This window comes from Anticarsia gemmatalis, chromosome 13 (genome assembly GCF_050436995.1).
Source record: "Anticarsia gemmatalis isolate Benzon Research Colony breed Stoneville strain chromosome 13, ilAntGemm2 primary, whole genome shotgun sequence".
NCBI lineage: Eukaryota > Metazoa > Arthropoda > Insecta > Lepidoptera > Erebidae > Anticarsia > Anticarsia gemmatalis.
In genome coordinates, this window is record NC_134757.1 from 10,015,308 (window position 1) to 10,159,486 (window position 144,179).

The 144,179-nt window shown below is 34.3% G+C and overlaps 1 protein-coding gene across 3 annotated transcripts; it reads right to left on the bottom strand.

Moving 5' to 3' along the window:
* Nucleotides 1–46,241: 46,241 nt before the first annotated feature.
* On the bottom strand, nt 46,242–120,677 carry LOC142977948 (uncharacterized). Of its 3 annotated transcripts, none has more exons than XM_076122098.1 (8): nt 120,437–120,677; nt 75,217–75,315; nt 54,218–54,304; nt 50,916–51,014; nt 50,255–50,378; nt 47,977–48,064; nt 47,317–47,415; nt 46,242–47,115 (listed from the first exon to the last, which is right to left on the bottom strand). In XM_076122098.1, exons 1-8 carry the CDS (start codon nt 120,495–120,497, stop codon nt 46,795–46,797), a joined length of 978 nt encoding a protein of 325 aa, XP_075978213.1. In that variant the 5' UTR covers nt 120,498–120,677; the 3' UTR covers nt 46,242–46,794. The 3 variants fall into 3 exon arrangements, with proteins under 3 accessions (XP_075978213.1, XP_075978214.1, XP_075978212.1); XM_076122099.1 differs by having other exon boundaries at nt 50,270–50,378; nt 54,209–54,304; XM_076122097.1 differs by having other exon boundaries at nt 54,209–54,304.
* Between the last annotated feature and the right edge of the window lie 23,502 nt (nt 120,678–144,179).

Genomic DNA, 144,179 nt, shown 5'->3' on the forward strand with positions numbered 1-144,179 from the left:
TATCAGTTATAATTTATTATACTATATGCCTATTGTTATAAATATATAGACAAACAACAAAGCTAAAATAATTTAAAGTTTATTCTCCACAAACAATTGCTTGTACAAACTTTATCCCAATGCCAAATCATTGTCGGCACGAACACGACGATCTCACTCCATTTTATTGTCTTCCTTGATTGCCTGGCTTTCGAAGACAATGTTTCCGAAGTTGCTATACATTGCTTGTATACGTCTGGTTTCTGTCTATGAGAGTAGTTGATGTACATCGATGTATGTGGTGCAGACACAAAGACACGAGCTATGGGAAATGTGATGCAGTTGATTTGTTTTTTTGTGATGAATATTTGCTAAATAATAGAATATACTTGTCTAAGATCATTGTAATTATATGATAGCCCGGCTTGGTCCGATAAAATATTACTTTTACATAAACGTAAAAAATTATACACTTAAATCATCCTAGAGAAGGGCTCTATTTCTTGGGAAAAACCGCATGACAATCCATTCAGTAGATTTTGAGTTTATCGCGAACGGACGGACGCTAGGAGAGGACTTTATTTTATAACAGTTGCAATCGCCATAATATGTTATTTATATGTGTATTTCTATGCGTACTAACTAAATCGATTGTGTTCTTTATGACAGGCGATTTATTCAGAACAATACTTGGCAAATAACATATTACATAGTTTGGTATTAATCCAAGAATTCTTGTTTATGCAGCTTATGAATTTAACTCATAAAGATATATAAACAAATTGTAATTGTAGCAGTCGAGAAAAATAATTCTACAAATATATATTAAGAAAAAAAATCTACTTCAAAGCATAATATCACTTTCGAATAATTAAGAAACATCATCATTGTATACAATATGTCGTATTTCTAATCAGATATCAAAAACGACTCTTCAGATTTAAATAATAACTAGTTTTTACCCGCGACTTCGTCCGCCACCTGAATTTTCCCATGGGAATGCGTCATTTCCCCGGGGTAAAAAGTAGCCTATGTCCTTTCTCGGGTATCAAAATATCTCCATACCAAATTTCATGCAAATTGGCTCAGTAGTTTAGGCGTGATTGAGTAACAGACAGACAGACAGAGTTACTTTCGCGTTTATAATATTAGTATGGATTATAATATTATTAAAATAATTACTGTTGTCATAGCAACAGAGTTTTACAATAAATGAGTAATAGGGTTTAGTCTTCCGTTACTGACTGACTGATGGACAACGCACAGTCGAAACTACTGAGCGTACAAACTTGACATTTGATATGAACATTCCTTAGTAAGTGTAGAGGAGCACTAAGAGAGGATTTTGGATCATCAATAAAAAATGTTGTGAAAACGGGAAAACTAAAGTCCATGCGGACAAAGTCGCGGGCGGCTGTTAGTTGAATAATATATATCGTACTAATATTATAAATGCGAAAGTTTGTGAGAATGTACTATGTATGCATGTATGTATGGATGTTTGTTACTCTTTCACGCTAAATACTACTGAACCGATTACCATGAAATTTGGTATACAGGTAAATGAAGACCCAAAATAACACATAGGCTTTTTATCCCGTAGTTCCCGAGGGCTCGGGATTTACACGGGAAATTATTCCACGCGGACGAAGTCGCGGGCGGCCTCTTGTCCTTATACAAATTAGAAATGAAAAAGCGATGTTCTTTGTTGATATTTATTATTTTCTTTTAAATTCCCTGATTATTGTTTGTTTAGTTAAGTATGTCATGTTAGTCAATAAGAGCGCATTCTCGCCGTTAAACTTATAAGTTTGGCGAGTATAAACTAGTTACTAGATTAAGGTAAATTGTAAAAGTACAATAAATAAAATAAATAAATAATAAAAGAATAATAGCATTTTGCGCGACCCAAGAATCAAATCGGCACACTACCGATCGCCACAGAAGGCTCTATTCAATCAATAAGTAAATCTATTCACAAAGCCTGCCCTACATTCCTTATAGAATGTTTTGTACGAAATATCCAGGAAAATCCCGATTCAAGGATGTAACAGACCCTATTTTTGGAAGGGAAAATAGGTCAGATGTAAAGCTACGTGTAACTTTGGGCACGTCTAACCCCCGGTTTCTGAGTACATTTAGCGGTAGTTTATCAATTCAATAGCGTTTTTTATATAAGACTAGATGACCCGCGCAACTTCGCTTGCGTCACATAATTTTTTTCCCCGTTTTTGTAACATTTTTCACTGGTACTCTGCTCCTATTGGTCACAGCGTGATCATATATAGCCTAAAACCTTCCTCGATAAATGGACTATTCAACACTGAAAGAATTTTTCAAATCGGACCAGTAGTTCCGGAGATTAGCGCGTTCAAACAAACAAACAAACAAACAAACAAACAAACAAACTCTTCAGCTTTATAATATTAGTATAAATAATAATTATATACAAAGTCACATGGGAAGCACCAATTTTTTAACAAAAAAAAAACCATCAAAATCAGACCACCCAATAAAAGTTAGCAAGAAACAAAAACCACAGACAAATTGAGAACCTCCTCTCTTTCTAGAGTCGGTTTAGAAATTCTTAAGAGAGGAAAATTCCACTAAATATGATAACTTTAGAAAAGACAACTAAATTAGTTAGAAGTTAATGAATAATGCTTATCGGTGGGGCATCGCACTGTTTAAGGTACCTAGTCACATGTATTGTATTCTTTAGTGCTGTACTTTTAATTAAATTAGTTCGTTTGTTTGAGACTATGATGAGTATTAAGGTGTTTGCCCTTGTAGTAAAAAGTAAGTGGTCGCAAGAGCTATGAAGTTTTTAAGACATTATTATTTTTGAGTATGTGCATGTTCTCCTTAAATAAAATAATGAAGTTATTTGAAGGAGTATCTATGTACAGAAATCATCTAGATTGAATTAAGGTGTAGATGCTAGAAGTGTCTCATGTTAAGTTAATTACTAGAAGCAGTTACGGACTTTTATTTGTTTCGTTAATAGAAGCTATGCAAATTTATTATTATTTATTATTATATTTATTAACTTGCTATATGAAAATTGACATACAATAGTAATAAAGAAGTTAGTTTTATTTACTGATACAGATAGGTAATAAGCAGCACAGCTACTGACAGAATTAAAAAAATCTGTATGGTATTTTTTTTTTTTTTTTTTTTTTTTTTTTTTTTTTTTTTTTTTTTTTTTTTTTTTTTTAAAGACAACTCCCGCACTAAGAATTGCTCTTGTGTCGCGGGGACAACGGACATAAACAGACCAGCACAACCAGACCCGAAACAATTATTTGTGGAATGCACAAATAATTGTCCCGTGTGGGACCCACGACCTCCCGTTGCAGTGGTATCGGCGTGGCGACCTAAACCACTGCGCCACGGAGGCAGTCGACTCGAAATTGACCGCATATTATATCCAACTTTAAAAATATTCACAAATCAAATATAAAATAAATTTAAAAATCACCACGAAAAGACGACGCTTCGAGAAAAATATCCCAAGCGGAAAATATCACTTGAAACGCTCACACAGAAAAGTGTCTTGATAGAAATCACTTTTCAAAATGTCGCGGACGTTTTACCGTTGGGTCACCCTCTGAGCATTCGAGGGTTGACAGATAAGATGGAGGGCCACTCATGGTCCGATTTTGGCGACCCATCAATCGCTGCATCTTCACTTACGCTCCTGTCGTAGTTATTAATGATGTACGTCTCGTTTTCGAGTGATATATTTTTTGTGTTATTTTAGGTTATGATGTATGATTTTAGGTGGTCTTTGTGTCCTGGTAGTGTATCCGACTACTGATAATAATCAGGTCTCGGGTTCGCTTCCCGAGTCGAGTAAAGTATCGAGCCTTTACTAATACATGTTATTATAACATTTCTCAATATTAGTCCGGATTTTGGTAAAGATCCCGGTTTATGGCAACAGCTTCGCTCGCTATTGCATGGGACTGCTATTGTTGATTAATGTTGATGGCGAATAGCTACCAACAGTCGTGAGTTTTGGCAGCAGGAATAGTATTGCTGTAGTTTTTATGAATTTGATTTATTGCGTTTGAAATTAAATCTGTCTAAAATAATCTAGATTATTAGGGTTTTTTGCACTTTTTACTCACCTGCATTTTATTTCCTTGTATCACAGGAAATATTAGGTCGGGGAAAAAGTCTTTTCGCATTATAGTATGTATGAACTTGTAATAAAATCTTTTCTCTACACACAAAAGCTCGATATTTGGGTACCTTACGAGCTCACTAAAAGAGACCTCATGAACCGTGTACTCATTTGTGATTATTGAAGCCAAAGAGATTTTACTAAAGTTCATACATACTAGAATGTGAATAGACTTTTTCCCCGACCTAATATAATGCAGGTAAGTACTTAGTGCAAAAAAACCCCTAAAACAAGTTTCCAAATACGTATATAGTATAACGTTGGTTGTTGTCTTTTAAAATATATTACGTTAATGTTATTCTATGTGGTGTTTGTTGTGACATTAGTGATTGGAGTCATCGACCTCATTTGTCCTTGACAAAGTAATTGAATTGCCTTATGTCGATCTGATTGGATTAACAAAAGCACTTAAAGTCAATAGGTATACGCCTCAGCTTTTAGTAACAAAACGTGATTTGGAATTGTTGAAGAACTAAATATAATAAAGTAATATTATAATATTTCATTGTCATACCAGTAGTGAGGTTCTCTACAGACTACCGAAAAAGAGAGAGTTTGACATATTTTATTTAGGCAAAAATTACGGTTTTTGCTAGACTAGAGGCGCTGATCAGATTTTCTCGATAGCTAGGTTGTCGACATTACTAGACAATCGAGCTACTGCTATTACCGCCTGAAAAGAGTTTCAGAATTGGTGCTCGTAATTTTGACTAACACCTACAACAAGAGTCACCATAGTTTGACATGCGTTTACAGTCGGTACTATCGAGGATTTGTGAGTTTGACGTTTTAAATGGGCTGCGAATTTAATTCTTGTAGCGCCCGCTAGAGGCGCTGATCAGATTTTAGAACAAATTTTTTTGATAGCTAGCCGGTTGTCGATCGTCGATAGTAGCTAATCGCGATACAGGTCGACTAGGAACATCGAACTGGTAGTTGGTGGAATTGTATGACTAGGTGCTATAGGGTAACTAAAATTTATGTATGTTTGATTTATATTTTTGACTAAAATATAAAACCTGTGGGTACCTACAATCCTACTTTTAAGTAAAGATCTCCAAACTCTTTCATCTCACAACATTATCTAACAATAATATACCCATTTATTCAACACTAAACACGATATAGTTTAGTGCGTACGTATTTTATTTACGCTTTTATTGTTCCACTCGCAGTCGTAGAACGCCCTCGTTATTTTATTACTTCGACCTCGCCGTTAAGCCAAGTGGATTTTAAACGTTTGTACTTATCAGCGATCGTTTTGTTTCTAGATTATTCTTCTACGTCGAAAAAATTGTTAGATTTAATGGATAATAATAAATTTATTTATTTATTTTTATTTTTATTTTAAAAAGACAACTCCCGCACTAAGAATTGCTCTTGTGTCGCGGGGACTTTTACAAACATACAAACAACGGACACAAAGCACAACCAGACCCGAAACAATTATTTGTGGATCGCACAAATAATTGTCCCGTGTGGGAATCGAACCCACGACCTCCCGTTGCAGTGGTATCGGCGTGGCGACCTAAACCACTGCGCCACGGAGGCAGTCGAATGCAATTAACAATGTTATACCTAAAGTAACAAAATTAACTGCACGTTTGGCGCAGTTAACGTTGTCATCTCGCCGCAATATCCGTAGCGCCGCGTGTGGTGTATTCGAAACTCATCTTAGACAAATATTTGTGTGATTAGCACGAGTATCTGTTTTAAGCCTGGTTGAAAATGTATCTGTATGCATTTAAAACTAAGTAAGTGTGTTTATTAATTGTCGGGTTACTATATTAACTTAAACGAAAATAAATAAAAAGTCTTCAGCAGTGAAAGTCGAGTGGTTTAAGTATGCATATGCTTCCTACGCAAGTGGTCGAATATTGATGTAATAAAATTTTATACCTTTTCAAATTCCAATGCCCACTGATTGCTAAACAGGAAAGAAGCGGCAAATAATGCTTATCATAAATAAATCTGCATTAAAAAAAAATATACCGTAAAGTTTTTATTTAGTGACCATTTCATTATAAAAGTGTGATTAAATACGCTACCATTTTCTCATACTTTTAATTCATTTAATAATTCATTATTAAATTAAATAATTCATTTGCAAGCAAAACTGTGGTATATTAATAATGAAATTCCTGTGGGTCTGACATAGCCTCGCCGGCAGGCATCCAGGCTTTTGTTATAGTTATGCCATTGAGTGTTTGTGTAAGAGAATGAAGGCGTCTTTCTTACAATGGACCCTCGGGAGACTGAAAGTTCCGACAGGATTTAGTTAATATGTCCTTGTTTACTCGTATACGCTAGTGCAAGCTAGTGGTAGATTCAGTAATTGTAGCGACTATCATAAGTGTCAATATTTGACCTAAATAAATAAATGATTAGATTTTGATTTCAAATCAATAAAAACTCACAATTTTCTTCTTCGATATGAAAAAATACGACTTTCCCTAGTGCAGGGGTCGTCCACTTTTTGTGTTCTGAATATATCATAATAAGCAATGAACTGAAGGCAATACAGAAGATTTTATTTTGTAACTATTGTGGTATTGGTTTTAAAATATGATAAGGTTTAACTAAGTTAGAGCCTACTCTAACTTAGTTAAACCTTATCATATTTTGGTTCCTAAACCAAACTGAATATCCGACAAACTAATTGAAAAACAAATTGGAAAATGCATAACAAAATATTTCAGTTTTACGATACTTCGTTAACAATCAAAACATAGTAACATTATATCACTAATAAACTATGAAATTTCATGTATAAAAATGACACATTTTATTACAACAACCTCTAAGAAATAATATGATTCGTCACTTCAACATTAAATAGTCATAAAGTAAGTTTCACCCAAATCAGTTAGGCCTTTTTGACACTGTACAAGGTTATAACATCAGTCACGCACAGGAAGCAATGTTGCCTCACTTCCTGCTTACCTACAGATTTATCATCACGCTATAACCAAGGAGAAGTGGGCAGTAAAATCGTTATTTATATATCGCTCGTAAAACTGACGTGACGGGAAAAGTGTTGGGTTCGATTTTACGCTGACATAGTTGTAGTTTTTTCCATAATGGGGATATGAAAAAATACTTAATTTTGGTTGTAAAAATGTTATAAAAAAATGAATCATCTAAAATAATACTTAGAAAAGTTATGATCAAAAAAAGGTGACGTTGTTTTCTGTTTGATGACAGTAGTTCGACGCTATCGTATCGATCGATATCGAGTGTTTGACATTAGGGAGACACTTAAAAAAAAGTTATATTTGACATGCTCTACCAGGCATTTTTAGATTTCTTTAAAGTCAACTTTATAATAATGCCTTTTAAATGCTTTCAACTGCAGTTTCGTTTAATAAATTTTACAAAAAAGGCAATAATTTACTGAAAAATTACAGCGTCCCTCCCAGAACACATGAGATATAATTTAGTGTTGAAAGTAACGCCCATATATCGGCACGTAAAGCTGTGTGTGATTTACTACAGCTATATATTTTTCGTGTCTGTATTTAACAGTTATAAGCGAAAAATTCGTGATCACGTGCATTATTGTGACAATGAACAGGGCCTGCGTGCAAATACAGAACGACAAGCCATACGAATTGCTTTCCGCGTACCGTGTAGTGGGCCTATTATAATTCAACAAAAACGGAATTCATTTCGATGCTTTGAACCAATTTGTTTGACATCTGAATTTCAAACCAGCTAGTAGGTTTAAAAGTATTATATAAAAATCAAACCAAAACAACAGTAATTTCATAAACTCAAAAGCTTTTAATTAAAACACGAAATACAATCTCCGTATTCATAATACCTCTATAATTTTGTAAAACAAAAGGATTGCATTTGCAATGCATTCTAATTAAGTCTGGAATTACTAGTTTGTATTAGAATTGCATTGTACTAAGTCCATAGAGACTGTCTGCTTTTTAACGTTTTAATTCTGATTTTACATTTTAAACAGACAATGGGAAGGTTTGGCTAAGAACGGAGACAACGAAAGGGTTCGCTTATAGCAACGAGGCTTTCGCGATCAAACAATGAGTTTGAGTAGATTATTGTTATAAATATTTTTTATCGTTTACATTATAGTTATTCGTTTCTAACGTAGCTACTGATGTGATTAAAAATCTTCTAAGTGATGAGATTTCCTGTCACATTTTTGTTTATCATATTTTCTATGTCGTACCTATCCACTCGTATATTTGAAGATTTAGATAATAAGACTATTAATTACTCTACGTGACAGTCTAAACTAAAACACAACTACATTAAAGAAGAGCAGGAACAAATCTATTACAGACTTCTTAACATTATATTAACAATAATTCGTTATGCCACAGATACTCTATTTTAACTTTTTACATTCCGTATCAAATTATTCTACACAGCTACAACAGTTTCACTTTACAATAGTCCTATTCACAATCCAGTTGGAACCGCTCATAAATCCGCATCTCTATACCATCTGGCTTACTTCCTCGACATTCCCCCGGGAGGTGTTCAAGTCGTCGGAGCAATAGCCCAGGGATCATGTCTAACAGACTGAATACTTTATCAAGTGTTTGCAATCACCGTTCACTGCCAACTGCACTGATTATTGTTTCTTGTGGGACTGTCAACTGCAGTTTGAGGAGTTTACCTCTTAAATGTTTTATTTTTGTACTGATAAATCTTTGAAACGGTTGGAGAAATGTTCACGGAACTTTTGCGGTTCGGCAGCTGATATTATTAAAGAGGGTTTTTGGAGAAGTACGTGAAAGCGAAGGCATGATGCAGTTCGTCAAATAAGTGGATGGTATCGAAATGGAGTTATATTTTACTCATCTTTTTTTTTCAGCAAGCAAGTTTTGAAGTATTTTTAAATGTCCTTGTTAATAATATTCTTAAGTGGTTGATTAGAATGTTGCAAAGTCGTCTTTCAATTTATTTCTTGAATTTTTATTTTTCGAATTTCCAAGTAAAATTCTGTATATTTTTTTCAGCATACTGATCTGAATAGAGCAATATCTTCACAATTTTATTTCTTTTCTTGCCCGAAATTCGCACTCAGAAGAAAAAAGGCGTAAAACAAATTCAACACGAGACCTTTTAAGCCCTTCTTGCACTTAAGATACGATATCTGAACCCGCCTTTGAGATCCAAAATCGAAATAACGCAAAAATTACAACGTAGCTAGTTTTCGGAAAATTATTAGGGTATTATTACCAACAATTCACGATGAAGAAATCGCCGCTACCCAAGAATAGTTCTAGAAAAATCTTTGGGAAAGTTTGAACGTTTAATATAAAGAGTAGATCTATGCAACAAAAATGCTGCTCCTCGAGTGAACTATTTTTGTTGATTCTTTAGGCATGCAATGCCAAAGTCACCTCATCGAACAATTTTTAAGAAATTCAATCATCAATCAGGTTTAACATATTACTCAGTAATTTGTTTACAAAAATAAGCATTAATATTATGTTTACATAGATCAGTTTTCTATGGACAACCTTACGCCCCATTAACCAATTGATATAGGTGCCAACAAGGCGATGATGATGATACATGGAGAGCTTTAAACACGAAACAGCGCGTATCAAAAATCCATTATTTCATGCATTACTTCCTAGATATGAGTTTATTATGCCAAAACCCTGCAATAACTCAATTATTGGCTTCCCCTCATCCCTTTTTTATGTCCAACCCTTTCACCGCTGTATAATTAAATTCCATCAAAATTAGAATATGATTGAATTGATTGAGCCACAGGGTTGATTTACAAGTTATTATTATTTCATATTGATGTCATGTTTTGACTTGAATATTATATTAATTAATATGCAAATTATTTGATTACAGGATGACGACTATTTTGACATACATATAATATATGTAGTTATCTATATGTATGTCGGCATAGTTCTCTTATTAACTGGCTGTCAAAGATAACTCACAATACATTAATTAGTAGCAGATGCCAATGTGATAGCTACTGTAGCGCGTTTCTCTATGGCCGATATACCTACTGCAAAAGTAGTTCCTATGGCACGGCTAAGGGCCCTAATCAGATGTCATATAAAATTGCTTGCCAGTTGTCGATAGTCGATAGCGGCAAAGAAAGATTTGACCAAATATTGTCACGCGTGATGTCACAATATGCTATTACATCAAGCTTAGAAGGGGAATATGCCTACCAGTTAACTATAGACATGTTTTTATGAAAATCTGGTAATCACCCCGTTTGTCAGATTTTCATACAAAATTTATAGCGCGTGCCGCAGGATCTCAACTTAACATACATTTTAAATGCCAAATGGTTTTTGAAAAAATATGTAATTCGTACTTTATTTTTTGTCACTCTTGTCTTGTTTTCATTTATCTTTACAGGTGTAGAGAACAGATGTCCTGTTCGCTTTCTCAAGGTGTAGTTCTGGCTGTCTGACCGTACGTCTTTGCACTAAAAATGAGTGTAGTATTCTAGGGGACTACACAAACTTATTTAACAATTTGAAGAAACTTGGACCTACTAATTAAGAATTATATTCTAATACTAGCTGACCCGCGCAACTTCGCTTGCGTCACATAAGAGAGAATGAATCAAAATTTTCCACGTTTTTGTAACATTTTTTACCGCTACTCTGCTCCTATTGGCCGTAGCGTGATGAGATATAGCCTATAACCTTCCTCGACAAATGGGCTATCTAACACTGAAAGAATTTTTCAAATCGGACCAGTAGTTCCTGAGATTAGCGCGTTCAAACAAACAAACAAACAAACTCTTCAGCTTTATAATATTATATACTATAGATAGTCATCATTATTACTAACTATATATTGCGAGACCTAGTTGCATAAAGATATTTCACTTTTGAACAAAACTCTATCAAATTGATATCGTTTAGTCCTGTATGTTTAATCGCCTTCAAAAGCTAGTATCATAAACATAAAACATGTTATGGTTTATGGCAACAACGATGTGTAATTTGTTATAATTGCAAGTGGTTGACGTCAAAGGATAGTGTCGTAATTATAAGATGTATCAAGACAGCTCAAGGTTTGACTGACAAATTAGTGAGAGGAGGCGACAAATGTGCTCAGATTATAGGGAATTTTGTTATATAGTGACATTGTCCAGAATATGTGTGACGTAATCATTGTGTGATCACACACTATTCCCAATCAAACTTAACCTAACAATGGTTTGTTACGTTAAGTTTGATTGGGAATTTCTCAAGGGCGATAATGTTTGGATTTTTTTATACTGTTCATCCTTAGCCGATTTTTCATGTATCACAAGAATTAGTTTTTCAAAATACATGGCAGTCTCTGATCAATTTTCCAAACAAATTGTGGAATAATTAAGCCGTTCTTTAAGAAGAAGAAGTCGGAAAAACTGAAAATCACCGTAAGATCTTTAATTTTATTTAAATGCTATAGCTGCTTAATAGATTAGTTGCAGTTAAGCTCATTATAAGTAGCATTAAGCAGCCTTTAATCAACCGCTTCAGAAGCGGTTTAATTTATACACTAACCGAATATTGCTATGACAATTTCTTGAAACGCTTTTCTACATTTCGTATTTGAACCTCCCCTGAGCAAAGACACTAACACTACACAAATCTTCTGTCCTTCTAAATATTGTACTTTTAAATGCATGCCATATGCACTTGTTAGAATTTAGTAGACACATGGGATATACGAACTGTGTCATATCTCTTAGGGTTTAGAAATTATATTCATATTTTTAGCTTTATCCAAGATCTGGGTTCTGTATAGCGTATTCTTTACATTTGTATTAAACTGCAAGGAAATATTTGTAGCTTTTTGAAGCTGATTCCGCGCCAGAAAGAGGGAATGCAAAAGAAAAAGAAATTAAGAGTTACTAAGAAGACACTATATGGCCTAATATATTACTATGATTTGATAAAAAGAGTCTTTTATGTATTTTGGGTTATGTGTTATAATTAGAAAGTTAGAATGCTATGCACCTTTATTATTCAAACGAAATTCTACTATTTTACGACTGCACTAAACTGCCTTATTTTATAACAAAAACGAACGAACAGTTAAAAATGCGTATAGTTATTTTCCGAGAATGGTCTTCAAATTCTCCAAATTGTATGAATACTTGGAGGTATTTCTAGGATGAACATAAATTAAATTTAAGCTTTTAAGATGCTTTAATAAATCCTCTTAAGAATTTCTTATGAAATCCTAGTTGTGGAAGCAATTTGTAAACGAACTTTTCTTATTTATAAGGAAGATGAATGGACCAATAGTCTTTTAGAACTATTTAATTAGAGAAAGAGTAAAGATTATAAGTAAGGATAAGGATATAAGTATTTTGAAACATATGTACTTGTATTAAGGTAAACCATTATGATAATAGATGCATAGAGATGTGACTTCATAAAATTGGTGCGAAAAATAATAGTAGTAGAGTAATAGTAGCAGAATCCTGTGTGCACAGAATCCCCATATGTAATACATATATGTATATAACAATCTAAGAGATTAAGCAAGGTATTCAGGTCCTTTTCTCGAAATATACGCTACACGTAAATCTTTAACAAAAGTCCCAAAACACCTTCAAATACTTTCAATTTCCATTCTCACTTTCTCCAAATTCACAAAAGTAACCAAACTTTACGATGACCTTTGTATGGAACGCTTGTAAAATAAGGTTTTTTTGTGTTATTTCACAAACTCCAATCACGTAGGACGCGTGCAATTCACTTACGTGTGGGGGACGCTCTTATCTGATTTCGTCCTTAAAGAAAACAAATTACCTATTGTTTGCCTTTTAGCTTGGGCTTGAAAGCTAAATAAGGAGTTGGAGATTTCTTCCTTTTAAATTGTGATTGTATGATGGTAATCATTTCGGTGTGGTTAAAGTTGGTAATTTGTTTTGCCGGTAGCTCTTTTCCATGACGAAGTGGTTAGGGTGGTCTCCACATGACCAGTGCGTCGAGAGGTCGAGGTTTTCGATTCTCATACGGAACAAATATTCGTGTGTTCCACTAATAGTGGTTGCGGGCCGTATTTCCGTTGGGTGTATGTTTGTAAAATTTTTAGTGCAGGTATAGTTTGTTCTAAAATTTATCAAATACTGGTTTAAAATAAAAATAATGTACATCAAAGAATCCTATCGGTTTCACTTTAAACTAGCGTTCAATCAAGCGCTAGTTGAAATTTAAAACTACTATTTCACATTTGTTCGAACGAATCGAATTTGATTTTCGACTCGATACTGTCAGGAGTAAGCCTGCTGATTGATATGTACTGTACCTCGATTCTCTATCATTATCGACTACCGACAACCGGCTAGCTATCGAATTTTGACATTTAGAATGTACTGCCAAAATGTTTCCTACGACACCCGTCAGAGGCGCTGATCAGATTTTCATACAAAATTTCTCGATGACAGTTCGGTTGTCGATAGTCGATAGTAGTAGAGAATCGAGGCACTGCAGGACAGTATAACACGACAATCGTCTCTTGCAAAAATATGAAAGTACACTGATCAATAAAGTTTACTAGCTAAACGGAATATCAAATGAGAGGAGAGTGCAAGCTCAATCAAAATGTCAGTAACAGCGACAAAGGCTGAAACTGTAGACTAGTAGAGAATATCAATAGACTTGTCACTACTTCGGCCTACCGTCTAGAATCTAGATGTAGGTTTACAGATAGTTTGTCTAGATTTAGAATGCTTTGCAACTTTATTATTTAAGCAAAATTTTACGGTTTCACGGCCTCTTCGAAGATTTAACAGTTTATAAGCTGACTGTGTTAAGTTTAGAAAATAACGTCATAAATTTCGTTCTAATTTTATTGAATCTTATCCTATTGAATCTTCCATGTTCTACTTTCACCCTAGCTATGATAGTCAGTTTTTATATTTATTTATATAAGTTAATGTATTGAAAAATAATAAGTAGTATTAAATATTACAAATTATGATAAAAAATATGCAAATTTGTGTTACCTGATTGGTGATTGTAATCTCGTATAAAATAACACAAAAAACGTACAAATTCTAACTTAAGTGGAGACAAGGAGTTGCTCTTCAAATTATGAACATTAACTTACATAGGTACTGTCAAACAAGCAAATCTTAATGTTCACTCTCAAGAAAACACAGTTCTTTAAACATCTTCAAACATTCAACACTAACGAAACTCAACTATCAAAGCTACGATTTTCTTCTCTACAATTTCTTTTACCCAGCAATTGTGTGGAAAATCAATCTTTCTTGTAACACGGCTCGTGAGATATTGTGTTTCGCAGTAATGGAGGGTGTACTCCTTCCCTATGCAATGTGACACCTTCTGACGGAAAAACCTTTTATAGGCCAGTTCTTTTAGTGGATGGTTTGTAAAGGGTGCTGAAGAGAGGAAAGTTTTGGTGTTAATTTAGTTCTTTTACTTGATATTTATTAAAAACGGTGTTACGATTGATCTCGGGTCTTTAAGTATCATGGTAGTAAATTTTGACAAAATTGGTCCCAACTGAATCAGACAGACAGGCAAGCGGACGAACAAAAAGACAGATTTTCATATTTATAACACATATTATTATATAATGTGCTGTAGGGAATCGGTTTTGAAAGGGTAAAGTGCAGATGGGTGGTTGTATTTTAAATATTTCGTAAAATATTATATTCGTTACGTTAGGCACTTATATGTCAGTCTCAGTTGTTGTTAATCAAGGTAACATTTGTAAAGCGTATGGAACGCTTGATCGACTAAAACTCTAGGTCGATCAACTATCAAAAGTGTATTGACTATTCCATAATGGTTTATAGTCAAACAAAATAGCTTTAATACTTTAAAATAAAATATTCATACGATATTAGTAAAGTAACCGAACCAGTAATCGGAACCCTTTTAGCGGATAATTAACTGAACACAATTATTGTAATGTCACGTGCGCCAATGTACTGTAATTGTGATCTATAGATGGAACCTTGTCACGCGACTGTGATGATTATGATATATATTGGTATCGTGAAAACATATTATTATGTATTCAAGTAATGTATAGATAATGTCAGTTATGTGAAATGTTATTTATCGTTTTTAATGTGGACTGTTTTTTAATCGTTTCAACTTAATTTGACGCTTTGACTGGACTATATTTTTTTTCAGGGGAATGCGTCATTTTCCCGGGGTAAAAAGTAGGCTATATCCTTTCTCGGGTATCAAAATATCTCCATAGGTACCAAATTTCATGCAAATTGGTTGAGTAGTTTAGGCGTGATTGAGTAACAGACAGACAGAGTTACTTTCGCATTTATAATAATAGTATGGATTTAGCAAAAAAAGCAAAAAGTATAGAGGCAAAAGTAGCATTTCCTGCATTAGTCCATTTCAGCACCCATTCTGGTCATATGAAAATGTAGAACATATTTAAATGAATATTGCATTAATTCATCAACACGGAGAGCTTAAAAGATAACGCGGTGGGAATAGAGCCATCTTTTAATTTCCGCGTTAAATATTCATGGGACGATGTAGAACAATGTTAAATTATTATGCACATCAATTTAGAGTTTTATGGTGTGTGATAAAATATTATAATGAAACTTTACATTTGTACTGCCACCGTGGCGGGGTCGGTGTGTATCTGACTGCTGACCACTGGTTCTTAGTTCGATTCTCAAGTTGGACATAGTTCTATTGGCTTTTTTCTTATTGATATCAGATTATTCTCTATAGTAATCCGGAGTTTGGCTTGCCCTTTTTTACATGGGGCTAACATTGTTAATACAAAACTTGGGTATACATATAGACTAGAATAGGATACAGGCTGACTCAGCCTGCGACCACGGCGAGTGCAACCTGCGCCGAAACGTTAGGCATTTTAAAGTAAAATGCGTGTTCGCGTTAATTCCCTTATTCTATTATATGTATACATTAAACATGCAACGCGAGAGTTTAAAAGTTATGCAGGGTATGAAGTATGTATATCAAAATGTAAAATACTAGTTCGAAAAGGTACCAATTTAATTTAAGCGTCAAATAATATTCTGCTAAGTATACCTAAATCTATTTTAGTTCCCGTCACCCGAACCTTAAAATAACATGTTCATTTAAATTTAAATGAAAATCACTTGAAAATACATGCATTGCTGTTATCTTGTCCGAAATTCCGACATCTGTATTCAATTTTCATAAACCGTTTGTGTTTCAACCCACGTACCAAGGATTCTCGATTAAACTTGCTTTTGCCGTCGAATTGTTTCATAATTTTATTATTTTCAAAACATTATATTGTTATTGTCATTTGATTCTGTAGAAAACATATAAATATAATCGTGATACTAATATTCTTTTGCAAGGAAAAAATAAAATTGTTGGTATAAAAACCAGTTAAAGTTAACTGTTCGTTCCGTTTTGCTTTTTATATGGTTTCGGATTCGAAGGATAAAAAAGGTATTTTATTGGTTAGACTCCGCTATCCGTCTATTTATCTGTCACCTGAATGACAGCTTATTGCTACAAAAAGAGGGAGAGTGCATCTAGTGAACAAGTTTGGGAGGCTTTCGAGGACACTCAAACTTACTTCAAGCACCACTTATTGCACAATAGAAAAAATAGTTTACTCATTACACAATAAATTAAAAATAAAAGAACTTAATACTACACTCAGATAACTCTAAGCCGATTCCATTGTCCTGAAAACCCTGTAAAAAGATACAAGAATCTATTTCTATCCTCAAAAACTAACAACGAACAGTTGATGGACTTCCAAAAAGTATCTAAATGATTTTTTCTACTTTTAAAACTACTCCTACTAGTTTCGGAAAACAAACGAGAAAGTTGGTTAATTGCATTAGTTGTTACTTGGCAGATGGTAGATAGAAGCCTATTTTAGGCCTTTTTCTAGGCCCTTGTAGTACCTTTTTAGAGGTATTTAGGATCTTAGAGCGAAAATTGTTGTTTTTATAAGAACATTGGGTCGGTAATGTTGCGAATAACGAGAGGTATTTACATAGTTATTGGAAAATATGGTAAAGTATTTTATTTATTATTTTTGGTGCGAGTTCTTCGTTTACTACTTATTTATGATAATTTAAGATTTTTAAGTGTAGCACTCATAATAAAATGAAAACAACGTTTAATTTCTTTATTTGGAAAGTCACAGTAACTATCCAGACTTCGGTTAAATTTTCATCAAAAGCAACTAAAATCGTTTCATATGATCAGCCGTCGACACACAACAAAATACACATAAAAAATTCTAGCGACGCATATGTTACCTATTCGCGTTTTTAGTCGACGAATAATAGTCGAAAAGCTTCAAAATATTATTTATTTCATAATTTAATGATAAACACATATCTGCACAATGATAGGGGCATTATCACTGCTTAGTACATTCATTTCGTTGTACCAAAAACTCATACGAATGAAAATGTGATTTTCACTGATACGCCCGGACTAATTAAATTAAGTGGGAAATTTTACCCGATATGAGTACACTGAAATTTAGACTTTATGGTTAAACGTATTGGGATGAAATTTGCTTGCAGAAGAGCGCCATGAAGGGAAAAAAGTTAATTGCTTAATTAGCTGTCGGAAAATTGAAGATGCTGTTATCATTTTTGTAAAATAGCACTTATGGGCTAAATTACTTTTTTGTAACGAAATTTTTTAGCTTTGAAAACATGGTAACAAAAGCCATTGTTTTTACTTTCTGTGCGAAAAAATATTGCTTCGCAATTTTATTTGACGTTTTTTTCGGATGCGTTCGTTATTTTTACGGAAACGTTCTGTGTTTTTGTTATGGTAACATACAAAGCGTTGTTGCAATAATAAAACTAACTTTTTTGGATTTTAATCCGCGGAATAAAAAAGATTTCTAAGACCTGAATAAACCCAGTGTTTTTTTGGTATACCTGAATGGTGTGTGCATATCAATAATATTATATCAATGATTACCATAACCTTGGAGTAACTGATTACTTCTGTATTCTGCGAGTGTATTTAACAACCGACTTTATGTCTCAGGTTCAACTCCCGGGTCAACATTATGATTTCTCTTACATTAAAAATCTGACGGTATTTGACAAAGAGATGAAATTCGCGATGGAAAATGTGATTTCGAAAATGTTTCAATCTGCAGTACTTGCTGTATATTTAACAAATAAAAAGTTTAATTACATTAGAACCGTTTCGGTCCCCGTCTTTATCCACAAGAGGGTAACCGCTTTAAACCTTCGAAGAAAAGTTGCCCTTTCTGTTCAAACGGTTCTTACCTCTATTTCGTATCTGTGTTAGTACAATTGCTCTTTAACCGACTTGGTATAGAGATATAGAGATGTGGCATACTGCCTCTGTGGCGCGGTAGTATATGCGACTGCGGTGCGAGAGGTCTCGGGTTCGAATCCTGGGTCGGGACAAAAAGTCTTTTCTGAGATTTTCTGTTAAGAATTTCTTAGAGATTGCCCGGAGTTAGGAAGTTGAGGTCGAAGACCTCCGTGCCTCGGAGAGCACGTAAAGCCGTCGGTCCTGCGCCTGACCTCTCACTGGTCGTGTCGGTTATCCGTCCCACCAAAACTATGAGAGTGATGGAATAGAGAGTGTACCTGTGTATTGTGCACACACTTAGACACTATAAACAAAGTCCTGCACAGATGGCCAGTTTCAATGAAACTGACCGCCGCGCCGTAGCCGTATATCGGCTAGGAGGACATTATAGAGATGCTCGCGTAAACTTATGTATTATATTGGTTTTATTTTAAACTCCGGCACTAAGAAATGTGTTGTAGTTTTTTGAGTTAAGGTAGTAGTAGATTTTTTTGTATATGTAAAATTAAAATGTCGGTTAAACATTGAATTGAAATAACCTAATCCTACATAATATATCTTTTATGAAATATGAAATATTTCATCTGATTGATGACATTTTCTCCCTGACGAACAATTCCAAAACAATGACATATTATTGTATAAAAATAAAACATTTATATGACATACAATATATTACAGTCATGTCATGATTAATTAGGTATATTAATTCCATTCACAATCTAAGAGGAGAATCTTCGCTAAGATGTTTTTTCTCCACAGAGTGCGCTAAAGATGATCTTTGTTCAAAAACACATAATATTTATAACACATACTTATGTTTTTCATTAGTAATATTTTGTTTTAAAAGCGTGAAAGCACTGAAAGCATTTTCATGTGGTCTAGTGTTTCATAATCGATCTTATCTGTCAGCTTTTATCCTTGGCTAGACCTGGCCCATTGCCCATACCGCGTTAGGTTACAATTGAAGATGTCAAAAAAAGCTTTTAGAAAAAGAGAAAGGAAACCTTTAGGGCCAGTTTTCTGGCATATAGATCATATCTTGTAATTGTCGGAAAACCTGTCCGATATATTAAGTGAGAGTAAATGTAAGAAAACAACTGTTAAAATTCTACCTGATAAACTATCTGATACTTATTGAAAAGGAGAGAAACCAAGCGAATTATTTTCGAAAAAAAATATTAGATTATTATCAATGTATTTTTTGCTTTCAAATAAAGTACTATATTGTGCTAATAACTCGGCCAAACGCAGGAAATCTAGTTAATTTATATTCCCACGCTTTCACCAATTCCTGGTTCGTTGTAACGAATGGTCTTTTAGACAAAACTAATAGGTCATTGACCCAAAAATAGTATCAACACAAAACCTTCAAGTTAATCAAACAACTGTGGTACCAAAATAGTGCTCAAATCAATGATACAGGCCGTTGAAATGCCGTCGGCCGTAGTGTTCCTCAACTTTGACATTTACAAGTTGTTCCTACCATACTTTAAACTTGTATGGACGTGGCATCGCTTACTTAAACACTTGTACGTGTTATAATTAAATTTTATTGAAAAAAAAAGAAAAGATTAGTAGATTGCTGATTAGTAGAAAAATTGATCATGGATAGTTCTTGCTTAAGTAAATACCCATGCGCTTTGCTTGGCTTGTCTTGGCAGTAACACTCCGTGCCCCCAGTTAACGAGCGTTTATTTCACGGCGGAAAAGGCTGAAATTAATGTCTAAAAATATTTATACTAAACTATGAATAATATTTTAAAATAAAAAAATATTTAGTAGCACGAGTATGACATCTTCATAATTTTACTAGAGAACTTTATTCATGAAATCGTTGTAACCGATAACAAAAAAGTCTCTGTCGAAAACATACACTTCAACCGCCATCAAAATAAAACATTGGGTTTCATACATAACTATACCTACTTTGTATACAAGTCCCCAGATATCTAGATTAAAATCTGGTAAAATGTATGATTGGACAACGATTGCTTTTGTAATTTATTACATACAGTCTGCCAGCGAATAATCAGACGTAACCGAGCGATGTCCCGCTGAGACCATACATTACGTAAATGTGACTTAAACAAAATATTGACAATAAACAAAACTCGTTTATATAGCTTTTATGCGGTACTATTTTGTTTTTAATTCCCTCTGTGATGCAATAAGTCGGTAAAAACGAAATCTGTGACTGCAATACAGTACTTTTAGATTTACATTCCAAGTTGTTTTCCTGCATTCTACTACCGGCTGGCTATCGACAAATGTTGCAAGATCAGCGCCTCTAGCGGGCGTCGTAGGAACTATTTTTACAGTACATTTACAATGTGAAACTCTGGATACTCTACGGGAAGGACCAAAATTCGTTTTTGAATTTACATGTCAAGATAATTTTCAATTGGCGTATGGAATATACCCTCTTATCTGAGAGAACGCGTAAGGGTCAGCGCAGACCAAGAGGAGCGCAGCGGAGAGGATTTTTTTAACGCACTTGAAAATCAACTTTAAATTAATTAAAATAAAGTGCATAATTGCTTGAACCTGACAAAAAATGCTCGCGCGTCCTCGAGGATGCGCGGGTATCCCCCGCATCGCACGAAAAATTTTAATGTTGTTACTGAGTTTAAAGAGAGAGAACGTCATTTTTATTCTTCTTCAGTCAAAAGAGCAATTATAATCATGGCCCAGTCTACCATCGTTGACGAATTTACCTAGACCTAACTAGAAAGCTTTCCTAACTAACTAACCTAGAAAGTTTTCCTCGCGCAGGCTCGAGCAGTCGCGAGCATGCTCGAGCAGTCGCGAGCATGCTCGAGCATCCGCGAGCCGTAAAGAAAATGCTCGAGACCGCGCGAGGATTATTCCGGTCTGTCTGCGCTGGGCCTAAGGCTGTTGTTCCTTCTTGAAGTGTCATCTATTAATTCACAGATTTTAAATCAAGAATTGGTGTTCATAGTAATCACTATCGCATGATTTTACATAAAACAAAATAAAGCTATGAAAATAATGTTTTATTATTTGAAAAAGCTTCACTTAAAGAAAAACAAATACCAACAGATCAACACAAAACCGCCTAAAGCCAGAACATAAATATTCTAAAACAAATTAGTTCTTCAGTTACCTGAGACTGATCTCTAGTTAATATTGTATTAAGATGCCGTCTACAGACTTTCCTAGCGAAATCTTTGTAGTCTAGGCACTATGAAGCTTATCGAGCGAATCTAAAATTAACACCAGCTAACCTAGACAACGTTTTAACGATTTCCCGATCTTCTTTCATAGTGAGAAAGGAGTACAAAATATTTTTTTAAATTATTTAAATAATTATTGTACATTCAAAACTGTCTTTTTGTTACGCCTCTCAGAGACACAAGAGACACACAAAGCTAGACATCAAAACTTAAAGTATTTTTTTTTATTTCAGTGTTGTAATTATTTCAGTGCAGTTAGGTCAGCAAGCTAGCGAAATCATATGGTCAGCTAGTAACAGAATAGTTTAAATTTCACCCGAATAGTTTCAGAGATTACCCCAAAGAAATCGGAAATACATACATAATAATATACCAATCATATCGGCGCTTTATCCTAGAGGTAGAAAGATGACATTCTGATGCGTACTCGTAACCAGCGGTACTGTACGACAAGATGTAACTGGTGTTCTTTGGTATCTCCTTGCCTTTAAGGTTAAAAAGGCAAGGTTAGAATCGGAAATGAAGAACCTACAGATAAAGTGTTTGTTTTGCATTTGTTTATCTCTTAGCCCTTTTTCTTCTATTCTTATTCACTTCGGTAAATTTATTCGTACAATTTACCAAAAAATTGCATGAATAAATCGAGGAGTGGCCTCTTCCCTTCAAATCAAATCATTTTCACGCGTCATTCATTTCCTAACTGCGTGGAAAATCAATGATTTGCGCTCCATTTGTCAATGTATATCGTATAATGTAAATAAAAAGCGCTATTGTTCAGTCATTCTGAAGATTAAAACAAATAATAAGTTATTAATTAATTTTATAAGAATCATCTTTTCAATTACAACTTTTGATTTTGAAATTAGATTTTCAATTAAACATTTTGCGCATTTAATAAAATGATTAGTAGGTACAAAACGTAATTCTTTGATTATTTTGTATTAATAAAAGTTCGTCTTAGCATTGATACGTCATCTTATAAAATATAATTTCATTTACGTAATACAATAAATATAAACAAACCTAACCTTGCCCTTATTTCGGGACGAAATATTTACTTAGCAATGTGATAATTTTTTTATTATTAATGTATAAAAATAGCATAGTAGTAGTAATTACTGCAACTTTCTATGTTTTTATTGTAATTTACAATCAATCCTATGCCAAAAATAGGACAAAATAACCAACCAAAATAAGTTCCAACTAATCAATGCTCTCATCATAAAACTAAACTAACTAACTTCACTGCCTCCGTGGTTAAAGTCCCCACGCCTCTACCATTGCGTCGGGAGGTCGTGGGTTCGATTTCTACTCAGAACAATTTTTTGTGCGATACACAAATATTTTTTTCGGGTCCGGTTGTACTTTGTGTCTGTTGTTTGTATGTTTGTAAAAAGTCCCCGCAACACAGGAGCAATACTTAGTGCGGGAGTTGTCTTTTTATAGAAAAGAATAAAATCAACCAACATCAGTATTCTCAAAGAAAATCAACACTAAACAACACAAAAAAGGCATGGTAAAGACAGCTCACCATAAATACGGAGTGCACTCTCCATATCCACGCGATTATCTTAATGGTGCCCATGGGACGATCTTATCACACGGATATGAAAACGGCGAGGCGTTTCTGCCGCCAAATACCCTCGTTTATCAACAACGGATCATCTCTGAAATATTGCTTATTATTCTGGATGTACTGTGATAGAGCCGTGATGGAAGTATTCCGATTTTATGCTAGTTGTTGAGGGTTCAAAGTAAAGGTTAGAATTTTTCAAGGTCATGTATTTGTAGAAAATTGTACTTGTAGTAAGGTCATGTACAGATATTAAATGAATATAAATGGATAAAGATTCACTGCACGGTAATAAACAGAAATGGTGATTATCACTTTGGAAAAAATCGTGAATTCATGATGACGATTCAGAAAAAAGCTCTGGATATTCGGTAAAAAAATACGGCAAGGAGACTTTGAAAGTATTTTTCAAAATCATTGTACCGAATCCTGTGTGTTGAATTCAAGGCTCAAATATACCCACTCATTCTAAGCTCGGGGCATGTCCAGCTGTGGGAGTTGAATATTATTCTATTCTGTTGTAAATATAAAACAAGCAGTATAAAATATTCCGATAGAGTCCTTTGTAAACATGGAATTAATGAATGTTTACTTTAGTTTAACTATGTTGATTGTTTTTAGTGGAAAATATAAGTATGGAGATTGGATATTACTTTGTAGTCGAACGAAAACAAAAAAAGACTAGATCACACAGGGGCTATCACGAATCATTTAGCACGATGAAAGTATTTGATATAGGAATAAATTCAGACCTTTGTTATGTGGTATCATCGATATGGTTGGAGCACAACATGCCTAAATACGTAAGTAATCGTTTGAAGATTTATAAAATTGATTTAGTATCACCATTTTGACGTGCAAAGACACAAGCGCAATCCCATTTACTCGTATTGTCTGCAATAACTGGACTAGTACCGCGATTTACTGTAGTCGGTATTGTCGAGTATCGAAACTTTGACATTTAAAATGTACTGCCAAAATAGTTGCCTCGCAGCCCGCCAGAGGCGCCGATCAGATTTATTCAATTTCTTGATGACCAGCCGGTTGTCGGTAATCGATAGTAGTAGAGAATCGAGCTACAGGTATTAGCATTTATGACGAGATTAAACATTAAAAAAGCATGCAGGTGTTGTAGGAAGCTACGATCAGTAACTTATTCCCATATTTCTATAAAAACAATGAGAGAGTTTAAAATTTTCCTAGAAGATCATATTCTTGAAGATCATAACAAAGATTATTCGAGTGCTATGAACTTCCAAAAAGTGTTGAATACCGTCAATTTAAAATTAATTTCGCGTGCCCTTGGTCGAATAAATCGTGTCAAGAGGGAGGTTTTGAGGCTCAAACCTCTTCAAGGGATTAATGGACCGTTTTTTAAATTATTTAGACGGCCCTTTGATTTTTAGGTTAAGAAAAAATATGTAGATCATACATATTAAGGATTATAAAGGCCATGAGTATCAAATAGAAAACATTTTTATATCAGGCAAGACAAGAAAATTGATTATCGTTTATAATACAGATAAAATGTTATTTGTATAGGAACAAGTGTAGAAAAATGTATTAAGGATATACAATCTGCGTTTCGTCATAAACATTTTTCGTGTAATTACATATGTGAGGTGAGCTTATTTTCATATATTTACTTACCATTTGCAACTTTATTTTTTTAAGATTTATGGAATATTGGCAGCAATAGTCTACAAAAATTGGAAGGTCTAATAATACTTACTGAGAATTAAACCTTGACATCAACAATCGCAAAATTTAAATTTAAGCAGTACTTAAAACACAAGATTAACATAAAATCAACTCAACTCACTCCATTTCCTACAAAATCACCAATACTGATTAGTCAAATAAGCCTACTAATGGGGTTATTTTTCACTTACACCCCATCGTTTATCAGGTTCCCATTGAACACTCGTCCGCAGTACGGAGACGATGCTTTGATGAAACTTCCGTAGAGCCTTCATTTGTTTTACATTGGCTGCTATATTTCAACGTTGATTGCTATGCTATTTATTGAGAACAGTTTGTAGTAAAAATCTTGGAGACATTTTGAATGAATTTTGTCGTTAAATAGTGCGTGTATGATACCTTGTAAAGATACAAGTTATAAGTTTGTTGAGAGGTACCTACACAAGTTTAAGTGATCAATCAAAAAAATAAAAAGTGATATAACTCACGTAATAATCGTTGACTCAAGCCAATTTCTTCGGGTGTGGTTGTATAGCAAGATTTTTTAGTTAATCAGGAAATCGTCACCACACAGGAAAAAGTTCAGTCTAGGTTTATAAAAATACTAAACAATCTTTTCTGATTCTACTTTTCTTCAGAGCAGTATAATAAAATGTTAAAGTACTATTTTACTAAAACATACCTACTTAATACAAATAACAACTTTAAATAACAGTTTCATAATTAAATCCACAACATACAGTACTTAGAACTTTTGATGGAGCAAATCTACATCAAACGTAGTTCGACTTGACTCGGTTTAAAGTTAAACAACGCTATTGTACTGTTATTAAAACTTCACTCGGTTTAGTTCTGAACATAATATGTTTTGTATACCTACTTAGTATGAGGAGAAAACAATTGGCTTTAGGATTTTAATTAGCTTTTGTAAACTTGACATTGCAATTGTTTTCTCGTTCATTCATATCAGAAAACTGTCCTGTATTGTTTCAACGTTTGTTGGAATTTGTCAGAGTAATTGAAAAGTTCGCATAATTATATGCACGTATTAAATTGGCGAGTTTATAAAATCATAGGGATGTAAATAAGTCGTAATTACTTTTAAATACGTTTCCTTTTTTTCATTTCTCAAACGAGCGATTATCGTAAATTGTTGCAAGGAAAGCTGTAGTGTAATTCTGTATAGTTTGTACTGTTGAGTATCGAGACGTCGACTTTAACATTTAAAATATATTGCCAAAATGGTTCTTAAGGAGCCCGGTAGAGGCGCTAAACAGATTTTTGTGTAAAATTTCTCAATAGCTAGCCGGTTGTCGGCAGTCGATAGTAGTGGAGATAATTGGTGTCAGTTGTCCGGTTGTTGTCAGTTAAGATAACAGTCGTTAAGCCACGTCAAAGTCCTTCGGGCGGCTTGAACAACTTTGACACTAGGTTGACCACTAACCATACTATAAGAAGCAGTAGAGAATCGAGTTACTGATCAGCACTAATTTGCTCCGAATGAACTATTTAAAAGCATATATATGTCATTTCCTCGATCCAATAGTGCACAGAATTGCGTGCCTACTAAACAGCTCTATGAACTAAAACTCTCTTACTAAATAGCTCTTATACATATATACCTAATACACAGTTCTGTCTTCCTCAAACAATAGCAAGTGTGAATACGTCAGTACTAAATGGATTGTCAGTCAGGTCTCTGCGGACCCGTGTTACTCGTACTTCATTATATACGAGTACATGACAGGGGTCGGCGAATACACAGCTGATTATAAGGACCTTTAGGAAACCGTGTGAATTATAATGTGAGGGCATTTAAAACATCGTTAGGCCTATACAATTTCCCGTTTGGTAGGAATATTGCTGTCCTTTATTTGATTCTAGGTTTTAGTTACACAGTTCTGTTTGACACGATGTATAGATGTGAATGAGGCGAGGGAAGTTTGTACGGATGGTAGTAAATAGTCAGTTTTGATTATGTTATTTACTTTATATATCTCTGCCTACTCCGAGGGGAAAAAGGCGTGATTTTATGTACGTATAGTCTTTTGCAATGACAATTTCGAAGGATGTCGATTGTAAGATAAATTTTTAGGCAAAATGTCAGTGAAGTGTCTTGACTGCCTCCGTGGCGCAGTGGTTTAGGTCACCACGCCGATACCACTGCATCGGGTCGGTCGTGGGTTCGATTCCCACACGGGACAATTATTTGTGCGATCCACAAATAATTGTTTCGGGTCTGGTTGTGCTTTGTGTCCGTTGTTTGTATGTTTGTAAAAGTCCCCGCGACACAAGAGCAATTCTTAGTGCGGGAGTTGTCTTTTTAAAAAGAAAGAAAAAAAAAAAAAAAAGTATGAAAAACAAACTAAAATGTAGGATCAACTAAAAATCCTCAAAATGTATTTCCTTTCGTTATGTTTATTGACTATACTCTAATGACTTTGCCTACTACTAATGATATTTGCTTTCATGTAAACAATTTTCCTCTTTACAACTGCACTACAAGTTAAATAAAACTTGGAGAAAGTCTTACAGAAGAAACAATTACATGAGACTATTCACTTAAAGCAGTACGCAGTACCGACGCATCATTAAACTAGTTTCAAATTAAACAAAAGCCTGCACCACTCAAAAACCTCAAGTCTTCATTAGTGCGGAAGTCAAGCGTATTGTGGGAGCCAATAGGAAGGAAACCCTTTTTATGAAGGCTCCTCAACGAACCCAATCACACAGTTTTAGGCTTTATTGTCCCATAAAGACGATCTCCGGAGGCAATGTGTCGTACCAGATTGCTTTAAGCCCTTGCATTTGATGGCTTTTCTTTATCTTTGGTTTTATTTTTTTTTTGTCATTGCTTTCTGGTTAAGTTAGATTGATTTAGGGTTTTTTTTAGATTTTAGGGGAAAAATATAAGAATGACGATTAGATTACTCAAAAATATTTATGTGAATAATCGTGTCATACTTTTTGTACCCCCTGAACACAGTGCAATAAAATTATTGCCAGAGTTACTTTGAATAGCTTTTTTTAACTGGACGACGACGACAAGGATAGGGCAAAGTGAAGGAAGTATATAAGGAAGGCTAACCCCGCCACTATATGGAACAAATAGTGTATAACTTAACTATATCAAAAATGACCTTGCAGGTTAAAAAAAACTAACCTCTCATAGATATAAATTGCCTGTAAGGAACCTAGTGATTATAACAAATAACCTCACGGGATATAAAATATGAGTTAAACAACATCTATAGAACCAGTATTGTCCATCAACCTTTTATCCCGGAAACCCATAATACGTGGAATCCCGTTAATTTCCACCGCATCGTCCGGGATAATTTTATTTATTACAATAGGGAGCGGAAAGGGTGCGAGATTAAACGTTCATCCTGTTTTTATGGGAGCACAATCGTCATGGGACTAACAGATTGTGAGCGTGTAAATAGGATTTATTATTATACCATTAACCTCTAGGTAATAAACATTGTGGCCTCCTTTCAGAAATAGTTATTTGAATGATCTGTTGTTGTTGTCCAAATAACAGTCGCGCGTATCGACTTCTGAAGTTAAGCTACCTTTGCCGAGGATTTTCTGTGGATGAGTGACCATCTTATACATATCTCGTTTCGGAAAGCACGTTAAATTGTAGGTCTCGTCTGCCATTTTCAAAGTTAAAGGTTCTTTCTAGATAGACAGTCGTTAACAGTAGTTAGAAGCTTGAAAGTCTGACAACGTCTTGCTGAAGGGTATCGTGTTATAGGTACCTATCCTTATGTCTGTATGTATGCTTAGATCTTTAAAACTACGCTAAGGATTTTGATTCCGTTTTTTAATAGATAGGGTGATTCTAGATAAAGATTTTTGGGTATAAGTTACAAAGGTTTTTGGTAAAATAACTGTTTAAACCGGGCGAAGTGAGGGCGGCCAAGTATCGCCAACTATAAAATACTAAACTAAATCAAAGCCCACTATGTTCGTATGATAGGTACAGCTATAAACGGATGTTTATGTCGTCGCAACATCGACGCGGCTACGAGTACACGCATCGATACAACGACACTATAAATCTAAGTTATTTATACCTTTACTATCATAGTTGTAGTAAATAGTTATGTGGGAGTAGTGTTGCAAATATTATAGCGATATTGTTGGAGAAATAAACAATCTTTTTTAATAGACCTAGAGGCGTCATTTTCTATTTTTTTTAATTTTTGTCCGACCTCCGTGGCGCACTAGTTAAGGTGGTCGCCACGCCACTATCCTATGGTAGTGGCGTGGCGACCGATATATACTACGACCCTATGGTCGAGAAGGTCGTGGGTTCGGTTCCCACTCAGAGCAACTATTTGTACGATCCGCAAATTAATTGTTTCGGGTCTGATTGTACTTTGCGTCCGTTGTTTGCTTATAAAAGTCCCCGTGACACAAGAACAATTCTTATTGCAGGAATAGTCTTTAAAAAACCTTCCTTTGATGAAAATTCATTGAACATTTATTCAGTTATGTAAAGTGTTCAGTATCAAATAGTTAAGTTATGCACCGGTACGACGTTATGTAAACTAAGGTAACCTCACTCACCGCTCTACTTGTACGGCTCTCCTTCAAAACCCTTCTCTCTTGACGCATTTGCATTTGAGATTTTAATAAGCTCATGTTGACTTTTTAATTACTAACTTTAATGTGGATTTTGGTTAAAGATGCGTTTCTCCTTTTAGGTCATCTCGTTTTAAGTTTTAAGAATAAATGAACAATCTACAGGTTCTACAACACTATAGCAGCCTAGCCTTTCTTCCAACTATATTGGAGTCGGCTTCCAGTCTCACCGGATGCAGCTGTGTACCAGTATTTTACATGGAGCGACTGCCTATTGAGTATCGGACTTCTACAACCCAGTTATCTGGTTTATAACACGATACCCTTTGGTAAGACTGGTTGTTAGGCTTTCAAGATTCGGGCTACTGAGGACGACTGTCAAAGATCACAGGCATCACAACACTATTTTCGTAATAACGTAAAGTCTGCCCTGTCCACCGTCTGTCTGATACAAAAAACTCAAAGTTAACTGAACGGATTTTCATTTATGTTCACCAATAAAAAAAATGATTCTAGAGGAAGGTTAACCTGTAAATATTGTTTTTTTCAAGGCTATTAATAAACAAGAACCGTGTTAATGCGTGTTATCGAGTAGGAATATTATTGAATGCGTACACATGCCAACGCGTGTTAACACGTATAACATTCGTGTAGTTGTAAACGCCTGCCCAGAACTTAATATTACTAGAACGAGTGAGCTAAATGCTTTTGAGATAAATATATTACACCTTACATTAAAGCGGCAATGTACTAAACAGTGACCTTAAATTTTGCGTACACTAGTTGTCAACTGAGATACGTGATAAGCTCAGAGTCTGGGGAAAAAACAGTCACGAAATAATACTCACAATCTAAAAAATCTTATAAAAACGAAACAGTTTATTACACATAAAGTGTTTACAATAGTAATGTTTGAAATCGTTCAAGTTATGACACCCGAGAGATATCTTCTAAATAAAACTCGAGGAAGGAATGAAGGCCTTAGGAATATTCCAGAAGTTATCGTATTCATGAATATTGTTGTATCGCTATGAAATTTTCATGTTAGGAAATCGTTAAGATGCAGGTTTTTTATAAAGAAAAGTATGTTTTTTTGTTGTTTGATGAAGTTAAAAAAAAATTGGTAGTGCAACAAAGTACTTGTTATTAAAATATAAATTTACTTTCTCTGTATGTGCATATTTCAATCTTCGAGAATCCAAGATATTGTTACTAATAGGTTGCGCGGTTTGTACGTTTTAGGTACGATCGCTATCTTTTTCAAAGTGAACAAGAAACGTAACAACAAAATATCGTATTAAATATAAGATTCATAAACTACTTCAGGCGGTTGTAAAATGTACACATCATGCCAAAGGATTTCTTAAAACTAAGATAACTTATTTCGCGTCACTCGTACCGAATGAAAAGTTTCTACAAACTTTTCCATTGTGCCATCAAGACGGCTATGAGATTATCTATGGAACAAAGTTGTGGAGTGAAGCTGAGCTACGTTGTACTTATACAAAATGCACTACTTACTTTCATGTAAAAGAAAAATGTACGATTGCGGATTGTCGTACAGTTGTTTTGTGTTAAGAATAAGAACTTGGAATCTCTCTTTATTGTTTTAAAATGATATTTCGTGAGTCTATTGTGAAGTTATTATTTATTTTTAAAGATGGCATTTCTTGTTTGCTGTGATGTATTTTGATATCGTGGTCTGCTGTGGTGAAATATGTATGCCATCAAAAACATTCTGTAAAAAACCTCAAGTCTCGCCGTAAAAAGTTGTGAAATCTATATAATACCAAGTCGATTAATCTATTTAGTCTCTACTTAAAGGACCTTCTGTCTTAAGTTATTACGTATGTTATTATCATGCCAATTACAAAAAATACCTCTAAAACAAATAGACCGACCTGGCCATCGCATGATTTGATTATTAGTATGTATCACACTACACAGCACGACGAGAAATTAATGCTCCTGAAATGTTAATGGCGAATTTGTGTTTTCTTGCGATGACCAAGTCGATCTATTTGTTTTAAAGGTATTTTTAAAAAAATGGCATGATAATAACATACGTAATAACTTAAGACAGAAGGTCCTTTAAGTAGAGACTAAATAGATTAATCGACTTGGTATTATATAGATTTCACAACTTTTTACGGCGAGACTTGAGGTTTTTTATAGAATGTTTTTGATGGCATCTCACTTCTTTTTGTAGAGCGAACATAAGTCCAATTTGTATGGAAAGACGTTTTTTTTTTCATAATTCAACATATTTTCCTATGGGAATGTTGTTCAGTTTCATGGGCTAAACACCCTTACCCACCCTATACCCCCTACCGTTATGCCTCATATAGTAGGTACCTATTTACACCTATTAATTTTTATTTTATTTTCTACAGTAATAATAATTCATTAACTGCAAATGTAACCTTGTAATCTTATACATTTATATGGGATTACAAAGTTATTGTTGCAGTTGGTGTATATGGGATTACAAAGTTATTGTTGCAGTTGGTGTATTTAGAAAACTGGACCGAAATTAGAAAATATTAAATTTTTCCCATGATTAAGACACTAAACCCTATTTGTATTCTAAATTTTAAGCTTCTAAGTCTGCTAGAAGTACCTTAGACTTTTGATGATCGGTGAGTCAGTGAGTCAGTGAATCAGTGAGTGACAAAATTCAAAATTTTAACAAGTTGTCATTCTTAAACTACTGGTTTGAATTGACTGAAATGTTAAATATACCGTGTTTATACAATGACTGATTAGTTGCTGAAAATCCAGGCTTCTTGTTTTATCCACAACGAAATTATGGGGGGTCAAAAATAGCCCGAATTGCTTCGAGAAAAGGATGTTACGGCCGTGCCGCTTTTTTTTGTTCGACTTGCAGATAAAAACTGATCATCTCCCCTAATATATTTAGTTGCATTTATTAACTTTTTTTAAGTAGTTTACATTACAGAATGGTTGCTAATCGGTAGCACAGATTGTAAAATTTCATGATACTCTATACGTGACGCAGTTTTATATCCAGTTGCGCTGCTTAACTCAGAACAAATATGTGTTAATCTACAGATAATAATTGCGCTTCTTAAAAGTGTAATTTTTTGTGCTAAAGTGGTCTTACTAAAACAAAAGAAAAGGAAAGAAAAATAATGTGTTTTATTAAAAATACATAAGATAAAACAATGTCATGTAAATATACTATACTATTCCTTCCCGTAATCTGTTAGAGGTGACACAAAAAATACGCAACCAGACAGACAATTGAGCATTATAATAAAGTATTCCAAAAAGTAATCCTCCATTATCGATATCAACTCATAAATTAAATTTCAGATCCTTAATCCCACTTCATAAAACAAGATGGCCGGTACTGTAGATTGTCAAACGACAGTGTTTCATTAATCAACTGTCTATCGTAGTTATTAATGATCGGTAGCTGTATTACTTACTTTCTTGATATATTAATATACTTTTGAATTGGGAAAGGATAGTTGTCAGTTTGACGTATTAGTTTATTTATTGTGAGACGCAGATCACCAGTGTTAAAAAGGAAAGCACGTAACACTAGAATTAATATTTTCGAAACTGTATTTAAGCTGACCATATTTGAGATTTCATTTAATGTTCTTTTCGTTTAGAAATTAAGTGTTCTTAAAAGCTAGTTGTAAAAAGTTATAGTTTGCTGACTGTCATATGTGGCATATTGTTTAGAAGTTAAGGGTTTTAGATGCTGGTTTAAGGAAATTTTTGTGGGCTGACCATTATACATTACAACCAGCTACTACAATTGATACTTCCTTTGATACTTAAGAAATCTTTTAGCTGATTATAAACAACTAAAAGGCAGTACAGAAATTGTTCTCTGAAACAATAATCACCAGGGTAATTTTACAACGTCTAGCATACTCTTCCAAAACAGACGTTAATAATGAAAAAATCCTTGAAAGTAACCTATTTTGAGTACTAATTTTAGCTATGATAAAAACTGTACTCAAGTCGTAAGCTTTATCATTAACTATAGGATAAAAATCTGCCCATACAAAGTAAACAAGAAGCATCTTAAAGTCGTAAAATAAAGTACATTGTTCTTCATCTACATAAAATTACTATCTTGAGCGACTGCATCACGCATACTGAAGGCGAAAGAAACTTATTTACATGTTAAAATGTATGGGGTTAAAATCTCGTTAAAAATTTAATGAATAATTAAATGTTACTTTCTAAGTAGAAAAGTAAGAAAAGAAGCTATGAGTAAATGCCGAATTCACATTTGATATTTACCAACCGAATAGCTATTGGATAAGCAAGGTAGCAAGGTAAAGGCGTATAAAATGCGTAATACGTATAAAAAGGCGTGATAGTTTATATATACAATCACGCTTTTTCCTATAAAGGGTAGGCAGAGACCAGAGATAGCTACTTGGTAATCTTTAAGTCAATAATTTCGACATATAAACGAAAATAGAGTTTACTTTAATAACATATTCTTGGGTGCAAGAAGGTGAATGGGAACATGGGATCACATTTTTTATACCTTATTGAGTTCTCAAGAAAGATGAATTTTATAAATTGCGACATGCGACAGGTGTGTCAGTTTGAAAATAAATTTGAAAACTTTTGTCAAAATAATCGTTAAATATATGAGAGTCTTCGTAAAGGAAAATGGAGTTCGTGTTTCTTTTTTGTTAATTTGAAATGAAGCGAATTTCTTACTTACCTTTATTTTTATTATATTTGATGTGGTGAGTATGTTATATACAAAGTTCACATAGAGTAGTTAATAGCCTTAATTCCTGTATAATATAGGTTTAAAGAATAATTTATTTCTCATAAAAAACTTTACAGTTTCACTTATATTAGACAATCATATAACAAGATAGTTTACGCTTAACTTCCTTAAGGTTTTTAAAGAGTAGTTAAAATAAGTCGTCCGTTCCAAAAATAAACCAGACACGTAATTTTCACTTCTACAACCATTTAGCCAGTAAAGAGCCCTAAAAAACCGTCTTCTATAAATTACCACGGTACCTATGAATAATATTTCCACGATAGGTTCGTTCAGCGGCATTTCGGCCTACTTATGAGGCATTTATCATTTAAATCGCTCGCATTGAGAGTTGATAGAGCGAGTTTATTGTACAGCGCTCTAGGGATTACATACGACGTTTATTATGTCAAGTGATTCGGCTATTTTGAGCTTAATTTATGTTAAGGTACTTTAGTGTGACGTCATTTTGATATATTGTCATTGGTAAGGTAAGTAGTAAGTGTTACCTTTAGTAAAAATAATGTCCGCTCCAGATAAAGAGCGGTTTTTAGGTACTGTTACTGTAATATTCGTAGACAGTTTTTTTTTATAAATATACACAATATGTTTATCTGAATTTTAAGATGCTCAAAAAGTTTTGCTACTTGCTGTTTTTATTTACAAGTTTCTAAACCTCAGGATGCTTTTACTGAAGGTCTTTGTTTGTATTGGTCCAGGATTTAATTCTCGAGCAAACGAAAAGGACTGGTTTAATTTTTAACATTTGCTCCAGAAATTAGTAGCTCACCAATTAAATTAAAGAATAAACCACCTGAGCATAGACCGCCTCTCGTAATGAGAGAATTGGGCCTTAAATCTACGACACAAACTAAGTTTGGCGTAAGAAAAACTTAGCAATTTTTTTCTAAGACCGCCGATATTTCTGGGAAAAGTAGGCGTAAAAAGTTCCTTCACGTTACATTTCATAACACAAGAAAAAAGTAATTGCCATTATTTTCATGACGTCATAACACGGCCCATCGGTCGTGAACACCAGGCGTTACATAAAATATAACACGGCTAAGAATGGTACGTATAAAACTTTTATTGTATCACGTATTTATTATACGACTTCCTTATTCGACAGATTTATATGAATAATACGATGCCGATATAACACGTAATGGGTTGTGAACAGATGTTTTTAAGTGAGAGTTTCTGTTGTATGAAGAATATGTTGTCACGTAGATTACGATAGCACTGAATTGAATTCATATAATATGAAGGGTATGTTCTTATTTTTTAATTACAAAAATCGCGATATTTTATACATGAGAATCTTATCTTTTTGATGATTAGTTTTTGGGTCTCTTAGGTACTTATTTAACTAGATTTCAGATACCAAAAAATGCTGATTGTTGCAAAAGATTGCTTTTGCAACAGTGAGCAAAGGCTATTTTTTTTCCAATTTAAGAAGACACTGATTAATAACAAAGTACAGAACGGCTGTGTTAAAAAGCATTACAATAAAATACTAATCCGTACATATTTTATAGAAAGAATAATAATGTAGCAAAATATAGGGTATTAGCATCTGTAAAAAAATCACAATCCTTAATCATTCACAAAACCAAACTAAATTGCTATGCAACGCATAGCCTTGTCTATATACCCTTTCCAATCCTTTATACCGCAAAAGAATCTAAATATAAACTCAATTTGATTTGATTAGATTGATCTCAGCCCGAAAATAAAAAACAAATGTATCTGCATTTCCCAAACCAATTCGCTTAGAGAGTTCATGCATATTTGTGGAATAAAGAAAATAACGGAGAGGAATCTGTAGCGTATCGGATGCAAAATTATTGGGAATGCAAATATCTTATATTGGATGAGAATAAATAAACTTTGTTAAACCTTTGCTCTATCGGTCAGGTTAAAGTGGTTTCCTCGTTTTATACTATTTTTTTGAATCAACACCTTTTCACCATCACTTTGTACCATCTATGAAAAATGCTAAACCGCACATGCATTGCTTAAAGCCCATCTCAAACATATGTATATTATTTTTAGTATATGTTGGTAAAGCAGCAACAGAAATACATCATCTGTGAAGCCCCAATTTTTTACCCAGAAACGTTATAGCGGGTACATAATCATTGGCTTTACTTATCCTGTATTTTATATACTACATTAATATTTATAATAAACAAACAAAATATTCTTAATGCCCTTGACACAACAATGTCCGGTAATAAGAGCAGTAGGTCAATGGAAGAAACGTTCGCGTCACCCGCAGATATAAGCGAGATGAACTTTATACTACTAAATGTCGAAGTGAGAAATAGATGGAGGACCATTGGAAATAATTATTGTTAGTATTCTTAATATTTGGATATTTTAGGACTTGAAATCAGTTCTTAGTTATACCCTTCCCGTGTAAATCCCGATCCCTCGGGAACTCCGGGATAAAAAGTAGCCTATGTGTAATTCTGGGTCTTCAGCTACCAGCTATATACCAAATTTCATCCTAATCGGTTCAGTGGTATTTGCGTGAAAGAGTAATAAACATCCATACATTTTCACAGACTTTCGCATTTATAATATAAGTGGGATATTATGATTGATTTTTATTATTATTATTATTAAATATGAGTGTAAACTTATTTCTTAATCTCCTAAATTGGAATTTGAGGTTTGTGCATAATCTGTCCTGTATGTAATATTTTTGATCCATTTAATTCATGGTGATTCTGTAAATATCCATTCTGTTTCTTTTTCACGACTACTTCAATAAGTCAAATTCAATGAATTTATGCACGAAAGCAAGTAAGTACTCGGGGTCAAACATAGGGTGCTTTCCACCCAAATTACAACTAAACTACTATGAAGTTTACTGACATGCAAAAAATCTTAAGATGACGAAAACATTTGTTACATGAGTCACATTGAAACTTAACTTAGTGCAATTCCGCCACAAAGCCTCGAACCAAGTATTGCATTCAGAAATGTTTTAATTATGAAAGCTTCCGACTAATTAAAATGAAGTCACAGGAACAAAGTTCATTTATTTTAAAATGGCGAACAAAACTTCCTTCATTCTCCTTTGCATGTTTTACTTTATTATGTAGAAAGACATTTACAGCTTTGCGAACTTTTATATAATTTTACCAAATACGAGTACATAAAGACATATCAGTAGCGCAATTCTCAACAGTCGGTACTAACGATTATCGAGAGCTGATGCTGAGCACGACGTTTCCGGTTCGATTCGATCGCTATTGGTATTTCTGAATAAACGTATTGTTTTATTATGAATTATTCGAAAGCATGTTAGATTTGGGGCTTGTCATTTTCAAAGATCTTCGACAGTCTTTACCAGCAGTCAAAAAAAATGTACAAAAAGTCTTACCGAAGGGTGTTGTGTTATAATCCAGGCAAATGGGTTGTAAAGGTCCGTAGGCAGTCGCTCCATGTAAAACACTGATATTCAGCTGTATCCGGTGTGACTAGAAGCCGACTCCGACATAGTTGGAAGAAAGGCTAGGCTGATGATCAATATTATAAAGTCGAAATAATTATTAGATATCATGTTATGTACCACTAAGTAGTCTCTAGACGTGTAAAGATTTTGGGATATTTTTTTTACATATAACACGCGATCTTATTACCAAATTCTAACAGTAAATAATCCTAAATTCTAGAGCTAAATCTCTTCCACACACAACTTAATATAATAAATTGTAGGAAGATCAAAGTAATATACTTTGACATTATATTCTCAAGTTCGCATCTCAATAAAGTTGGTACGTGTTACGAAGTGACAAGGAGCCAAATTTGATTAAATACGCCCTTTGGGACTTTTCCAAGTCGTATGTGTTAGGTATTAATTCGAAAAGTAATGCGTAGAAAATTTGTTCTATATTTCTGTCTTGAAATCTTGACCTAAATAAGAGGCAAGTGTATATTGACAATTATAATATATTATTATGATGAATAAAGAGGATTCTGCTATATACACATTTAAGAAAAATAATATACAATATAACAAGTCACTTATTACTTGTTATATGGTATATTATTTTTGTGTATATTATACGTTGTTATCTACTACATAAAACGGTATTTTGACTATTTGCAATTTCTCTTCTGAAGAGTACGTGTATTTTTTATACCTAAACCTTATAACAGGCAAGTAGTTGTACCTAATAAATAGTTAGGTTACTTTAATAAATAAGTAACTTTCTCGATTTAGCACATACTTTCATTATTGATCTGTAAAATTAAACGTAAGGGGTAATTTCTACTACTATTCACTACCGGCTATCTATCGACAAATGTATGAAAAAATGTTTGAAAATCTGATCAACGTCTCTAGCTTATTTCGCAAGAACTACTTTCAGCAAATTTAAAATCAAACTCTATTTGACAGTACCGACTATAGAAAACTAAGATACAGGAATAAAGTAATCCGGCAAAACAATAGGTACAAGATCTACAAATAACTTCAACACAAGGTTATATCTAAAGAAAGAAACTACAACCTTGTTAAATAAAACAGCAACAGCACTAACCTTTACATTCGTTTGAGTTAACAAGCATTATCAATAGTAAATGTGGTGCTACCAACTGTCTCAGTTTAAACTTTAAACGCCACCTTAACACACGAATAGGACTGTTGCTGAACTTTTAGCTTAGTTTGGTAAATGTTTTTTGAATACGGCTAGTAGGTAGGTATTATTTGTAATTTTAATCTCAATTGCCAATAATGTGTATTGACTTCGTAAAAAAAGTAAGAAAAAAGGGGTGGCCTTTTGAAACATTTTATTAACTTTGGTTTTAATCTTTACTAATATTATAAAGCTGAAAAGTTTGTTTGTTTGAACGCGCTAAACTCAGGAACTCCTGGTCCGATTTGAAAAATTGTTTCAGTGTTAGATAGCCCATTTATCGGAGAAGGCTACAGGCTATATATCATTACGCTACGACCAAGAGGAGCAGAGTACCAGTGCAAAATGTTACAAAATCGAAGAAAATTATGAACTACTCTCACCTATGCAAACGAAGTTGCGCGGGTCAGCTAGTTAAACATAAATCACGATGATGGTATCTAATTCGCCAATCCAATTTGGCGATTACCTATGTTCTTTCAAATGAAATTATTATTTTGATCGTTCACAGATCGTGGAAAAAACAATAAATTAATCGAACATTGTACTTGCCTTTTTTGAAGTCGGTAATAAGAGCTACGTCATTAATAGTGTTCTTGCTTTTTGAGACACAAAATCAAAAACCATATTTAGTTCCAAAGCTACATTTGTATCAATATAAGTCAACTATAACATTTATATTTAGTTATGATCAATACGCCTTCACAATGCCTAACGGCTACAGACGAACATACATGTGCCAGTAGTCCTACCAAAATATCTGAATTCTGGGAAGGTCCTTACAATGTACACAATATAAAAACATTAAAAGCAAATACTTACGTATTAATACGATCTTTATATAGACATCTGTAGGCTATTTGTTAGCTAAAGGGAAAATAAATAAATTTCCCAACGAAATAAGTACTGTAGCGCGATTTTGTACAGTCGGTACTATCGAGTCTCGAAAGTTTGACATTTAAAATGTACTGCCAAACTAGTTCCTTCGACACCCGATAGAGGCGCTGATCCGATTATCATACAAAATTTCTCGAAAGCTATCTGGTAACCTTTTGTTGCATATACATGTACTGATAAGTTATGAAGTTCTGTCTATAAAATAAATGGTTTAAATACTAGGGTTTAAAAATAAAACAAGTTTTCATTTAAAGAGGTTTTTATTAAAATTCTTTTATATCGTGTGACTGCGATAGTCCTATACAAGTCTTAATTAAACTTAATACTATTTTGATAAAAGGGTTTGACAAACGGATTGACAACATTCAAATGCAAAAATATTTAAATACCTTCTTTTATGAATATATTTAAAACAGAGGACGTCAGTGAAGTCTAAATTACTTTGAAAATGATGCGACCCCAACTTGTTCTTACTTGCTAATATAAAATTAAAGTAAAGAGAGGTTTGAGATGCATAAAATTATTTTGGACAGACTTTTCTATTGCCGGAGACCTTAATTCGATAGCTAACCATGACGCGACATTATCTTTAAGCTATCGGTCAAACTCCTCTATTACATGTTACTGGGGAAGGTAAAATCATCACCCGAATTAATATTCCGACAAAATAAAACACGAAAAGATTCATTATTTACTCACAATCAGAAGTAAATTCGTGTCGCATCAGATTCCAAGCATACAATTAGAATCACGATAAAGTTTATCTCAGTAAAATCCTTTTAGCTTCTCCAAAATCAGTAGTAAATTATTCCGGAATATCTTTAACAACAATCAAAACGATCTTATTTAAAATTATTCCGGAAAATTACAAACTTTTATTCGTATGTTTGCACAAACATTACCACAACATACAAACATATTATTTGCTCAATTGACAATATATCGATGTTGTTAACTTTGAGCATAAAGAAAGTTGTGGGAGTTGGTTCAAATTGAGCAACATCTGCAAACTGGGAGCGTATATTGAGAGCAACAATGCACTGCCGAAGTTAGTAGGTAGTTTAGTGCACATTTCCGTTAGACCCAGTCGATAGAGAAACTTGTGTTTTGTAATGAAAAGTAGAACAGAAAATGCACCTTGTTTTGGACTAAATTTTGGATTATTATTTACAGTGCAAAATGTTTGATTCAATTGATAATAAAACTATCATGTAAAGAACTTTTGCCATTTATTTTATTAAAATCTGATTCATACTAATTTGTTTTTTAAAAACTCGTGGTATGTTTGATAACATTTCGAGTAAAATTGTAACAGAGCAAATAATACAAAGAAAACGAAAAAGGTTTCGTAAAAATATAACATGTTCCGGTCTGTGGTGCCATATTTTCCCAATACTCAATATTTCGTTAAACATAATTCAATTTGCGTGTTAAAAATTCTTAGAATCAAAGAGATTCTATCCAAAGGAATGAGTTCTCTGTACCAATTAATTACAAGGACACAAAGTAGGCATATTTTAATGCAAAAAATTATAAGAATTAAATTGAACCAAATTATCGGGAACCTTTGTGAAAAGTCCTTATGTAAGCCTCATTACGTTTCCAAAGGATATTTACCTCAGGTTAATAAGGTACTGTGTACGTTCGAACATTCCAACATTTTTAACATTTTAATATTGATGGTATTCCCTAAATGTTTGTGAAACTAGAACGGTGAAATTGTTTGTTGAAATTGAGCAAAAGACTTGTGTGGAAGAAACGGTAAAATAGAAAATACCTGGCTGAGGCGCGGAGAATTTACTTTACCGGAGATGGAATTTCAAGCGTTTGAAAACTTCAGTGAAATGCTAAATAGAAAAGTTGTTAGTGTTTTTATTATACTGTTATATGATATGGTAAAATACGCTTTTTAAGTAGGATTTTGTTGAAATCATATCGATTATACAATTACGCATTTTAAAAAGGAAAACATTGTTAGTAATTTAACGTTAAAGTTTTTGATTTACGATACCTATTTAATTTAATTTATATGTATTTATTCCTTCATTGCGATTTCAGAATTTTTATATGTTTAGATAATAATATAATAATATCTGCTACTGTGCAGGTTCCGTATTTAGCCGTCTGGGTCAAGCGGCTCCGTACGTTGAAAGTTAGTTAAATTTAGAGAAATGTTTGTGGAACTAGTTTTGGAGAAGCTAAAACTTGGACTTTACTGAAATACCTACAGGTTCAAAGAAATAGTTTGTTTCCTTACGACGATAGCATTCAGCTTTGTTCTAGAATGATTTCTTTGTTATCGATTTCATGTTGATGCCAAGTTTTAACAGTAAATAAAAGAACACCTACAACTTTAAATTATAGATAAATAGAGGTTTAAATTGATTAAATTTATTTTATTCTCTAAAAACACTCCGACACTCGTTTGTCGTAGGAATAAGAATTCAGTTATAGACGCTAATTTCAACTATGCCCCACATTATATAATTCTCAAATTATTCGATCTCGAAATTGAACCTACGACCTCGTTGCTTAACAACACCACGCAAAATTAACTTGTGCACATCTGTGCCTTATTACAATATAAAACGAATGAAAGAAACAATATAATTCATAATTTCCATACATTACATAACAAAGCAATAAAGAGACTGCCGCCATATTTTTAGCGTCCACAAAATATTCCGGAACAATTGTTTGTTCCTCAACAATTCATGAAGAAAGATTAAACTTATTGTTTATTCCGCAGACGAAGTCGGGCGGAATTATGACAAAAGACTCGTTTTGTTAGAATAATATAACACGTATACTGTGTTTAATGAACGCGATGGAATATAATTAAATTAATTAATAACAAACATACGCAGCGGAATAATTTTTTGTAAATTTTATACAAAAGGAACCGTTTAAGTTTTCTCTTTTGCTAACTGCCTGATGTAATGAACTGCCTTTTAATTTTTGTAATTTAAAGTCTTTTTTCGTTTGAGAGACCGATAATATTTTATTATTAATTTGTCAATAAAATGGCTTTTTAATGAACAATGGCTTTCCTGTAAATACATTTTAGTTGTAGGATCTCCAACTATACATGATTGATAATAGCCATTACAGGAAGTGACATTAACCTGTCACTTCTATTAACGACAAATACTTAAACTCTAAGAGAACTGTTTAAAAACCAAGAAAAAATATTGCAAGGTTTCAATTACTTTAAAGTGTTCAAGCAATTTTGCAGTTCAAAAAATAATTAGTATAATTTCAATAAACTCGATGTATTACTGACTGAATTTGGTTGAAATGAATTCAGGCAGAAACAAACAATATGTTTGCTACTATTGTCCATTTACCTCCAATATCGAAATCGATTTGTTACCTAATGACCAGTGTATTGTACAATACAAAGAGAATATTGTATTATTTTGTTGTACAAAAATCAATACAAATTATTTGTATCTGATGTTTGTAACACTACTATCCACTTAGTAGGACATGGAACCGTATAATAATACTAGAGGCCGCCCGCGACTTCGTCCGCGTGGAATCCCTTCCTGGGTAAATCCCGATCCCCCCGAAACTCCGGGATAAAAAGCCTATGTGTTATTCTGAGTCTTCAGCTTCAGCTCTATACCAAATTTCCTCGTAATCGGTTCAGCACTATTTGCGTGAAAGAGTAACAAACATCCAAACATACATACATACATATTATTATGTACATACATACATTCTCACAAACTATCGCATTTATAATATTAGTAGAATATTGTAAAAAGGCTTGATAAATGATCGTAAAAGAGCTGTCAATAATATAATACTGAAACAACGAAATATCGAACATTAAATGAAATTTCCAAAAGGACACATGTCATAATGCAAAAACATAAAACATGTGCCCTTTTAAAATTGCAAACTATTATACATTTCAAACATAACATACTGACTAGATAATAATATGGACGTTCACTGAATCGTTCTAGGAATCAATCATTTGCTAAACTACTGGCATTGCTTGCATTACTAAAGGCCAGTTTTACAGATTATGTAAAAGTCTCGGTTAAAATGTCCCTGATTAGCTTTCTACTATTTCTTCAGATTAGGTGGTCGCCACACTACTACCATTGCATCGGGAGATCGTGGGTTTGATTCTCACACGGATCAAACCCAAAAATAGTTGTTTTGGGTCTGATTATACTTTGTGTTTGCTGTGTGTATGTTTGTTAAAGTCCCCGCGACACATGAGCAATTCGGAGTTCGGGAGTTATCTTATAAAAAAATATACGGCGAAACGGGCTATGAACTTTGCTATCGTCGTAAGAAATTCAAGTAGGAGAGAACACAAAAAACACGTCGACTCCGGACGGAATATGAAGACCTTATACAAATTTTGATAATGAATGCTTTAGACTATACGCTTTACAATTTAAATATTAAATATTAAAACTACTAGTACATGCCTTCGAATGAATTATGGCACAAAAATACATCATTATTCATTATACTTTTGCGAGAACTTCGCAGGCACGATTGATTTGTGAGTTCTCAATATTTACATCGTAATTGATTTTGTATTTTAATTTAAAGGAGCAGGGTACAGTATCATAAAATATATTTTTTACCTTAATGAGTGATATCTATGATAATTTCCATTATTTGAATATCAAAACGACAAAAGTTTCGATGATTTAAAGATAGCTTGTGATATCGATTTTGTAGACCGCTACTATGAGTTTCCGACTCTTTGCAAATTAGGCAAGACGAATTGTTTTCGAGATCGAGTTTAGATAAAGGCGAATTTCAATTACAAATTAGACGACATAAACATTTAAAAGTTGCTGTTGTTGTTATAGCTATTATTAACGATTACATGGGTCTTTTCTTGGCATCATTAGACTTCAAAGTTATGGAATTACAATTTTTTTAAGCATTCAATAATGCATAAAAGTTTTGAAGAGCCCTTTTAAAGCAGCAGCAAAATAACATTGCTGCATTGGTTTTACATTTCCCCATAGTCAGCAAAAAGCTCCACAATTTTCTTCACTAACAATAGGTTATAAGTTTTTTTTAAACTTGGTTAAAATCTCATATTTATGATCGTCATATAGCAATATCGAATATTCACATTCGTGTTTTCGTGTAGCAAGTGTTATTCAAACAAAACTCGTAGTAGCGGTCCTATTAAGCGGCATTTTGTATTCAAATTGATGTACAATGTGGTTATTTGCTATTGTGAAGGTTCTTTCTATTGTATCGTTATTAAATTTAATAGCCCTTACGTAACTTTTCTTTTACGTCACTCTCAAGTAACCTCATTATAGTAATGAAGGATGTTATAATGAAAATTAGGCTTTAATTACATATAATTATGTTTTATAGTGTGTATTAATAATTGTATTAAAAGTATTGAGGATACACGTGTAGAAAATGAAATTTAGGATTTACTTTACATAGCTAGTTGCGCTCACCGGTAAACGATATGTAAGTTAAGCAACCTTTGGCGCAGTCATAGCAAAGATGGGTGACCGCTTAATGGTATCTGAACTGAGCGTCACAGAACTTTGGACAGCAGGTAATAAAGTCAGTCCCGGTGGTTGTCCACTAAGATAACAGTCGTTAAACCATGTCAAAGGCCTTATAGTCTAGACCAACTTTAACATTAGGTTGACCACTAACCTTACGATAAAAAAATATGTTCAAGCATTGCAATAAGATCGTCTTTGTTAATACATATACATATAAAAGTTCTAATGAGAACCATTATGTGAATATAAGTACATGTTTCACTTCTAATGTAAAGTCAATATTTGAAACGTTCTTTCGTCGAATATAACGTCAGAAATATAAGTACCCGAGAGTGAAGTAATAGAATATTAAATAAATTTACAATTAGAAGCTAATATTTACAGAGATATAACAGTATTTGGCCATTAAAATACATTTCTACATAATTTAGAATACTCGAGTGAATTTGTAAGTAGACTGAATAGGAGAAAGAGGCTTTAATGAAATAATAACAATTTTCAAAATAATTCAGGGCTGAATTATTTAATAGGTAGTAATTAAAGATAAATTATATATTTTAAATGATTGAAATAACAAAAGATATATAATAAAACGGTTTGGTATAATACCTTATCTAAGTAAAATTAACAAGTTTGCTTAGGATAATAGCGTAAATACAAAGGACGTACTTGACAGGGCCAAATTATGATGAATTCGTAGTCGAGTAACGAAATAGGTAATTAATGTATCTCATAAAACAAAATATTACACAAGAAAACGCTAAGTCAAATTCCTTTTGTTATAAAGACGCAATAGATATTAATCGAAACATAATGGAAGAGGCAGAATATTTAACAAAAACATTACATTAGTTATAGTATTTGATCTTGAAAACATGAACAATTTTGATACTTATAATAGCACCACACATCTAAAATTTGCGCATAACGCTCTATCAGAGCTATGTTTAAGTATACATACAATAGATATGACGAAGAGAAGAGAAGAAGACTAAACTACTGGAAATATAGAAAGTTAATATTACTCTTATGATCTAAATTAATTAATTGGTACCTTTCAAATCACACACCGCATTAATGAAAGCATCGAAGTATTCAAAACTAACTTACTTATTATTTACTCCTATTTTGAATGTCTATTTAAAGCTACATTTCAATTGCAATTTGATAGAAACAAATATGAAGAAATGAGATTTCGTAAACTCAGTTTATATGACAGAAACAAATTCAATTTATTCTCATGAGATCTTGTGATATATTCATCGTCCTAAAAATATGAATACCGAGAAATTGAGTAATGTTGAACTATTTTGAGGCAACATCGACTCAATTGTTAACTCATAAACGTAATATAAGACTATCAATCAAAATACATATTGGTCCTTTAAACCCTAGACATTCAGAATTCAGAACGCTTAAATTAAACATTAGTAATAGTGAGTCGTCTAGGACTTCTCGGTCTATTCAAATTCGTGCCTGAACCTCTAACGTGAACTTGGACAGACCCTGGAGGCATGTCGACAGCTGAATGTAGACTAGCAGCTCTCGACGTTCTTGGGGAAGGTGCTACTCTTAGATCTACTGCGCTGTGAAGGCTGGCTGCTCTCGAAGACCGTGGCGTGGAATGAGAATGTTCTGACGGTGGGACAAGGGCTGGAAGGTCTGCAGCCGATCTTGAACGTCGGGGTGGACTCTCAGGTATGAGGGCCATACCACCCATGCTACTTACGAAGACCGAGTTCTAGAAGGCAGGAGTGTAAATGTACAGTATTAGTTAATGACAAACGAAAACATGGTGCAAAAAATCTAATTCAGTGACATTAAAAAGTGATACAAGAAGCTTGTGTTATAGATCTGGAATTTAAAAAGATTTGGCAAATTTCTTCGGAAATTGATAATTTATCTGGTTATAATAAAATATCTGAAGTTTTCTGGTCCTTACCTGCCGCGGTCTATGGGACAGGTACCCACATGGCTGATAAGATGGGAATGATGCCCCGCAGTCGTATGACACACAGCCGCGTGACAGTGATGCTCGGTGCTGTACAAAGCAGTGTATTATTTACTAAAAACATCTTACCAAGCAAGTTCCTAGGTGGGGCTTTTATGTGCTTGTGAGATTACTTTAGCATCGTGTACAGATGCCAAAGTAGTTAGTCTTTTAATTAATGGACTATATTTTCTTTATGACTTCTCCAAGAAAATGTGTAGCATCATAAACTTATGTAGCAACTCTTCTAGAATTTAACATTTAAAATATTTTTTTACAGGCTTAGAGTCTCTTTTAAGAAAATATAGTCCATCATATTATACTGTTTTATATTCATTAAAGTGTTATCATAATGGTTCTGCATTGCGTGTATATTAATTAAGAGCAAGAAATACCTTACAATATCATTATAATTTAAGCATTCACTTTCAGCAGTTTGCTGCAATAGAAAATGTCGTATTTATATCATGTCTGATATCAAGCAACTAAGATTTATTTGTGGCGTTTTCTGCCGAAATATTTTCGTCAGTTGAAATCGTTTTAGTTTGCCATAGTATCTGGTTTTTGATTTCCTTGTTCAATGGTTGAAATTGAAGTATTTTTGGTACTTACGTGGGGAGGAACTGAAACAGAATTTTCAGCGAGTGCACAGCTTTGCCGGTGCTGTTGTTGAAACTTGGGCTGATACGGCTCCAGCATTCTAGGGAATTATGTTTCGATGTACAATTGAATACGAATAAGTTATATCTTTTAAAAATATTTTTGGGCTTTTTTGAAGGCAAGACACGTTTTTTAGGGTAATTCTTTCTAGACATGTTTTTGTTAGGTGGTCATTCGCTCGAGGTATTTTAAAAATATTCGGGATTGAAAGAAAAATATTTTATGTATATTTTTATTCAGAAAGTAAAACATAAGTTTAAACAAATTTACGAGATCAAATAAATAACTGAGTTTAATAGTCAGCGAAAATATGAGCCATTTATATTTTCTTTGCTTACGAATACCAATGAATTTTAATGTTTCGTATTCTGAATAGTTAAGAAATAACTGTTTAGAAATAGAAAAAATATTCTCAAATGATATATTATTGCTATTTGACAAAAATACCAAGGTTGCTCCATTATACTTTTGTTACATTTTTCTACAACTTATTGCGTAGTTTTCATCAGTGAATTAGTTTTCGCCTTTGTATAGGGGTATAAAGTTGGGAGGCAAGTGTTTTGACTTTTTTATTGCCACTTAATAACGAAAACTGACTTAGTTAAAAATGTCTAATAGTTTGGTATTCTTACGTAATATTGCTACATTGCGACATGCCATGCTGCAAGAAGGATTGTGAAGTATGTCAACGCATTGCGCACTGAACGTAATGGCATATTTTCTGGGTAATTAAATTCTGTCGTCGTTAGTTTATAAGTGTTTAATACCATTGCGGAATCTAACGAGGCAGTACCCTGGTGTATAAAAATATCACTTCAGTCTAACTAAACTAAAATAAGTTGGGACAGGCAGTATTTTTGGCACGGCATATTATATGATGCACATTTTATGAATTATGTGAGTTTGTCGCAAGTAGAATGTAGCAAGTCAAATTGTAGCACAACTAGCAAATCTTTTGTAGCACTTGGAGCTGTTTATTAGAGTACTGAAAAGAGCTTATTATTATGTCTTCAGGCAACAAATCTCATAATAAGTATGCTTTGATTAAATTCTATTCATAGTCTGTTTACAAAACAGGGGATGAAAACAATAATAATCCTAACAGAATACCATAATATTATTGGTAGTTGTTTATACATCTGTTGATACAAAACAAGCCTGTTTTTGTTTATTTCTTCTATTAAGTACAAATTAATTGTTTACTGTTGATCTAGATTTAGATAAAGCTCAATTTGTAGATAGCTTTCTTGTTTATGTTAACTTGAATGTTGTGACCATTGTTACTTTTGAGGTAAAATAAAAAATTACATAATCTTAAGGTTTATTCTTTCACGATTTTTGTACACTTACATTATCGGTACATTATATTATTTTGTCAAATTATTCTTTAAAGTTTCTAACGCTGGAAAAAGAATATGAAATAAAATCAATCAGCCCTAAGAAACGTCTCTTTCCTAATATTTTTGTAAAAATAACTCGCGTTTTATCAACACAAAAGGAAAATACATCAAAAGTTATTTCAACATCGGAAAGCTGTCTTAAAACGTCAAGTAAAGAACTATTTTTCTTTCATCCCGAGACATAATAGACTAAAATCCTAGTTTCCATTCGGAATAGAAAGTAATTTCATTTTTCATTCGCTAACTTTTTCGCTTTTTAAATAAAACTTCGCAGTACGGACCCAGTGCGTGCCTGAACTCTTCAGAAGGTAATTTAGAAGTTTTTTCTGTTGATACAAATAGTTGCTACTGGGCAAAGCAACGAAGAATGCTTGCCTCTCGCTTTTTTTATATTTCCTTCTCTTTTTAATGTGAATCTAAGTTTCTAAGGTGTTAGCTAGGTTTTAGTTCTCCGTTGCTTGGCTTTTACCAGCGGCGGATTTAGCCTGTAAATTGTTGAGAAATATCTATTAGCTGTAGAAGTAATTTGAGCTTTTGATTCGGCTTAATAACTATAACTTCAATTGACGGATTCAAGTGACCGTTTGTAGTAGCGAGGTGCTCAACATATAATTAAGCGGTCACTCCAAAAGCGAAGGTTTTACGAACTAGTTGATTGTTTTCTGACCACAAAGAGACATTTTGCTCTGAACATTTTAGGAACCAATTTTTTTCATATTTTAAATATAACTATTTTCACTTTTTAGTTCTTGAGTCATTATAGTTCTTTTCTAAATCCGCCGCTGGTCCCTATAGGTGCAGTGGAATGAAATCAAAATAATACTACGTACAGTTTATAGACGCACCTGATCTTGCCCCATCGATTGAAGAACAGGGCTATGGCTGCCACCCACAGGAGCAGCACGAAGGCTACTATCAGGGCTTCTTCAGCGCGGACTACCACGCCACTGCCATCTGTTGACGAAAGATCGTATTAAAAATTATAGTCAAACTGTTGTTATGACGTGACCTGTGTTTATGCATATAAAAATACTAGCTAACTCGCGCAACTTCGCTTGCGTCATAAGAGAAAGGGTCAACATTTTCCCCGTTTTTGTAACACTTTTTACTGGTACTCTGCTCCTATGGGTTGTAGCGTGATGATATTATTATATAGCCTATAAGCCTTCCTCGATAAATGGGCTATCTAACACTGAAAGAAGTTTTCAAATCGGACCCGTAGTTCCTGAGATTAGAGCGTTTAAACAAACAAACAAAAAAACTCTTCAGCTTTATAATATTACTAATTATACCTAGTAAATAGTTTACTTGCCTGATATACATTTTTTTTACTTTGGAAACTTGTAATAACTAATAAGACATCTCAAAAGTAAATTTTGTTTGTCAAACAGATTTCATGTTTCGTCAGCTGTCAGTTATTCTGCTTTGTTAATGTTGGTAGTGCACAAAATATTTAGTAAAATATTTAGTTAATTACAATGTGGTACTCACCGATGTCAGCTAGCGAGGCGTTGACTCGTGACGTGGAAGATGGTGGATGCAGTCGCAACACCACCTCCGCGGGAGGACCACCGGTCGCGCCGCTCCATTCTATAACAAAGCACATAGATCAATACTTAAATGACAATTCTTTAAGTTAGACTGACGAAAAAGGTAGTTTAAGACATTCTGTATTTCTGTTTTTTCATTATGGGGTTTATCTAAAAACGGAGGAAATCGAGATAAAACCAAATTAAAGATTTAAAAAAATTATATGTTATGGCAAGAGCACACATAAGCGATAGGAAAGGCGTTACGGAGGCGTACGAAGACATGTTTCTTTCAATATGTGGAAATGCAGTAGTATACTTAAGCACAGACTAAAATCAATAAAGTACTCGTGTGAATATTCTACTAAGTGTCTATTTTGATATCCGGAAGTTTAAAATTAAGTTGAAAATCCTCAAATACAAATCAGGTCTCTTTCTCATTATTATTTCAAGCAGCATTAATTACAACTCTCGGAGTTTAAAAGATACTTCAGATAATACGCTCGTTTAATTCTGACACGGAAGTTTTAATTAGAAAACAATTACCCTTATTATTTTACACACATCATGTGTTAAAACAAAACAAATTATCTAGTAGATTTACGTAAAAATCATGAACTGTTTTTAAGGAATACAATATGAAAAAAAAAAACCAATGAGCGTCCCTAGTTTGTAAGCAAAAAGTTAGTTTACCAAAAAAAAATTGAGCAGAATGAAATGTGTATGGGAAACAGCGCTACTGAATTGATTTTTTACAGTTTGTCGATAAGTTAACAGCCTTTCAAAAATCTCAGCGGTTTATTTTTTGGTATACTACATGATGTTTACCTATAACTTACACGTGTAATAGATGCCGTTACTGTAAAGTGGTAATAAGTAAATAAATTAATAAATAAAGTGCCAATAAATTTATTTTCCAATTGACACAGTCTTGTATAACGCCTAACACCATCACCACTAAAAATCAATAACTGAATTTTGCGAAAATGCCTTCAAAACCATATTTGAAAGTTAAACCTATAAATCACACTCAAATTCAGTTTTCGTATAGATTTTGTGGCGTTTCAGCTATAAAAGTGGCATGCAGTGGCGGTAAATCTGATGATATTAATAGCAGCGAGACTTTGAACTATGGAGCCGTCGAAGAACGCAAACTATGCTTTATACAACACCTACGATATATTCTGTGCTGATACTTTGAAATATTGTTAGTTTTACGTTTATTTTCTACAGGGATGAACTGTTTACAGATTAAGTCTGTCGTAATTTTTTTAAGGGTCCTGTTTTAGTAAATCATCTTTAACTGTCGTCTCAGAATCATAACTTAATCGTTGTTAGCATTATTATAATGCAAAGCTCAAATAAAAATATTGTTTTTTTAGGCATATCAAAAGTGTTATAACCCTACCAATCGAAAGTTCACTGATTGATCAATGTCATCCAAGACCCACTTAATATCGATATTTCATCTACATTTCGTTAACTGTATACTTATTCTTATACGTTAGTAAGATAAAAGGTCGATATTGCCGTGTAACTTCATAACATGAATTTAAAACCTTTCCTCCAAAAATCCACACATATCAACTCAAATACTCGTAACCGTGTAACACCCAACATCAGTACATAAACTGTCTCTCATAAAAATACCTACCACGATCAACACCACTAAATAAAAGCCTAACATTTACATCCTTAGTAAATAGCCTATAAAGTCAGTACTTTAACCATTGCGGACACACTAAAGAGTGTTGTCAACAAAACAGTAGCGGTGCATTCAGAGCGTGACGGGATAATAAAACAAGCCCGAATTACTTGATGTATATTGTACAGTCATGAGTAGAAATTTGTGTATAATGAGCTGACCCGTGCGGCTTAACTCGCGTTTAAATTTTCATCCTTTTTCCAGCCGGTGCTGGTTGCTTTTAAGTAACTAGTATTTTCATAAAAAAAAACGGTTTGACTTGACCGTAAAACAGACTGATAAAGTTTAGTATCAATAATATTGAAGAATTGGCTGGTTTATTTGCAAGGTTTGCATGAAAACAAAATATAATTGTCGTTACAACTCAAATGTAATAAAAAGTTCTTGAAAAGCAATTAGGTATGAGGTCTACAAACCGCTGAAAATGTATTATAGAAAAAAGTCTTTAATAATGTTTCACTAAATTATGGGAAAAAAGGTATTGTAAATGTGAACAGCGTATACGTATTTTGCCCGTGACTGTACGGTTACAAAGTAAGCTTAAACTGTCATAGACTATAAATGTGACAACATAAGTACTAGGGAACCTTTAGTAAAGGTTTGTGTAGTTAGGAGTTAAGTCGTTTTAGTTAGGCTCGGTTGAGGGACTAATTAGCCTTGAACACCAAACGATAATCGAGGTTTCGGCAAGGAATTTTGATGACGGTCTATTTGTGTACAGAAAAATATCGTTGCGAGAGTGAAGTTTATACGATATTTTTTATTTCTGCTAATAATATTAGGTTGGATTAGGGACAATAGAATGATTTCTTATTAGAAATAACTCTGTGTTAAAGCATATAGAGAACCAAGAAGTTTCAGCGCTGAGACAAAAAGAAAACCCTAGAGAAGAAAATACTCTTTTAGTAGTATTTATTACAATGGTGCTTACAGATCCACGCAATGTAACAGCTCGGTTAGAGCACATCTCGTACACAATTATATAATTCATATGGAAGTACAAAAAGCAATGGCGCGAGTAGACGCTTCCAAGCTGGATGTGAGTACCGCCAAACAACTTGAATAATTTTGCATTTTTTTTATCTTTATTTTATAAAGGCCCATATATCAGTCCCATAATAACAATACCAAAAATATATACACAGTTTAGATACATCATAATGAACGATTTTTAAGTCCGCTGGGAAAAAGAGCGGTAAGGAATATTACGCTTCGATCACTATTAGTAGAACAATCAACCGATAGACAACTGCAGGCTACGTTTAAATTGCTGTCAAACCCCCGGTTTCTGAGGTACTTTAGCGGTAGTTTATCTATTCTATAGCGTTTAAACTCATATTAAAAATCGCTTTTGAATAGATAAACTACCGCTAAATGTATATACACAGAAACCGAGGGTCAAACACCTACTTGTGTTCAAGTTGTTTGGCGACAATAATAATGTGCCCAACTCTTGCTACAAGTTACATTGCGCGGCCCCTCAAGATCTTTTAGAAAGTGTAGTGAACAAACAGTGCAGTGTACTAATCATCAACTAATTGAAGCTTTACCGCTCTCACCGGCGGAGATGCGCGACGAATGCGGCTGGCTTCTTCTCGTCGACTTCTCGGGAACCTCGGGTGATTCGGTGATTGATGTTATTGGATCTGTGGGAAAATTATACCGTTATTTGTTGTAGCTTTTACTTAGTTGGTAAGAGAGTGAGAGCCATTCGTTAAACGGGTAGTCGTTCACAGTTACTAACGCTGCAAGCGCCAATCTATACGTAGGTAACTAGTTGGGAGTGGATTGTGTTTGAGGGCACTACCCACGCAAACTTGGAAATGAAATAAAAACTTTAATTTTCATTTATATGTTGTGTAAAAGTGAGGCACATCAAAATGATAATATGATGTTAAGTAAAGCGTATGCTTTATTCAGATTTTTTTTAAATGAAAACTAGTGTTTATCTTAAAAAAAATTCTAACGTTTTGCTACTTAGTTTTGTGCTAACTACTATTACTATACGTTTGTCGTGCCAAACACAGCGACAAATGGATACGTGCTTTTAAACCCGAGGTCGACATTCAAAACTTTCTTTTTATTTTCCACCAAAAATATGGCCATTATTCACTGTTTTATCCGCCCACTGTAAAAGCCTTCAGCGACATTCTTACTCATTCTAGGTCACCTAGCTACTGAAAAAAGCAGTAAAATTTACGTTATTTCGGTCAAAATTAGCAAACGCGTTTAAGATTGTAATGAGGAAATTGCTGAGACAGGGATTCAACTTTTAAAAGTAGGTTTTTCATTCTTTTTTTAGTTTTTGGCGGTTAAAATGTTATAGATGGTATGATAATGTAGTATTTTTTCTCAATGATTGTTACATATTTGCAATAAATTCAATAAAATTCTAAAAGCGTCGTGCAGTTGTTCAAATTGGATTTCGAAAGCTGCAATTTTTTTAGTTCCAATAATCTTTTTTATTTTTAATAGTCAATAGTTACTTTTCATGACTCAGTAAAGCTTCGGCAAGAATCGACAAGTTATTTTATTTAACGAGCTATAATTGTTTATTGACTTATTACTAAAACTCGTATCTCAAGCCCTATTTTCAACCAATCAACACATTCATAATTAAATCTCACCCACACTTACAACTACAATATTATTATTTACTAAACATTTAATTCAATTACTTCGTCCCAGTTTTTCATACAAGTAATAACTTTTCCATTTACGCATAAAGCTTTAGTAATCACATAAGTTTTAAGGGACTTTTAGATTACGATAAAACCTTTTAGTCGTAATATTATGATTGTGGATTACTTCAGAACTTGGAATATAGAGGTGTTTGAAATACGTGTTGAAAGGATTTTGCCATATGATGGAGATGCTATAGTTGTATATTATTGAATATAGAATTATATTTCTTGTGATGTGAATGCCGATTCAATCCTTTAAAGCTTATAATGTGCAGAGAAGCTTAGTATCGGCAGACTTTCCATAACTTAACGTAACTCGCAAAAAGGAAGATCGTTGTTTGAGTAGCTTTGCCCCACACTTTTGCAACCGTTTGTGATAATAATTCGAGTTCCATAGGTTCCACCGTGTATGTTAGATAATCAATAATGAGATCTCATGAAACTGTGTGTGTGACACCGCAAAAAAAATATTTTGACGCCGACTGAAAACTTATGAATATTTGAGCCAACGAGCAGTGATTATTAAGTTAGTTATAAACTATAAGTAAGGCATTTAGCAACAAAAACCTTTTTAAAATATCGTAACAAGAACGAAATACCTTTAAGGAACGTTTCTGTAGTCTAAAACTACATTTACTATCAAAAGGGTTCGTAGAACTTAGACCCTAGAATATTTAACAGAAAGGTTCAAGTGCCTACTATGTAAGTACGTGACTGACCCTGTAGTTCTCAAATGCCTGGAGGTAGTCTCTAATCAACTGAGTTCATTTTAGTACAAATATTTTATTTTTGTAAGTGGATTAGTAGTTAAAACTGATTAAACGTTAATTATATGATTTTTTATTATTCAATAATGTTGAATTTTCCATCACAATGTAGATTTTCAGGAAAATATTTTAATGAGATTTACTATTTTTTTGTAAACAATTTACGTGTATATTATAAATAATTATCAATTGTTACAACGGTGGGGCACGCACTTGTCAAGCAAAATGGACTCAAGTCCTAACCCCCCCTAAATTCAGAAGACCCTTGCCCAGCAGTGAAGCAGAGTAATGTCTTAAAAATATACCGCAAGACAAACAATAAAATGGCATTTTCATTCATATCATTCGCTTCATAATTACTTTTACCGTTTCCCGTAATACAGTGAAATTATTTCAGCTGTAAGCCATCAGTACCGCCTGTTTTCGTAGTAGGAAGTAGCACAGTAATAAAAAAGTTTAATTTATGAATGTTTGCGACGAATGCACGCGACCTATTGTTAAAGTTTTGAGGAAAATAACATAAAAACTAAATTTATTATAAAGCTATTTGTCGAGGTGGCATTTATATTCGATTTAGAGGACGAATTAACAGATAAAAAAAAACTGAGTGTTAAATACAAAAAAAAACTGATAAATAAAAGAATAAATATAAGTAATATTCTTCTAAATACATACTAAAACTAACTATTTTCTAAACTTAAACCCAAATAAAAACAAAATTAAAATATAATAATTAAAATTTACAAAGTTAATTTATGTTATACTGGATAAATTGAACGATTATCTAGATCTTTAGTAATACATACTTATTTAGATACATTAACAACCAGGCTAAAAACAAATACTCGTGCTCGTCACACAAATATTTGTCCCGGGTGAGATACGAACCCATTTTAAACTTTTTAAATTTCAAGAATGCTTTCAAAATAAGGCAAGAATTAATGACAGAAGACCCAATATGTCAATTAAAATGTGTAGGTATTGTAACGATAAAAATTTTGAGCACAATTTAAAATTGACGGTCGTTTTCGAATTCGGCCTTTACAGCCTAAAAACAATTGATCATAGAACACAACGGCACAGTGAAGGATTTATAGATAACTTGTGTTCGATAACAAATGTCAGCTTTGATTTATTCGATAACAAGATTTATTGTGAATTTATTTATTTAATTCCTTTTTTTGGGTTATTGTTTGTTTAATTTTTTTTTGTGTTGGCTCAGTTGAGATTTATGGCATTAAATAATAACTTACTACCCCTGTGGCGTGGTCGGTAATGTTTTCTAACCACAAGGTCCCGAGTTCGATTCCCAGGTCGCACAAATTGCCATTGGTATTTTTCTAATTTACTTTAAGTTATGCTCAATAGTATCCCGAAGTTTGGTAACGTGCCCGGTATATGGCAAAAAGCTCGCCCCTTATTACATGGGACTAACGTTGTTCAGGGCGAAACGCGGGTGTATTTCATTTACCATCGGATATAACAGACGTGATATTATGAATGTTTTAATTCTCCTAAAATTTACTTAATACTCAATAATACTAAAAAAAAGTAAAATAACGCAACGCATATGTCTACAAAACAACCTTCACAAATGCCTTTAAGGCTGTAACTTCACATATCAATGACAAACGTACAAATTACACATAATAGCATTGTGTACCCACAAGCCTGCCTACCTGCCTTACCTATGTAGAGTATATGGCCCCGTGGTCACTATTGATTGACCTCAGGTCACCCTCAACGTAATGGCTACTTACGACAGTTTCTATACCGTAATGCTTGCCATTAGAATTCAATTAGTAAATTGTTTTCGGTTAAATAATATGTAGGTCATTCACCTTCACTGTATGTGGATTCAAAACTATACTGTATACTTTTTGTAGTCTGTGCGTGTCAGAACTTATCATCTTTTATGAAGGTTTAGAAAAGAAATCGTCACATAGATACATAATAGACCAAAAGGTTTAACATAAATATTATTATAAACGAATTTCGAACAGGTTAACAAATAAGTAAAAATTGTATTTAAAGCAGTACCTAGAGGGCAGTAAGTTGTTTAATAGGTCTGCAGTTCTATGGTCTCTGCCTACCTCTGCGGGAACAAGGCGTGATTTTATGTATGTTTGTATGTGTTCTCCCACTAAATACAAAAATAGCCATATTTCATCAAAACCGTGTCCCAACACAATAAACATACTTTGAAACATTTTTAACAAGAAAAACTCGTAATAAAGACTCCTTAACATGGACTTTGTGAAGTTTTATGAAGCAAATTTTCCTATTTGGCAATTTTACTTTCCTTGAGATTTTTTGTTAAATAATTTTATTAGATGTTACTGAGTTATCTTACTTTTAAAATGGAATATTTTATTCAAACAACTTTATGCTGAGGATTGAATCATAAAATAATATAAATCTTTGCCATTTTTTATAACACGGGTTTGTTAAACATTTCAGCGGTACGATCAATATTGGAGTTATAGAAATACCTTCTCTTTTTAAAGTCGATTAAAAATTAAACTGGAACTATGATTGTCAAAGCGATATCAAAAGATTTAACCGGCAGTTATTACGTACGATATAACGTCTATGAGAAATTAAAGGAGAGACTCTACAAACTCGTTAAATCACTTAATATCTTTATGTAGTTTTATGCAATGCTCTTCCAATTAACAAAGACTATTGTTAAAATAAAACCTGTGTCCTTACATCTTTAGAGAGCATACTCCTTTCGTTCTTCCATTCTTAATCACATTATATACTCAGAAACAAAATAATGAATGTAACAAAATGTTTTCAAAACCTCGCAACTTCATTATGCAAACATAGATTCTCAAAAATGTTCCGCGGTGCCTCAGTACCAAAAATGTTCCCCAGATTTTTCAAATTAGGAAATTGCAGTGCTTTCATAAGCTACTTTTATGCTTGAAACTGACGTAAAATGTGCACTGAATTTAAGATAAGCTAGAGCAGGGTTTCCCAACCTTTTTCTAGTGCGAGCCTTACGCCACTTTATTATGATTAGCGGAAACCCTACAAATAACACAAAAAAACCCTTACATACTTGCAAATAAGTTCCATGGATGTATTTTACTATAAATTGTTTTAAATTTAATGCGATGGTTGATTGCGTCGCGAGGGGCTCGCGGCTTAGTTAACAACAGCCACGTGGATCGATCTCTGAGATTAAGCTACGCTTGCCGAGGTTTTTCTGTGACCATCTTATACTTATCGGGTTCCTCCCGTGTTTCGGAAGGCACGTTAAATTGTGGGTCCCGGCTGTCATTTTCAAAGATCTTTGGCAGTCGTTAAGAGTAGTCAGAAGTATGAAAGTCTGACAACCAGTCTTACCGAAGGTATCGTGTTATAAACCAGGTAACTGGGTTGTGGAGGTCAGATAGGCAGCAGTCGCTCCATGTAAAACACTGATATTCAGCTGCATTCGGTGAGACTGGTAGCCGACTCCAACATAGTTTGGCAGAAAGACTAGGCTGATTAATTTAGGTTGATTGCGCCGCGCTGTTTTGTTTCGTTATATGAATCTATCAAACGGAGAACCGCGCGACGAAAATTTTATGTTGTCTGCGGAGCTCAGGTTAGGAAACCCTGAGCTAGAGTATACGTGTCTCATTTAAAATTCCTTTTGTAAGCTGTGTAGTTAATTATATGAACCGCGGGCAACGTGTGAGCTTGCAGTGCTGAAATTATATTTAATGCGATCGGTTAACGTAATTGCTGGCGGTGAATAAAGTATTCGTGGTTTGTGCTGCGATATTTTGTATTTAGTTTTATAAGTATTTTTGATGGTTACTCTCCTACTGCTGCTTATTCTTAATGTAAAAGATGTGTAGAAGCAAATATATAGAAAAAAATAGTATCATTTGGCTGTTACTTTATGTACTTTGTCTCGTTTTTTTTATATTTTGATAAACCAAGGAAGGAACGCACTTGGTATGTTAATACTGTCTTCCCTATACTGACAATTTCAGGCGCTTTTCTTCCTCGTAGCCATAAATTTGCAATTGCAACATTAGGAAAATGTAGATGTAAGAACCGCAGATTTAGTGTTGAAATTATATTTATCTTAACATCTTTTCTTGACAAAGATTTCAAAAGCAACGTGACCCGAAAAATCACACCAAAATAACAAAACTTTCTAAACAAAATCGCAAGCTTAATATTTGTTTTGAAACAACGTAAAGTCTCAACAAAAAGTCGTACCATTAATTAGCCGTAACATTTCTCGTATATCGCGCGCTGCACGTAACCATGCGAAGCCTTTTAATTAACTTGCCTTCAAACTTTAAATATTATGCATAATTCCCTTTGTCTTGCATGCTCACGATACCGTACACGACTTGGATAAATACCCACATTTTAACATTTACCGCGTTATATAAATTACTAAGTTTGTTGCACGAAATATAATGAAGTTTTCAACAAATTAGAAATTATTTTTCCCGTGAATTTAGTATATCTTGAGAAGTTGAGTTTCTTCAAATAAAAACTTACAACGGGTAATTGGAAAAGCGACAATTGATTTTGCATTTACGATTTATGCAATTCGATCGAAACGGCGAGTTATAAAATAAATATTGAAACCATTCGTAACTTTAAAGTATTCACCGTGCGTTAGACCCGCGCTTGTGCATCTTAGTATTATGTACCTACACAAGCCGCTATATTTTAAGAAAGGAAAGAAAATAGTAAAAATGTTAAAGTTGAATTCTACAAGTATAAAAAAACGGAGAACTTTTCGTAAATCATGTTCAAAGAAAATTTCAAGACCATTTTTTAAATCGTTGATAACAATAGCACAATAAACCCACCGTGAGTATTTCTTCAGCTTGTGTCCATAATATTTCGCTACTTTCTAAAACTTCTGTAGGGCGAGTCTGTACCACTATAGGCAATTGCTATCGACAACTGGCTAGCTAATGAGAGGTTTTTTGTATCAAAATCTGATCAGCGCTTGTTTAGTACAAATATCAAACTCCAGGTGATCGATAGTAACAACTTTAGATAATACGCGCTACTGAATAATAGACACACACATAGTACAATAAGTTTAATTTGAACAACACCTTAAATGAACCGTGTAATAAAATTGGCCACGTTTTGGGACTTGCATTTCATTAGTGCTTGAGTATTCTCGTTCTTTAGGGAGTTCAAATTAGTTTGTCGCATTCCAAATTAGCATAGTCACAAGTCACGAACACTAGTACTAAAACTCACTCGATTTAAACTTTTGCCTAAACTTTCAGTTAGTCATTTGTTAGTCTGAATTGTCAGCTTTTCGCAAACTCGTAATTTAATTCGAAGAACTTTAATATACGTATCCACCGATGTATTATATTTTTTAGTATTTGTTGTTAACAATAATTCATCAGCTGAGAAAATGTTAACCGTCTAACCATCAAGAAAAACAGTTCGGTGACAGACAGACAGGCTGTGTTTACCCTTTGGGCACGGAACCCTAAAAATAACCACTATGAGGCAGAAATTGGAGATCAAACTTTGAGCGCATACGGAACCGAGCGAGTAGTTACGTTTCTTTTAAAGGTCCATAAGTACACGTACATAAAGGCCTTGTTTTAAAAGCGATTAACACAATTCATCTACAAATAAGAAACGTTTTTGGCATTCTAAATTGCATTTGGCAAGATCGTTGCATCGCATGTAAGTGAGTAACGTCTGCTTTTTACTTTGCCAAGCTTGGCAGTGGGCCTTCCTCGATTGCCAAGTGCCAATGTTCAGGCGTTGAAACCATTGATAGAAAGTCCTTCATTTGCAAAGGAATGAAGCTTATTTGTTTAACACAATTTACTGTGAACGTCGTGCCAAAATAATGTTTTGTTTTTATGCCAAAACTGTATGATCGTGTGCCAGGTCTTGTAAGGATGTTTTGCTTTGTTTTGGTTATTTAAATGAGGTCACAGCATGGAATGTGGCTTCAATTCTTGTGCAATGAAAGCAAAGATTGAAATTTTTTTGTTACTGCTATGAATGAATTGTGTAACGGGTGTGAATTGTTATGTTACTGTGGAACGGACGCTAGCAGTTTGGCGATACACAGTCCTATTTCCTACTAATATTATAAATGCGTTAGTTTGTGAATATGTACATATGTTTGTGTCTCTTTCACGAAACAACTACTTTAAAGAATTTCAATGAAATTTGATACATGGATAGTTTGTAACCTAGATTAATGACACTTTTTGATACGGGAAATGGTTCCGCACTTATATAAGGCTTTTACTCCTTTTTTATCTCTAAGAAACATTTTTGTACCAAAATCAGCTTACAAGGGTGAGAATGGTCAAGGGTTTTTGGGCTGCGGACAATATCTTACATTAGCGTCGAATGAGGAACTATATACAGTTTATCAAGTGCCTAACACTAGGTATAGAAATATATAGCAATAGAGGAGCTCGTGGTTAAGTGGCGAAAACCGCGCGGATCGGTTTTTCAAATTAAGCTGCACCTGCCAAGGTTGGTCAGTGTATGGACGACCATATTATACATATCGAGTTTCTCCGTGTTTCGAAAGACACGTTAAATTGTGGGTTCTTGCTGTCTTTTTCAGCTTGATAGTCTGACAATCAGTCTTACTAGGTATCGTGTATACCCGTGTATACCCAAGTAATTGTGGAGGTCCGATAGGCAGTCGAATCGATCCGAGTGAAATACTGGTATTCAGCTGCATCCGGTAAAACTGGAAGTCGACTCCAACATAGTTGGAAGAAAGCCTAGGCTGATGATAATTCATAATTAAAAATAGTAGGTCATCATACTGTCTTTTCCATCACTTCGATGAGACTCTAACAGACATGACCATCCTATCAAGTGTAGTATCGACATGGCCTCTTAATTTCAATTATCATCGCATGAACAAATAATTGATGGGGCAACGATCCCCAAAGTAATCGACTCGACAAGCGACGTAGGAAAAACCTATTCAAATTAAAAGCTTTACTTAATCGGCCGCCCAACACAATCCCTAAGGGAATTTGCGTAATTATTTAATTTACCTGTTCTATGTTAACTATTTCCAAGTATTTCGAGGCGCCCATAGCCAGTTGTGCTCACCGGTCGATAAACGATCTGTGGGTTAAGCAAACCTTGGCGCGGTCATTAAATAGATGGGTGACCTCATAGTCGTATTTGAACTGGGCGTCTCCGTGCTTCAGAGGGTACGTAAAAAGTCGGTTTCGGTTGCTATCAATTTAAAATAACAGTCGTTAAGCCACGTCAGAAGCGTTGAATATGATCTCATCCAAATGTTTTACAAATACCATTAATCTGCAATGCGATGTATCCTTTTATATTCAACCACATTGACGGAATACCATTTAAAAGCATCGAGTCTATCGTATATTTTCACTTAAAATAGGTGAGTTCAAACGATTCAGCCGTTTGAACTCGTTAATATTCGTAGGTGTAGCACCGTTAAAGCAATATTCAACCGGCAAAGCTATTTGAAACAAAGGAACTTTTAACACTTTGCCTAAAATACTGGAAAAGTATTGAGTGATAAAATCGACGAGTGCGGCGAAAGCGTGTCAAGCGTGATAAATGTCTTACGCTTATAAAAGTTTTATTTAAAGCCAACTCCAGCTGTAAGTCTTGCTCTTGTGTCGCGGTGACTTTTACATACATACAAACAACGGACACAAAGCACAACCAGACCCGAAACAATAACTTGTAGATCGCGCAAATAATTGCTCCGTGTGGGAATCGAACCCACGACCTCCCGATGCAATGGTAACGGCGTGGCGACCTAAACCACTGCGTAGTGTATCCAAATGCTGATCATCACATCTCGGGTAAATGCTATTGGTATTTACTAAATAATGTTTGAATACTTATTTCTCAACAGTAGCGTGGGATTTGGTAACGTGTCCGAATATGGCAGAGGGCTCACCCCCTATTACATGGAGATGAAACTAACATTATAGCAGAATTTGGGTGTTTCTTACACCTCTGCCTAAACTTTGGAGTATAACAGGCTTAATATTATGTATATTTGTAAAATTATTTTGGCATTGAATAGTCCATTAATTGCGGAAGACTGTAGGCTTTAAAACATCACGCTATGACTAATAGGAGTGAAGCAGCAATAAAAAAACTTACCATCTAAAATTAGTAGACTGGTAGCGCGATTCTGTACAGTCGGTACTGTCGAGTATCGAAAATTTGACATTTAAAATGTACTGCCAAAATAATTCCTGCGACGGCCGTCAGAGGCGCTAATCTGATTTTCATGCCAAATGTTACGATGACAAGCTGGCTGTCGGTAGTCGATAGTAGTAGAGAATCGAGCTATAGTTCGAGTCCCTTAGACATCAGTAACTAAACCGATCGTAACATATGACGTCATCACTACATATTACATGCCGGTCATTGATATCGATCAGGCCTGTTTTAGAACTGAATTATTACTTGACAGTTTGTTTGTTTGTTCGTCTGTGTTGTGACAAGTTGGACTGATGGGGGCTTGTAACTAGAAATAGAAGCATGAGGTATTTTGTAAATAACTATTGAGTTTTAACCCTTTAAGACGCATTTTGTGCTCAATATTGAATAGCGCACCAAACTCGAGTTGTTTCCGCGATCAGTGTAAACTTCACTGAAACAAAAAGCAAAGAAACAAAAAATGGGTATTTATTATTCTTAATTAAACTTTTTTCGTTAGTATACGGGCATATAATTACGAAACTCTTAAGGACTATTTAGAACGTTCTAATTTCAATTAGAAACGCCCAACTCTGTCTAATCCGGAAATCGGACTCAAGACCTCGTGTTCAGCAGTTGTATAAACTAATATTCAAACAGAAGGGTAGAGACTTCTGTACCTCGATTCTCTTCTACTATCGACTACCGACAACCGACCTATCATCGAGAAATTTTGTATGAAAATCTAATCAGCGCCTCTGACGGGCGTCGTAGGAAATATTTTGGCAGTACATTTTAAATGTCAGAATTTCGATAGCAAGCCGGTTGTCGGTAGTCGATAATGATAGAGAATCGAGGTACTGTTCTCTTCTCTTCTTTGGGCTTTATAATGTGCAGTATTTTTTACAGTTTCTATGCAAGGTAACATTCAAATTGATTTTGCAATATTGTTATGCAATCTTATTGCGCAACATTATTGACCGTCTAGGGGTGGACTAATATAATTGTAATAAGGCCAAAATTGTCAATAGCCGTATACAGGGTGTGTCTATCAGTAACGTGTCGTGTCAAGACTGGACAAGGCCGACACGTCCCGTGGGCACCCGCTATCAATTAGTTAGGCTGACTGATAACGCCCACGACTTTATTTCGTAGGTTTTCGTTGGGCGTTTTTGTGTGAAAAATAGTTGAGGTTGTATATAAAACATTTTGAGGTATTTAACTTAAAAGTGGCGTTGTCTGGTATCTTCTTAAGGGAAGAAGGCGTGATTTTAGGTGTGTTACGTACGTACATAAATTCACACCTTCTTCTTAAATGTATAAATAATTGTGATATTATATCAGTGATAGCCGAGTGGTATAATTTGATACCTCCCACGCAAGTGGTCGCAGGTTCGAACCCGAGGCAACACACCTATGACTTTTCGAAGTTATGTGTGTATTAGAAATAATTATCATATGCTCCAACGGTGAAGGAAAACATCGTGAGGAAACCTTGCATGTCTAAAATTTGTTTAATACATTTATTGAGGGCAAGCAAAGTCCCCAACCCACACTTGGCCAGCGTGGTGGACTCAAGGCCTAACCCCTCCCTCATTACGGGAGGAGACCCTTGCCCAGCAGTGGGACATTCATGGGTTAAATTTATTTTATTATTATTTATATCTTAAAAACTAATTAAGTTAGTCTACTTATCTAGTCTTAACCTCTGTGGTCTGGGCGATCGATAGTGTATACGATTGCTGACCAAGAGGTCTCGGAAGTTTGGTAACTTGCCCGGTATATTATGGCAATAGGCTCGCCTCATACATGGAATTAAATTTGCAGGCGGAATTTTTACATAAGCGGTAAGTTTAATATGAATATTTGTTAAAATAAATGGTTCCTCATGTGACTACGTTTGCGTGTAAATTGGATAAAAAAGGAGATATAAATGGTGATAAAAAATCATAGAACATTGTTAAACCTGGTATTCAGTTATTTAGATACAACATTTTATCAACACCAGTTAAGTATTGTAGGTGCAAAAGCGTAACATATAAACAGACAAACATTCACGTTCAAAATGTTAGTAAGAATATAAGTTTGTACAAAAATGAAAAGGGAAAGCTCAAATAAACGTCATTTATCTTTTTCGACGGAATAGCGAGAGGAATCAAATGTGTGAAGACAAAACGAGACCCCCCGTCAATGTCGATTCATGAACATGTCACAAAAACTATCCGATTGATTTTCATGACAATTTATTTCAGAACTTTCGGTATTGAAATGGCTTTCATTCGTATTTTGGTACGTTAAATATGTTTTATGGTACTTTGATGACCGTAAGTATAAGTTTGTATGTTTGTTTGTAATCTATACTAATATTATAAAGCTGAAAAGTTTGTTTGTTTGTTTGTTTGAACGCGCTAATCTCGGAAACTACTGGTCCGATTTGAAAAATTATTTCAGTGTTAGATAGCTTATTTATCGAGGAAGGCTATATAACATCACGCTACGATCATTAGGAGCGGAGTAGCAACGAAAAATGTTACAAAAACGGGGAAAATTTTGACTCATTCTCTTAGGTGACGCAAGTGAAGTTGCGCGGGTCAGCTAGTTATTAATAAGTGTTACTCTAGTCAGGTAATTAAGTACCTGAAGATGGTATAAAAAAGAGATTTATCTTTTGATGAAACTCGCAAGAAAATCCGTTTTATATATTTTGCGTTCATGACGGACGGACCGACGTATAGACAGACCTGTAGCACGACTCTCTACCACTATTGACTACCGTCAACCGGCTAGCTATCGAAAAATGTTGTATGAAAATCTGATCAGCGCCTCTAGCGGGTGTCGTATAAGCTAGTTTAGCAGTACATTTTAAATGTCAAACTCTTGATACTCGATAGCTCGAATTGTAGAGAATCGTGCTGGCGAGAGGACTTTATAATTATAAAAAGTCGTATGTAGTATGATGAAACAGGGCATTAAGTATTATGACTGTAATGAAATGGCCATTTTAGTTTTAAAATGGTTCATTGTATTTAATTAAGTCACTGACTTTATCTACTGATATTTAGTTAGTTAACTCAGAGAAAGAACTTAGTTTTATTAATAGACTTAGAGACCTAGAGTAAACGCAAAATAAATCTTGTCTTAAAATTTATTTCTTTTGCGACATCTAAAGTATCTGATATAAAATAATTTAAGTTAATTATGACATAGTTTTTTCTTGAATTTAATAAGGATGGATGCTAAAATAAAATTAATTACTTGATGATTTATTTTTGTTATTTACGAACTAAAGTATAATGATATATAGTTGTTCTGATTGTCTAGTCCAAAAGTGGCAGTGCCTGTGAATGGTCCGTTATGGGAATTATAATAAAAAAACTAGTACTTTGAATCGTATCTAAAGAATATGAGTAAATATTTGTAAATAAACTATTTGATTAAAACAATTATTCAGATCTCTGGTCTCTTCCTACGCCTATAGAAGAAGAAGTGATTTTACGAATGTACAGTCAGCTCCAAAAGTAGCTTAACAACTTCATATTTTCGAAACCTCTGTGTTACGTAACTTTAATAAATAACTGATCAAAATCAGGTAGAATGAGTTAGAATTAAACATTTCAATCAAAAGCAAATGTTTTTTCCATGCAATGATGTGCACACTTCAATATATAGAGTTTCAAAAGATTGAGTATGATCATCTACTTTTGGGAGCTGACTGTATAAAACCCTTTACTTTTATGTGTACCTAAAATAATACAATAAGCGTCCATAAATAGTAATTATTCATATGTTTACATAGTTCAAAGTAGTTCGTACACTGTATATTAGTTGAGAGTCCTCAAACATTTCATATAACATACCAGACTTTTATTAAAATCCTTGTTTTATATACAGGGTGTAACAGACAGGCTACCGAAAACGAAAAAAAAAGATTCTAGACATGATTCTGGTGCTTATGGCGTTGAAAATTTTCATCGCTTTTTTCATGATTTTTCCGATTTTTTATGCGTTTTTTTTATTTTTTTTCGGTATTATTTCGTTAATACTACACAGTGCAACATGAATATGAGAAAAAATCCGTCATATTACTGTTTTTCACAAAAAACAGCAATGGATTAAAACAACGTATAAATTCGCTATCAGCTGTCCGCGGCCAACGACACCGCGCCGGCGGCGGCCGGCCGCGACGGTCGACGTACCTACGCGCGCCACACAGACACGATTACGCACACAGCTGTCAGCCTCACTCTCACTAGTATGCAGCGTTACTTAGTATTTGTTCTTCTATGTTAAAAATGAAAATGACATAATTATCCCGCTTTCCGATAAAAGGTACATTAATAAGATTTAAAATGTGTGATATCTTATTATTATTACACGTACAAATACATACAGAACGACAAAAAATACTATTGATATTCTTTAGCGCTATAAAAATCTCTAATAAACAATTTAACAAGTATTGTCGCTTTGTTCTATTTGTTCTTGCAAACTTATTATTCTATTCGATACTTACACGCTCATTCATACTTCATACAAGCGCGGTGCGACTCGAAAAGTAGATGGCCGTAGTGACGCGTGACGCCGCGACCGCGCGTGGATGTTACATAGATGGGATGCGACAAAATGAATGCTAAGTAATTCTCCGGGGATAATGAATTATGATAAGTTAGTTTCTCTGATAAGAATATTAATGGATATTGATTGTTATCATTGTTATGTACCTACATTTTTTATGGTTTAATTAAATAAACGTTTCGTGTTTATTTTATTTACTTTAAACTGATTTTATGTTATTAAATATCAAAGTAGGTATTTTAAACTTACATCAATAATGTTTGTAATGTTATTCGGTATTTGAATAAAACTACAATGCAACGAGTAACAACTGTGACAAGTAAAAATAGTACCTAATGCCACATCAATATTTTATTCAATCTAATCTCGCTGGGATCCTAACTCGTCGCTCGTCACCAAATCGGCGGCGCGCGCACGGACGGCGCGGAGGGAGCGGGTGGCGCGGGCGAGGGGCGACGCGAGTGAGCGGAGAGGCGCCCGCGCCGGCGGCTCTCTTTGATAGTTCGAGCAATTCGCTCGCGGAAGACGGAAGCTCTTCACCGGTGTCGTTCGTTATGTCCTATTCGTCGTGTCGTGTGTGAACTGTTGTTTATTATTACTTGTTATTGTTTCGGTTTTGAGCTGTTACTGTTTTTATTGTTATTATTTTTGTTGTTATTGTTTTCGAAGTGCAGTTGTGTTCGTAAATAGGAAGAAATGTTGATGTGCTATGTATGGTGAAGCACGTGGAAGTGCACGGCGTGCTCTGCACCTGTACGTCCGGATCCAAAGGTACCTACTCAAACTCTCGCCATACACCAGGTAATTGCGTGTTGATAGACATTGATAACAATTCGTTTTAGCACTTTCTTATTATTGGTTACATTTTGCTATTATTGTTTGATTTCACGTAAGCCAAGTAGGTATCTACCTACTTACAATTTTACTATGAGCTATTGTAACATGCGAGCGTACTTACGATACCTACCATAAACGATACATGAGATTGTTATCTAATAATACATACTAGTGAGCGCATAGACGTGGTGGTACGCGTACGTACCGCTGATTGTTGGCAGCTCCTCGCATGATCAATTATTGTATCAACCACATTGTAAAACTTTTGGCGATTGAAAAGAGTGGCCGTGAGTTTCTCGCTAGCTCTTCTCATAAGGCTCTAGCCCCTTTCCGAGCTAGTGGTAGATTCAGTAATTGTAATGACTATCGTAAGTGTCAACATTTGACCTAAATGAATAAATGATTTGATTTTGATTTTGATACCTACGACGCGTCGCGACATGTCGTCGCTCAGCGCGCCGCCGCCGCCAGAAATCTCGTAGGCATGCGCGGAGATATATCGCGTTGTTCACTATACATTGAATGCTCAAAAATGACTAACTCGGGAACCAATCATTTCCGAGAAAAATGGTTGAAGTAAATTTCGCGCATTTAGTGTCACAAAATTAACACTGAAGTTTTCGGTTAACCGTCGTTTACACCCTGTATAACTGATTTACAGAGACGAAAGTTTTGTAATTTTATTATTACTTTACTAACTAATTTAATATCGGTTATATTTAAAACAAACAGTTTGAGTATTTGATGGAAGTGGTGAGTAAAATATATTAGCTGTTTAAAAGGATGCTTGTTTTATTTTCGAAATTGTTTATTATTATTGTGAAATAAATTTAATAACAAATTGATGGAAATTCCCACAGATATTTTATTGATTGTTATCTTACCATAAAATTACATCCTTTTCCATAGAGGTAAGAACTAAGATTAGACCAAATAATTGTTAAGATTTTTAAAAACCAAATTTTAATTTATTCGATTTGTATTGACTTGAGAATCTCCTCCTTTTTTTGGAGTCGGTTAGAGAGAGAGGAAGTGTTGAGTTGTCTGTTTTTTATTTTTTCATACTAGTGAAACTGTATTTCAGTTGTCAAAACCCTAACTTCTGTTTCAAATAAAGGAACAATACTTTTTCCATTGATAACATAAACACTAGTTCATATTAACGTATATTATTGCCCACGAACGTTATTTGCAAAGGTTTTTCTCGGAAAGGTTTATTACACAAAAACTCAATTATCCAGTTTACAACCCTTATATCAATCAGACAATATAATAGTATACATAACGACACTCGCAACGGACAGTCTCTGGGGAGAACCCCAGTGAAAGTTGGCAACACAATGATGTTACCGACCAATTTGCGCGCTCGTGTGTTACAGTGTTGCCATATACAAAGTTAATTGAAGCGTATACAAGCCCGGATTGCGCGATAAATGAGGGAAAGTTTGCTGTTCGTAAATATTTTGTGTACAATGATTTTATTTATTTCATGAGAATCTATCATTATTATAGGTATGTGAGTAGTAAGCGATAGGGCTTTTGTTTTCACTGAAAATCGGTCACGGAATTCTCTATAGTCGCCACTGTCGAGTATCGAGTTTGACATTTAAAATGTATTGCCAAATTAGTTTCTACAGAGCTTGCTAGAAGCGCGGATTAGATTTGCGTACAAAAGTTCTCGATAACTAGCCGGTTGACAACACGCGAGGATAATTTTATCTTTAGGATGGTGTTTACTGTTTATTATAACTGTTATCTATCTTTACAGGTACGGTAGTGTTGGAAACAAAGCTGGTTAGCTGTCAAATCAGGTAAGGTACTTATATAAAATGTTGTCATTACGAATGCGTTAATTTACTAGATATTATGTTGAGGCAACTTAGTAGAGAGCCTTGTATGCAATGTGGGTAGGTGTCGACAGCATATTTTGAAATTTAGGACATCATTTATATTCAGACTAATGCAGTGTACGGCTGACTGTTTGGTACACCAACTTTTTCTGATCATACACCTTAATCATAATTATACTTTCCAATTATAATTTCCTAGGCTATCAACTAAGTTTGTCGGACCATACACAATTTATGTTTTTTTTTTGACATCAAGCCATAAGGTCTTGAAATAAGTTAGTAACTACATTAAGCTTTCTAAATGAGCCTAAAAAGAGCACTAGACGTCTCATTCATTTCGTCCACTTCATTGTCAGAGATACACTGCAATGAGTGCGCCATTAATTGCCTTCACTACACTGTTTAACTTTGCTGCAGTACTCTGTCACTGTGAGTGCTTAATGTCGCACGATTCACGAGTTATTCAATTGTTCATAGTAATGTTGGTCGAATTTATTTGTTTTTTGATTGTATATAAAAAAAATTGTGTCTGGGTCTTTTTGCGATTTTTGGTAATTTGATTGCTAGATTTCCTATTGATAAAAAGGTTCATTTTAAGATTATTCTTAATAGATGTGTGACAGATTATTGTGAAGTGATATTAATCCTAAGTAAACTTGATTATTTACTAGCTTAATATAAATTTTACACTATCATCTGTTTAGCGCCCCTATCAGGCTGCACTCCGCTCCGAAAAAAGAACCATTTTGGCAGTACATTTAAATGTCAAACTCTTGTTACTCGACAATGCAGACTGAGACTATATAGAAATGCGCTACAGTTAATACCGGTAATACGGCTAATTTTTGGGCAAAATCCTTTATTTGTCCAGCATATAAAATAAACGACCCAATACCTTTAAAATAAAGTCTTTACTACCTGGACCAGTCGTGAAATCATTAAGAATGACTACAGAGAAATGAAAATATTGGAGTTAAATGGTTAATTTCAAACATAGTGGATGCATAGTGGATAACCAATCAATCAGTTAGTTAAAGCACCAATTACTAGCAGTAATATCTAGAAGTGGCTTGCCATGCTAATCAGAGGAAATGTTCTCTACAAAGCTTTGTATACCTTGTGCTCAACTCAAAGCCGTTTACAAACATCTTGCCTGTCATTGTATACTGTGTATCTGTTCTGACAGTACTAACAATTTGGTCTACAGTATGTTTCAGTGTACAACGTAAGGACCTCTGGCTGTTTGCAATCTGTAGCGCTGTTCTCTCTAGTTGGGAGTCTATTGAGTATCGGGAGTTTGACATTTAAAATGTGCAGCAAAATAATTCCTCCGGCTCCCGCTTGTTGATGTTCTAAATTCTAAAGTTTGTATACCTTCACTAGCTGTGAGCCATGCATACTCTCTATTATTTTGTTGGACTATGTGTTTATGATAATCAATTATAAAGACGCCATTTATTGATGATTTAATTTACGATAAGTTCTTCTAGTCTTCTAATCTACCTCACGTCCAGTCAAGTACTGAAATCGCACGTTACTAAATACATTCCTACTATAAAACAAAGCCGGATTCCACTGTCTTTCTGTCCTTTTAAAATTACGCAATAGATTTTAATGCAGTTTTTTAACAGATAGAGGAAGATGATTCAAGAAGATAGTTAAAGAGTATAAATTAGTTAAGTTAATCCGGTGAAGCCGAGCGAAGTTGGGGCGGGCCGCCAGTCTAGTACAAACTTATAGTCAAAGTGATCAATCACTTCGAATATCGTGCGTCGCGTATGATCTGTCGCGAATTGCACGACACGATTTATGACTTGTGTCGTCCAATACGCCGTCGACTGTCAATAGCAAATGTCTGAGCTATTATATTCGGTCCGTTTTATATATATAAAACTTGTAGTATAATATTACAACTGTAGTGCAATTTCTTACACTCGGTTCTATAGAAAAGCAAGTGTTTAACAATTAAAATTGCTCGAGAAACTGTAGAGCTATAGAAATTGGTGATGCCAAATTTTCCAAACCATATTTCCCGTTTAAAATTTATTCTTTTAGCACTACATCTAGTTCTCTGTAAATAAACCATATACCTATTGTAAAGTCGATTCTCGTAGGCAAGTTCAATCTTAGAGGAAGAACTGACTAGGAAATATATAATTTCTAGTGTAAATGTTCCACTATGTTAATTTGCTTTCTTTTTGATAAAGTAGTTAACTTTCGCTTATACTTACTTACCAAACAAAATAACTGAGTATATTCTACCAAAAATGTATATAAAAAATGTTGGTAGGTAATAAACGTAACACGATGTTAACAAGAATTTTCACACGCAACAAAATAACGCCTGAAAAAACTCCATACAGAAGGTTTCAGAGAATATTTTGCAAGAAAATGTGTCGACCTTGGACACCCATTGAGTCGGCATTATCGTCAATTTTTACAAGGACCTCCTTCGCAAACATCCTTCACTTGTAATCGGTGTTTTTATGCAATGTTGTTTTGTACTAATTCGTTATTATATCCTTGGGATTGACGAGTATAAGGATCAGTTACACAGCTTATGGATAAGTGTGAGATAACGTTTCTGCTCAATAAAATAGCATCATATATTATATGATTGGGCTACACCATTCTTTTCGTTTATCACAAAGCTAATTTTGACAGTTGTTTATTTAAACAACTGTCAAAATTTCTTCTCATTAGCTTATATACTTGCTGCCACTTTACTTAAAAGATATCTGACGTTTATTCATAGACTGTGAAACTGGCTCTAAGAATCCTTCGTCATTATACCTATTGACACATTTCATTCATAGATTGATCATAGGTCGAGCAGTGAAAATACTTTATTATCTATATCGACTATATCCCAACAGAGAATTATTAAGTTATTGTTTAAATACCCGTCTCAAGCAAATCTTAGTATTTTAATCAAATACAGCCTCATGAACAGTTAATCTGCGTACTAAAATTCACATCACATCAAATAAGAACGTACCACATATCCCGGTATATCCTCGCGTTGGTTCTAAGCGGGACATAAACTGAGAAATCTGCATAAACCGCTCAATGCGTTTACATGATGAATATTCTAGATTGAAACCCATTTCCACAGCATCCATAACGCGCATGTAAAGTAGAAATTCTTTTCAAGTTTTGAACCAGTGATATCTTACAGTCGAGTGAGCACCAAAGCGGCCATCGGAGCAGCCATCTCTGAAATACCTAAATCTAATTTTATCTTCTCGAAATTCTAAATATTATGAATAGGTATGCTATTTAAAATGTCGTATTTATATTGTTCCCGCATGATTTTAAATTAGATATTTTTATAGACTCATATTTATTTTTAATTTTGTCCCGGGGAATGCTAGCAATGATTCGTGTTTCAATTTAATTGTCGAGCATCGCGAGTCTTTTTTGATATTGAAATATTTAGACCAAAATTAATTCTTAACTGAAATAATTTAACTTAGAGATATTAAATATCAACACGCTATTTCTCCTTAAACGAAACCGCAGGATACATTAATAATATTTAGATTAAGATTTATCGACAAAAGGCAATTCTATAAAAGTACTTAACGTACAAACATTCCTCCAGTTTGTCCTATTTTATCCTGAAAGCATCTAAAAATAGAGAGAGAACAAGAAAGCATTATCTTACCAATCTGTCTTCGTGCCCTAATTCTGTGTGTACCATGTCGGCTGTGACCCCTCTTAGCGCGCAGAGCCTCTTTCCTCTTCAACCAATGGCCGCCAGCGGCTGGCAACAAGACAATTTTACATTTAGACACAATAAAACACAACACCCAATTAAATATAAGACCTTAAACAAACAAATTTTAATAATTGCCAATCGAAAAATATATTTAATTTTTATTACTGGCAATTATTTTACAAATAGTTTGGTTGCTTACACAAGTCGTTTTGAAATTTATCTAATTTACGCTAAATAACGAAAAAAAAAAGTTAAATTGGAGTAACATTTATATGTTTAATTTGACAAATAAAACTTGTTGGTAATTCTAAAGAGAGATTGTACAATAGTTTTCCTGTATTGATTAAAGGTAGTGAAGCTTTCCGCCGGTTTTTAGTTTCTGGAATTATCGCTTATATTTACCAAAAATCTTAATTTTACCTACTATGAGGTATTTTTTGCTAAGAAAACAAAGAAATATGTGAACGCCTCAAATGTAAATAATTTTGTCTATTGCGCCGATTTACTTGCTTACCGCTTGAAAGTAAATAGTTTGTCTTTCAAGATATATTTTGTGTAACAAATATTAGATCTACAATATAATAATATTAATAAGTCAACTCAAACATTACAAAGTTAGGAATTATTAGCACAATATTCTATTAAGTTTATGAACTTGCTCGAAGCTAGATAAGTTGGTGAAATTATACCACTATGGCCGCATCAGGCCGTTAATATAAGCGCTTATTAGTTCTCAACTTATGTCGGCATAGTTGGGAGAGAAGTCACAAATAATGGCTTGTGTTTTACTATAAATTGTTTTAATAGGCCTTTAAATATATTAATCTTAATACAATATACACGATATCACGTCTGTTATACCCGAAGATTAGGCAAAGGCATATGAAATGCATCTACGTTGCGCTATTTAGAAAGTTAGTCTCATATTTTGGGCGACGAGGCTACTGCTTTTAACTACTAATTTACTAAGTATTATGGGGTAACGTGCCACTTAAACTATTAACCTCCGGTTTCTGAGGTTCATTTAGCGGTAGTTTATCTATTCAATAGCGTCAAAACTCATACAAAAAAAACGCAATTGAATAGATAAACTACCGCTAAATGTACTCAGAAACCGGGGGTAAGAAGATATGTTGATATTAATTAGAAAAGGTCAATATTATTTTGCCTAACCCAGGAATCGAGCTCGAAGCCCCATAATTAGTAGTCAGGAGGGACACTACTGACCAAGCCAGAAAGGATTTTCATTCTTTCTTATTTTAATTAATCCATATTTTATATTTGTGTTACAATAATACTGTCGTCATTGCTATGTGTCACACACACTGGGTCTGGCGTTGACTGTGTGTTAAATGCAAGGATACTGTCATGTACGCCATTCAGTAATTTCATTTGAATAGATAAATACAATTGTGTCCTATCTTTGTAAAATAAAATGTATTTTTGTAACAAAATACTACTTTAGTACTTTTGGATACTAAAAAGATAATTAAAAAATATATATATATGTTACTGTAAAAGCCCGAACTGTGGAAAATCCTAAGATTTTCCGGTAAAACCTAAGATTTACCAACTCTCAATGGTAAAAGTCCGAACAAGCCGGAGTTTAAAAACTATGTTACGGTATATAAAAAAATCCTCCTTCATAACTATGTTTATAACTATTTCACGATATAATTATATACTGTGACATAGTTATAAAGAAGGAGTTTTGGGCAAAGCGACATGGGTAGGTTAGGTTAGAAGGCTAAGGTGGGAGCGAGCGAAGCGAAGCTCCCACCTTAGCCTTCGTGGTTATTTTTTTTTAATCAGCCAGAAGGAGGAGCCCCGCGAAGCGGGGCTCCGGCGACATCTCGACATCATCAAGTGAATATAGGTAAAAGTTCGAAATAAAATAATTGTTCGGACTTTTACCATTGCGAGTTGGTAAATCTTAGGTTATACCGGAAAATCTTAGGATATACCACCGTTCGGGCTTTTACAGTAACATATATATATTTTATACTAGCTGACCCGCGCAACTTCGCTTGCGTCACATAAGAGACAAAGGGTTATAATTTTCCCTGTATTTGTAACATTTTTTACTGTTACTCTGCTCCTATTGGTCGTAGCGTGATAATATATAGCCTATTGCCTTCCTCGATAAATGGGCTATCTAAAACTGAAAGATTTTTTCAAATCGGACCAAACAAACTATCAAACAAACAAATTCTTCAGCTTTATAATATTAGTATAGATGTTAATACATACACAAAATCACTCCTTTTTCATACGGGTTTTAGCCTCAACGTAGACTAGTAGTAATAAGACTATACTTGGGCACAAAGTGCAATCAATATAATGATAGACTTTTTTATTCGTATAAGAATCGAATTTACGATCTCCTGCGCAATAGCAATTGTGTTAATCGCCACTTAAATCTTCATTCACGCCTTTCAAAATCATAAAATAACAAAGGTTTTCTGCACCTGGCCTTTCTTTAAACGTCCCGTAGTTTTCTTCCCATCTAAGTGCGTAAAACAACGCACTAATATTTTCTCACGAGAATTAATGGGGTAATTTGCCATAAATCCTTGTGCCCATTTCACACGAATGTGTTACCTTATGGTATGTGCCCTTTTATGGTGAAATTCTTGTGGTAAATTCTTACATGAGATAGGTAAGTGGGAATGAACTTGGACGAGGTTGATTGTTCAAGTGTTGAAGTTACTGTGGATATCTATAACCCATCTTTTAAAATGATATTGTTACGTTAAGCCATGTCAAAGGCCTCCGGGTGGCTTGAACAACATTGACACTAGGTTGATCACTGACCAATTAAACAATATTTCATCATTTGTCGTATAAATGATGAAATATTGTTTGATATTGTTTATTAAATAGGTTTTTAGAGACAATGGGTTTTTGAAATCAGCTCCTGTTTATTTATGATACTTTAACTAAAAAGATATTTTAATATTCCAATCGATTATAATTAACATTTTTTATAGAGTGTCAATTACAAGCACCGCTTGTTATGATTTATTTATTTGCATACTAAAGTCTTATGACGCGGATAGCCCACGATAAGAGCATTCAGTTTTTTCAATAGGTTTCAGTTACTTCCGGAAACAAAATGCATTCAAATTAAAATTTTGTTCTCTACATAAAATATCTACTAGCCATATCATTACTCATACTTTAAACCGCATATCATACTTAATTTTATCGACAATTCATATAAACCGGTACTGAAAGCTAATGAATCCAAAGCTGTACTCAAAGCCATTGTTCCCGCGTCACTCGCTTGTAAAAACTACCCGCTTTTCACATTTATACTTGCCTTTTTGTCCAACTGTTTTTGTACTATTCCGGTTTTGTGTGCATTTTAGAAAAGATAGATTGAAATGGTTCGTTGTTTTAAACCCTGACCGATAGCTATGAATTTAAATTTTGTATATCCGCTTTTGGTTTTGCGATGAGATTTAAATTTTTATACCGTAGGAATTGTTGGCATAGTACCTCTAAATACGAAAAACTACAGGCAGTACTATTACTGCCTGTAACAAAAAATAAGCATTAATTTAAAGAACACTTTAACAAAGTTTTGAACAAAGAACAATTATCATTGAGCGACTGCTTAACTGACCTCCGCAAGTCAGTTACCTGGGCTATAACACGATACCCTTCGGTAAGACTGGCTGTCAGACTTTCAAGCTTCTGACTACTTTTAACGGCTGTCAAAGATCTTCGAAAATGACAGCCGGGACCCACATTTTCATGTGCCTTCCGAAACACGGAGGTACTCGATATGCATAAGATGGTCTCCCATCCACAAAACAACCTCGGCAAGCGTGGCTTACCTAATCTCAAAAATCGATCCGTGCGGCTGTTGTTAACTAGGACACGAGCTCGTTTTTAAGTTTTTGAAGTTAGGACGTCTATCAATATGGTCATCAGTCGATAGAAAGACAGTTAAATTTTCAGGTCGTGTTGTTACTTTCTCGTTTTAGTAATTGTACTGTGAGAAGTCTAACACGTTACCTGCCGTTTGAATCACATGTGAAAGTACCAACTGTTTACAGCCAGTAATTAGGTGAGCTTACCCTTTATTGTTATAGCCCAGTAACTATTAAGCCAGCTATTTATTAAATATTGGAACCTAGGTATCACATATTTCAGTTCAACTATTATAAAGCCACTATGCTGTATATTGTTTTCTCTCTTAAATTAAAGATAATTAACACGTTACGTCAAAACAGCAATGTACTGAATAGTGATCATCAATTTGACATACACAAGTTGTCAACTGAGATACGTGATAATCCCGCTGTTCTTATTTGCTTATTCGATGTAAGATGTCAACTGGACAACAAAACTATTTCATAACTTTAATACCATACATACATAATATCACTCCTTTTTTCCCAAAGGGCAACAAACTTCCCATGTCTCATTTAGTTCCATACATCTTGTCAAACATTAAAAGCAACTTTTGAATAAATACCAGATAACTTATCAATTGAAATTTTGCAGTTAAGTATTTACATCAGCTATCATTTTATTTAGCAAATAGTTTATCTGACGCTAGTTCATTAACTGTAAAACTGGCTCTTAAAGTAGGTATGAGAAACAATGACTATAGGTTACCTAAAACCCATGTCTAAATGTAGAACTGAATACAATATAGAGCATCTTCAAATCATCATTAGTGCGGGCTCATGTATGTAAGTCACGCCACGATACTAATATGACCATAACTTTAGATATGTTGGGATTTGAACGAACTATATTCCTGCAGGTCAATATAAAGATAGTTAATGGCTGTTTTTATACTTTAAATGCAGAGGGTTTCCAGGATTTGATTTTCTTGTGAGGGAAATTTATTGATGGATTGTGTACTGAATATAACACACTTATGCGATTACAGCCACTAAATTATGACCATAAAATCTCAAAGGTGGTAGTAGTCTCAAGGCCTAACCCCTTCATTTTGAGAGAAAATATGTGATCAGCAGTGGTAAAGCAATGGGTTAAATTTACTTAATTGAACTTATATACCTTGCAAATGGTAGCCTCTGATCATCAATATTATGTATTTTGGTACCCCTCATTTTATATATTTTTCAAGCATTGACAAATTCTTTAGGATTTAGAGCATATTTTAGGATACAATGTTGTTTTTTAATCAAGTTTACTGATAAAATAAAAAACGTACTCCATGCAATGTTCCTCTTTTATACTTTTCGAATGTTCCCGATAACAGTTTGGAGCCAATCATTGAATTGCATTGAATCCTTTAAGTCTCGAGCATTTGCATGCAAAGAAATTTTATTTTTATTTGACTAAAATGCTCTTATAAGAAACTGCAATCTAAGTTTACTGCAGAAATATTTTTTAAGGACAGATTGAACTAACAAGTTCTTGATTGGTTTAAAGCGTTGAAAAGAGTTTCAATAATCTACTGTCAAATATTACTAGCTTGAATGAATGTATGCGATTTTTTTTGAATAAGTAGTAAATCGTTTATTACTTTGGGTTGACTTTGAAATGTATTGTCGAACTTACAAGTAGAAAGTTTTGTATTGTAGAGCTCTTATTACTGTGGCATCTCATTTTAACACTATTCAATTTTACAAACTTATTAGTAGTGTGGGTAAAGAACGGCACATAACATAAAAAGCCAGCAATCCTGTTAACCTTTCCGGCTCTAATATTATTACCGAAAAATATAAAAAAATCTTAAAAAAGTCTTGTTATACCGGCAACTAAAATAAAGCTCTCTACCTGCAGTACAAACACCCAGCAACAGTAGAGTTTAGTCAATACACTGGAGTTTTACAAACACTGCATGCTTAACATTGATCCATGTCATATTTACATATTGTTACTATCTATGAACTTGTTTGAACCTGTTATACAGTACTGACTGTGCAGGCTTGTTGTAGGTACCTTTTGCTATAGTACCTACCTACCAATTTGTAATTGTTAAGAAAGGCTTAAAACCAGTTTTACCGCTCAAAAATAAGTGCGAGACCATCCTCCCTTTTGGACTTTGGTTTTAACATAGTTGCTTAGCAGTCGAAAAAATGCAACCTTTAAATATTTTGTGGTGTAAATTATTTAATGTACTGAGTTGTAGGCGGAATTTTGTATCCAGGATCGCTTATGAACTAAAAACTACCACTAAGATAAAATGATGATGTAGGTAAAGATACTTAAACAATAATAATATATAATCTGTAGCCACATTTGCAATAAATAATTTTTAATCTCACTTAAACAAAACGTGTGGCTACACTACGCATAACCAATAAAAGTCACTACAAAACATTATTGGAACCGAACCTACTATCATTTAGGTAATGACAATACACTCATACAATTTTATTCAACTTTATACCTTAGTACTTTTAAAATAAAGTCTAAAATCTAATGGAATGAATTTCAGGTGAAAAGGTCAGTTTTAAAATGGAGGAAGAATAAAATTTATGTGTTAGTACCAATGTTATAGCTTTGTGATGATGATTATACCGAAGTTACTTATTAGATATAGATTGAGATAACTTTGTTAATGATTTCCAATGTTTTTAAGGTTTTGTATCTAAAGGGTAAACGGGGGCCTATTACTTGTTCCTGAGTAGTATTACAAATACTTTGATCAAACTATTGACTTAAACATTTGCTACTTCGCTGTCTGTTCGTCTGTCTGTCCATCTGTCACTAGGCCGTATCTCATTAACCATGTTAGACAGATAGTTGTTTCACAATGGTCCTTTTTAATTCATTAAATCTCGGTCAAGAGTCAGCAAGAAAATTTTATTTTATCCTGTAAAAATAATCAGTAGGTATTAAAATATAATTTTAAGCTATGCTCTTTCTAATGAATAACTGAAAGTTTCAACTAGCTATAGATTTCTTACAAAAAGTAGGTATTGTTGAACTAAAATTTTCTCAATTCCTAATGCGAGAAGGCAAGTTTTGATCGCTCTCGAAGTTTGAAACAAGTATTGTCGCCAAAGCTAAAAGCTTTTTATATTAAAATCGATAGCAACAGCTGTTGAAATCTTCCGACTATTGAAAAGTATTTTTATTGTTTTGTTTGTGGATTTAGACTTTATTTTATTGGCTAGTTTTCGGCTATGACCTTGGTTATGCAGGTACTTGAAGTTCATAAGATAATAAATCTGGACTCATAATTTTGAATATAAGTATGTCTGACTCTCTCACCTTTTTATAATTCAGGCAAAAAAATATTATGTGTAAAGAATAAAGACCCATGGCTAGAGGCAAATGTTACTTTTTAATCACAAGCAACCAAATCCCTGCGCACGGGTTAGCGAATGATAAAGGAAATTTAAACATTTAAAAAAATACGGCTTCGAAACTACTTCAATATGAATCTAGAGGTTGCAGGTGGCGTTTTTAGGCCACTACCTGTCCACTCGAGAAAAGGGGAAAATTCATCAAAATACAATTTTATTGTCCTACTGCTGAGCAAAGGCTCTTACTATTGGCTCTTCCAAACATGAAGGAGTGGTTCGGCCATGAGTCCTCCACGCTGGCCAAGTACGGCATTTTTTATTACATAAAAAAACATTGTTAACCTCTTAAGCACGCAAAGTTTCATCACAATGTTTTCCTTCATCGTTTGTTTTGTGATTTTGTAGTATATAATAATATGTTATATATTTTCACATTGTTAACAAACGAGCTTAATGCTAATACATAATCCTAGCTTATTATCATAACAAAATACATTGTAATCAGGCGTCAAGGTTTCAAGATCCACTTGAATAAGTTTAAGTTGAGCCATGTTTCGGATCAGACGGCCTCAAACGCTTTGATCTTTACAAACTGCTCTCAGAATTATAACCTCGGTTTTAGTTTAACGTTGTTGTTTATCTTAGAGATGTTTTGTAGGGATTTTGGTTAGTTTGTCTTTTGTGAAATAATAGATGCAGTATACAAATATATATTCAGTACCAGGGATTTGAAGATGATTTGTGTTTTTTGAAGGAGATAGAAAATTTAAAAAATATAAATGTCGTTGAAAAATACAAGCCACCGTGTTGTTGATGCATTCCCCCAAAAATATCAATAAAACAATTTAAGTACCTATGACGCTGGAAAATTCTAAATCCAGATTTTTTTCGCTTATGAAAAATAGACAAATGTACCACAAATTAACAGAGACTGCATATTTCACTAAATCAACAATCACAACTTACGCACTGATTGAAAATTAAATTTTACAAAAACAGTAACGAAAGCTTTTTGTCAAACATCTAACATAGTAAAATATCAATTAGTCATGTTAATCACTGCTGCGACCTAAAGCAATTCTATCGGTAGAATTTCCGGCTACACAGCACATTCTGGTAGAAATACAGCCTAAGTATCTAGTTGGCTCGGCTAGTCGACTAAAACTGTTAGTAAGTTATGTTCGCAAACAGCTTCGACGTTTATAGCCTACAAAATAGGGAAACGTTCAAATTTACCGTCTGCAGTGGACTTAATGCATCCAGTAGCTGTATTAACTGCTTCCCGCGATAACTAGCATGCTGTAAGTACATTTTAATGAGAAACATTGATCAGTATGGACTATCAATAACCGGCTAGCTATCGACAAATTTTACTTGAAAACCTAAGCAACGATTGCAAAATATCACTTATACCAAAATATTTAGTTGTCTCAGAGCGTTACCCAATAGTATGATATCGTTTCTTAGGTTTCTTTGAGTACAATGATCTCTTACCCCCATTTTCTGAGATACATTTAGCGGTAGTTAACCTATTCAACAGCCTTTTTTATCTGAGTTTAAACGCTATTGGATAGATAAACTGTCGCTAAACGATTTTTTTTATATGAGTTTAAACGCTATTGAATAGATAAACTACCGCTAAATGTTCATCAGAAACCGGGGGTAATCAAGTTCATAAGTACAAATACCGTACTTTAGCCGTAGCCTAATTACCTAGTAGTACCTAGTCGATAATGCATAATGCCTCTCGAGGTGACCTACTGAACTTACAGTGGTGAAACGTTGATCAAACAAATGAGAGTGGATATCGAGACGAGCTGTTATGATCTCATCCCGATAATGGATGCTCTCGATAAATACGATGCATTTATTCGATTGAATTGCTAATTGTAGTAGGTACGGTTTTTTGTTTCACGTTTTAGCAAATTTATCTTAATGGATGGGTAAAATATAATATTTAGACAATGGTCGAATTTTATTTTAAAGTAAACGAACAAATTCACTGTGCCAAAATCTTTGTGAATTGTTTTCATCTTATTACCAAATAATGAAGTCGAGCTATTTCCCAACCATGGACTAATTTTAATATCTCAACACTATCTACTAATAAGTATTAAGTAACATGTTTAAATTTTGGGTTATGCCACTTAACTCCAAATCCATTGTTCTCTAAACTTTAACATCCCATACATTATTTCCACTTTGACTCCAAAGCAATAACAGAAATTAATTTACAGCTAGAAATATTTCCCTACATCAATTCCACTTAACTCCAAAAGAGTTTTTGTAGAGTCAGCAGCAAAAAATATATCTTGACGATATTTTGGTGTAAGCCCATATACCAAACGTCCTGGTAATTTTTCACAAAACAGTAATTTTGATTTAAGTTATTATAATTAGGTTAGTCAGTTCATCGTCCTTCACACCGTAGGATCAAAAGTGCTATCCTGGTGAAAAGATTAAGCTGAAATAATAAAATATGATATGTAATTATGTAATTTTTAATATGTAAGACGACAGATGTGTTTTTTCTTGGTTGTCCTGGCAACGGCGCGAGAGCGAGTGCGTACGCTTCGGATTTACGTCAGTTGAAGGCCCATAGTGACTTCAAGAAGAATACTCCGATGGATATCGCTGTCACTTATAAGAGGACAAGGAACTGATGTGAGAGCTCGTCCGAGGAAAAAATGGGAAAGGGAAAGATAAGAAAGATCTGAAGGTGCTGTGAATAGAGCCGTTGAAGGTATGGAATTTACAATAGCCTCTATCTGGATCAGGCATGTTGTCAAATGAGTAAGGGTCATGACTCGACGCAAACGATGCTTCGTGCATTTGACAGCGGCCTCCCAAATGCCATCAAAATGCGGAGAGTACCCTGGAATGAATGTAAACTCTATGCCTTTGTTGGCTATGTCTGATTCTAGACTCTTGTAAGAAGCCTGTAAGAAGCGTAAAAGCTCGTTAAACGCTCGCACAAAAGTGGCGCCGTTGTCGGAGTACACGCGCTGTTCACTTCGATGTTCTTATAATTTTAGTCAAGTGATGTTTGCTACGTAATAAGATTGGATGTTTAACATTATAATTATTCAGGGCCTGACCATCAAAGTGTGGAGGCGCTGTTGCAATCAGCCTTCACCCCCCAAGAAGAAGGAAGAACGCACGGTGGCGAGGAATGCCCTCGCGCGCCCCACCTACGCGTAGCACAGCGACTCGAACTGCTCCCTCTGCATCCATGTCGTCCGTATGGCTAAATATTTTAAGCTGCTGACTCTACTTCTGCTGATTTCTTGGAGTTAAAGTGGAACGTTTTTTTGGAATAACCCTAAATTTTTCCTTTGTTTTTGTTTTTGATCCACGTAGCGACATATTATGATTTGGGAGGGACTTTTCAGATTAAATAATGATTCTGCATCAGGCCGTATAGCACTTAAATTCAGCCACTTCTCCATCTAAACCATCCGTGTTTCATAACCGCGCCGTTAGCCAGCTACAAAATGCATGGAGCTTAAAGCCTGACTCCAAATTGATGTATTCCAGTCAATTTTCAGCCAGTTCATATTTATGTGAAGCCTTTGACGTTTGATATTCGCTAGTCTACAGGGAATATTTGAACGAATCATTCTGGCTACCACATACAATATTCTGTCTGGTAGCATTTGTTTTTGGTGCGAAAAACTAGGAAAGAAGACTTAAAATAGTATTTATATATATAGAAGAAATAACTTTCTAGAACCTTTAGGAGACGGCAATAAATTTTGCCAACAGATAAAAGTTGAAGAATTTCTAAACGCAAAATAAATAAACCAATTGTCATTGGAGTCAAAATAATTACAGTTATGTCGATTTATTAAAAGAAATAAAGAAGAATAAATGCCTACATTGCTAAGGCACTTAATTGTGTGCATTAGTAATTCTCAGTAATGCAATAAGTATCATTTGTATTGATGATTGATTCTTGTTTGGTAATCTACTAGCACTCCCAATTATTATGACTTCATTTAAGTAATATGGGCACATTAAAAAGTTCACTTTATTTTTAATAGGGTTAAGAGGACATATGTATATGATGGTACCAATGCATGTCAGCATGGTCAAATACTGTAATACTTTTACATGATCCAACTATTCATAAACATTACCAAGAAACAAATAAATAGATACTCCTATACTTAACACTTCAAACATTTCAGTTTCACGAGTCGGTGACTAAATAATTGATATGTCAGAGTTTCGCGGAATGGCCTATTTAAATTCTCATTTGCAATTCACTTTAACTTGGCACTTGGTTGAAGTCGAGAACGTTAGGAATTTTCCCGACCTCACGAATTAGCTGTAATGGCTGACGGATTGATTTCATTTCGAATATAATGGGCTTATTAGTGTGTTGAAAAGGGTAAAATGATAAAAAGTAGATAATAGGTATATGAACTTTGGAGAATTTACAATCATTTAAAAGTATCGAGATTGTTGAAGTCTATACGTTATTAATAAGGTAATGTTAGTTGTTTTTTTTATCAGTTTTTTTTTTGGCAAAGTTAGTACTGAAAACAATTTTTTCGTGAATTAGGTGACGAAAATGAGGAATATTTTTCGACATTGATTAGTTTTTAGTAGAGTTTTTCACGATTTTGAAATACTCTTAATACTGTAAAGATCTTAGAAATTTTAATATAAACCTGAAATTGTTATTTTACCTTTCCGTGGTTTTCTACTGTAAATATCCAAAAAAATATTTACGGATAAAATATTTCTTATGAAACACATTCCTTGTCAATTCCTTGGCCTGCACGTAGATACAAAACTAACAAAACAATTATTATTCTACCACCTAAAAATATACTAAATTCTACTCATAAAGTAGTAAATCAGTCCTGCTTAATCCCCATGACCGCAGAACTAATAAGTTTCATACATTCCCGGCTAAGTGTCGTCGTTTATTAGCCACATCGTCGCGCTATGCTCTCATTCGGTCTAAGCGTGCGTGCGGTATGCCGTAATGAAAGTCTTCATGTCTCCTGACCAATAGCTCTCAAAGTTTTCTCACTTTTGTTATACCATTTTGGTATATGTTGACTTTGAATTATAACTTTTTTACTGTCTGAAATGTAGTTTGGTTTGTAGTATTATTAAAAATATTTTTCTACGCTTAGTAGTTTCAGCTGTGCGTTGTCTATCAGTCAGACAGACTGTCACTCAATAATGGAAGAGTTTTATATGAATAGATTTGTTGAAAGTTATTCAATACTAAATTAAAAAAATAAGTACTTGCTTTGACTTTAGTTTGATTAAAATCTTAAAGCGATTAATTTCTGTTCAAAAAATGGCCGAAGTAATTCGTTTATTAAATCAAAAGAAACCACTGTAACATAAAACACTTTTATGAACGATTTTCAAGGCTAATCAAAACCAGGTTTAAATTATGAAGTGAACCCCTAAATTTATATTATACTAAAAATAATAGAAGGTTTAAAATTAGGCAGCCTGCCTGAACCTAGTAAAAATAGGCTTCATGAAAAGACGATTATAGCCCTGAGGCAAGATATAATAATTTTAAAATTAGTACTAACCTAAAATTGGCAAGCATAAATGTGTAACGGATCAGAATATTTTATATTTAAAGTTAGCAATTCTGTAAAAAAGTCTATATTCGTAAGGCATTTCGTCCCTAATTAGTATTACACTATAAGTTATACCTAAATTTATTACATGGGGCATTACACCAAAAGATTTTTAATTGTAATACTGTTGCTAGGTTTTCGACTTGATACCAATTATCGAGTAGTATCCTATAAATAAATAAATATTATTGGACAACTAACACACGGACATTTGATTCCAAACTAAGCAGAGTACTATGATAACCAAATAACTGGTAAACATACTTAAATAATTTTAAATACATGCTTATGTAGATAAATTAACAACCAGGTTCAGAACAGATACTCGTGCTCAACACACTAATATTTGTCCCAGGTGGGATTCGAATCCACTACACGTGGTGCTTCGGTTATTGCGGCGAGATGACTACTGAATAGGTAAGCAAGCTTGAGAGCTAAACTTTAAGAACCTCTGTACGAAACGAGAGACAAGATTACAGTACTGCGTAGACTGTAGTGTACCGTACGCTATGTAGAGACTAATATTTGACCATCGTAAGCTAATGTAGGTCAGTCAGTTTTACGATGTTTGCATATTATTTATGACATAATAGTTCATGTTATAAAATGTTACTTACAAAATATGATTTAATAAGACATGGGATTTTTACGATCACGAAACGTTTTTGCTCTAAATAGTGTGTTGTTACTATCGGCAGGATTTTTCATATTTTTTTTGCATGTATTTATTCAATTTGTTGAGTAATCGATAATTTTAGAAATGTGTAACATATAACACTTGTATTGTTTCCTTTTTAAATTAAAAAATAAATTAACATCAATACTAAAATAAGACGACAAATATTCGATAGTGCTCATTTGATCGTCATCGTGATCTAGGATCAGTAACCCGATTCTCTACTACTATGGACTACCGACAACCGGCTAGCCATCAAAATTTTGACATTTAGAATGTACTGCCAAAATATTTCCTACAACGCCCGTCCGAGGTGCTGATCAGATTTTCATACAAAGTTTGTCGATGACAGTTCGGTTCTCGGTAGTCGATAGTAGTAAAGAATTGAGATACTGGTCGGATACTCTACAGTCAGCTGTTCTCTCTCATATAAGCGATATTGTAAAACTTTGATTCTTAGCACTAAAAGTAGAATTACTATAGCCATTTAAAAATTATAACTCTATATTAACTGCTAAAACCTCAGTTTGATGTTCGCAATAATATCCGCTTGGAGCAGTTTATGTGTTAATATCCTACACTGCATTCGTTCAAGGATATTACCAGTTATGGCGTCTTTATGACCTCTTACGATACTAAGATGTTGAAGTACTTTGTGAACTGCATCTGTGGAATATCGGATTTCACTTATGACCGTTTGCAATGGCCTGTTAATAATCGTAGGTTTCTGATGAATGATGCTTTTTACTCAGCATATCAAAATAAAAATGGCGCGTTATTTTTGTTTCCCATTTTTTGATGAACTTCGTAAATGTTACTCCATAATTATTTTTTAAATATTGATAATTGCTATTGAAACGTAAAAGTACCATATGGGTTATTTCGAAAATACTATACGGGTTACTTGTACTGACTGAAATTGAAAGTCTTTAAATGTAAAATGTTATTTTCATTCCTTCATAAGCAAGTAGTTATATTATTTTTTTGTGAAGAACTCAAAAAAGCTCCAATTTTGACTACTGAAACATAGGCTTAGTAGGGCATGAAATTTCTATTTTTAATTAGGCTTTCTTTGAAGCAGTAGCTTTGTTTAATACACACTCGTATACGCCAAAATATAACCCTGACTACTCGTCTGTCGGTCTTTAGACATATGAAACGATTTAGTTCAACAACTAATAGAACCTCAAATTGATAAATCCGAAACAATCCAGAAATCTGCGCATTACGTTCCTACAAATTGTAACTCTGCAATGTCGAATGAGAGATAGCCATTGCTGCATACCGGCGCGTATTACAGCCCGGGAACAAATGACGCATTAGACGCATTTGCATTATCATCGAATGTACGCATGTTAGACCACGTTATTGGGGATAAGCAGCTTCAATTTTAGATTGGGAATTTAAGCTATCTATTAGTTGTGTGGTTACTATAGGGTTTTTTTTTGAAATTTTAATATTCGGTTCACAGATTTTCTGGTTGTTAGCTTTTGGAAAACGTTGAACAGTGTTTGGCTAAGACTTTTTCATAGTACAACATACATATATACATAGTCTATTATTATTTAAAAATATTCACCCATAATTGCCACGTTGAATAGCAATGCTTATTCTTTGTCCTAAGAAAAGACCAGTCAGCCAGGTTGTGGTTACTCTTCGCATCACATTTTTTTTATTATTTATTGCATTATGCGTACATATTCGTACAACATTACTAATTGAATACCAAGTGACTACAAACTTCGCATTACGATAAATTGAAAGAAAAAACTACCTGAAATATTTTCGTTGTTTAACGATGACGTGTAACAACTGTGATCTAAAATTTAACCGAATAATTTTACAAAATAAGTAAGTCATTAATTAGCTTTATTAATCATGTGAAAATATTTCACGAGCCAATTTGCAACTGCTATCTATCCGTTTGTATTTGAACATGTAATTATGAGTAGTGGCGTAGTGGGTAACCGGCGAGCCATGAGTAAAACCTATCAATTGCACACACAGATTAATTTGGCCGTGGTAACGTTTGCTAGGCCTTGTTTATGGAATAGACACGATTTGAGTGGTAATAGTTTAACTTTAGGTTGTAGAGTTAGAGCTATAAATGGAAGTTTTAGTTTTTTTCTCGATAGCTTCTTCTAGATGTTGTAGATATAGTTTGACTGCCTCCGTGGCGCAGTGGTTTAGGTCACCACGCAGCTACCATTGTGCCGGGAGGTCGTGAGTTCGATTCCCACACGGAACAATCTGGTCTGGTTGTACTCTGTGTCCGTTGTTGGTATATTTGTATAAGTCCCCTTTTGTCGAAGTGACTTTTTAGAAAAAAAAATAGCTAGTTTAACAACATAGCAGAGAGCCTTATATGCAAGGTTCACGATTGGCGGAGGTACAAGTTCAGAATTTAGAACATCAATGACCGGCTTTTGTAACTGACGGTGACTTGTTGGATACAACTGCTTTATTTTGTTAATATGTAAAAATCTTAAAAGTTATCTAGGTTAATCGTATGTATCAAAGCTCTCTCTCTAAGTTATCTTATTATAGTCGATCATGGTAGGAAATCGCGTCCCTATATAATATGTATATCACTATAGTCTACCAGCTGAGTACGGTCAGCTTACAATAAAAAACTAACGGCAAACTTTTCAATCCTCTTTATAGTAATGAAACAAAACATTAATTCTATTACCTCATAGCTACGTAACTATGTAAATAATAAGGCTCACATGTACGAGTAGGCAGTAATCGATAAACACAATATGAGGGGTGTTGTTGTGACTCTGACACACGAGGTCAGGTAACAGTCGTGATAACGTGACCTTGAAACGTCTTCAAACTATGTAGTATATATGACCTCTTCACAACTTACATATGTGAGGCATAGAGTCACGGCTGTGATTTTGGGTGGTGTTTTATAAAAAAAGTGGTGATTATATCCAGAGTATAATAATTAAGAGTGTTTTTACGGCTTGACATTTTATTTGTCTTCTGTTTAGTAAAAAATAATGTTGAGAATGATTGGAAAGTCAAATGAAGGAAAGATGCTATTGCCTCTTCGGAGTTATTATAAGTCTATAGCTTTAATGGTGTTTGAAGTAATTTCCTAGAACTGTTAAGTCGAGCTACGTTTATCTAACATATGTTATGGACTACGGTCAGACGTCTTTTTATAGGTATAGATCTCAGAAAGACTGTGGTAGGATTACGCACCTCCAAGCTTTTTTAGTTAATTGCACAGCAATCCATTCTATAGTAAGGCAAGGTATATATTTTTGCGGTATCTGAAAAAACTCCATAACATTTTATTATCCAATACTCGCGAAAAAATGTGCTCATTGAATATAACTGGACGAATAATAATGGTACTCAATAGGGTCAACAACCTCATAAATATAGTCCAAAGCTAATACAACAGCCTATTAAAATAATCTAGCGCAATCTAAATGAGAGTTCAATGTGGGTTCGAAATGCCATTACTACAGTACAGAGATTTATGTAAACCGTCTCGTTCTGTGATAGCCTCGTCCCTTCGTCCTGAGGGACAGACAAACAATTCGACAATTAAACAAGGATGTTGATTGTTATTGGGTTTAAAATAGACTTATGTAACTTTGTATTTGAATGGACTTAGGATGTTTCGGAAATATCCTAAGTCCTTGAGTTGGCTGTATTTATTATTGTGACTATTTCAGTGTTCTTATTGTGCAATAGTCTAGATGTTGTATTTAGAATAGTGTATAAATAGAAATTGTAATTGAGCTACATAATTCGGTACGATAATAATGATTCTACTACGTAAAATAAGAATTCCACGTCGATACTTACGTAGAAAAATGTATTATAAATATAAAAAGGTGTTTGTTCAAAATGTGTCCTTGATTTACGTTAAAACTGATTTCCTTCAAACATATTTGTGCACGAAATTAGAAGAATTATAGATTGTACCCCGGCACTTAAAGTACATTTCACGCTAAAAAACCCGGGGAAATACATACGTTGACATGAGCAAGTTTTAGTTAACAATGAACCAAAAGTACATAACTAAAATAAATAAAAAGACATATTTATTGAAAACATACAAATACATACAATACATTACGTACTTTCAGTAGCAAATATTACATCTACTTAAATAAGACCGTTTGCATCAACAGATTCAATAAACAGTGGTTAGAACAAGATTGATGTTAGCAGAATGCATCAGCGTTTCTTTACAAAGATAATCACTGACTGCCGGAATCGCTTCAATGGAGCTGTGAAACATGATTCTCACAGTGATTTTTGGTTTTCCAGTCTGATTTGCCGATTGAAATGTTAGTTTGTTTGTTAAACTAGTACTAGAACTTTTATGTAGACATCTTTCTTGAATATGCAAGATTGATCGAGATTGATGTGTTATTGTTAGTATAGTTAAATAATATTTTTCGCATAAACATTAATCTTGTATACTTAAAATAATATGCGTTATAGTTTCAAGCCTGCATTTATGTAAGGGTCGTCGACTTTTCTCGTAATTCATATATTCTTGTTGTCTTAAACCTTACTTCGTTTAAGTTTGCGGCAAAATTGCTAAGTTTCTTACATTTTATAAAGACAACTAGGCTTGCACTTAGTAATCACATAAAACACTGAAAATATTACTATTATTTACATAAAGATTTATTTTTTTGATAAACCAGTCTTCTTCTTATCGTATGGTTAGTGGTCAACCTAGTGTCAAAGTTGTTCAAGCCGCCCGAAGGCCTTTGACGTGGCTTAACGACTGTTATCTTAATCGACAACAACCGGGACCGACTTTTTACGTGCCCTCCGAAGCACGGAGACGCCCAGTTCAAATACCACTATGCGGTCACCCATCTATGGAATGACCGCGCCAACGGTTGCTTCACCCACAGATCGTTTACCGACCGGTGAGCGCAACTGGCTATGGGCGCCATAAACCAGTAAATCTGTAAAACTGCGGTCGATTCATACCGAATATTTACCAGCATAAACTCCACGTTAGGTTATTGTACAAATATCAGAACGCCTTATATACATGAAGCAAGCCTACAAATATTGCGGTTTCCTCGCGGGAATAGAACACGCGAACACAAACACGGAAGACAAACATTACTCTTTCACACTCACTAAACTAATAACTTGGTTAAGTAATTATTTTGTTTGACAAACTAGGGCTATTTTTCTAATCCCTACTATAGACCGAAAGCCTAATAAAATACATTAGAAATATATAGTTAGTTGGAGCATGTGATAATTATTTTAGAAATAATTATCACATGCTCCTACGGCGAAGGAAAACATCGTGAGGAAACCTTGCATGCCTAAAATTTGTTTAATACATTTATTGAGGGCATGCAAAGTCCCCAACCCGCACTTGACCAGCGTGGTGGACTCAAGGCCTAACCCCTCCCTCATTACGGAAGGAGACCCTTGCCCAGCAGTGAGACATTCATGGGTTAAATTTATTATTATATCTAGATTATAATACAAAAACTGTGTATTTTCAAAATAAAATAGTCATATCAAACGGACCACCGTCAAATTTTGTACAAATATACTTAATAGTCTAAGACCCGAAAAAGGATATAGGACAGTTTATATTCGGGCAACTTCAAGGGAATGTGAACGAATGTTGGTAATAAGCCTTAAAATGATAAGCTATACCATACGCGGACGGAGTCGAGTCATATATAAAATCACACCTTTTGTCTGTGAGGGTAGGCAGACCGAGCCGCTTGATACGATCCGAACTGAACTTTTTTTCAGCAATGTTGGTTTATTCCCGCTAATTTACCGCGACTTATCATTTATTTGCAGCCACCCAATTAATTGAAGAAAACAAATAATTTGACTAACGGAAAAAAAATTAGTAACCTACTCATTTCTTAAACATAGCTGATCAAAAGCTTAATTTCAAAGAGGAAAAATGTATTTAATATCAAACAGGAAAAGTATTTTTTGTACTCTTTAAAGGAAAATTTACTTTATTCAGTATATTTTTTGTATTTATCTTATACAAGGAAAAGTGTTATAAATTATTTATTTAACCATGTGATTTAAAAGGCTACTGAAATATTTTTTAAATTGGTTTATTCTGTTTACATATCTACGTATACAATAAATTATTTTAAATCATAATTTTGGAAGGAGACCCTTGCCCAGCAGTGAGACAGTGATGGGTTATATTTATTTCATATTCTTTCTAGGCTTTATTCTGATCTGTCTTTATGATCTGTCCACGTGGAAACCCTTGCCGTGTAAATCCCGATCCCTCGAGAACTTCGAAATAAAAAGTAGCCTATGTGTTATTCTGGGGTTTCAGCTACCTATATACCAAATTTCATCGTATTCGGTTCAGTAGTATTCGCGTGAAAGAGTAACAAACATCCATACACACACACATACATACTTTCTCACAAACTTTCGCAGTTATAATATTAGTAGGATTTTTAGTGGTAGCATTGCTGTTAAAACGTTATATCTCATGTAATAAATCTTTGAGAAGTTGACAAGACAGCGAGCGGCTATAACGTCAAGCGACCGACCATATGAAATTAAATTTTAAATCTTGACGACAACGGCTCTGGTGAAAGAAAATCTTGGAAATATAGGTGAAGGGAGAGAATTTTCTTCTTGATAAAAAAAGCTTCATGTCGAAATAGAGCTCTATACTTGTACCTATGTCAACGCTTATCTATACTCGTAATAGCGACATATTACTATAACAGAAGTTCTAGCCAATTTGATAACATACATGAAATCTTTTTTGATAACAAACTTTTAATAATAACGTTTGCGCATCAAGCAGCTGATAAGTTACATTTATAACATTTCTTTAGAATAATCACAGATTTGAGTTGAGTCCCTTTCGTAAATAATAATAATAAATAAAATAAATATTATTGGACTAGTCACACATGGTCATTTGATTCCAAACTAAGCAGATGATGGTAAGCAGCTTGTACTATGGTAACCAAATAACTGATAAAAAAAAAATGTTTATTTTGCAATCCAATGACACACATTTACATGTTGATAGTAATAGTCAAACTAGGCAGAGCCTGTACAAACATACTTATATACTTCTAAATACATACTTAAATAGATAAATTAACAACCAGGCTCAGAACAAATACTCGTGCTCATCGCACAAATCAATCTGGTTTTCGACCCGGATTATCAACCGAGAGTGCCATCTTGTCCTTGAAGTGGGCTGTCAAGTACTACACAGACCGGAAAACACCTACGTATGCCTGCTTCCTCGACCTCTCCAAAGCTTTTGATCTGGTCTCCTACAGTATTCTCTGGAAGAAGTTGGAGACTGCTGGAGTTCCTCATGAGCTTATAAATACTTTAAAGTACTGGTACGGAGGCCAGATCAATCAGGTGCGCTGGGCTGGGGCATTGTCGGAGCCGTATGGATTGGAGTGCGGAGTGAGGCAGGGAGGGCTAAGCTCGCCTACGCTCTTCAATCTATACGTCAACGAGCTGATCGAGGTGCTCAGCAGGGAGCGTGCCGGCTGTTACATTGACGGGGTATGTGTTAATAACATCAGCTACGCCGACGACATGGCCCTTCTGAGTGCCTCGCCCTGTGGCCTAAGACGGTTGGTGACCATCTGTGAAGACTATGCTAGACTTCACGGATTGGTCTACAACACTTCATAAAGTGAAATCATGGTCTTTGCTGCCCGGGGAAGGGGCACTGAATTTGTAACGCCCATAAACCTAAATGGAGCACTGCTTAGAAGAGTGTACAAATTCAAATACCTAGGCCATCTTTTAACCTCCGACATCAAGGACAATGAGGACATTGAGAGAGAGCGAAGGGCGTTGTCGGTCCGAGCTAATATGATAGCTCGCAGGTTCGCACGTTGTTCAGTACAGGTCGAAAAAAACTTTTTACACGTGCAGCCTGTGGGCAGATTATTCGCAAAGATCGTACAACGCCCTTCGCGTACAATACAACAATGCATACAGGGTGCTGGTGGGGCTGCCTCGATTCTGCAGTGCATCAGGGATGTTTGCAGAAGCTCGCATCGACTGTTTTTACGCTACGATGCGAAAAAGATGTGCTTCCCTGGTGCGTCGCGTGCGGGCAAGCCCCAACAGTATCCTGTGCTGTATTGCGAGCAGACTTGACTGCACTTTTATTAATCGCTGCTGCAGGCTCTCCACCTCGGTGATGAGCGTGCAGCAGTGATTACATGTATAGTAAGTAGGTAATTTAGAATAGGAATACTAACATAGATGTAAGAAATACTGTTACTAACACGATATGAGTCTTGTCACTTGGAATAAAATTAATAATAATAAATATTTCTCCCGGTTGGGATTCGAACCCGCCACACGTTATATGAGGCCTTTGAGACAAGATCCATTAAAATATACTATGCTAAGAATATCCCAAACGAAGGAATGTCCGATGCTTATAATTTGGACACTATCAGGTACGATAAAAAGATATTAAAACAATAACAAACTTACGAAATACGCATTTCCTTCGTCAAAATAAAAAGCATTGCGTTAAAAACCTGTTGTACTATAAATCTTAGCAAACAAGTAAGTTTTCTAGGACCTTTCACTGGATCCAATTATTTGCGGTAGAGTTACAAGGGTACATGGCAACTAAACCTAACACCCAGCCATTTCAATAATGGCGTTGAACCACTAGCTGTTACTTCTATGTAATTGTGTGAGAAACTAGAAACTTCAGCTGAGTTCTATTAGGAAAAATAAGGCAATAGACTGGCCTGTTTTATGTGGGGGTTAGGTATTAAGGAGTGGGATATATTATAGACACACTAGCTGACCCGGCAAACGTTATTTTGTCATATAAATAAAAAAAAGTGTCATTTAAGGGTATGAAAAATAGATGTTGGCTGATTCTCAGACCTACTCAATATGCTCACAAAATTTCATGAGAATCGGTCAAGCCGTTTCGGACGAGTACGGTAACAAAAACAGTGACGCGAGAATTTTATATATTACATTATTTGAGAATTTTTCTGAGTACTTTTTTAGGTTATTTGTTTTGCGTTTTTTTATTCGCGTTTAGTTATTGTAGGAACGTATATCTTATCATCATTATTGTAAGTTTAATATCAAAACTTAAACTAGTTTCAATAATTTGTAAACTTAATACAAACATCAATACATGTTATGTTTATACGTAACATGTATTGATGTTTGTACTAAGTTAGACAGTTTGACGGTTACTACAATACTTGTCAATATACTTAGAAAACAATAGACGTGAGGATAATGCGAACACTTCTACATTTCAATTATACGAAGACTCTTAGGTTCCTGTTTAAGTTGTCAACACATATTATTTTAATATTGCCCTAGAGGCCTGCGCTTTACGGCGGTCAATATCATTGAAACCGGCCACCGGTGCAGTACTTTGTTTAGTGTGAAAGTGTGTAAAAAATTCTTAACATATTAAATACGTTTTGGCCGTTACCGGGATTTGAACCAGAAACCTCTGAACAGCAGTCGCATACTTATGTATCGATAAATAAATTGTTATATTGGTCATAACTGGATAAATGCCCGATATATTTATGCTTCAATGTATTGTGATGTCTATTATAATACCGTCTGTCGTTCTGTCTATAACGCATTCATGGCTAAACTAGACATATTAAATCGGTAAAGTAGAGTTATGGCTCAAATTATTTATTAACTTAATTCCATGTAGTTTGTTGAAAAATCTTATTAACAAAAAACAATTTTTTGAAACATTCTACAAGACGCACCAAAAAATAATATTCGCCTACCCACAATTTATCATCGATTATACAACAATTACGTGTGACATAACTCAAGGCCTCTCACGCACCGAGGCGGGTAGATAGCTAATTTTCCACTACAGCCCCTCGCTCGCTCCCGTGCCCCGACTACCACGGACGTATGAAATCCCCTATCTAAGGCTTTGCTGCTGTGTGAAGCGAGGCGATAGAAATACTGTTTGGAAATGATAAGTTATAGGTTGTGATAGGAAGTTGTTTGAGAAGAACGGCTTTAAAGGTTATTTATATGAGTTAACGAACCTTTCAAAAGTAATATAAATTTAACCCATTAATGTCCCACTGCTGGGCAAGGGTCTCCTCCCGTAATGAGGGAGGGGTTAGGCCTTGAGTCCACCACGCTGGCCAAGTGCGGGTTGGGGACTTTGCATACCCTCAATAAATGTATTAAACAAATTTCAGGCATGCAAGGTTTCCTCACGATGTTTTCCTTCACCGTTGGAGCATGTGATAATTATTTCTAATACACACATAACTTCGAAAAGTCATTGGTGTGTTGCCTCGGGTTCGAACCTGCGACCACTTGCGTGGGAGGTACCAACTTATACCACTCGGCTATCACCGTGAAGTGATATCTATTACTATCAAAAGTGAAGAAACTTATTTTTATGTCATTAGAAATAACCAAGAAGTGCGTTTCTTAAGAAATGAAAATAGTTTTTCATAATGGATTCAACAATTAATAGATACCTTACAATTTACTCACAGTAAGTAATTGAACTTTGTGTTGTTTCATAAATTTATTATAAATAAAAAAATAAATACCTAAATCATCGTTCAAAAAAAAAGTAGTTAATGGTCACCACTGGGTGTCACGATTATGATTCACTCTAGTAATAATTTTTTTTTAGTAGACCACAATTTTTGTTTCAGATCTAGTTGTAGCTTATATCTTCCGTTTGAAACACATGTCTATTTTTTTGCATTTTAACAACTCAGATCTTTGTCTTATAACTATAGCCTCTCTTGCACTGTGACGTCACTTTAACACATAGCATTTATACCTAAATGTTTGTATACGTCACGTTCCTCGAAATACTTTTGCGATGTTGTAAAAGGATTTTTCAGTGTCAGCGGTAAGCCTGGGCTTCCCGTGAGGAGTTGCTGGTCTCCCATCGGGCGCGTCCCCAGGTGGTGGATAGGGGATTGTCCCCCAATCATGGGGGATATCGGGATGTCCCCGGCGCGAACCAAAACCAGCACATTGGAGGATCGTCTAACTATATGTTTTTTGGATGATGCCTTGTTTTTCGCTTCATGGTATTCCTCTGTTAAGCAGAGGTCATCATGAACGTGGAGGATGCATCGGGTCTTACTAATTGAGATATTCAATTCGTAAGACTGGTAATTATATTACCACCGTTGCAAAATCGTAATCCTGGAGTCAGGTGTCGTGGTCATGTCTCGCGGCTTGATTTCAGGACCGAGGGTCTTGGCTTAATTGCCCGGACCACGAGGAGATAACCTCTATAAAAAATCCCCAATTTCTACGGCTGGGGCGCCCTTTGGGGCCTTGCGCGGTCGTAGTTTGCTTGTTTTCAAGCGGCTGGGGGGTTCATCAGTCATTAGCGGCCATCTCTGGAGGATTTCCCGCACCTTCAGAAGTATATAGGGCTATCAGGGTATGAGGCCACTGCCCTGATGGACTGGTTATTTGCAACTCATTCTCGTGGGATCAAAATGGATTCAAATAAACTCAAAAAAATAAATAAAAATACGATTAGTCGCAGTTGCGACGGTGATCAAAGTGATCAAGAGGCGTGCACATTTGTGCGTCCCGCAACTCCAGTGAAACCCACACTGGAAATTGATGATGAACAATTTGATGGTTCTTCTATGTCATCAGAGTCTACTCTGTCGATAGCCTCTGAAGCGTCAAGGTCGCGAAAGCGTCCTTTATCAAATAAAAAAGGAGCACCAAAGCCAAAACGGCAGACGGTTGGGATGAAGAGACAAGAGGGGGTGACATATGGTGATAATGTTTCCGACGCTTCGGAATCGGAAAATTTTTCTTATCGTTCTTCACTCAATCATCCTACTTCCGAAGACTTATCACAACAGATACGCTCCCAGCCAACAGCTCAGCTTGGGGCAAGTATAGAGGATAGTCTAGTCGCTATTGAGAAGGTTACTGGGAAATCTCGTTATCTTAAGGGCGAATGTGTAAATACTATTCGATTAGCTACACAAAAAATACATGTTGCTGTGAAAGAGCTGGCTCAACGAAGCTCTGCTGAGCTCATGGTCGCCAGACTTGAAAAAGAGAACGCAGAGTTACGATCTCAACTTGTTAGTTTATCTGCACGGGTAGATAAATCGGAAAAGGTTGGATCTGTGCCGGTGACCAAAAAGGATGATAAGGAATTTATAGCGCGGATTGTAGCACTCATTGACCAGAGAATAGCTGCATCTAAAAAAGTAGAGACTGCGCCTGAAAGTCAACCCCACGTTGAAGTTCAGGAATTGGATGATACCGCAACGGAAACAAATGTTTCCAGGAAACCAAAAAGACAGAAAGGTAAGAAGAAAGGTTTTCAGAAGCCTTCTTCGTCTATAACGGAGCTGCTTCCTGTCACCACGCCAGTTGTTCAACCTATTGTGTCTGGTGGTAACGGTTGGATTCAAGTTGGGAAAAAAAGGAATGTGGCTACTCCACTTCTACAAAAGGAGCCAACTTATGCAGATTTAGTGAAGAATAATCAGGTAAAGAAACCGCAGCTGCAGAAGCTCCCTACGTCTGCGGCAGTTTTGGTGACAGTACCAGAAGGCTCGTCTACATTGTTAGGTGATGTAATGAAAACTGCAAAGGATAAAATTAAATTATCTGACATTGGTCTTGGTGCAGAAAATATGCGTCAGAAGCGACCCATTAATGGTGGCATTCTTTTAGCAATTTCTGGCCCTGACTGTGGAGCAAAAGCTGATAGCTTAGCTAGTCAGATGCGACAAATTTTCCCTAACACAGATGTCCGTATTTCCCGACCGACAAAAACGGGTGAGGTGAGAGTGAAAGATCTTGATGATTCTATCTCTTCGCAAGAGGTCGCTGCTGCTATTGCTGCCGTCGGTGAATGCACAACAATGGAAGTTAAAGTAGGAGAAATACATCGTTCCGCCAACTCCCTTGGGACAGTGTGGGCTAAATGCCCTCTGTCTGTAGTGCACAAATTAGCGTCTTTGAAGCGTATTTGTGTAGGCTGGGCTTCAGTTCGAGTAGAAGTCTTGGCCACGCGGCCGATTTATTGCTTTCGATGTCTTGAGACGGGGCATGTGCGGCAGCAGTGTTCAAATACCGTTGACCGCAGCTCACGGTGTTATAAATGTGGTGAACCAAATCACAAAGCTAGTGAATGCAGAACGCTAGAGCTAAAATGTCCTTTGTGCTCTGACCTAGGTTGTCCATCAAATCACCGGCTGGGGAGTAAGCATTGTTTACCGCAAGCCAAGACAAGCAAAAAGAACGCCAATAAGAGTAAGCAGGCTCTTTCTGTTGCCACTCAAATTGCAAAAGACCAGAATTGTTCACAAGATCAGTGTCCCGCGGAGGAAATGGAGATCTCAAATTCCCAGCCTTAAAAGTTTTGCAGGGCAATTTGAACCACTGCCGCAATGCGCAGAACCTGCTACTGCACACCATTGCGGAGTGGTCAGTTGCCTTGACAATAGTTGCGGAGCCATATGTTGTCCCTGAGCATCCTAGATGGTTTGGAGATGATAGGGGCTCTGTAGCTATACATTGGGGAGGCGGAGAAAATGTTGCGTCCTGCTCCTTAATAGAAAAAGGACACGGTTTTGTTGCTGTAGAATGGGGCCCTTTGGCTGTGATTGGATGTTATGTCTCGCCTAATATTCCTTTAACTGAGTATGAATCTTACTTAGATTCGGTAGGGTTTTGTGTACGCAGGTGTTTGCCTCGACCTGTTCTTGTTTTGGGTGATTTCAATGCTCATTCTAGAATATGGGGTAATAACCGTGACGGGCCAAGAGGTGAGTCACTTCAATTTTGGGCGGCGGGCCTTGACCTTCGACTTTTAAATCGGGGGTCCATCAGCACATGTGTACGTTGGCAGGGAGAGTCAATTGTGGATCTTACATGGGCGTCTACTTCTGCGATTCACATGGTTTCTGGATGGAGAGTTGCCGAAGAAGTAGTGACGTTATCTGATCATCGTCACATTACTTTTGATATAATCTTGAATAGCTCTACAAATCTCAGTAATGCCAACGTTTTTCGACGTTGGTCCCTTAAGAGACTTGACAAAAACCTTCTCGTTGCTGCTGCTAATGTTGCGGCCTGGATAGCTCCAAGTGATGAAAACATCTTACCTGATCCCGAAGACGAGGCTATATGGTTCCGAAATACCATGACGTCTATTTGTGATGCTGCAATGCCCCGTGTGAAAAGACAGAGGCACCGAGCTGTATATTGGTGGTCTCAAGAAATTGCACAACTGAGATCAAGTTGCTTGAGAAGTCGTCGCCAGTTTCAAAGGGTTCGAAGAAGACGTCATAGAACAGACGAAGAAATTGCGAGAGCTTACGAATCCTATCGGGATGCTACAAAATTACTTCGAGACGCCATTACAGAGGCCAAAACACGGTCCTGGAACGAGCTCTTGGAAGGCCTTGATAGAGATCCGTGGGGACGTCCATATAAACTTGTGTTAGGAAAGCTTCGTCCCTGGGTTCCTCCGTTAACAGAAACCCTTGATTCCGCTTTACTTGGTAGTGTCGTTAATACCCTATTTCCTGTGAATAGTGTAACTAATTCTGTCTCTTTCATAGCACCAGAGTGGTCCGATATACTAAAAGTGACGGAAACGGAATTACACCGTGCAATTCATCGCCTAAAGGCTCGCAATACAGCTCCAGGTCCAGATGGAATACCAGGTCGTGTATGGGTGTTAAGCTTAACTGTTCTTGGTGATAAGCTGAGAAGGCTTTTTGACAGCTGTTTCCATTTTGGTATATTTCCATCTGTTTGGAAAGAAGCGAAATTAGTTCTAGTTAAGAAAGAGGGTAGAACAGCCGACTCCCCATCTGCATTTCGACCTATATGTTTACTAGACGAAGGATCCAAATTATTTGAAAGAATAATTTTCGAACGCCTCAATATGCATTTAACTCGTGTTGGCCCGGATTTAGCAGATTGCCAATATGGTTTTCGACACGGTAGGTCAACAGTGGACGCCATTCTTAAGGTGCGCTCAATTACAGAGCAAATAATGAGTCAAGGAGGAGTGGCGTTAGCTGTTAGCCTAGATATAGTTAATGCTTTTAACTCGTTGCCATGGACTGTAATTAAAGAGGCCCTGATTTATCACAGAGTACCCTCCTACCTGCGGGCTATAATTGATTCTTATTTGGATAATAGGTGCATTCAATTTATTGGGCGTGATGGATTGGAAAGCAGGGAAGTAACTTGTGGTGTTCCGCAAGGATCAGTTCTTGGGCCTCTGCTTTGGAACATTGCGTACGATATTGTCCTTCGCGTTAGCTTACCTGTGGGTGTTCATGTTATTTGCTATGCAGATGACACACTAGTCGTTGCATGTGGACGTTCCTTTTTGGAGACCAAACATCTTGCGGAACTCGGAGTAGCAAGAATAGTAAACAAAATTCATGAGTTAGGTCTACAAATAGCACCTCATAAAACCGAAGCTCTCTGGTTTCACAAACTTGCTCGTCGTAATGAACCTCCAATTTTGTCACTTCAGGTTGGTAACGCAGAGGTGCAGATTAATCGCCACATTAAATACCTTGGCTTAATACTAGACGGTCGATGGAGGTTCGATGAGCATTTTAGCCGATTGATTCCTCGTGTTGAAAGATTTGTAGGTGCGCTCCATAGAATATTGCCAAATCTTGGGGGTCCCTGTGAGGAAGTCCGCCGCCTTTACGCTGGAGTTATCCGCTCGATGACTCTCTATGGTGCTCCGGTTTGGTCGGATCGACTTTCATGTGTCCAACGGCATAGACGCAAATTTTATAGTATGCAGCGCAAAGTCGCTATTCGTATAGTTAGAGGATATCGAACTATTTCTTTTGAAGCAGCTACACTTTTAGCTCGTTTTCCTCCTCTGGATATATTAGCGAATATGGATGCTAGGGTATACAACCGAATCCGCTCCTTGCGTCAAGGTGGCGAGAACGTGGCGGTAAAGACGGTAGAAAATATTAAACGAGAAGAACATGAACACGCTCTTTTAATTTGGCGAGAAAGGCTTTTTGAGCCACAAAGCGTGCGTCAACGCATTGTTGAGGCTATTCTTCCGTCTTTTGACATTTGGCTTAAAAGGAAAACGCGGGTTACTTTCCGACTGGCTCAAGTTTTTACTGGCCATGGATGCTTTGGAGTGTACTTAAATAGGATTGGTCGTGAAGTGACAGCGCAATGCCATCATTGTTCTGATGAGCGGGATTGTGCTCAGCATACACTTCAATCGTGTACAGCGTGGGATTCAGAACGTCGGACCTTAGGGGAACACATAGGTTTAAATTTGTCCTTATCAGTTGTGGTGTCGAAAATGCTTGTAGATGACACTGCGTGGAAGGCTATGGGTCTTTTTTGTGAAATTGTTATGAAAAAGAAGGAAGCAGCGGAAAGAGAAAGGGAGAGAGCAGACCCTAATCGTAGAAGAAGGCGTCATCTTCAAAGAGGTGGTACAACGTAATTTGGCGCTGTACAATAGTTAAAGTGAAGTTTTGTATATAGGCAGTGCTCAAAAGAAACTTAGTTTTCTGTGGGAAGTGCTTCGGCAAAGCACCTAGGGAAACTCTGGATAGCACATTGCGGTACCAGAGTTTCTCTGAAGAGTGTTGTTGGTTGGTCGAGGGTGGTTTTAGTCGGTAGGAATCCGACATAACCCGAGTAGTAACTACAAATAGGGTATCTTTAGAAGATTTCCCCCTCGTTAATAAAAAAAAAAAAAAAAAAAAAAAAAAAAAAAAAAAAAAAAAAAGCCTGGGCTTAATAAAGTTGGACTTTATGTCCGCACGGGCTTTTAGGCTTGTCGTCCGGTGCCGGAAATTTTGTCATGGGATTATCATATAGCTATAAATAAAATTTTAAGTGTATTTTGAATGAAGTATTTGGCTTTGATGGAATAATATTTCAAAGAGGTGTTTGTTAGGTGATTGCGTTTCCTGTTGATGCGGTCCAAGTTTTGATTTGAAGTGTTTTATTAACATTTTACAATGCCTACTGACTGTCATTTGGTTTTTATATGCACCTAGTTGCTTAACAATTTGATTCTGTACTCCAGTTTATACTGTGAAAACTAAATATTTAATTATGGAATTCAGTCGTATAAGTCTCTACTAGTGAATACTTATACCGATATGTAAAAAACACATAAAGTTATTCAACACGAAGACCTGAAGATTTATGGCTCGTGATTTTTGCACACCTATACACGTGACTAGAATTTGTACGCATAAGACGCATTCTAAGAAGGCCTATAGTTTGCCACAAATTTTATATCTACGGCGATGTCTGATAATATACTTACTTAACATTAGTCGAACACTCGATTATATTATAAGTGACACTTGGTACAATTTTCAAACATTTATCGCTATTTTAAAATAATACTATTTACTACATTCTTATACCTCAAGACTATCATAAAGAATAAGAGGTGTTATGAAAATTACAGTTGAAATTGTATCGTCTACTCTGTTTGCCACAAACATTTTGCCTCATGAAAGCATAGCCTTTCACACCAGGGAATAGGGCCTTATTTTCTTGTACCTGTGGGTGTCGCGCAATAAATAAGGGATAATCCAACTAAAGGGCAGTTTTGTGTTTTTAGGTTTTTCCATTAGTGTACCTTATAGTTGGGGAAAGTTGTGGGACTTAAAATAGATTTAACTTAGTTGTCAACGCCTTGAACATACGTTCTAATACACTTTGGTACTGATTAAAATCGCTGAAGGTATAATTTGAAGTTTACAAGAGGAGCTTGTGGCTTAGTTAACAATAGATCGACTTAGTTAACAACTACGCTTCTCGAGGTTGTTCTTTTCATGGGTGACCATCTTATACTTATCGAGTTTCTCCGTGTTTCTAGGTAACTGTGTTATGGAGGCCCAAAAGACAGTAGCTGCTTGTAAGTATAAGCTGGGTACTTACTGTATAATAAGTTAATGCGATATAAAATAACAAAAAAGATCACGATACATTCTACCACACGTAAATTGATATTGTAAACTTGCATGAGACAAAGCTAACACCTAAAATATAAGCCCTAAAAATTCACAGACGAATGAACAAAACTATCACAAGCCAATATTTATTTATAAACTAAAACTAAAATAACGCTCCCGTTATTTCAGTTTCATCCGAGCGATATTTCATCGTCGATAAACCACTTGATTCCTTTCATCGGATATCGACGTTTTTCATTCGTTTAATTTTTCATTCCCATCCAATCTCGTTTGTTGTAAACAGATAGATTTATCACTGTTGAGTGAGAACTGATAGAAAGATTTTTGATGTAAAGAAATTTTATTACGATTTGAAAGTACTTCAAGTTAATCACTACATAGTATAAAACAAAGTCGCCCATTTTGTCTGTAGTCCCTTCGTATGCATAAAACTTTAAAACTACGCAACGGATTTTGATGTGGTTTTCACTAATAGAAAGAGTATTTTCTCCGACAGGTTTTTATATATAATTGAAATACATTGAAACTATATTAGCTGAGTTATAGCGATGTATGTCCAAGAAGTCAGAAAAAAAATCTAATTGAAGATTGCATTTGTGCGTGCGCCGCTTATACCGTTGGATACAAGTAAGAACAATGTATAGCAAAAACATTGGTCTTTATTAGTTCTACAAAAAAGTCCGCGATGACATATATCCAGCTTTTTTATTTAAGTCACAAAAACTACTTTTCTGTATTAAAAAAACATTTAATTCGTTGGGTGATGTTTAACTGGTGATATAACCAATAATACATATATCCTTATCAAAATAAGTAAGTTCATCATCACGAGCATTTAATTTAGATTATTTTTGCAGTTTACAGTGTGATATTTAGACATATAGTTTAGGAGATATCACGATATTAGTATTGCGGCACGGTACGGGCCGGCCGCGGCGGCGGGGGCAGCGTCCCTATAAATAGCGCGTAATAAATAATATTAAAAAGTAGGTACTAAGTACGACTTTGATCTAAAAATATAAGACAAAAAAAAATCTGTACATTACTTAAATATTTTTTCCAAAAACTGATAGGGGGGGGCGATCAAAGAAGAGTCACAGAAACCAAAAAACATTTTAATATTTTAAACGCGGTTAAGGGAAAGAGAAGTTATTGTGAATTGAAAATTAGTATCCAATATGTGTTGGTGCGTTGACTGTATTTGTCGAAGTAGCGGGATACACGCAAACGAAGTTGCGCGGGTCAGCTAGTTCTATATAAATCTTGATGTTATACCAGCAGAATGTTTTTCTAATAGGTTCTTTAGCTTCATGCATGTTATATCTCAAAACATAGGCAGTGGTGTACCAAAGTGCAACCATTAACGACAATCTACTGCTAGTAGAAATTTACTACTCAAGAGCGCCTCGTGGATAGACATTTTTTTTAACTCACAGGTAAAATGTATGGATTTTATTTCACCTGCACTTATTAGAAGTGTTTAAATTAGTTCCATTGATCAAGGCTATGAACTTGACTGAAACCTTTCTATCATCAATATAAATCTCGCAAAGCTTAAATTTGGCAAACAATAAACGAAGAAATCAAGTTCTTAAACTATACGTGAAATCAATTATGGTCCAACTTTTCTATGACCTAACCTGCTATATCGCAAAAGACCTTGAACTCCCAAAACTCGCGAATCGCAATAAAATGGAGTACCATTTTAAGTACACAACTGTGAATCATAACAAGCGAGTACATTCGGTTATATTCGGCCATACTCGGGTACATTCGACCTTAATAAAACGAACGCTATAATAGGGTTAGTGCAAGTATTTCTACTGAAGTGTACCGTAGGGAACTTGCCTGTATTTCGTGGTTGCGGTATATTGGGAGAGAAAATGAGAGAAAAATTTTAGGCACTGATTATAACTTAGCTTAACTTAGATCTTGTAAAAGATAATTATTTTGTTAATAATTCATATAAATATAAGTGCCGCGATGCATAAAATAAATAAATAAAATATACTTACACACACCAAAAGATATAAATTCGGAAAAATAGTAGAAAAGAAATAAGTATAGACTCTTGCAGGTATCGCAGAAAGTAACGTTCTTTGTGCTTGGTCTACCCCTATAAGAAAAGGGCTTGTATTACTCATTGTTTGACTTTGTTTCCCTTAATGAATCCTACTAGTGCAAAAGGCAGTATTTTACTACTATTGGTTTATAAACATACCAAAATTCTATCACCACAATTTTCACATCAAAGCGTATTTTTTAAGTACACAACTTCCACTCGACAATAAATATCCATTAGATAACTAATATATTAGTTAAAAGGGGATCAACGCGTCCATGCATTATTTAAATCAAACAACGCATCGCTGAGTTAATCCCCGCGTCATAGACAAGCCTATTTCACCCGGTTTAGTTCAATTTTACATTTCTAACGGCTAACTCTAACTGTAGACTTTAGTGTTGACCTCAAAATTAAAAAAACTGGAAGTTTTACTTTTACTGTACAGAACTTTGCTCTGATTTTATTCTGAGTGAAAGTGTAAGCGATTGCTGATTGCTAGGTCTCGGATTCGATAAAGGTTAAAATATTTTTTTGTCAATCATGTGTACATTAATGGTGGTATGATAGGCATAAAGGCACCTGTTCCCAAGTTGTACACAGTCTTCTAGTTTCTGTTAGAATATGCTAGATTGTAACCCGGAATTTGGCAATGTGTCCGCCGGTATATAACAATATGCTCTAAAATGGCCCCAATTACTTGGGGCTAATATTCGAACTTACGAAGAGGGGGTGTATTTCAGACACCGCTGCTAAAACTTTCGAGTATAACAGGCGTAATGCTATGTTACAAAATAAACTTTGTTACATAGAATTGTATAAAACGCTTCATTTATTCTCCGTAGATATCAACGCAACGGAGGAATTCTCATGAGAACTGGTGATACGATTTCACACGGAGATAAGACAGTTGCCAATTCCAATTTTGTTTTTAGGTTTCCTGAAACCATTTTAGGAACAAAAACGATGCCTTTCTTTTTTTTTTTGTTTTGGACAGCTGTGTTTCTTGTAAGTTTTGGTAAAACCAATTATGATGGGGCCTTTTAAAATATTTTTAAAAGCAACGAAACACAGGTTTAGCTGGTATAGACGCACACATACCAGAAATAGACAGTAACTCTGCGGAAATTAGTGTTCAATGTATTCATGCTTTTAACCAGATTCTAAGCCGTATCAGAAACCGGGCAACGTACAATTTTACCATTAGGTTGACCAGTTACAATAGAAAATAATGATTTCAGTTGACTCTTGCTTCGCCTTAATAATGGCAGAATTCTGTCTATTTTATCCTAAATTCCACCGAACATTACACAACTGCAATACGTTTAAATGCGGGGGCATTGACACGTCAGCTTTGCTTGAAGGCGATATATCAAACAATGACAGTGAGTTAGACAGGTGTCGCTGCTTTATTGATGGCACGTAAAACAACCACGGTACTGTTTTATGTTTATTTCAACTCACGTATAGCGTAGTTACCGAATACAAAGGTTTTTTTTTGAAAATTGGAAGGTATTTTTAACTTTTTTTACAGTGAGTTAGTTACAGTGAACGATGCACTATGGGCGATCACCGCGACACGCTGTGGGATAGAGACATTACATGTTATATTATATTACGTGTTACATTCTATGTTGTTGACAGCAAATGCTATTTTACAAATTTCAAATTCACTTTGTTGTTTCAAATCACGAAATTTACGCTCGAGAAAGAACGAATTACTACAAAAAAATTTGCTCATACTAAATACACAAACAAAATTTGATAGCTTAAACTAATAATTGCAAAAACATTGATTTAGAGAGAATTATATAAAGACAAGATATCGGTTAGACGCAAGTGATAACCACGTTTCAGCCAATAAGGGTATACTATAAATCTACACGGCTATCAATACGCTATCGCCGACGCAAAATGTCCTGAACCCTGAAACTTATAGGTACAAAGTAAAAGTACGATCAATGTGGGCGTGGTTGTCAAACTTTCCATGTTGTCACCCCAATACTTTGAGAAAGTTCCACTAAGACAATGTGCACACTAAGTAACTTAAATAAACTTAAATTTATTTTAAGCCATGAAATGTAGGAAAATCTAGAAGAAAGTAGATAATATATTTTAAGGTTATTGCGAATTTTGTAAAATAAGCTTTAGAGATTATTCTAAAAACATTCCGCAAATTAATGCAAGGTTATAAGCGCGCTATAGGTCAAAATAGTCGATACAACCATACCATTTAAAAACCGTAATAATAAGACATATGTTTGTTTGCCCGCAGGGCACCTTGAGGCGAGGTGACGGGGAGTAGCGACCCCGCGGTACCTGAGTGCTCCAGGGGGAAATCACCCTTCCTCATCTCCGGCTTGCCTTAGTTGGCTGGTCGGAGTGAAAACTGACGAGGAAGCGGTCCCCCGCCTCTGGCTTGCCTTCATTGGCCGTCCAGAGTGGAGTCGCGAGAGCAGAGCTCCCACTCTGTTCGGAGGACGGATGCTGAGCGTAAGTGGCTAGTGGGCCAGTGATGCCGGACCCTCAGGGAGCAAGTGATCTGAGTTTCACGTCCAGCGAGGCCTCTCCGTCCTTCAGCCGCTCACGTCCCTGTTGCCCCCTTGTTGCATTTTTAGCGACTAGTTTGGGGGGCCCAGTTTGTGAGTTGGCGAGTCTCCGCCTGCCACTTTTACGTGTTATTTACATTGTTATAGGCAGGCGCCATAGTTCCCGTAATTTCCTAGTTTCCCAGTCCATAAGCACCCCATCCCAATAGCCCAAGTAGTATATCCCGTTAGTTTTGCCATAGTTCCACTCAATCCGGTGATTGTCCTTGGGTGCATTTTGTAGTGTAAACAGGGATAATCACCGGATTGTGACACCATACATTTTTGAAATATTAAAGCAGTCGAAAAGGGCCTCTACGTGTTGGCTTCGGCCCCACGCACGCCTTCCAAAATTCCGGGACTCCATAGTCCCGAGATGTGGTAAAGACAGACATATTATTATTTTTTTAAGAGAGTAGTAGATTATCATGCTTAGGATTGAGAATTAGAGGTAGAGTGTCAAACTTCCCAGGTTAAACAGGGTACAGAGACATTTTACAAGAGTGTCTTGTAAAATGTCTCTGTACTCTGTTTCATCTACTAAAACAGGGTACAGAGACATTTACTAAAATAAAAGTCACTGTGACAAAACAGTGACTTTTATTTTAGTATAGAAATGATGTAATCGAGGAATTTCATTTTAAGTAGTACAAGCAAGTTAATGTTGCCTAGTGCGAATAAGACCTTACTATTCAAACAGGCTGTAAGGGTAATGTGGCTAGATAACAGTTTGGTAAGCATTTTCCTAGGGTCTTACTTTCTTGGGCCAGTTCCTGTATATTGTTAGCAAAGTTTACAAGTTTAACAACAAACTTAGATAGGGTTCATGTAACAACGGTATCTATGGTAGTTGGGACTACAAAAATGGTGTTTTGGTATTTTGCTAAGACACTTGTTGTAGATTTTAGGTCTTTTTATTGATACTTGCATATGAGACAAAAATTACTAGATTTTGTTTTCTTGGCTAGGCTACATAATGAACTGCATAATTAGTTATTTTGAGTAAAAATCAAAGAAGACTCTTTGGGATATTATTGGTAGCCGTATGGCGTCGCAGCAGGAATATTTGAGTAATGATAAGTCACAAACAGAAAGACCCAAAATTTTAAGATATCATAAGTAGATAACACGTGATATAAATGTTGATTCCCTTTTTTATTTGGAATAAAATTTTATATATTAGCAGGTTACACCGGCCGTGGTGGCAGGCTGTACCGAATTCATTTCAGAATAAACGTTTTAATTTATATAATAATTTGATTAAACGTTAATACACGTAACCTTAAATATGTAAATATAATGAACGTGCAATGAGAAAGTTTATAAGTTATGATTGTAATATCTTTTGCTGTTTCAAAAGTCTAGTCCATTGCAATAATTTTAAATTTTATTTCAAATTTTAAATCCAATCTATGATTACCTTCAGTTCTCAAAGTGCTGTTATTAAATCATCAAATATGACTTTTATTTTAAGCGGCTCACTTGATTTATTATTCGTGTTATCTTCAAAAGTCAAGCTAATGTCACTTTTAATAATGCTCTACTAAAAAACTCGAATAAAAAACCGCCAAGTCCGAGTTGGACTCGAAAAGGGTTCCTTACTATTATTTATAAAAAATGCAAAAAGAATCAAGTTTGTTTTATGGGAACCTCCTTTAAATATTGCTATCATTCCGTTTTGTAGATGGCAGTAGCAATATATGGTAAGTGAACATTTCAACTGTTAGGCTTGCTACGCACTTATTCGGTTCGACGTTAATAGGCCTAGCCGGGCGACAAAATCGAATATGACATGTATTTGAACCCGATTGGCAATAAGCTGAACAGGTGAGTCGAGTCGCTTTGTTGTTCAATAAATATTGCCGAACCGAACGTGGCAAACCGAATATTTGTTTAGCAAGCTTAGCTTAGTAGCTGTTTTTGTAACCCAACTTTCAACGGACAGACAGACAGACTGACAGACAGCGAAATCTCAGTTATACAGTCCCGTTTTTACACTTTGGTTACAGAACTCTAATAATGAATTAAATATTTTATTTGGTAATTAGAAAAAATGTTTATCGTTTTGTTTTAAATTGGAAAGCGTAGGTTGATAAGAGCACTTGTGTAGACACGCGATTGAGTGGCTTTCAAAATAAAATTTGTGCTATTAAGTTTGAAATTTGTTTTTATTTATTTTGTTAAGTCAACTTATGTCTTTTTTATGTACCCTAATCTAATATAAATGTAGCGACTTGAAAAAATATTGAGGTGAATTTTATTTTTTACATTTAAATGCATACCTACTGCGAGTAACGTAAATATCTTAAAATCTTTGCATGGAATAGCGATTTTTATGTAAATTGCATATACCTCTGCGAGATGTTACAAAAAAAGTTGTTAAAAATAGCTAAAAACTAATGTTTTTAAACCTAAATATGAACATAATTTAATACGTACGTTTGGCTGCTTGGCTAAATTATTTTTATTTAAGCCGACTGAGACTAAAGCTGCATGCTGCAGTTTGGAACCGCAAGTATTATATAAAACTAGCGGACCCGACGGAAGTTGTCCGGTCTACACGTCTTTAATTTGAAAATTTTCAACTTTTTTTAATAATCTAAACCATTCTCAGATTCCCTTGACACACACAAAAAATTTCATCAAAATCGGTCCAGTCGTTTAAGAGAAGTTCAGTAACATACACACAGAAGAATTATATATGTAGAGATAAAGATTAGACGTAAGCATTTACAAAAAAATTATAACAAAATACTTATATTATTTTACTAAATTACATTTTTAGTTCAAAAAATATAAGAAACCAACTAACAAACTTGACATAACCTGATGAAGTAAGAAAGTTCAAGTCGCGAGTTATTCGTGAACAACTGATTATAAGTTTGACAATCACTGGAACGGTTACAGTTATGTCACCTTGGACTTTATTTGAACTGTGAAAGTTTATAAGAGTTGTATATTATTATAGAACACTAGCTGACCCACGCAACTTCGCTTGCGTCACATAAGAGAGAATTTTCCCCGTTTTTGTAACATTTTTCGTTGCTACTCAGCTCCTAATGGCCGTAGCGTGAAGTTATATAGCCTAAAGCCTTCCTCGATAAATGGACTATCTAACACTGAATAATTTTTCACTTCAATCGGACCAATAGTTCCTGAGATTAGCGCGTTCAAACAAACAAACAAACTCTTCAGCTTTATAATATTAGTATTAATAGATATGCTAACTAATACTATAATGCGTAATACGAAAGCAACTTCCTACAAAAACAAAAATGTTTTTCCTTCACACAAACGATTGTTAATCTTAGAAATTTGTTATTTATGAAAGTATTTCATTTACGATTCCATTTGGTATGCTTTAATCATGAAGGAAAAGTCTTAAGAACGCGAGCTATTCCCATTATTATTACAACTCAAAGAAATATTACTGTAATCGTTGACAGGCTTGGTATGTTACTGGCTTTTTATGATTTAAATGAGTACAATGAAAATTAAGGTTGTTTTGTTTTTGGTTTATTTGTTGACGGTTGATTTTTATTTATTCTATGAGAAGATTTATACATTTTATAGTAGGTATTGAATAATATGTCGTGTGACGATTAAACAACAAAAGAACTATCGTGGTAACGAACATAATATTTACTCTAACATTGAGTAGCGACTTATACCAACAAACGGATGACTACAATAAATACTATTAAAAAATGTAACAATTCTGATTGTTTTACAAAAAAGTAAAACAGACAATCATTTTTATAGCCAACAACATTGTAAATGTCGACACATGTGTTAATTTATATACTTCTACTTACACACTTCAGGATATAACAAGCATAATGTTACAAATTAGTTAATCAAAACTCATAACTATAATCACCTATCTAGTTACGTATACCTTGCACACTATTATTAAAGAAAACTGAGCTCTAAAACTAAAATGAAGCTTCCAATCTCTTCATACGTGCTACAATTTGCACCAAGCATAGCATAAATCATCCTTAACTTAGGGTCTTAACTTGCTCAGTAAGTGACGAAACGCCCTGCACTATTTGTTATGATTTATGGACCACAGCATTAGTTAATGGATGTCTTGCAGAATGATATATTGACCTCGACAAGGAAAGTCGCAAGCCATATTCTTGTACGAAGTTGAGGAAAAAAAACATTGACATTTTATAAATCGTTTAAGAATGGTAGGGATGGTGTTGTGGTGTTATAGTGACTCCCTTTGTGGTTCAGTAAAAATATGACCCAGTGTCTCAGAGTCGATAATATGGATAGGTCAAAAATATATTGTTTAATTTTCGGTAAGCCATTGCATAGGCACTAAGCCTGCCAAGCTTATGAAAATCGGAGTGACACATCTCTATACCTCGAAAAGCAAGTAAAGTCAGGTTGAGCATTTTCAACCAGTTAAATATCATAATCTTTTCCCAAATTATACTGTACTACCCCGTATTTAGTAATATCTGTGTTATGTTTACAAGATAATAGACTCACTTTTAACATAGGGACTAACCAAGAACATAAACTTGTGCTATACAATAACAGTTAAAAAAAATCTAGTAACAAAAGGTTGATATTATACAACAGTCGTAATCTCTATTGTCCAGCCTTTAGCGGGTTATTTGGACCGAAGGAAAATCTATTACTTTTCAACAATAGACCGAACAATATTAAAGAAAGATCAGTGAAAGATTACACTAGTGTATACTGGCTTACTCTCGCGGTTTCTGCTTGCATGAACTTAAGAATTAGGATTTAAACTATATATATAACGCCAATTTTTTTTCGGTCTTACTATCTTGCGTATGGGTATACACGGGTCTATACAAGACATCCATAGAGTTAACTAAAGTAAAAATAATGATTAAACAGTTACGCAACTAATTGTATTTTGTGCAAAAAATACGAAAGTTCATTCGAAAATACGATAGTCAAAAGTTCATAATTATGCCGACATATTCATCAGAGAAAACATGGCGTAGTTTTACAAGGGATAGGGAAGCGATGTTTAGTTATATTTTAACCTCCAGCGTCCACTAGTTTACAGATTAGTCGAGACAATGACGACTACCACTACAAAAATCCACAAGTAATTTATCCAACAAAAACAAACACAATTTTAATTCAATACACGACTTACTCCAAACATTATCAAAAGAAATAAATTGCTTTTACAATACATTAATTACGAACTAAAGAGACCAAAAAATAACAAATTACTGTATAATATTTTATAAATTTGTTATAATATATTTGAAAGAACAAAGCTTTTAACTTTGGTCGCAGATCGGATTAGATTGGAAGTAAACGGAAGGTCATTGACATCGGGAAATTTGGACGGCTTAGCCTCATTATTCTGAAGCACACTTTGACCTGTTTTGGCCTAAGCAGCTGTTCAAAGTCTGGATGATCTTTTACAGTCTTCATCAACTTATTTGATATCTTTCTGATTAGTACAAATCGAAATAGTATCCCCGTTATTTAAATTTAGATAGACCTGGTTCTACTACTTTGAAATATCTAGTAGATAGCTTATTAGATAAATTTTGTCAGTTGTTTTCGGGACTTTATTTAGATATTATTGGCTTACACTTATTCATAAACTTTGAAACTTATTTTAATGTTTTTATTACAGAAGATCAGGAAAATATTGTCAATACCTTTTATACTAGCTGACCCGCGCAACTTCGCTTGCGTCACTTAAGAGAATGGGTCAAATTTTTTCCCGTTTTTGTAACACTTTCCGTTGCTACTCCGCTCCTTATGACCGTAGCGTGATGCTATATAGCCTATAGCCTTCCTCGATAAATGGGCTATCTATCACTGAAAGAATTTTTCAAATCGGACCAGTAGTTCCTGAGATTAGCGCGTTCAAACAAACAAACAAACTCTTCCGCTTTATAATATTAGTATAGATTATAATCTACCCGAAAATACGCATAACACATTTATCGTGATTTTACTTCACGTTTCGGCTAGGACCATATACCGTAGTTAGCAATTCATTGTGAGTCGTGTCGTAAACATTACACGTGGAATGTTTTTGTCTGCCACGTGGCTCTATATTCATTACAAACATAAATTAAAGTTATAGGTACCTAATTTTGTAGCCTGTAATCAGTACAGTTCCTGTAAATTGCGAGATTTCAAGATTTAAGTCTATTACAGCCCAATGCGGGTTTACATACTTTTAAGAACAGTAATGAGCTTTGATTATCCAGTAGACCAGTACCTCGATTCTCTACCATTATCGACTACCGACAACCGACCAGCTATCGAAATTTTGACATTTAGAATGTACTTCCAAAAAAGTTTCTACGACGCCCGTCAGAGGCGCTGATCAGATTTTCATGCAAAATTTCTCGATGACAGGTCGGTTGTCGGTAGTCGATAATAATTGAGAATTGTGCGACAGGCTTCCAAGGTTCTAATAAATGATTTTCATAATCTTCTTTGAATACGAAACCAATCTAACTGTCCCACTATTTCTTGGAACAACAAACTGCATACAAATCAGTACAGTCTATACAGAATTAACGACGCGTTGTTTGAAAGTCCATTCTTCAACGGTTTGACAGATAGTGGACGTATCAATACCATTGTACCGATCACGTATTGATTTACTGCTGAATAAAACATACTGTGTGTACTCAGGCTTCTAGACGGTCATTTACCGGTTAGTTTCATGGAGGTTTTGATTGCTAAATGTATAAAACCCTTAATTCTGACTGGCGCAGTGGTTAAGGTCGTCACGCCGCTTCCATTGCGTGGGGGGTGGTCGTGGGTTCGGTTCTCACACGGAACAATTATTTTATATAAAAAAAATAAGCTGTAATTTTTGTCCGTTGTTTGTTTGTTTGTAAGGTGCCCCCGACACAAGAGCAACTCTTAAGTCTTTTTAAAAGAAAAATGTATTTCGTGTTCTTGATATCGATATGGTATATTTATCGTGGTTATGTTGGCGGAAGTCTCTAATCTTAGGAATAAATAATTTAATCGTGATTGGAATTTCCTTACTGTATGTTTTTCTATAACATGTTAAGATTAGCAGACGGAAAAACTCTATAATTAAATTGTTTTAACCAAATACAATTTATATTTTTCTACAGAAAAAAATATACTCTATTCATCGCGTCGGTAAAATTTTGACGCATGGTGGTAAAAACATGACGTACGTCGGTAAAAACATGACATTTGGCGGTAAAAATCGTCTCGTATGTCTGTCGTATGTTTTTACCGACGTAAAAACATAATGCGTGTTGGTTAAATGTCTACCAGTATTCAGCTGTGTTTGGTATCAAAACAGTTGGCATAGCGATCGTATTAACTTGGTTCTTATTTATGACTGGTTTGTATAAAACATTCATAGCAGTGATTTATTGTGTTTGCTTTTTACTTTATTTTCTTGGCTGTGACTCTGATTTATCGCTGATATATGCGTGATAATCTTTGGTAAGATGCTCGAAATATAGTAAAAGACTGATAAATTTGTCAAGTAATTATTTATATTTGGCTGTATAACCCGCAATATGACATATCCCAGTATTTAGCTTATGATCATTATTGAAACACAATACTATTATTTCCATGATCCCATATGAGTGTCAGACAAGAAATTCAAAACAATAGAATTTTCAGTTCAGACCAAGCTAAGACCTTGTCATAAAATTAACAGAACAAAACGTGAGAATCAAAACGATATACCACAAAATTTCATTTGATGTCAGCTTATCGTAAGTTTTTAACAATTACAAAAAAAATGGATATTTATTTTAATTTGTATACAGGCTAACGTGTTGTATGTCACTTGAGCTAAAGTTCTAGATTTTTTTGTGTAACCCATATGAAGTTCACCCAAGACTTTTGTTATAAGTTTTTTCCTAAGTTATGACACAACAATATTAATATTTGGGACGTTCAACTGTTACGTGTAGTGTTTGAAGTTTCATGTTGTAGTTCGAGGTCTTTCCTAATATTTATTGGCGGCGTAAACCTTTGCTTCAATAAAAGTGTGTTCCTGCGTATATGTAAATGTAAAATATTTGTACATTTTTGTGACTTACCTAGATTTTTTTTTAATATCATACTGTACCACTACATACAATAAGCACTACTAAAAACAGGCAATTGATTGCTATATTTCGTAAAAAAAGTAAGTTGTACAATTTTCAGAACAATTTGAGGAACAAAGTAAATATAATTTTAAAAACCGTTTAAGGCGAGCTTCCTGTTATGTTATAATTTTACAATAGCTTATATTATTATACATACTTACTTTATTATTTTTACCAAAAACAGGAACTCGCGTTTATAGCCACGTGCAACGTGTGACCTATTACAAAATTTTAACGATTATACCACAAAATATAAACTAAACTCTTCATTCTTCTTCACTCTTATATCGTTTCATACCATCGCTTGTTACTACGCCAAGGTACGCTTATAATAATTTTATAGTAAGCCTTGCGTGTGTACATGTAATCCTTCAAGCAAATCGTAAGTGAGCATTGTTTGACAACGATCTCAAAGTAATCGCCGCGGGATTTAATACAATTATATTGTACGATTACTGTACGGGTCAAGGTTTTTTTCGGTTGAAATTGAATTTTTGACTTTGAAGAAAAATATTTGTGGTTTTGTTAAAAATTATAAGCAGAGGTTTGATTATGCTAGATTGTAGTTATTTTAGTACACGTTGTTTTGTACAACAATTTTAGTACAACTAATACTGCATTAATTTCACAAACAATGATTTTTTAATTGTAATCTGGTTTATACTGGTCGTATTTTTTGTTAAAGAAATATTTAATAAGTTATATACTTAATTATATTATTAAAATTAGTCATAAATATTTTGTTATAAATAAACTAAGTAAGTTAATAAGTTAACTTACAGAACTATTAGATTACCTACTATTAAAATAATATTATTTTAAAACATGAAACTTAAACTTATTAGAAACACAATTTATTTCTACTTACATTTACTATCAGATTCAATCTTCGCTTCATATTTCAGTAAATTCAATAATTCTACACTCATTTTCTTTAAACGGACAAGTAATTAACAAAAAGTTGTTTTATATTCCAACAAACATTTAAACTTCACTTTACCATTCCTAAAAAATACGAAACAATATTTTTGAAACGAAAATAAAATTTTTGAAACACAGATTTTTTTCGTATTGTATTTCGTAGCCGATAGCGGCGGAGCGCGGCGTGTGGCTACGCCGGCCTACGACGTAGCACTGGCGTAGCGATACCGTCGAACCGCGTTGGTATCGGGATCGCACGAATGGTTTGTTTAATTTAAATTCGGTATACCGCAGCTGTCATTCTCATGTGGGACTTTTTAACCGCATTGTAGAATATAAAGTGTTCACGTTTCATTGGAAAATTAATATGTATTTTCGTTCTAAATGGTCACGTTTTTATACGAACCCGTGGACTTTGAAAATATTTTGTGCGAATACTTTTTAGTGGATTGTCAAAACGGAATACGTTTCTTGCAAACCATTGAAATTAAATTTCAATTTCTTTGTAAAAGCATCTTGATATTCTGGGTTAATGAAATTTAAATTCATACTCTCATTTAAAATTCTGTGTTTTAATGCCTCTAGTAGTATTCATCATTTCGTCATTTTTGACAAATCGGGTCATAAAATCGCATTTTATAGGAAAAATGTGTTTTACATTAAAATCGTTCGGAACACAATTCCGTCTTATCCGCTGTGAATTAGATTACCATAAGGGATGAAGGAAGGGTGGATATTAAAATATAAGGCAGAGGCAGATGTACTCGCGGGGATGTAGGCTTGCGTATTTACAATATAAATAGGTTAAGTATTTGTTTACGATGTGATATATGAAATCATAATTGGATTTGTAAATGCAATGGATCCGTTTTTTGACTTCTCATAGATTTGATAGACATGTTTAATTTGCAATATAGGTTTTTATCTTGATGGGTTTTTGTATAGAAAAGGATGTGTGTATTTTTTTGATACTTAACAAAATGTTTATATGATGTTAGAAAGCTTGCAGTTAAATAACGTATTGACACAAAAAATGTAAACTTAGATTTCGATTGTCGATGGCATACTCTGCTAAACCTGCACAAAAAAAAATCCACAGTAAGACAACCGAAGACCTCTTTTGATCAGTGACCACATAAACTGCAGGTGTACTGTATCCGTTTCCTTTTTAGCCAACCATGAAATATTATGGATCATCTTTCAAAACCATATATTATTAAGTCGTAGTTCAAATGTCCATTGGGTTACTAGTGACTATTGGATAGTTTTACTTGAGTTATATTCTTTGATAAAAATAGATGATGTGATAGAGGAAGAGATATCATATTTCTACATGGGATTGCCGGTCGTATACTGCAAAGGAAAGTCTATCACAAATTCAGTATAAAAAATAAACCTTGGCTGAACTTTGTGGTCTGATCAGTAGTATAGTATACCTATACGATACTGGTTGTGCGTCGTGCTACTGGTTCTTTCTAATTAATATAAGAATATTTCTTAATAGGAACCTGGAGTGGCGTAATGTGTCCGGTATATCGCAATAGGCTCACTTGGCTGCCCTTATTAAATGGGACTAACACTGTAATTTGCTATACGCTGATGCATTTCGTGAACTTGTGCCTTTGGGTATAGCAGGTGTAATATTATGTACCTATATTATGTATCATTAGATAATCATCTTCAACATACAAAACAGTATTCAATAATCGTCCATGTAAAACATTCACTAATAGCTTACGAACACAATGTCAATGACAGAAAGTAAGTACAACACAATCGATATGCGAGCGATCAATGGCCGTTACTTCTACCCGCACATTATTTATGAATTTACTTGTTAAGGGCAGGTTTTTAGTAAAAGTAAGGAAAAAATACGAATTTTGATTTTAATATGAAGTTAAGTTTTATCCCCAAATCATTCACTACTCAATCAGTCTAGCCTTTCTTACAACTATGTTGAATTCGGCTTCTTATCTCACTGGATGCAGATTGCTCATTAAATACCAGTATTTTACATGGAGCTACTGCCTATTGGATCTCTACAACCCAGTTATCTAGGTTATAACACGATACTCCTGTGGTAAGACTGGTTATCAGCTTTTAAAACTTCTGACAACTGTTAACGACAGTCAAAGGTCATCAAAAACCGGCCCTTTTACCTGGCTTCCGAAACACGGAGGAACTCGATATGTATAAGATGGTCAATCCACAGAACAACCTCAGCAAACGTAGCTTATTCCCAGAGTGTGTTATTTAGCCATGAGCATCATCCCCTATTACAGGTGCTAAAGATTTTAGACGCGCTACTATTGATATCAGTTATAATTTGTAGGTGAGGTACTCTCTGTATCGTTGACTATCATACGTGTAAGCATTGGACTTAATTCAATAAATTACTTGATTTTGAACGATATCTTTGCAAAATTGTAACAAAATCCGTTGCGTAGTTTAGCCGTGAAAGCTTACCAAACAAGCAAACTTTTGTAATCCTAATATTCGCAAGAAAAGTAAGTTTGTATGAGTAATATAACTACATATTTAATTAACAGCCACCCGAGCTATTTAAGATAATAAGCATTTAATATGCAAATTGGAGATTTTCTAAATGACGCTAAAAATCAGATCAAAATCTGTAATGTAGGTAGTTAAAAAGAAATATGTGCACATTAAAAGCAGATAAATAGTCATTTAGTTTTTAGTGACTTGTAAGTCATTTCTAGTGCGCCCATCTTTCAGTTATTTGACAATTTATTTTATTTTAATTGTAGTTTCTGTTCGCAACGTAGACAAATTTCTCGGTATATTTTTTTATTATTATTTACCTTGTTGTTAGTGGTCACCATAGTTTCAAAATTGTGACGAGCGCTTGACATTTGAAATGTACTGTCAAAATAGTTACTACGACGGCCGCTAGAGGCGCTGAACCGAAAGCCATAACAAATTTTTCGATAGCTAGCCGTTGTTGGTAGTCAATAGTGATAGAGAATTGCGGTACAGGAACCAACATTTTACGTTCGTAACTTTTGTATTTGTAATACAGTAGCGCCAATCTGTACAGTCGGTACTGTCGAGTATCAAAAGTTTGACATTTAGAATGTACTGCCAAAATACTTTCTACGACGGCCGTCAGAGCGCTGATCAGGGGGACTATCACGTATCTCAGTTGACAACTATTTGAAAGCCATTATGCTGTACATTGTTTTCTCCCTTAGAATACAGTGATTAACACGTTACTTCAAAGCAGCAATGTACTGAATAGTGGCCATAAATTTGACATACACTAGTTGACAACTGAGATATGTGACAAGCCCGCATGCAAAATTTCTTGATGACAAGCCGGTTGTCGGTAGTCGATAGTAGTAGATCGGGCTACAGAAAGAAGCGTAGTACGATACAAGTAGTTTGTACTTTTTCCAACGTGGTTTTATATAACTTTCTTGCATGTAGTTTTTAATCATAGTTCTTAAACTTTCAGTTGCATGATTAACGAGGTGACTTAGCCCGAATGGCGGTTCCAACTTGCTTGTAACTTATATAAAAGTCAAATCATGTTGAAGTGGTGCTATAAAAAGTGAATATTTAATAAAGATCATCAAAAAATATTTAATTTATTAATTAGACATAAGAATTACATTGATTGTGTTTGGTTTGTTTGTTTATTTGTTTGGTGCCCAAATAATAAGTATTTTAATTAATAAATTCTACTATCACACACATGAAAGTTTGTAAGGATGTAGTATGATACCCAACTAGCACACAAGCTGCTTATACAGTCGTTATACAGCCTGATAGTTGCATAAGAGTCGTTCAAATGCTGTACAATTCTCTATAAGTTGTATACTAGCTATTTAAAAAACCCTTTAACAGCTAGGCGGGACAGTAGCCGTTTAGTAGGAAACTAATGACTTATAGTGATATATGAGCATGTAATTGCATCGCTAGACAGCCTAGGGAAGTATAACTGAGTTAATGGAATCTTCTATAACACCGTTAACTGTATAAGGGGACTTTAGGAGATAAAGGAGTTTAAACGGAGTTATGCGTTGCGCTTATAGCGCTCAAGAGCGTAAATAAGCTTTTTGTAATGCCTTAGGTTCTATAACAGATTTTTTTAGGGCTAGTGTATTACTCATCTATAAAAGAGTTGCGTAGGTCTTTAATAGCGCCTTGAGCGTTATATCAGATATTTATATGGCTTCTGTACGGCAAATAGATGTATAAGGTATCATTCGAAACATTTTTACAGCCATGGGGATTACAGAATTATGTTAAGCACCTAAAGCGCTATAACCGAGTAATATACCTTTATACTAAAGCTTAAAATTATTATCATAATATATTTACATAGGTGCAGTGGTGGTTCAGTCTGTCAACTGTTTTTAAAGAATAAATAAAATAAATAAATAAAATAAATAAAATAAATAAAATAAATAAAATAAATAAAATAAATAAAATAAATAAAATAAATAAAATAAATAAAATAAATAAAATAAATAAAATAAATAAAATAAATAAAATAAATAAAATAAATAAAATAAATAAAATAAATAAAATAAATAAAATAAATAAAATAAATAAAATAAATAAAATAAATAAAATAAATAAAATAAATAAAATAAATAAAATAAATAAAATAAATAAAATAAATAAAATAAATAAAATAAATAAAATAAATAAAATAAATGAAATAAATGAAATAAATGAAATAAATGAAATAAATGAAATAAATGAAATAAATGAAATAAATGAAATAAATGAAATAAATGAAATAAATGAAATAAATGAAATAAATGAAATAAATGAAATAAATGAAATAAATGAAATAAATGAAATAAATGAAATAAATGAAATAAATGAAATAAATGAAATAAATGAAATAAATGAAATAAATGAAATAAATGAAATAAATGAAATAAATGAAATAAATGAAATAAATGAAATAAATGAAATAAATGAAATAAATGAAATAAATGAAATAAATGAAATAAATGAAATAAATGAAATAAATGAAATAAATGAAATAAATGAAATAAATGAAATAAATGAAATAAATGAAATAAATGAAATAAATGAAATAAATGAAATAAATGAAATAAATGAAATAAATGAAATAAATGAAATAAATGAAATAAATGAAATAAATGAAATAAATGAAATAAATGAAATAAATGAAATAAATGAAATAAATGAAATAAATGAAATAAATGAAATAAATGAAATAAATGAAATAAATGAAATAAATGAAATAAATGAAATAAATGAAATAAATGAAATAAATGAAATAAATGAAATAAATGAAATAAATGAAATAAATGAAATAAATGAAATAAATGAAATGAAATAAATGAAATAAATGAAATAAATGAAATAAATGAAATAAATGAAATAAATGAAATAAATGAAATAAATGAAATAAATGAAATAAATGAAATAAATAAAATAAATAAAAAAAAATGATTTTCAAACTATTTTAATATTCAACGACTGACCTCTAAAAGTACGAGTAAAATGCTGGTGTGCGACCAAAACAATTATATTGAAGCACTCCTATGCCACAACTGCAAAACCTTGAGGTCTACAACAGCAAACACTAGAGCCTTTGTACAGCTTATGGCGCTAGAGCAGATGTAACCAACTCTGAGAGCTGCTTGATCGAGACGCCATTATAGCATTTGGTAAACATATTTTTTGAGGTTATTACGATCTTTTGAAGATCATATAAATCTATAGCCTGGTAACGTTAACATAATTAAAATCATTTTTTATTACCTATAACCCTAATTAAATTATCTGTAACCCTCAAAGTCTTATTTATGTTCAAAATACAATTTCCAAATCCACATTATATCTATATAATTTTTGCATTTAAAACTGAATATTTTGAGGGCGCATGAAAATATTGACGATAATATACATATATATTGACAGCAAACTGGAACTCGCACTTTCATATCACGTACACAAAGAAATAAAAGCGATAGACTACTTGTTATTTTAATAATCCAATCCGTAAAAATAAAATGTCTCCTCATTTGTCACTGATGATTCATTTTAAAAAAATATATTTAGTTTACACCATAATAAACCGACCATATTACTAATTTAGAGCGTTAGCATTTATAACCGTTACACAGTAGCGCTAAAATAAGGTAAAGGTAGTATAATCGCGCTGCAAGAGCTTTTTCGAACGCTCGTGGCGCTAACCACCTCTGTACAACAGCTGGTAAGCGCCACGAAGCTGCGAAAAAGCTCTTGTAGCGCGATTATACCACCTTCATCTTATTTTAGCGCTCTTGTATTACTACTATACTACGTACTATTATAATTACTATTTACGACCACTGTAGATCCAATGTCGAGCTATAAGCTGGACAGTATGGGCCTATTTGACGCTACAAGAGATCTGTAGCCGCTTATAGAACCACTATACTTCTTACTAAGGAGCCTAAGGCGTTATAAAAATCCTTTAACCGGCCATTGTGCAGCTTGTTATAGCGCTTGTGTGCTAGTTGGGTAGTTTCTTACGCTTTCTCACACAAGCAAATGAACAAATTAATGGACAGTTAGTTAATACCCGGATACCTCTACGATCATTGGATAGGTTTTTTTCAGGAAACCTTTTTACGTGGACGTAGCCGCGAGTAGCATTTTGGCATAAAGACTGAAACCGATATAGTAAATATAAAAATAATGAAATTGAAAAAACAACTCAATAACAAAACCTTGCCTTAACGGTCGATTGCACCAAATTGTAACGAAGATTAATGGATAATTCATAGACAATTTTAACACGTGGTGTGTAAATGCCGACGCTCGTGTCGGAAAAATGAATGTCACATGACGTATATTGAAAATGACAAGGTATCGTAAATGATATACCATTATGTATTCAAATGTTGATACCTTTATTTATTATGTTAAATCTCATACACATACATATATGTACATTTCGGAAGATTGAATGATGGCAGATAATGATCTGTTGCATATTTTAAGAAGCAATTTATACATATATGAAGGTGTAAATGTTGTGTTTTGTTGCTGATAATTTTTCTGTTAAACCGATTACTAATTCAATTTAATATTAAATGCCTCTATTGCTGCTGTCAAGTAAAACATCGTTGGAAATAACCTGGCTTGTTACAGGGGGATAAAAATATATCTCCTTTTTAACAATGTAAACATCGAAAACGAAAACTCAATTTCAGACAAACGAACGTCGAAACAAACCACTATTAACAGACATTGTACTCAAAATTTCTCGTACAATCCTTCATCCGAATAATTAGAAGTCGTCAAACAAAATCTTGAAAATCTCCAACTCTATAAAAATAACTATAAAAGTAAAACCGCCAGTCGTAAAACTGTTAAAACGTCAGTGTCTGTTAAACTTTTGATTAATTAAACTTAGTTTAATGCGCGGTGCAACTTTCTGGTGTTAAATGTTAACGGTATTTTTATATTTTAACTTTCTGACTTATTAAAGCTCTGCTTAGTTATATTATACAGTGTTTTGTCATCTTACCTCATATACAGTTTCAGTACTGATTGAAAGTTACAAAACACTGCATAATTAAGTAATCAGTTCATTTCACACGACGTTAACTTGTATAGTTATACTAATAAATTCACATTTTTCTAACTATATAGTAAAAAATTAGGTATATTAACACATTGGTTGCCAGCAACTCACTGAGTGAGTTTAGAAAACCTACTAAGTAGGTTTGTTGGCAGCGAAAGTGTTAAAATAGTAACTGAAAATTTAAACTCACGTACCATAAGATTTGAAAGATCTAAAATTTCTACTAGCAGTATCTTTGTTCCATTAAAAAGTGCGAAAGTTTAGCTCTACACAAAAGAATGCATATGATTCAAGCGTTTTACCTACAGTAATTTGACTACAATTCGAGATTTCAAATCTCTTGGAGCTGCATTATTTCACTTGAATTTTTAAACACTGTTTTGACTAAATAGAATGTCAACTCTTACATCTTGTATTCGAATCCTGTTGGATTACACTTGAATTAAAAGTGACGCTCTTGAGACGACGTCGTAGTAGATTTAGTTTCATATTTAATTGAGAAGAGACTGTATTTTGACTTCGAATTTTGCTGTTTTGAAAGAATAGAAAATTAGGAATCGTACTTAAAAGATTTTGGAGAATTCATTATGACTGATGAAATAATATTTTCGTTTACTTGCTTCTAAAATCAGTATGGTTACCTATTGCAGTAATTACTGTTTACACGGAAGGTTTCAATTTGCGCAACCTTTTTACTAAAGAAGTGGGACGGTAACGGGTTCAAAAATATATATAACGGTCCTATTAATTAATTAATTACAAAACTCTAGTGATTACTATAATCACTAGAGTTTTGTAATTCAGATACTTCTTCGCTCCGTATTACAAGTTTGGTTTAATCATTAAAACTTATTTAAAGTAAACATTTTTTTTTTCAGTAAACTTAAATTCAAAAGCACACAAGACAGCCTTAATAACTACTTCAAAAAGATGTCGTTAAGAAGGTATATTTATTTAAAAAAATGTTATTTCAAAAAGCCTCTACTTAACTTATTAAAAACAAAATAAATCCGACTCAAAAGTTATGAATTAAAATAAAATAAAAGTCAAGTTTTTTAAGTGTGTATCTGTGCGGCACAGAGTACTTGACATTTCAGAGAGATTAACAGCCGCCACTCGGAGGCTGAACTTACTAAATTAAGATTTGCTTCTGTTGTTTGTTTTATAAATAGACGTGGATGACATTTTTTGAGAGGAATTTAACTTTAGATTTGCAATTTTTGAAAGATATCGAAATAAGGGCCAGTTTCACTGCTTATGAATAAGTATCAGATAACCTGTCTGCTAGATAAATATGATGATGATATGGACAACAAATGTATTAAAAACTGTAAAATTTCAGATTAAGATTCTTCTCCCGATCTTTCTGATAAACTTTCGGTCACTTTTTAAGAAGTAGTGTTTACTCGTAATATTTAAAGTTGAGAATATTTATTATTACTTTATTATTTCATATTTTTGTTTCAAGCACTTTATTTTAGACTACTTTATACATTGGATTTACTTCCCAATCGATTTTCGAGATTTATTAAACAGGTAAATAATTTCATCACTTTCGTAAGAGTGCGTGACCAAAAATAAATATGTCTTTGCATACATTGCCTTTATGTCGATACGTTATAATAAAAATAAATCTTCACAGTCGTACTCTAGCAAAATTAATAATATTTGTCTTAACTTTGATACACAAAGAAGCTCTTCCTATCAAAAAGTAATACAAACACAGCTACACACTTTCCCTTACATAACAAAAAACTCTCATAGTACAAATGTATGCAAAGATAATATTACTGTTTCATATTATAAAAGAGTTTCCATGTTTCCGTTTGTGATACGTTGAGACACGACAGTTATTATTTCCACACTTCGCGAGATCTATGAGTAGCACTTAGGAAAAAGTGCGTAGTAATGTTGTTTTATTTCACGAAAATGTTTCAGTAGATTCGAGTATTTTATGTCCTTATTCGTTACGAAAATCGCATAATAATTTGTTTTATTCTTTAATATTAATTTGAGTTGTGGTCCTATTAGAAAAGCATGCGTCTATTGCTGTCGCTAGCTTGCTGCTTCGGTTATTTACATCGAACTAGTAATACATAAAGATCACAAGTACATTACTTAATTATTTAAAAAATTATATATCTTCTCAATCGTTCTTTACAGCTACAAATCTTGCCAATAATTAAGATTTGTGTCTTCTCTATTTAATGCAATTATTGACAGTACGCAACGCTTTCAAAATAACCAAAGTTTATAATCACCTGTGCCAATTTACTCTAGATCTGTCCACTACTCTGTATCAATAATCGTAGTGGATATTTGTTTTTATTTCGTATTTATTTCTTGTCGGTCGCACGGTGCCCCGTGGAACCAATTACACCGCGCCAATGACTTGCTGCCTTTATTAAAACTTTATATCTATATGATTGTGGACACATAAAACATGATATAACGTAATTATATTGGTAGAGTTTATGTATTAGAAATAATTATCACTTGCTCCAACGGTTAAGGAAAAATTGAGATGAAAACTTACATACCTGAGAGTTCTTTAGAACAGGTCTTGAAGGTATGCAAAGTCCCCAACTCGCATTATACCAGCATGGTAGATTTGAGGCCTAAACCCTCTCCTCATTACGGGCTTAATTTATTTTTTTATGAAAATATATTGTAATTACGTTTAAAAGTATGGAACATTTAATTCAAATTAAAAGTCTGCCTGGAGAATTTATTTAGCAACAACAACATTTATACCATTAAATCAGTCAATCGGTTCGACATGACAGCTAACCGAAAACTTTACTGGTAAGTTTGTGACACTGTATGCGCGAAATTTACTCCAACGATATTTCTCGGAAATGATTGGTTCCCGAGTAGGTCATTTTTGAGCGTTCAATGTATAGTGAACAACGCGATGTATCTCCGCGCATGCCTACGAGATTTCTGGCGGCGGCGGCGCGTTGAGCGACGACATGTCGCGACGCGTCGTAGGTACGTACGCGTACCACCACGTCTATGCGCTCACTAGTATGCAACGCTATCATTAAATAACAATCTTATGTATCGTTTATGGTATCGTAAGTAGGCCCGTATGTTACAATAGCTCATAGTAAAATTGTAAGTAGGTAAGTACCTACTTGGCTTACGTGAAATCAAACAATAATAGCAAAATGTAACCAATAATAAGGAAGTGCTAAAACAAATTGTTATCAATGTCTATCAACACGCAAATACCTGGTGTATGGCGAGAGTTTGGGTACCTTTGGATCCGGACGTACAGGTGCAGAGCACGCCGTGCACTTCCACGTGCTTCACCATACATAACACATCAACATTTCTTCCTATTTACGAACACAACTGCACTTCGAAAACAATAACAACAAAAATAATAACAATAAAAACACTAACAACTCAAAACCGGAACAATAACAAGTAATAATAAACAGCAGTTCACACACGACACGACGAATAGGACATAACGAACGACACCGGTGAAGAACTTCCGTCTTCCGCGAGCGAATTGCTCGAACTATCAATCAAAGAGAGCCGCCGGCGCCTCTCCTCTCACTCGCGCTGCCCCTCGCCCGCGCCACCCGCTCCCTCCGCGCCGTCCGCGCGCGCGCCGCCGATTTGGTGACGAGCGACGAGTTAGGGTCCCAGCGAGAGATTAGATTCAATAAAATATTGATGTGGCATTACTATTTTTACTTGTCACAGTTGTTACTGGTTGCATTGTAGTTTTATTCAAATACCAAATAACATTACAAACATTATTGATGTAAGTTTAAAATACTTTGATATTTATAACATAAAATCAGCTTAAAGTAAATAAAATAAACACGACACGTTTATTTAATTAAACCATAAAAAATGTAGGTACATAACAATGATAACAATCAATATCCATTAATATTCTTATCAGAGAAACTAACTTATCATAATTCATAATCCCCGGAGAATTACTTAGCATCCATTTTGTCGCATCCCATCTATGTAACATTTATGCGCAGTCGCGGCGTCACGCGTCACTACGGCCATCTACTTTTCGAGTCGCACCGCGCTTGTATGAAGTATGAATGAGCGTGTAAATATCGAATAGAATTTTGCAAGAACAAATGGAACAAAGCGACAATACATGTTAAATTGTTTATTAGAGATTTTTATAGCGCTAAAGAATATCAATAGGATTTTTTGTCCTTCTGTATGTATTTGTACGTGTAATAATAAGATATCACACATTTTAAATCTTATGAATTTACCTTTTATCGGAGAACGGGATAATTATGTAATTTTCATTTTTAACATAGAACATTATAACTGGGAATACTAAGTAACGCTGCATACTAGTGAGTGTGAGGTTGACAGCTGTGTGCGTAATCGTGTCTGTGTGGCGCGCGTAGGTACGTCGACCGTCGCCGCCGGCGCGGTGTCGTTGGCCGAACAGCTGATAGCGAATTTATACGTTGTTTTAATCCATTGCTGTTTTTTGCGAAAACCAGTAATATGACGGATTTTTTTTTTCATTTTCATGTTGCATTGTGTAGTATTAACGAAATAATACCAGAAAAAATAAAAAAAACGCATAAAAAATCGGAAAAATCAAGAAAAAACCGATGAAAATTTTCAACGCCATAAGCACCAGAATCGTGTCTAAAGTCATTTTTTTTCGTTTTCGGTAGGCTGTCGTTTACACCCTGTATATTATGTACTTACATACATAGTATCTAGGTCCTTTTATTGTACCACGTAGGTGTTGCGTAGGAAGGCACACGCAACGCACGCGACATTCGACCAGACATTTACACAGCCTACGTAATAACGTGATCGGTTTATACATCTTGTAGTTAAGCTCGGACTATAGTAAAGCATTACGTTAGTTCTCTATTTATAGTGTGATTAAAAAGTGTACAATGACAAGGCGCTGTCCATTGTTTTTGATAACAACGTAAGTAACACAGCTTGAATTATCAACTAATGATTTAGTCTCGAATTTAATTCATTTTAAATATTTTATGCAATGCAATGACGCAATGGTGAATGCAATTCGACAAAAACGTCGGTTAAACAAATTAGTTATCATAAATTTAATTGTTTGTCGCGTTATGAACAGTTGCATTATAATATGATGTGTACAAGCCGCGAGAGTTCATCGTCTATTTAACCCAATGAACCCAATTTTATAATCATCGCTTACCGCCACAGAAAAATATTTAGCTCCATTATTTTTAAAAGTCAAAATATGGTGAAACAAAGATAAAGTCTTAGATACCTTAAGCACATCAATAAATATGAATACAAACCAAAAATGATGACGCGATGATTTTAAGATAAAACATCAAACTTTTTGTCATCATCATCAGGCTTTCCATATTTCATAACTTTTTCAAAGATCAACAAAGTTTTATGTGTGGGATGGAAGCTTAGGCACGGATATGTATAAACGATCAAGTGTGACATTTATTAAACTTTCGAAGGTAAACGTTTTGAATATCAATAACGGGATTGCTATGAAGATATTGATATTTCTTCCCATACTTTGCACGTCTAGAGCCCTCCATGTAATAATGAAAATGTAAAATGTACCTATTTTCGTCTGTTTTTTATGGAAAATGGTTCAATATGGAAATAATTCCCAAAAATTCTTTGTAGTCACTTAAAGAAAGATTAGAATCTATGCTACGTGGTCATGTATTCTAAAATTAAGCAAAAATATAATAATATTCAAGTACTCTGACTATTTTATACAAATATTTTTTTTAACTCATATAATTTTTTTTTTAGCCTTTATGAGTGTCTCCCGGTAGGCAAAGACTTCTCTCTCTCTCTATAGATCTACTAATAACTTAAAAAAATATTTGATAGATAATATACCTACATATCATTCATAATACCTACTTGTCGCATTTACGTTATTCTATAAATTAAACATGCAAAATTACTTAACATATCGTCACAAAACTACTAACTTGGATTATTACATCGAAACTAAGTTAGAGCTAAAACTTCTATTAGTCAAACTACACTAACTTCCAACTGTTAGCAGTTTATCTGCTCAAAATTATTTGTCTAACTTGTTCCTAAACTGACTTATGTCTAGAGCTAAAGGGATAATAGGAATGATTTATTTTTTTATGTAATAGATAAGTAAATAAAAATATTGACAAATTTTACCTTTTTTTAAATAATAATTTTATAAATGTTGAGAGAAACAAATCTAAAAATTACGCTGGAAAGTCATATGACGTCACCATATGGCCCATTTAATGAAGGATACGACGCGGCAGCGTCACGAATAGTATAATACGAAATAAGATGCAAGAAAACAATACGTTTATTATATCTTTCTATTATTCTCACCAAAATCCCTTTTTAGGTTATTCTTATTCTAGATTAAATATTTTAAGTTAAAGTCTCACAAAATAGTGTCGCTCTAATACTACTTAAGTCCTGTCTTAGTACCTCTGACGTGAAAATCTTTTCCCTCAATTTTGTCAGACAAAAGTCATTAAGTCATGTCAATGACCTTGAAAAATATCACGAAAAAATACAAAGAAAAGAAAAAGTAAATGTTAGCATTTTCTTATTCAGGTGCATTGTACCTAAAACTAAGTCTAGAAAAATAAACAAAAGGTTCTAATTAGGCTGTTGAAATAATTAAAGCTAGCATAACTTCTATTCCGATTTTTATAGTTGCTAGAATAATTTCGAAAAGGTAGATACCTTTTCGAAATTATTCTAGCAACTACACTACTAAACTGTTTAAATCATAAACTCAGTTAAGTGATCTTAAAATCCATTGCAATTCTAAATACTTAAATAACTTCGCATAACACTTGGAAATTAGTTCAAAAAAGCTAAAAAGCTTACTATTACTTGCAACTCCAATGGCATTACAACCAAACTTTCACCCAAAACTACGAATTCATGAAAAAAAGCGTATCTAAATTCAAATGAGTGAACGAAATGAATGAAAAGTTTTTAATTTCATTCCCACATCACTACTCCGTTTCATGTAAGTTTGTAATTGGGCGACAAAATCTGCCAAATTCTGAGATAGGTACTGACAAGAAACGGTTATACCAAATTGGGTTGTACCCTACAAAGTTAGAAAGTTAATAATTGTAATTTTGTATGATATTTTGTGAACCTAGATCATTGAATGGTGCAAACTATTCTACTAGTACAAAAGTATTTAACTGGTTTAGGGCTTTTATTTTACTGCTCACTAATTCCTTTAAGGGATGAAAACTAAACCGTTATTAAAAATAGCTGTCTATTTACGCATTGAAGTAAAGCTAATGAATTATTTTGTAACAAACAAACACCTGAGTCATAAAATGCGACTTTACTTACATTTCAGCGAAGGCATTAAGCAAGTAAAACAGGACTGGTCTCTGCCTACCCCTATGGGAAGAAGACGTAATTCATGTATGTATTAAGCGAGTACTGTGATAGGTTTCTATCAGAATCGCACTTTCTAGACGTTATTCAAGACTTCTCTTAGTGCGGTTGAAGATTCGGAACAAACATTTTGACGTCAATTAAAAGAACAACACTAAGTATAAAACTTAAGGAATTTTTAAAACAAATACAAAATATTTTCTACAGAAAGCACAGACATTTCAAAACCCAAACCGTACAGGTAACCAACAAAATATAATAATACAACGTATTTCAGTCTTATTTGAATATTTAGTTAGACAGACTGAAACACTGTCATTTAAGGCTACCTAGGATCCAGTCTAGACCTAGTTAATAATGCAGGTTAATGCTGAGATAATATCTTGATGGTTCTATTAGTTAAACAGACGGACTGAGAATTAATTGAATTATTAACTAAATTGAGATTGCGGTGGTTGGGATTTGTATGTCTGTAGTCGCACTAAGGTTAATCTTATTTATTGAGAATATGTTGAATAGTTAACACACGAAATATGCCGTCAAAAATTACATATACATTACTATGTTGCGTTTAAATATAATATCATATTGACCAAATACTTTCACGGTTACTCTTTATTAAACTATTCGAGCCATAAAATATACACCCAACCAAACATTAATCCATGATACCAGGATTTCTAATCATACAAATGTAGGAATGAACGTTCTAAAATAAATTGTAACCACTCAACAATACTCGTAAGACCCAAGTATCAAACCTAAGACCTCATGATAGGTTATCGACTACTAAGATCAAAAACAGTATATATTTAGTTCTATCTGCGTTTAATTCAAAACAAATCGTCAGATCTCAAACCCACGCAATTCTATTCCAAAAGAAAATAAGAAACATTCCATTCGCGTAATCGAACCCTGTGAATTCTAAGAATAATAAACAAACAGTCTCACAGTCCATTCACAGATGATCGCTCGATCATTCGTCAACTTCAACACATTATATAACTTGAACTTTTCAATCAACGACATCGATCAAAATAAAAGAAAATACGTTATTATGTAAGAAATAAACTTTTGTCATTTAACCAGTAATAATAGATTCTCTTTACTACATAATTATTATAAAATAGAACCTCCTCACCGTGTCGGTTTGTCCGCGAAAAACAGAACATCTACGAAAAGGACTTCATGTGGATTCCATTAATAGGTAGAGACATTCCCGAGATATGTTTAACTGTATAATTTGTTAAGGTTTTCTATAAAATAATGAAACTATTTCTTGCTATTGTGGGGACTTTGCATCCTTTCAAGAACAGATCTGAAGACCTTTACTAGAACAGTCAGTATCAACTACTATTATTTAATATCATTGGTTGAAACTCTAGAAATATAATAAAAATCCTTACAGTTTAGATTACCCGCAAACAAACAAACTTTTCTTTTCTCAATAACTGCAGTACAAAATAAACTTTTTAATACTGAAATGCTCAAACAAAATATTGTTTGTCTGCGGCAATTTTTCTTGGGAACTCGATCGAAAACTAGGTTATTGGGTTGTAAGATAGTCGTAAAGCTGGTCGCGAAATGCACTGAACTAAATCCGTAGTTACAAGATTGTTACATTTAAGTGTCGGATAGTGTCGTAAATATGAAGTCGTGTTTTAACTTCATTTTAGAGACTGGTGACCGTTTGATTTCTGGGGGCTTTACAAAGTAGTTTTATTCATGGAAATAGGAGTTTGGAAATGAAAAATACCGTAAGCTTAAAACTGTCAATAATGGAATTCATTATTATATAAGGTTACTAAGACTGCAAGTTTAGCATCACGGTTAACGTAGTTACAATCACCAATTTTATTACTAACGACAAAAAGGAGTAGATTCTCAAGTAGGCTAACGTGGTTACTGATACCAATTATTGAGCTAATAAGAAGGTTTTCAATTAATTGCCATAATATATTTTTATCCTATTATCAGCATTTTACAAACATCAAAATAATATTATGTATCTTTTAATTCTTCGAATAATACCCTTACACAGGTAATCCCATATACATTATCCATAGTTGAGATTCCATAGAATATGCCATGTGATAAACCCCAAACTAGATAATATCAATACCAATATGGTGCACATAAATGAAATTGTTATCGTTTGTCGTAAAATGAGCCGAACCACATCGTCCAGAAGGTTTTATAGCTTGGAGATATCCTTGAAGATCATTCTGTAATGATAATAGATATTGAATAGGTTATGAATTTATAATAATGGTATTGATGCGTTGTGATCTGAAAATATTAAGATATTTGATGATGTAGAAAAGTTAAAAGAGTTTTGACTGATTCGGTGCTATGAGTATTTCCGCAGTTATGTTAGTGGCTGTCTATTACGAAGCCAACGAGTTGGGTTTGTGGATAGTGGTGATTTTTTGGTGGTTTATCTAAGTGTTGTTGGATTATTATGGCATAAAATGTAAAGATAAATAAAGGAAGTTTGTAAGGATCGTCTATGTACCAAGTTGCGTTCTCTAATTTGTGAGGCGTAAGAAGGCGTGATTTTATATGCTTATGTATATATGTATTTAATTATGTATGTGTGTATGGTACTTTAATATTTGTCTTATTAGATATTAAACGGCGAAACGTGTGGGTGTATTTCACACCGTTTGGACACAGTTCTAGAGAAATAACACGAGATGACATAAATTAAACAAATAAAATACTTCCAATAAAATAAAAAGGATTTTATTTTCTAAGATCTTAGACACAGAAATAGAAAAATCAAAGGTACAAAAGTCGATGTCGAATGGAATGAACATCTCAAACGGTGGAAACAATTAAAACTTTTTCAATTCTGTATCCTACACTTTATCTACTTGCGTTTAATCTAAGAACCATACAGACTGGACTGAGGACAGTAGAAAAAAAGAGAAGAAAATTGAAACTAGAAAACCTGTTAAAAATTAAGTCATTATGCATTTAAAACCTTAATTATTCAGCACACCAACTTGTTTCTAAAAACTTAGGTTATGAGCTTTGCAGTTCCACTTGCATCACCTAACTCCTGTAGGACTCAGTGTGATGTTGAATAACCTTTAATCCTTCGCATGAACGAGGCTATAGGGCCCGCCTTTTACACCCAAAGTGGTAGACGGAGGTGAACAAAAGTAAGACATCTTCGCTTCGCCACTTGCAAAGTTCATCCCATGTGGCAAGAAGTCTACGGACAATGTTTTTATATCCATAACAATATTGGACTTTCCAATTACTAATTAATCTGTATTCCGCAGAGATATCTTTAACAAAGTGTGTACGTAACTTAATGATCCTGCGTAAAATCAGGCATCTTATCAATTTGGTTTGTTTGGTCGGATTGATTGGAGCCACAGATAACTGAGTTATTTAAGACTTGGGAAGCGAGGTAGTTTATTTTTAGCCACCAATCTGTGCCGGGTCAGTTTCAGACTGCTCAAATAAAGACAACCTACTTATTATACGGCGATGTTTTGAATAATATGACTAAAGAGTATATACATACATATCGGTCTGTCTATGACTATGGGGATCATTTTGGTATACTTAGGTCAGTTTTGCATTTTTTTGCAGATACGTCACTGTCGCTCCAAATGAGCGATATATTTGATGAAAGTATTGCGAGGTTGACATATCAATGGTTTAGATTTCTAACCCGTATGTAATGTTATGGAACCAGAATAGTCTTTTGCTACTTAGACTACTGCATTACAACCTAAATACAATCTGAATTATGCTATTGAATATGACCAAATTGTATCTTTGAAGTAAACATTGCGGGGCTCTCGTTACAATGGCTTAGTTTACTAACTCTTATTTCCGTAATGGTCCACATTTGCTTCTTAGACTATTGCACTAGTATCTTAATACAAATGAACACTCCACAGAGAGTCTAGGATAAAATTTCCCCGGCATTAAATTACATAAACATTTTGTCGGCCCAACAAACAGCTATTCTGGTTCCGATTGTACTTTTTCTTTGCAATTTTATGTTTCTTAAGTCCCCCATAACATGAAAATAATGGCAATACTTAGGTGTATAGGTATTTTTTTTACAGAATTCACTATCTACAAAAATCAAAATTACACTATAACATATCCTGCTTCTTCAATCAATGAACTCGCGCACAATAAACTACAAACCGTTTTTTACATCGAAGGGAGGCATTAAACAAGCTTCTAATCCACTTTCAAAGTTATTAGCCATCACGTTTCTCCGTTGTCACTACAATAACTTTTACGGTTTCATTTTAGCACCATAAAAAGCCTTTACGGTGCGCAAATCATGGATTTTTTTCAAAGGATACATCGTAAACATGTGGCACGTATTTCTATCTGAACGTAAATCATGAGGTTTTTATAGGAAGAGTGTTAATGTTCTGGTTTTGAAAGGCTATTTTGAACTTTTTATGGTGTGATTATATTGGTATAAGCTTGTTTAGTTATCGTTTTGTGATAATAAGTATTTATGTATATAATTCATAGGCTGAAAGTCAAAATTGCTTGGTTGGTTTTATAAGCAGTCCATCGGCGAATTGCGTAGATAGGCATTATCATTTGTACTTTATGTGAAACTTTGGTAAAGGTACTATAAAAAGGTACTCTACTCAATGTATGTGTCAAGAAGTTCCAAAGCTCTTAGGTTCTTTGTATAGGCAATACTTATTAGATACAACCAACCATGATCAGATTAAAATAAATAACTTGGAAGACAAAGAGCCAAGCAGCACGAGAATAAATAAAAAGTTACGAATTTATAGTTTCAGGAGTCAAGAGTATTACAAGACACTTACGAATACTTAAAACAAAGGACAACTTTGTTACTTTCTTAAAAAATAAAAACTAAATAAATAATTCAACGACTGCTTTGTAAAACCGTCTGTGCCGTAGTCTTAACAATATTAGGTAACTAAATATTTACAGTATTCTACAAGACGCGTCGTTAAAAACTTGCCTACGAAACTAACATTGTTTTGCGGTGTTTTTTAGAATTCTGTCGAGATTGACTGTCGTTTTTTGGAGTCCCTATAATCTGCTGTTTACATTTTAAATATTTTTAAAAACAAGGCATTCATTCGAGCCCCAGAAAATATAAGAGTAGTAAATGGCGCAGTGGTTGAGGTGATTTCCAGGCCACTACCAGTGCGTTCGGTCGTGGGTTGGACTCCCACACGGAACTAATATTTGTGTAATCCATAGATAGCTGTTTTGTGTCTGCTTGTACTTTGTGCCCTTTGTTTGTAAGTCTGTAATTGTAACCGCGGCACAAGAGCAATCTTATCTTATCTTATCTTAGGGGTGGGGGTGCCAGTTAATGCCTGGCTGACACTTCGACCATTCCTGATCCTTTGTGTCACCCCCTCCTTGCTACTCTAGATGCATAGCAAAACTTATCAGTTTTACTATGCACCCCACCGGAAGCAGCCTGTAGTCTTCTGGTTTAGGGTAGCCGCATCCTAGAAGATCCATTCTTTTCCTTCCTAAAGCATCACACTCGCACAGTATGTGTTTCATGGTTTCTGCTACTTCATTGCAGTGCCTGCATTTAGGGTCATCTATGACTCCTATCTTGGCACAAGCACTACTTAGTACGGGAGTTGTCTTTCAAATTCATTAAACCATTAATTAAAAACATAAATAAAATCAATTTTTCATTTCTAATACGTGAATATTTGTTCTATCTGGTTCTTAACTTTGCTTTTGAAAGCAAGCCTCGTATAAAGGTATATAAGTATGTATAAAGTCTATGAAAAGTAAAAAGAAATACGATATTTTCGACACGAACCAATTTGAGACTTCAATCAAGATTACAGCTTATTATATCGGCATCTTTTCAAAACACATATCAGAAGAATTTTTTAAACAAATTGTTAGAATATAATCTAAACTTAAATTAAACATTTCTTTTTAAGTTAATTTTACATCTCTAAATAAGTTTTTTTGTTTATTTTCTTATTATCATATATAATTTGATGATATGTAGTAGGCATATTATTATTAAGTTGAAATTTTGCCTTTGGTGGTGTAGTAGGCATATTATATTGAAGTTTTGGTCATCGCGATAAGAATCATATTTTTCATTACCGATAAATAACAGTGCTTCATCAAGTTACCTGTAAAAATATGGTTATTCACTTACAAATAAGTCATTTTAAAACAAATATTAAAATTTTGTCTCAGAAGTCTATGTATTTAAAAAAAAGGACACAAAGCTTTGCTCTAACACAGAAAAGCTTATGATGATTTTATTAACTTCCCACGTGCCATCAGCGCTATTATCTAGACTCTTACTGTTTCAAGTATCAATTAATTAATCACATATTAGATCAAGGTCATAAAAACCTTCTAAAACAGATAATTAACTTTTAATTCAATGTTGTTTAACTACCTCCTTTTAGTTATCATAAAACTCTATCGATCCTTCTACTGTTACAAGTCCTAATAAAGATTTATTTCCGACTTCGTGAAGGCAACAGAATTAGGCTCGTAAAATATATAGCAACAATATGGGTTGTGCGTTAAGTGCTTATTCCGATTCAACGTGAATCGCATTTGTTATTTCACCTTGGAGTCTTACAACAATGTTCAGACAATATGCTTTTTTATTTATATATCCAAGTGTTCTTCCCATTTTCTTTGAACATAAGTATTTGCGTTTTATATTATATTATAAAACTTAACAGATTGTAAATACCTCTAGACCAGACTTTCGTTACTAAAATAGAGCAATAGTTGAGTATACCTAAGAATTTGTTACTCTGCTTCATCTTCACTATTTACGTTACCTCGTATAATTTAAAAAGGATATAAATATACAACTTAACTAATGTGAAATTCTCAATTTTGAACAAAATTATTAGTATTTGGCAAGATGAATGGATGTGAGTGAAGTAAGAGAAATTATTAAAAATCGTACCAAGTGACTTTCTCTGGTCTCTGCTCTGGAAGAAAGGCATGATTTTATGTATGTATGTAAAATAATTATTTTCCACAATTCAAGAAAAGCCCCTATTCCCATCTTACATTGTAAACATTGTCTTTACCTAATTAGCAGCTACCTGTCTAAACAATAATTAACACAGACTATCAGTAACTAAAGCACATAATTCTAGATTTACCTTAATACCTAAGCTTGCTTACTCCACGTAAACATTCAAGTACTCCACTGTAGTCACGCAAGGCATCCGCGCCAACAAATTATACTTACACAAATATTTGTACTGTAATACAATAGGTATTAATAATTCAGTAAGTAGAACGAGTGTGAACGACACCGGTTAAGACACGAGCGGTTTAAGACATACGGAGGTTAAGGATTTGTAACGATTTCAATATAGTAGAAGAATCCAAAAAATATTACTTTAGATACTTCAAGAATAATTGTGAAATTCTGCCTGAATAAAAAATTAAAACCGAATAATTTGAAAACTCAGGGTCACATAATGTTTTTTGCTATAGGTGCATAGGTGTTTACACGTAGAGTTCTAGATCAAGTTGCTCCTTCGCTAGGTTTTCTTGGAAATCCGTCTAGTAACGTGTATCGCCCCACCATTTCTGCTAAGGCCTTCTCCGTCTGCTCATCTGTTTTTCGTCTTAGCATCAATCCAGTCTTTCGACGTGACCGCTTTGCTGTTGTTCTTTCTCCTCGAGATTATTTCTAAGGCATAACGTCCGTCGAGCTCTTTTTAAATTAACTCCGACTTATTTCTTAAGGATTAGTATAGAATGATAACATTTATAAAAGCAAAGAAGTCAATACCTTCAGGCTACCAAATAATCTAAAGGACAATCTCACTAATTAAAATTGCCTCCAGTTTTCCAAGAACCGTGTATCTCAAAACAAACAATACTGGGGAAGCGTAAACAAAGCTTGACAATTAATCTTTGACTCGAGTATTTAATTGTTTAGAATCAAGTACTGTACGGTGGTGTTTCATTGATTTCTGGGGGCAGGATTTGCTTTAAGTACTATTGGTTGATATAGTAAATTGATTACATTTTTTTTATTTAAAAAATGACAATTTCCGTACTAAGAATTGCACGTACGTCGCGGGGATTTTTACAAACATACAAACAACGGACAAAAAGTACAGTCAAGCTCGAAAAAACTATCTGCATGAGACACAAAAATTTGTTCAGGGTGGCAATCGAACTTACTACCTCCCAACAGATTGGTACTGACGTGGCGACCACTTTAACAACAGTGCCACGGAGGCTGACATCTTGTACAGTTTATCATACTGTTTATTGTAGGTACTATTATTAGTTGTATGTATATATGACATTTTGTTTTTGTTACATTTGTGAGGTTTGTGTTTACGTAACATTAAGATTTGTACCATGTAGATAAAGTTCAGCTCTATGAATAAAAATAAATGTCAGACAGCTTATATGAAAGATAAAGTAACGAAAAGTGTATAAAAATATGTGAAAATTAAACAAGACTATGTTTATGCAAACCACGGCTAAAAGCCTGTGCGAAACTACAAACACATATTTAAAATCTATTTAAAAATACAAACCTACTGTAGTACTTATGCCCTTTTTCTATGAACTCAAATCCAGAGCCTCCTTCTGCCACTATTGTACTCACAAACATCGGAAACCACCCTTGTCATGTGATACGACATCAAACAATAATAAGTGCACTCACACAACACACAGAATCTCCATC

Excerpts from the sequence above, each read along its gene's own strand:
- LOC142977948 (XM_076122097.1), bottom strand. The coding sequence starts at position 120,497 with ATGAGTGTAGAATTATTGAATTTACTGAAATATGAAGCGAAGATTGAA. Across the intron at positions 54,305-75,216 it reads TAGGGCACGAAGACAGATTG|ATCCAATAACATCAATCACC; the intron begins GTAAGATAATGC and ends ATTTTCCCACAG. Across the intron at positions 47,116-47,316 it reads TGTCCCATAGACCGCGGCAG|AACTCGGTCTTCGTAAGTAG; the intron begins GTAAGGACCAGA and ends CCTGCCTTCTAG.